The 144,179-nt window shown below is 38.4% G+C and overlaps 1 protein-coding gene across 2 annotated transcripts; it reads left to right on the top strand.

The window, feature by feature from the left end:
• The first annotated feature begins 49,122 nt into the window (after positions 1-49,122).
• RYK (receptor like tyrosine kinase) lies at positions 49,123-137,169 on the top strand. 2 transcript variants are annotated; one of them, XM_081300781.1, is made up of 15 exons: positions 49,123-49,539; positions 78,791-78,912; positions 90,445-90,544; positions 92,444-92,578; positions 94,854-94,907; positions 97,800-97,944; positions 102,553-102,653; positions 105,870-105,995; positions 108,676-108,762; positions 114,289-114,358; positions 119,515-119,647; positions 120,939-121,048; positions 121,211-121,370; positions 135,355-135,491; positions 136,012-137,169. In XM_081300781.1, the coding sequence occupies exons 1-15, from the start codon at positions 49,314-49,316 to the stop codon at positions 136,121-136,123; spliced, it is 1,818 nt and encodes a 605-aa protein (XP_081156907.1). In that variant the 5' UTR covers positions 49,123-49,313; the 3' UTR covers positions 136,124-137,169. The 2 variants fall into 2 exon arrangements, with proteins under 2 accessions (XP_081156907.1, XP_081156906.1); XM_081300780.1 differs by having other exon boundaries at positions 102,553-102,654; positions 105,862-105,995.
• Positions 137,170-144,179: the final 7,010 nt, after the last annotated feature.

The raw sequence follows: 144,179 nt of genomic DNA, 5'->3' as shown, positions 1-144,179 counted from the left end.
CTGGGGTGCTTCAAAGACTGTCCCTAGAATAAGAATGTTGATCCTTCTGTGTCTCAGGAACTGGCAGAGAGCCGAGACTGAGTAAATATTTGTTGGATGAATTCAATGTATATTCTCGGGTATTCAGCCACTCCCAGGCCGGTCAGAGAGCATCTAAACGCAAACAGGATGGGCCCTTCTTCTCCTAGGCTTTGCCATAAACAATATGCCCCAAGATAGGCAAGTCTGGGGATCCGAACCCTGTGCCTTTGAGGTTCCCCAAGAAGGGCAAATCCTATTGCCATGTCCAGCTCCTGACCGGCTTTCTCAGCGTCTACTTTGAATGTCCCCCCTTTTCTAAACTACAACCGATCTCAAAGTACCCCAATCCTGGTGTTGAGCCCCTGCAGGACCAACACCCTTGAGCACCTAATAAGTGCTGCCAGGTCCCTGGGGGTGGCGGACTAGGGTCCCCTCTGAGCCGCTCTCTGGCATTCTGAGACAGGAGAGGCGCTATTACGTTCCGGGCGCACAGCGAACACCCTGTTCACATTCCTGCGATGGCCGGAATGCAGGCCGGGGACAAGCCAAAGGCCGCATTCCTCCGGCAGCCGCCAGCGCTCAGCCGGCTCCCGCCCCGCCCGCCCGGTGTCCAGGACGCGGGGCCGCAGCCCGCGCGGGCGCCCCCTGGCGGCGCCTCTGGCCCTCGGCTTCGGGGTCACTTCCTCGCGCTTCGCACCCCTCCCCTCCTCGCGTTTGGATCCAAGAATCTTCTCTCTCCTTCTGCCCGGGAAAGCGTCCAGCTCCCGGCCACCGTGGCTTCCATCTCTACTCCATTCCCCGTCGATTTTAGTTTCGGGGTTTCGCTCCCCAGTTGAATCGGGTAACTTTCAGTGGCTCCCCAGAGCCCTGATGACAAAATCCTGGCTCCAGGGTGGCTTTCCCGGGCGTCCCATCCTGCATTCAGAGAGCTCTCTAACGCTGGGACACCCCCAACCGTCCAGGCCTGCTCTCATGGGGCAGTCGCCCACCCTTGCTGTCACCCCCTTCCCGCAGGTGCAATCAGGACCAGAGGGGGGCGGCAGGTCTCACTCTGGCCAAGTCATCCAGTGTGCACAGAGTGATTTTCCCCTAGGCTCCATGGAGGGCTAGGGGAAGGAAACCTAGCCGGTCCTTCCCTTCTGCGGCCCTGGCTTGAAAACTGAGAAAATGGGCCCAGGTAGATCCCACGAGTGTATATTGGCCTGCACACAAGGCCACACTGGAATAGAGTCCAGTGGTGAAGACCTCTGGAGAGAGTTGAGGCCCCTAAGAAGCCCAAAGCCACTGAGCTAAGGGTTCCAGGATGCTGTAGAAACCACTGGATCACCCCAACACCAACGAGTGAGCAAATGATTATTTTTACCTAAAACCAGGACTAGGGTAGTGCCATCTTCCAGGAACTTGAGGGAAGGGAGTTTGTATTGCTCTGGGCTTGGGAGGACTTGCCCACAGTCTTGGTCAGCATGAGCACTGGACAGTGCCGGGCAAAGCTGGGCCTCCTCCACCCATCCTCCCAGCTTGTTGGTTGGGCATCTGTCTTTGTGAGAAAGGAGCTACCGTCCATTACCATTGGCATAGGGAAATTTGCATGGTTATCAGCCCACAGACCTGTTGAGGACTCACCCTGTGGACAAAGTGACACCTGGGAACCCAGTAATGAAGAAAGACTTGCCTAGAACTGGCATTGCTCACTCACTAGGGGTGGGGGAGGGGGATTGTTGCAGGGAAAGAAGGGAAAGCAGAGGACAGATTCTCGGGAGCCAACACTGGCTTACCTCACTAGGTTGGTTTCTCAGCCTCTAAAAGAAGGGGGCAGGGGGAAGTGCCCCTTCCCAGCTGGCATGAATGTTGCCCTTAAGGCCTACGGGTAGACCCAGGGTGACAAGGTGGCAAGTGGTCATGTAGCCCTGGCTTTAGGTCCGCCTCTTACCTGTGACACAGGGAACATTCTGGAGGTTTCATACCACCTTGGCATTGGAGATGAAGTCTAGAGAGAGACCTCTCCACTATGCAGAATGGGAAAATACACCGTGATCTACGGATGGGCCCCGAAAAGTCCTACGGGGTGGGGGTTCTCCAGTGAGCAGGGCAGAGCAGCATACCAGGGAAGGCTGAGGCCCACCTTGACCCACTTCTCATTTTCCTCCTGTTCTCCATTATAGCAACCACACACCCATGGGCAGATCCAAACCAAACAAAACCCACCTGATTTTAAGGCCCTCTGTGAGAATCAGAACCAAAGTCCCTCAGGGTCACAGTTCTAGCATCTGGCACCTGAGCAGTGTCAGCAACAATCTCCTCAAGACCCAATGGTTCAGGTCCCTGGCCCCAAACAAACTCTTAAGAGTTGTTAAGACAGGAATACTGAGCTACTGGCCAGGCACACACAGCGACCTCTGTGCCTTTTGTTTGTGTGTGTGTGTGTGTGGTACTGGGAATTGAACCCAGGGATGCTCTACCATTGAACTATATATACCCCCACCCCTTTTTATTTTTATTTTCAGAAGAGTCTCACTAAGTTGCTGAGGCTGGCCTCGAACACGCAATCCTCCTGCCTCAGCCTCCCAAATCATTGGGGTTACAGATGCGTGCCACTGCATCCGGCTTCCGAACTTTTTTGATCTGTTCCTTGGCCTCCAGATATGTGTTTACTTGAGTCTCTGATATGCCATGGACATATACTTCTGTCACTAACTACTACTAATACGCAGTGATTTTTGACATTATGGTGAGCCTTGTCATCAATGATAGTAGATATAATTTCAAGCCATTTGACAGGTTTGGCTTCGGGAGATGTGCCTTGTCAGCTCTGTTGAGACTGTCATTGGTTCATGTTGTAAGGCAGTGAGAGTTGAGACAAGCACAGAAGTGACAGCTCTGACATCTTCCCTGCTCTGTGTGTGCAGGTAATGAGAATACGGCCTTCAGATCCTGGCTTGGAAGGGTAGGAGTGTTTCGAGCTTCTCATCCATTCTGCAAGGATTATTTTAGTTAAATGGTGTAACGCACACCATAAATCCAGACCACCAGGAGCACCTGAGCTGTGCACTGACCCCTGAGGCTTCTTGCAACTCTCCATGTTGCCTTTGCCGACCCAGGACCGTTTGTCAAGGGAGTCAGCGCCAACCCGGATGTCAAAGATTAGTGAAGCCATATCCTTACTTTATATTAAAATCATAAATATATAAATAATCATTCTAGAAAGTTCTTCCTGCTCCCCGAAGGGATCACTTTACATACCCTAACTTAGAGACCACTGACCTAACTGGGATTCTCTTGAGGTAGGATAGAAGAAATAAAAGAAGAATAAGGAAATAAGATTTTATTGACTTTTTTAGTTGTAGATGGACACAATACCTACCTATTGAATAGATACTCGGTGCTTTATTTTCAAAGATGTCCCTCTTTTGAGAGCACTCTCATTCTCCCTTGAATGTGTCACCTACTTCATTAAATAAGCCTCTGTCCAGGTCTGACTGGTGTGTGCCAATAACCCTGACCTTTCTGAGACCCCTCTTCTCGCGGGACACTCCTACCCTAGGAACTCACGGCTCTGAAAACCACACTTCCCCTCTCAGGAAGGAAGATCAGCAGTTAGCAGTGTCCTGGAAACCAGGTAAACAGGCACCTGTCACTCAGAGAAATTCTGTCCTGAAACCAGGTGCCGGTAGCTTGGCTATAATGCCAACTACTCTGGAGGCAGAGGTGGGAGGTTCCTAAGTTGAAGACCAGCCTGGGCAACTCAGGGAGACCCTGTCTCAAAATAAAATTAAGAAGGGCTGAGGTTGTAGCTTAGTGGTGGAGTGCCCCTGGGCTCTGTTCCCAACCCCTATCCCACCCACCCCCCCAAAAAAATCAACATTCTTCAAGGTCTGTGTTAGAAAAGGGAGGAAGGGAGGGAAGGAGAAAGAAGGAAGGAAAGAAAGAAAGAAGGGAGAGAGAGAAGGAAGGAAGGAGGAAGGGAGAGAGAGAAAGGGAGGTCAGAGGAGGAGGGAGGGAGCCACTCTGTGCTGGAATCTCAAGTCCCAATTCACTCTTCCACTTGGGCATCTTCGTCTGCCAAGGGCCTCCCCACACTCCTGTGTGGGGTTGCGGGAGACACGGGGGGGAAGGCAGCGCTGAGGAAAGTGGAGTGGGGTACCCCTGAGTCTGAATCTGCGGGACTCCCGGGGTTCACAGGGCCAAGGGAGGATTGCGTTCCTGAGGTCAGCGGGGAGCGCCGCGGGACCACGCCCCAGCACGGAGAACTGGCGCCCCCTGGTGGCCCTGACTCGCCATGCTGGGAACCCCAGCTCCTTCCAATTTACTGAATGTTTCAAGAAACCCTGGTTTTGATTCTGAGTATATTGGTGTGGTGGTTTGCATACATGTGTGTAAGAACGACCTGGGCTCCTGTTTGAGCTCATGTGTGTGACCCCAGGCCAATTGACTTCTCTGAGTCTCATTTCTCAGCATTACAATGAGATAACTAGTCCTACTTTTTAGGGTTGGTGCTAGGGGTAAGGGAGACCAAATAAACAGCAGGAAGGCCTTTCATTAGGATGGCTGTTAGGATTGATGTCCATGCCTCTAGACATCTGAAGCACCTGGAAAACGTCACCATGCCTAGGCCTGGAGGGAGGGTGGAGGAGATGGGCAGGTACTTTTGTGTCCCTTGCCAACACATGAATGAGCAGTGGCTGTGTTCTGTCTGGTGTGAGCTTGTGTGTGTGTGCGTGTGCAGCATGTTTGTGTGTCCACAAGCACACACACAGTAGAAACCACAAGATCTCCAGAAAGTGCTTAGTACACATCCAAGAGGGGAAAAACCAGCTAGACATGGCAACCCACACTCATAATCCCAGCAACTCAGGAGGCTGAGGCAGGAGGATCACAAATTCAAGGACTTAGAGAGACCCTTAGCAACTTAGGGAGACTATGTCTCAAAATAGATAGATAGAAAGGATTAGGGGTGTAGCTCAGTGGTAAAATGCACCTGGATTCAACCCTCAAGAGAAAAAAAGACTGGGATGTGGGGAGAGGACGGGAAGCTATGGCAACAGGGAGTCCATTATTGTGCCTTGTTGCTTATCCTGTGTGAGTCCCTGGATGCAATCTCCAGTACCACAGGAAGGAAGCATGAAGGGAGGGAAGAAGGAGAAAAAGATAGGACCCTACAGAGTTAGACCCTGAGAAAGCATAGGAGCTTATTAACTCTCATTATAATTACTGATTGATGACCTACTATGTGCTATATGGCATTAACAAAACAGAACAAGCACCTGCAACTTTTCTAGAAAGGTCCAATATAGCTGTCCATCCTGGGAGGGGTCTGGGGTAGGAACCAGTCACCATAAAAACATCATTTGTATGGAGACATTCTGAAATAGAACAACTGATTGATTCCAGAGGCTCTAGTTACCCGATGGCATCAGATCTCTCTTTTGACTCTTTCCTGGCACTATGAGAAGAAGAGAAACAAAGGAAGAGCAAATCCTGGACAAGGGCTCTTCCAAATTCCAAAGATTTTTTCAATTCCTTTTGGACAGTTTAGATTTTAGTAAAGGTTGATACAAAACAAGACAGACAAACAAACAAACAAAAAAGTTAAACAATTACTAACTCCAGGAAAAATAAAAGGCAACTAAATATAATGAACTCTGTTTCATCCATGAACTACACCCACATGTTTTCCTGAAAAAGTGAATAATAGTTTAGCAAAATGCTGGGACATAACTATCACAACAGAACGGAGAAAATAGCAGTGGGGACATGGAAGTAGTATTAATATTGAATCTTCATCTTATAGGACAGGAGGTCAAAGGTTAACACCTAAGTTTGAGAAATATGGAAATAATACAGAAGTAGTTAGTTTAAAAAATTTAAGGAAGGAGGGCTGGGGATGTGGCTCAAGCGGTAGCATGCTCGCCTGGCATGCGTGCGGCCCGGGTTCGATCCTCAGCACCACATACCAACAAAGATGTTGTGTCCGCCGAGAACTAAAAATAAATATTAAAAATTCTCTCTCTCTCTCTCTCTCTCTCTCTGTCTCTCTCTCTCTCTCTCCTCTCTCACTCTCTTAAAAAAAATTTTAAGGAAGGAAATTGGGAGTAAGAAATTGGGGGTCATTGCAGTTTTTACCATCAACCATGTGATCTGCATTTTACTTATAAAATCAACCCTTATGCACTACTTTGATTTTTTTTGGAATAATGATTTAGAATTTTAAAAAAGCAAACTAAATGGGAGGAAATATAGAAAAGCATCTCCTTTAAAGCAGAGTGAAAAGATCAACAAATGGGAAATAGAGGATAAAAATAAAATGACACAAGGACAAATTCAGATGTCTGAATCAAGGAAAGAGGCCAAGAAGATAGAAGGGAGGAGACATGAGAAAGTAGCCAAAGGCCTTTTCCAGAGGCAAAGACAGATTATCAGAGAAAAGATCCAAGAGGGCAAGAATATGAGCGGGGAAGTCAGGACAAGGAAACGCTGTGAGTAGCTTAATGCCTCGCTGAGGCTGAAGCTGGCTTTAAACTTGTGATCCTCCTACCTCAGCCTCCTGTGCTGCTAGGATTACCACCGCACCCAGCTCCATACTAGGATCCTATTTCTTGCATAAATTCTTTTTTTAAAAATATTTACTTTTTAGGTGTAGATGGACACAACACAATGCCTTTATGTGATGCCTAGAGGATTGAACCCTGGTCCCGCCCGTGCAAGGCGAGCGCTCTACTGCTGAGCCACAATCTCAGCTCTTGCATAAATTCTTTAATGTTGAGAATAGAAAAAATGATGGGGTTGGGGGCACGGTGGCATGTGCCTGTGATTCCAGGGACTCAGGAGGCTGAGACAGGAGGATTGCAAGTTTGAGGTCAGCCTAAACAACTTAGCGAGATCTTGTCTCAAAGTAAAAAATAAAAAAGGATGGGGATGTGGCTTAGTGCTTAAGAATCCCTGGGTTCAATCCCCAGCACCAAAAAAAAAAAAAAAAAAAAAAAAAAAAAAGCAATGTTTTTCACCTTTTGGAGGAAAGTTAAGTTGAATCTGGAGTTGTATAGCCAGCCAAATTACCACCCAAAGTGAACACCAAATAAAGTCATGTTCTGAAATTCCATGAGTCAGAAAATTTGCTACTTATGCCCTGCATATGAAGAAATTACTCAAGATGTCTTGCTGCCCAGCACCATGGCACATGCCTGTGATCCCGACGACTCAGGAGGCTGAGGCAAGAGAATCACAAGTTCAGGGTCAGTCTCTGTAACTTAGCAAGATCCTGTCTCACAACAAAATAAAATAAAAAAGAATGGGGATGTAACTCAGCGATAGTGCCCCTGGGTTCAATCCTCAGCACCATACACACACACACACACACACACATACACACACGCAGTCTTGCTAATACAAATTAGTTCTAAAAAGAACAAGTGAGATTAAAATTTAAAAAGAAGGAAGAAGAAGAAGAAGGAAGTTGAGCCCGAGAAGAAATAGAAACATGGGGGAAGAGGGCTGAAGGAGAAGGAGTCTATAGAGGAGGGGCCAAGAGTTCCCCAGAGAGAAGGGGGAGCTTGGGCTGGGATTGTGGCTCAGCAGTGGAGTGCTTGCCTAGCATGGTCGGGACCCTGGTTCGATCCTCAGCACCACATAAAAATAAAGGCATTGTGTTGTGTCCATCTACACCTAAAAAATAAATATTAAAAAAAAATCCCTTTAAAAAAAAGGGTGAGCTTGATGAGGGAGCAGCAGAGTTCTTGGTATATGTGGTGGAAAAGAAGTTTTGCATGTGCCAGTCAGAGACATTGACAGAGGTTCAAGGAGAATGCAGACCATTTCAAGACTGAGAGATGCATTTAGGGTGTTTTAAAGGAAACGCCGCTGTGAGGGGTGGGTATGGGGAGGTAGGCAGGCATGATATCAGGTCTGCTGATCTCAGGACAATTTCTGGCAATCTCCAGATGTTCTCAGGCTGACTCATCTTCTAATCAATGGATAGTGCTGGAAAGTTCCTTAAGTCATAGGTTTCTGAAAATATTATCTCTCTCTTTACTTAATCCATTAATTGGAGGGGAGTTAACTAATAGTGCACAGGTGGATTTACAGATTTCCTAGGAATTTGGGAGTAACAGGCTTGGAAGAGAGATTAGTTTAGGGAATAGCAAACCTGGAAAGGCATGTGGAACTTCTATGGATTCAAACTATTTTCTTGTCCTTCCTTTATATCTCCTTTCTTATGTCTCTATTTCTTATTTCTTCTATCCTACCTCAATACTAGTTTGGATGGTGAACTTGGGACATTCCTCCTTAACCCACAGATGCTTAATAATCTAAAATCAATTTTTTCTTAAAAGCTCCAGTCCCACTGCTTGATTTTACTGCAAATAATATTTATATAATATCATATAAATATTGTAGATTATAATAAAATCATATATATTCTTAATATCTTAGAATCAATCTGTATACAAAACAGGTAATAAGACCAATAGAATGGAACGTCAATATTATAAATCTTAACAGAGTAGAGAGGAAATTACTGCTGATATTTCTCTAAATTCTTTTAGCTGCAATTAGTACAGTTTATCAAAAACCAGGCTTGGTTGATTAGACTTTAGGGGTCTATGAAATGCAAACTGGGGAAGTGCCCCAGCCAGGTTAAGTGGCCCAGAGCAACAGAGAAGCTGTCTCCAGCTGCTCCTTAGAGCTGATTGACTTTATCTCTTGAAATTAACCACAGTGGGAATATCTATACCTCAGATACTAGCAAATGCTATACATCAGGTTTCTTTTCCTCCCAGAGAGCCGGTTGTTAAATATTTACCAGCATACCCTTGGGAAAGTCCAACTCTTCTGGTCAGAAGAATCATAAAAGGATGAAGGAGATAAAAGCAGGTAAAAACCCTTAGGGCTAGATAAGTTCTAGGGAAGACAGTGACATCTCTGGAAGCTGAAATCCTCTTACCTGCAAGACAGGTACCAGCCCTTGGGCTGTAGTTTGCTGACCTCTGACCTAAGACAAATTCCATAGGAGTGCTTTTCAGACACAGCAGAAAATCATTCAGTGACCACAGCCAGGGGCCGCTGGACAGCTAGATATTTGAGACAGAGATCCCTTTACTGATTCCCTTTGGCCTTTAAGTGACTTGCAGGGGATCCAGAAGTTTCCATGTTCCAATTGAGGGGACACAGAGGTGCTGTATCAGATAGAATTAGGTTTGGCTTTAGAGTAGCCTAAAAACACACAATTATAAGGGGCTCAGAACACACAGATTTATTCCCTCATGTGAAAGCCTGAAGAGTGGCCTTCCAGGGCTGGTCAGCAAGCAGACCCGTGTCTCTGGCCACCTCTCTTGCATATGCATAGTGTTTGCAATACTCCAGAAGCACAGCATTCCTGTGAGCCCATGTGCAGGATTTCAGCAAGACCTTGTAGTTGCTTGTAATTTTCCAAAAGAGTCTATGAAAAGCAGCCACAGGAGGGAGTTCAACTCCAAACAGACTGAGTTCTCAACAGGAAGAACCAAAGGCAAGCCAAGCTTCCCCACTGCATAATAGGGTGGGGCTGCTCAGGAGGATCCTAATCTTCCCAGATCTGAGTGGGGGCTGCACACTTGCAAGCCTGGTAGCCTTACGTGGCAAGCATTATCTGTCTGAAATACACTTCTCTCTGTTTCTTCTCCCTCCATCCATCCCCCAGTCTTATAACCTTTGGTTTCCTGGCTGACTTCTCAACTGTCCACACTCAGTTCAGTCTCCACCTTCCCCAGAAAGACTTCCTGACACCCCTACCCCCACTGTCCTTCCTGAGGGTGCTCAGTGCCACCTGCACATAACCAGCTTCACAGGAACACTTTGAATGACAGCAGGCATTACACTGGCTATAAGATCCACAGGACTGGATTTGAGGCCACCATGCTGCTTACCCTTGAGCCTGTCATTACATATAATACCACACCCACCTACTTTATAGGATAATTTTAAATTTAGTTTGGTTTGGTTTTTGGTACCAGGGATTGAATCCAGGGGCACTTAACCACTGAGTCACAACCCCAGGCTTTTAATTTTTTTATTTTGAGACAGGATCTTGCCAAGTTGCACAGGGTGGCTTTACAGTCATTCTTTTAATTATTTTTTTTTTGGGGGGTGGTGGGAGGTGCTAGGATTGAACCCAGCCAGGACCTTTTACCACTGAGCTATATTCCAGCACTTCACTAAATTGCTGAGGCTAGCTTTGAACTTGTGATCCTAATGCCTCAGCCTCCTGAGTTGCTGGGATTATGGGAGTGCTCCATCATGCCCAGCTATATATTCATTCTTTTGAACAGCTGCCTGGTGTCCCCCATATGGGTGTATCCTAATTGATCTAGCCAATCTGTTAGATGCACCCACAGTAGACGCATTTGGGTATTTTATTTTATTTTTTATTGGATACAAGTAAGCTTATTTTATTCCATTTTTATTTAGTTATAATTTTTAATTCATAAAGCAATCCACCATTATAATAATCTTAAATAATCAATCAAATCATCCTGGGCACTATTACTATTGGAATATTTTAAAAGTAAATTAATTAACTAATTTATTTATTTATTTTGGTACAGGGGATTGAATCCAGGGGTACTTAATCACTGAGCCACATCCTTAGCCCTTTTTATTTTTTATTTTGAGACAGAGTCTTGCTAAGTTGCTTAGGGCCTTGCCAAGTTGTTGAGGCTGGCTTTGAACTCACAATCCTTCTGCCTCAGCCTCCTGAGCTACTGGGATTATAGGTGTTCACAGTCATACCTGAATTATCCTTATTTATTTATTTATTTATTTATTTATTTATTTATTTATTTATTTATTTTGCTGTGCTAGGGATTGAACCCAGGGCCTTGTGAATGCCAGGCAAGTGCTCTATTTTTTTTAAGTTGACAAGAAATTATATGTATCTATCATGTATAATTTTTTTTATTTTTTTTGTTTTTTTTAAAGAGAGAGTGAGAGAGGAGAGAGAGAGAGAGAATTTTTTTTTTAATATTTATTTCTTAGTTCTCGGCGGACACAACATCTTTGTTGGTATGTGGTGCTGAGGATCGAACCCAGGCCGCAAGCATGCCAGGCGAGCACGCTACCGCTTGAGCCACATCCCCAGCCCTATCATGTATAATTTAAAAAATATATATACAAGGTGGACTGGCTAAATCAAGCAGATTAACATATACATTACCTCACATATTCATTATTTTCTGTGGTGTGAATACCTAAAATCTACTCTCATAGCAATTTTCAAGAAAACACTACATTGTTATTACTAATGGTTACCATGTTATAAAAAGATCTCTTGAACTTGTTCCTTCTATTTTTTATTTTAATTAAATTTTTTTTTTTTTTTTTTAGTACTGAGGATTGAACCCGGGGACACTCAACCACTTAGTCAAGTCCCCAGCCCTTTTTATTTTTTATTCCAAGACAGGGTCTTACTAAGTTGCTCAGCTGGCCTCAAATGTGATTCTCCTGCCTCAGGCTCCCAAATTGATAGGATTACAGGCCTGTGCCACAGTGTCCAGCTTATCCTTCCTATTTGACTGAAAATTTGTATCCTTTGGTTAACACATCCCAAACCCTGCTTCCCAAGCTGCTGGTAACCACCATTCTAATTCTATGAATGCAATATTTTTAGATTCTACATATAAGGGAAATTGTGCAGTGTCCATCTTTTTCACTTAATGTCTTCCAGCTTCATTCGTGTTATTGCAAATAATAGGATTTCCTTCTTTCTAAAGGATGAATAATATTCCATTGTGTATATATACCACATTTTTTGATCCATTCACCCATTGATAGACACAGGCTGATTCCTTATCTTGGCTCTTTGACAAGGCTACAATGAACATGGCAATGCAGCTGTCGCTTCAAGACCTTGATTGCATTTCCCTTGGATAGATCTGCAATAGTGGGATTGCTGGATCATAGCACAGTGTGCCGGGGCTCCTTTTTCTCCACATCCTCTTCAGAATTTGCCATCTTTTGTCGTTTGGGTTTGAGCCCTTCTAACATGTGTGAGATGATATCTCATTGTGATTTTAACTTGCATTTCTCTGATGATTAGTGATATGGAGCCATTTTTCATACCCTTATTGGTGATGTGGCTCAGTGATTAAGTTACCCCTGGGTTCATCCCCAGTAGTAAATAAATAAATAATTTTTAAAAAGTGTCTATCCAGATCCTTTGTCTGTTCATTTTCTTATTATTAAGTTGCTTGAGTTCCTTACGTATCTCGGATATGAATCTTTCTCTGATGTGTGGTTTACAAATATTTCCTCCTATTCCATAGATTATCTCTTTATTCTGTTGATTATTTCACTGACTGTTTGATGTGATCCCATTTGCTTTCAGTGCATATAAAAAAATATTGCCCAAACCCATGTTATAAAGCTTTTTCCCTGTTTTCTTTTAGTAATTTTATAGTTTGGGGTCTTACTTTTACACCTTAATCCATTTTGAGTTGATTTTTTTTTCACATGTTGTGAAATAAGGGTCTAATTTGCTTCTCTTTGTGGATATCCAGTTATCCCAGTACATTTTACTGAAGAGACTCCTTTTTTTCTTGAATGTTTCCCAAAGCTATCAGCCTTTGTCAAAAATTAATTGACCATAAATGTATGGATTTGTTTCTGGCTTCTCAATTCTGTTCCACTGGTCTGTATGTCTGTTTGTTTGTTTGTTTTTACTGGGGATTGAACCCAGAGGCACTTTACCATGAGCCACATCCCAAGCCCTTTTTTATTTTTATTAATTTAAATTTTTTTTTTAAAGAGAGAGAGAGAGAGAGAGAGAAATTTTTTTTAATATTTATTTTTCAGTTTTCAGTGGACACAACATCTTTTGTTTGTATGTGGTGCTGAGGATCGAACCCAGGCCGCACGCATGCCGGGCGAGCACGCTGCCGGGCGAGCACGCTACCGCTTGAGCCACATCCCCATCCACTATTAATTTAAATTTTGAAACAGGAGCTCACTAAGTTGCTGAGGCTGGACTTGAACTTGTGATCCTCCTGCCTCAGCCTCCTATATTGCTTGGATTACTGGTGTGCACCACCATGCCTAGTACTTGTGTGTCTATTTTAATGCCAATACCATGATGTTTTGATTACTTGATCTTTGTAGTATATTTTGAAGTCAGGTAATGTGATGCCTTCAGCTTTTTTTTTTTTTTTAATTCATATTGCTTTGGCTTTGGGGGTCTATTGTGGTTCTTGTGAATTTTAGTATTGTTTTTTCTATTCCTGTGAAATTTTTCATTGGCATTTTTGTAGGGATTGCACTGAATGAATCTCTAGATCACCTTGGACATCTTAACAATGTTAATTCTTCCAACCCATGAATGCAGGCTATCTTTCCATGAATCCGTGTCCTCGATTTCTTTCATAAATGTTTTATAGTTTTCTGTGCACAGGTCTTTAGTTATTTTTTTTCCTTAAGTATTTTATCCTATTGTTTTTTTTTTTTTTTTGTAGCTACTGTAAATATGACATTTTCTAGATTCTTTTTGGGAAGTTCATTGTTAATGTATAGAAACAATTGATTTTATATCCTGCAATTTTAAAGAATTTATTTGAGAGTATTTTTGTTAGGATTTTTCTTTCTTTTTTTTTTTTAAATGTTTTACAGTTATAGATGAACAGCATGCCTTTTTTTTGTTTGTTTGTTTATTTTTTTATGCAGTGCTGAGGTTCGAACCCAGTGCTTCACACATGCTAGGCAAGTGCTCTGCCACTGAGCTACAGCCTCAGCTCTAGGATTTTCTATGTATAAGATATTTGGGTTTTACATTTTCAAAATGCAAATCAGGTCATGTTCCAGATCTGCTTAAAGTGTTCATGATATCTTCTGCATCTTAGGATAAAAGCCAAAGTCCTTGACATGACCTGACCTATAGGCCTGCAGCTTCCTAGTATTTGCTTGCCTCCCCTCTGGCCGTCCATCACCCCCTGCTGTTATCTCCACTCCCTCCTGTGACTAGTCATTAACACAAGCCTTCCTCCTAGAATGTCTTCTCCATCCCTCACTCTTACCCTTGACTTCAACTTGGCAGTTCAGGATTTACTCACCAATGTATCCTTGGACCTCACAGAGATGGCTGTTATCTGTCTGTGCCTTCTTCACCCTTGGAAAGGGGATGATTCTGTCAGGATTTCACTTGGAACACACCCGCTGGCACTGAGTGCACTGTTAGAGGTGTTACCTATCTCCCTCAGCTCCAACAGACTGCAAGATGGCAAACCCGTCCTCTAAAACTCCTTGCCAAACTGGCTCAGAGCACATGATCTGGACACTAAGATGCAATTACAAGTCATCATTCCCCTGTGGGTTCTCTCCTCTTCTTCCAGAAGATCTCTACTGGCACCCACTAGAGGGGAAGATGCCAACAAGGAAGTGTCACAGCCAGAGTTTATCCTGTCACTCCCCAGAGGCCCATCGCCAAGTCCCTGAGCAGTTAGGAGTGCTCCTTTAGACTGTCACCTGACCTCCATGCTACCTTTGGGTGATTAGTCCTACGCTCATGGTTTCTCTAAAATGATATGAAACTTTCGGTGAAAGCCACATCCTTCCCCGGATGCCAGAAAACCTCTACCCACATCCTCTTACTTGAACACCATCTCCTTTCCTCTATTTTTGGTGGCAAAATGAATCAAAGTAGCTCACATAAAAAGCAAGAGAGACACAGAGACAGAGATAGAAAAGAGACAGGGACACCAGGCACGTTAAACATATCCAGGATTCAACTGTATCTTTTCACCTATGTCCACCTCCCTGGTCTGAGTCATCTTCTTTTAACCCGTTCTTTTGCAATACAACCTGGCTAATTTTCCTGCTTTCAAGGTTTTGTTTGTTTGCTTGCTTGTTTGTGGTACCAGGGATTGAAACCAGGAGCATTTAACCACTGAGCCACATCCCGGCCTTTTTTATATTTTATTTAGATCCAGGGTCTCACTAAGTTGCTGAGGCTGGTTTTGAACTCATGATCCTCCTGCCGCAATCTCTGGTACCGCTGGGACTACAGGCCACTGTGTCTGGCCTGCTTTCAGTTTTATGCCCTGAAACTTCCTCCATGTCCAGTTTTCCAGATAAACTACAGGACCTGCAGGCACATTTGCATTCTAGACAAAACAAAGAATTATAATTTGAGTTTAAATATGTCACATCTATTGGATGAGATATACTAAGATATGATTTACGATTCATATGTAACTGGACACGATAAAGTCTGACTTACTAATTTCAATAATTCTTTCTGTTAGATGCCAGAATCATCCTTTTACAATGTAAGTCAGTTCAAGTCACCCCTCTGTTCAAAATCCACCAATAGCTTCCCATCCTGAGTGCAGTCCTCACAAAGCTAGATCTGCCTTTCTTGGGACTTCTGCATCTCACCTCCTACCCCTATCTCCCTCATCCACTCTGTCCTACCCTGCTGGCTTCCTCCTGGTTCCTGGCACTTCTCCCAGATATTTGATGACTACCTTCTTCGGCTTTGGGGTTTTGCTCCGATGATATCACTTTCTCAGGAAGGCCATTTCTAGTAAGTACCCTTTTAAAGACTGCAGCCACCCTGCTCTCTACCCGCTCTCTGCGTTTTCTCTGTCATTCAGCATGTCACTTCTGACATGCTACATCATGTGTGTTTATGGGTTTGCCCTGTCTCCCCACTTGTGTATATAGTCCACAAGGATGGGTCCTGTGTTTTGTTCAGGCTGAATTTCCAGTGCCAGACCCTGCCTGGCCCATAGCACTCATTCAGTAAATATTTGTTGAACCAATGATGAAACCCAAGGGCAGGAAATGCAGCCAGGAACGTCCAGAACAAGAGAGTTTTGTTTGGTTTGTCCTCTGCAGGCTTGCTCTAATCTTTTCCCACTTACTCATCTTGCTCAAGGCCCAGTTTGGACACTGTCCCAGGTCTTAGGAGGACTTTTCATGGTGCTATCAAGACAGGGATAATCTCATTGGCTCAACTCCTCCTTTCTCCTCTCCCCTCCCTTCCCTCCCTCTGTCCTTATCTCTCTTTCCACTAGCATTTAAAATTTTTTAAATAAATGCATAATATTTCTAGAAATATGCTTTAGTTTCTTTTGCCAAGATTGGGGAGTAGTGATTTGGGGGTTCTGACAGTCGACAACAAATGCCACTAAACTGCTGTCTTGTGTCCCTTCCTAAGTTTGGGTCCCCTGCAGAGAATCACCAATTCTTCCATTTGTATTAACTAGAAGAGAATTGGCTTTGCTTTGGGAATAAAGAGTCCTCAAATTTCAGTCTCTTATAACAGCATTTTTACTTGCTGCTCATGCTACATTTCCAGAATGAACTGGGGCTTGACAGTTCAGTATCTCAGGGACCCAGACTGGAGGAGTCTGTGCCTAGTCTAGTCACCCCTCTTAGGAGCGGGAAGGAGAGACATGGAGGGACACCCGCTGGTTCTCAGGAGTATCAGCCCAGAAGCAAAGGCTTATCCAGAATCAGTTAAGCTGTTCCACGTAACTCCACAGAAGTCAATGTCTCCTCCCAGGCACCACCTTGAGAAGGGCCGGAAGGCACAGGTAGGCAGGGATCTGTTCATACAAGAGCTTCATCCACCTGTCATCCCACCTCCCAGATGGCAGTAGGGAATCAGGAGGATTTCCTGGCTGGCCTCCTCCTCATTCCCTGATCTCACACCTGCTCTGGAAAATCTTACTCCCTTTCATTTATCCAGCACCGACACTTTTCAAAGAACTGTTCTTCCCATTTGGACTACGCAAGAAGTAGAGATCATTCCCTTTTGGAAGGAGAAGTCAGAGACTTGAAAAGGTTACGAGAATTACCTAAGGTAATTCTGTAAGAGGCATCTCTGGGACTTCAGAATCTCAGCCCGTCTCTCCTGGTCCAGAGCTCACTCACACAGCCTGCTGCCTCTGAAGAACTGAGCAGCAGGGAGGGAAGAACACAGGGCACCCCACAGGTCTCCCCAGTGGCACCACAATGTAGAAAACTATGGTTTGTCCCCCCCACCCCATTCTCACATACAGATTGAGCTACAGATTTTAGAAAAAGTTAACTCCATTCAAGAAACAGAAATCATGTTATCCTGGAGATCTCCCTGATTGTGAGAGCCAAAGGGTAGGATGTTCAAAGCAGAAAGTTTAGGATAACTTGCCATTCAACCAAGTACCAGTGTCATTCCCAACAAATGCCAATTCCCTCACCTGTAAATGGTCATGATAGCCCCTACTTCATAGAATTTTTTGGGGGGATACCACGGATTGAATTCAGGGGCACTCAACCACTGAGCCATATCCCCAGCCCTATTTTATATTTTAGAGACAGGGTCTCACTGAGTTGCTTAGTGCCTCGATGTTGCTGAGGCTGGCTTTGAACTCAAAATCTTCCTGTCTCAACCTCCCAGGCCACTGTGATTATAGGCATGTGCCACCACGCCAGGCTTACTTCATGGAAATTTTTTTGTAGACATAGTGGACAGCAAGCTTATACAAGGCCCAGCACACAATAGCCTAAGATGGCCGTTAAGAGCTGTTGGGTGGGCTGGGAAGAAGCCAATAGAAGGTTCAGGAGGATGTGCCAAAGAAGTTGGAGGGCATTTGGGGATGGTGGCATATGCCTGTCATTCCATTGACTCAGCAGGCTAAAGCAGGAGGATCACAAGTTCAAGGCCAGCCTCAGGAACTTAGTGAGACTCTATCTCAAAATTAAAAATGCAAAAGTCTGGAGATGTGGCTCAATGGTGGAGCATCCCTGGGTTCAATTTCCAGTACTGGACAAGGGGTATGGGGAGAGAGGCCCATTTCTTATTTACCCAGTGTCCCCTGCGAATCTAAATGATTCATCCAGCTGCCCTTCATGTGGTGATTTAAGGATGGAGGCTACTTAAATCTTATGTCACCTCCATTTGAACATGGTCTTCCTTTGTGTTGGAGAATCACTCATGGGCTCATAAATGCTTGAGTCCAGAATAAAAATTTATCATCTCCTAGTACTTGACAGAACTGGCCATGAAACCGTGTCTTAAAGCAAGGCAGGGTGGGGAGGGCTGGGAACTAGTCACCCAAGTGTTCAGAAAGAAGAGAACTGTGAGTTCCAGTGATAAATATTTCCAACTCTAGATTTACATAACTTTTTATTAATTATGCATTCCATAATTTATGGTCAGACATTTAGGTTGTTTTTAATATTTCAGAATTATAAATATAATTTAAGCTTCCCAGATTCACAGTGATTGCATTTGGGATCACAATTGATTTTTTTGTTTGTTTTTGTTTTTACAGTACTGGGGATTGAACTCAAGGATGCTTTACCACTGAGCTGCATCCCCAGCTCTTTTGTATTTTGAAACAGGGTCTTGCTAAATCAGAGAGGCTAACCTCAAACTTGTCAAGGCTAGCCTCAAACTTGTCAAGGCTAGCCTCAAACTTGCAATCCTCCTGCCTCAACCTCCCAGGTAGTTGGGATTACAGGCATGCACCACCATGCCCATCTCACACTGGCTTTGATAGTACTCGATATTATCATATTTGTGCTACCATCTACTTGTGTGATATGTCAGCTATCATCCCCAATCCCCCACCCCATCAGTCCCAACTATTTCCTCAGACTGATGATGACCATCCAGCTTCTGCTCATTCAGAATTTTGCACGGAGTTCTTGCTTGTGTAAGGCACTGTGCCTGACATCCTTCTGGAAACAGGGCAGGACATGGGACAGACAAGGTCCCTTCCCTTACATACTCCATTCATGCTGTTATCCTCTGCTGGTTCCACCTCTCATGGAATGTGGCTGAGAACTCTGTGCCTTGATGGTCCTCTGGTCTGTGGCAGAGGGGGGAAATAGGACAATGCTCCCCTGCTTGCTCTGCATGGCACGAGGCCACCTAGGGATTCTGCTCCTTCAGCTTCTCATAAAGGCTTAAAACCAGTGGAGGCAGCCAGTCCTGGGGCAGTGGAGACTCACTCTCTCATTCCCCAGGGTCCTGAAGGTGGAGGGAGAGATCCTCTCTGCCCCTTACTTCTTATGTGGGCTCTCTGGCTGGATTGCGGAACTCAATTAATATAAGAGCTGATGAGCAACAGAAAAGCATCTTCATTATATCAACATACATGTACCTGGAGATCTTCATAAGAGAGCCAAGTCCAAAGAAATGACCAAAGCATGATGCTTTTACATGTTTTTGACAAAACAATAAATTCATGAAGAAATGATAGGACAAATGGATGTCTGGACTGGGATGGCAAATTTCTAGGAATTTTTCTGAATTCTTAGTAACACTGAGGCATGGGGTGGGGCAGAAGCCAGGGGGAGATCGGGGTTACTTCTAAGATTTTTCACTCCGGTTTATCACAGGTCAGGTTATCAGTCCCTAAAATCAAGGCCCTTTTTCAGCCTTGGTATGTGAAGGACATCCATTCGAGAAGAATCTTTATGGCTGCTGTATGTAGGAAGAGAAGCCAACTGTTCCCTTCTGAAGTTATAGTTCTTTAATGATTCTGGCTTGAAATAACCAATATGCCAATTTGGCGCATTTGAGATGGCATATCCTGCAAACCTTCATCTTCATCCTCCCTGGGTACCTCTTACTCAGTTTGGGTTTTCAACCCAAACTCCTAAGCTGTCATGCACATCAACGCCTCCTTGTGGAGTCAGGATCCTAATGCCACTCTCTAGGAGCACTGTAGGCCCAGGGCCAGGCCATCTAGAACTCTCTGAGATATCACTAATGCTCAGTGTCACTAAGAAGAGTACCTTCCTTCATTACATAAATATGTAAAAGAAAAAAATCAATAAATAATCGTGATGGGCAATAATCGCATTTTCCCTTGCTTTAATTTGTACTTCTGTGATGACCACAGGCTTTCATCTTTTGCAACACTTGTTTATAACAATGTTTCCACTTGAGTGATTTGTGAGCAGATGTTAATTTATGTATTCAAACTTTAATTTCTTAAACCAATTTTTGTAGGTTCGTTCTATGACAAAGATGTTGGTCTTCTTCTATCTGTGGTATTTGCCTCTTTGAGCTTCTACCCCACTGCTCCCTTTCTGGTCTGTTTGTCTTTTTATTTTGGCTGTTTTGTTTCAATTGCTTTTGTTGTAGTGCAGTTTAAAATTTTTATTTACTCAAATTCATCTGTCTTCCTTGCTTTCACATCAAAGCTTACAAATGTATTTCCTGTTCAGGAATTTGACCAATATTGGATTCTCTTTTCTTCCAGTTTATCTTCTAGGATTTTATTTTAGTTTATATTTACATCTTTCATCCAATGAATTATGCCATTTCTTTTTCCACACAAACAAAAAAAAGTAGAGAACTTTCTACAATCCCTTAAGCCAAATAAATAGGAGAAAGTGAAGATCAACCAAAAGCATCTATCCCAGGGTATGTGACAGCTGGGGATAGACCTGGAAATAGGAGATTTTTTGAGTTCCCTTCACCCCCAGTGTTTCTGATGAGTAAACGGCCCATCTGGTTGACCCCTTTTCCACCAGATCCCTTTCAGGGGACACAGAATGAACCCTGATTGTTAAAAGGCTTTCTACTTATTTATTCATTATTTCATTCATTCATTTATGTATTAGTGTAATAGGGTTGGTGTTTGGTAGAGAAGATGGAGAGGGATTGCATTTTCAAAATTGAGACTCAAATTCTTAAGGTAGGAGCCCCAGCACATAGATAAGTGAGGGGTGGGAGAGTCGGAGTCCCTCCCTGCACAGAGTGTCTAACAGCCGAGTCCTCCACCATCCATGAAGTGACCACCCTAATTAAGTGGACAGGACTTGGAGCAGGCTGCCCTGAGATGGAGCAGCCTCAGGAATACTTTCCACCTTGGAACTTGGTGAACAGTGCCCTGTTGTCCCTTCATCTTCCCACAAGAGGAGAGCCAGAATTGTCCCCCCTTGCTACAATCTCCCCACCCCCTCACACACTCCGGGACAACTCTCCTCATCCACAGTAAGGAAACACAAACAGTCGACATCTGTCCTCTCCTCTCTCCTCTCTTCTCCTCCCCCACCCCAAGTTGTCCCATAATGACAGGTGGACAGAAGAGGGAATAATAAATACCAACCTAGAAAGCCATCAGTTTCATGTTTCTCCTTCATTTACTTTTAATTAGCCATAGCAGAGGAAGCTGTCTGCTCTGAGAGGTAAAGAAACTTACTTTGGGTTTTGAATTCCAAACCCAATCTCCCAAGCATTGGATTCTTGATAATCCTTGGTTTGAAGGATTGGGGCTCATTGTGGCCTTTGTTTTAAGCAAACTGAAGTACACTATGTGGCCATCTCCCTGGCTCCTCTTTGTCTACCTGCTTGCTCTATTCCTCTGGCTTTTAAAATTTCCTTCTTAGAATCTGGTCAAGGACAGTTCAAACACATCTTAGTTTCTGTTTTTAGAAAAAGAATAAGATATTTGTTTCATCAGCAACTTTGGCTGTTCTGAGGCCACAGTTGACTCAGAGATGCATCCAAAACAAACACGAATCCATCTGCCAAAGCTTGTAGAGTTAAGACTGCTTTTACTGAATGTTTTTCCAAAAGGTGCAATAGAGGAAAAGTTATGTTACCCAACTAACCATTTCTCCTAGTCACTCCTCCTGTGAGGGAGAGAAGTCTTCTTCTTTTTTTTTTTTTTAATATTTATTTTTTAGTTCTTGGCAGACACAACATCTTTGTTGGTATGTGGTGCTGAGGATCAAACCCGGGCCGCATGCATGCCAGGAGAGCGCGCTACCGCTTGAGCCACATCCCCAGCCCCAAGAAGTCTTCTTCTGTTCCCTCTTTTGATTGCTGTTTCCTCCTCTCCCTCCCCCCACCCATGTGTTCTCAGGAGAGCAGCCTGCTCTTGGTTTCTGCCACTCTCCTATCCTTTTTACATACCCACAGACCTGGCTGGTCCTGACAAGATGGCCCCTGTTTTATTGACTTTTTTTTTTTTTTTTTTTTGGTAATCGTGGTATTGAACCCAGTGCTTTATGCATGTTAGGCAAGTCCTCCTCTATCACTGAGCCACATCCTTAGCCCTTGTCTCCTGCTCTTGCCCCTGTTTTATTGACTTTTTTTTTTTTTTTTTTTTTGGTAATTTTAGGTATTGAACCCAGTGCTTTATGCATGTTAGGCAAGTCCTCCTCTATCACTGAGCCACATCCTCAGCCCTTGTCTCCTGCTCTTGAAAATTAGAAATCAAAAGGCATGTGTGTAGCCCCTGGGAGTTCTTTCATTTTAATCACTGAGGTCCTTTGGGTTTGCATTAGTTTCTTGTTGCTGCTGTAACAAATGACCATAAATTGAGCATCTTAAAACAATATAAACATGGTATCTCACTACAGTGCAGATGTCCCAAGTGGGTCTCGTTGGGTTGAAATCAAAGTGTTGGTAAGTCTTCCTTTCTGAGAACTCTCAAGGGAATCTGTTTTCTTGCCTTTTCCAGCCTTTTCTGCTCTCCTTGCCTCATGGCCTCCTGCCATTTTTGAAGACTATAATTGCATCACTTCAGCCTCTGCTTTCATACTGTCCTGTCTTCTTATCTGAATGGCTCTTCTGCTTCCTTCTTCCACATTTGAGGAAACTTTTTTATTTTATTAGGCCTGCTCAGTAATCCAGAGCAATCTCCCTGTCTTAAAGTCTATTGATTAGCAACCTTAACGCCGTCAGCACACTGAATTCCCCTCTGCCATGAAACATAACAGACTCACCATTTGGGGGGATTAGGACACAGACGCCTTGGGGGAGCTATTATTTAGTCTACCAGAGGGTTCAAAGGCCAGTGTGATTAGTAGAAGTTTGGAGGGAATGTTCTGCTCTTCTTGCAGCCAAAGGTGATACAGGAGAAGGGTCATGCTGGGCCCTAAGCCCAACTCCAGCAGGTAGCTAAGGGGCTAAGGAAAGCCTTTCTCCAAATTTAGCTCTAGGCAATCCTTTTCCAATTTTAGCTCTGCTCCAACCTTGACTTAACCTCCACATGAGGTGGGTGAAGATGGGTGGTGAGTGGCTTTCAGAAGAAACAGAGATGAGCAGTTACTTTTATCTCCAATTCAAAGCTATTGGATGTTCACAGACTCTTTAATCCTGTCTGGAAAGCTCTTGGCTCAAAGCATTGAGGCATTCAGATTTTGGTGGACTTCTCAGCATTTGAATATCTCTCCCACCACTAGGTTAATGCCAAAATGACACTGAGTCCTCCATTTGCTCTCTGGAGCTCTGATTTATGGATGAAGAAATGCAGATGGACACCTATTTTGACTTGGGACCAATTATAACTACAAATCCCCACAGTTATATGGTGTGGTAAGCTAGTCATCAGAGAGGACTGTCATCAACTCCTTATCTCCCTGCTTCTCACATTGAGATATGGTATCTAATTCCCCTCTCCAGGATGGCCTTAGTGACTTGCTTGACCAACGGTATGTGGTAGAATTGAAGTTCTAGGTTGTATGTGTAGAGAATGAACCCAGAGGCAGTCTACCACTGAGCTACATTCTGGGACTTTTTAAATTTGGTATAGGATGTTGCTAAATTGCCTAAACTGGCCTTGAACTTGTGATCCTCATGTCTTAGCCTCCCAAGTAGCTAGAATTACAGGTGTATGCCATTGCACTCTTGTCCTAGGCCTTTTGCCTGTCATAAACTTTTCAATGGTCCTCTTGAGTGCTTCTTCTGGAATCCATCCATAATTCTGTGAGAACACCAATTATACATGGAGAGACCAATTATAAGCACGCTGGTTGATAACCAGCCAATAGCAGCGCAAACTGTGAGCCATCTGAATGAACCATCTCGAACGTCTAGCCCAGTCAAGCCTTTAGCTGACTGCAGTCCTGATAGTTAGATAACTGCCACATCATGCAAGGACCTAAGTGGGAATGATCCAGTTGTGCCCAGCCAGCTCCCACAACTGTAAGCAATAAAAATAAATTTTTGTTTAAAGCCCCTGGGGGTGGGGTTGGGGTTGTGGCTCAGTGATAGAGCACTCACCCTGAAGGTGCAAGGCTCTGGGTTTGATCCTCAGCACCACACATGAACATAAATAAATAAAATAAAGATGTTGCGTTCAACTACCACTGGAAAAAAAAAGCCCCTTGGGGAACACACACACACACACAAAACAAAATCTAGGATGTTCACTCAATGCTAAGGAGGCTAACAACAAGTACCAAATATTGATAATCATTGGTTATCATCAGTTTGAAGGATTAGAGGTAACTGGGAAATGTGGTTTAACTAGGCAGCCAGAGAGAATTGGGTTCTGGTTACTAGGGAAGAAGGGGATTTGAGAAGGGGCGTAGCAATCTGTTCACAAGTTCTTATTTTTTTTCTCAATCTGGGAGCTATTTCAGGAAGCCCCTTGAGGGCAGAAACCACGGTTTCTTCATCTCTGCTCCCCAGTACTGAGCCTGCTTCCCAACCCAGGGTAGGGGTTCAGCCCTCCCCTGCTGAGCAGATGAGGCTCTTGCAGTGCTTGGATGGATGTGGTAAAGATGTCAGCCAATGTGGGGATCCAAGATGGGACAGAGAAGAAGACAGATGTGGAAGAATTTAACAGGGCAGGCACAGGGCTTGATGCATCTTGCCAGAACAGAGAGCTGTTAATGTTATGATTTCTTGTGATCTAAGATGACAGCTCTTTGGCCCATGTTTAAAGGAAGTTGAGCTGAATACCTCACTTCACAGAAATTTATTGAACACATTCCAAAGTGAAGAAATTTCTCAACTGTTTCAAAATCATGGTTTGGAAAAAGCATGCCTCCAGGTTGAAGGCTTCTTGGGTTCTGGTTCAATACGTGCCGCTGCTACTGTCGACAGGTTGGAGTGCCAGGGCTTTTGCCTGGCTCACGTCACCGGCCAGGCCTGCCTGGCTCCAACAACACCTTTCTGGAGTGCTAACAGACCCCAGAAAGGGCATGTGTGCTTTCTGTCACCGACACTAGCTGTTTTCCAGAAAACCGAGCTTTGTGGCTGAGCAGTTTGGACGCATCATTCCTCAGTCAGCAGAAGATTGGGAATCAGCACAGACTGAGCCTGAACTTTGGCTCAGCTGCTTACTACCCACTTTGGTCAAGTTATTTCACCTGTTTAAACCCCATGTCCTTGGCCTGTAAAGCAAGGACTTTGTAGGGGCTTTGTCACTAGGTGTATAAGGATTAAATGAGGTTCTGGATTTAAAGTACATGGCCCTGGTCAATAATAATAAACAACGAACTGTCGCTCCAAGTATTGTGACAACAAGGTTTTCAGGCCTCTGTGGCCTCTGAAGTCAAAGGATATTAATAAGTATATTCAGGAATAATAGATAGTTGCAGCTACTTACAAAACTCAAGTGGGCAAAAGTGGAATGCTGGTAGTTTGGGATGACTATTGAATTAGAGTTCAGAACCCCATGTCCTGGGGACTCCTCCTGGTCAGGTATGATCTCAGAATTTACCCATAAGCGTAGTCACCTTGAGGAGGGAAAAGTGGGTCCTTTTAGGTCTTCCATGTCTCGGGGACCCATGCTGGTTTTTGTCAGCTACTGACTCCTGTAGTCATGTCTCCAGACATGACCATCATGATCTGTGGTCAGCAGCACATTCTGTTTCATCCCATGGAACCCAGTCTTGTCCTTGCCTCACTTCCAGGGGACAGGCCTGTCCCTTTCTTCCTTACTTTTGGGGACAGACCAAGTTCATTCCTCCAGTGGGTGGTTGGCACTCTCCTACCCAGGCCATCTTGGCTCTAACTTGTGGCTCACTAGGAGTTCAGAGAAGCCCTCCTGGCCACATATGGAAAAAAACAGGCGCGTTCATGTCTATAGGCACCATGTTCCATTCCTCTTATCAGAGGTGCAAGACCTATCTGAGCAACTGCAGCTGGGAAACTGAACCTTTAAGTATTCCTTTCTCTTAAATACCCCGTCCCTCTCCTGTGGAAAATTTCTTTGTCCCTTGTCTTTTCTTCTTGCGCCAGAGCTCATGTTGGGAAGGAGGGACCTTCCAGCACTTCTCACTCTGTTCTTCCTCTGTACCTCTGTCTCTCTGTTCCCCAGCACAAAGCTCTTTTATGTAGGCAAAAGGATGAGTATACACATGTACGCGCGCACGCGCGCACACACACTCACACACACACACACACACACACACACACACACTCACAGGGTAGAAACCAGTTCTCCAAGTTTGTGCACACTCCCCAGACAGTTCTGTCTCCTATCCACCAAAGAACAGAACTTCTTTGAAATGATAGGCTGAGGAATCTGCCATTCTTGTTATTAGCAGGCCATTTGTGGGGGTTGAAATGTGAACATGCTCTTTAATGGCTCAGTTACTAGCGGCCATAAATGAATTCTTCATGTTCTATCCTGTCTTAGAAGTCACATGGTTCTTACTAAGCTAAGGTTGGGAAGAGGTCTACCAGGCTGCTCAGTCTATGGAGTGGGGGAATCACCTTTATCTTGCTCAACTTCACCCCTCTATATCCCATTCCATTTTTTTTTTCATTTAATTTTCATCTTCGTTAAAGTAAAACACAAACATTGTTCAAAAAAAAAATCAAACAATTATCTAAAATTCTAGAAAAACAGAAGTCCTCCAACCCTCTCTTTCTGTGTATGTCACTCTTTTTTTTTAGTACTGAGGATTGAACCAGGGCGTAGTGGCGCACACCTGTAATCCCGGTGGCTCGGAAGAGGCAGGAGAATCACGAGTTCAAAGCCAGCCTCAGCAATTTAGCAAGGAACTAAGCAACTCAGTGAGACCCTGTCTCTAATAAAAATACAAAATAGGGCTAGGGATGTGACTCAGTGGTTAAGTGCCTCTGAGTTCAATCCCTGGTACCTCTCCCCACCAAAAAATTTGAACTGGGGGGTGCTTAACCATTGAGCCACATTCCCAGTCCCTTTTTATATTTTATTTAGAGATGGGTCTTGCTGAGTTGCTTATGGCCTTGCTACATTGCTGAGGCAGGCTTTGAATTTGCAATCCTTCTGCCTCAGCCTCCTGAGGCGCTAGGTTTACAGGCATGCACCACCGCTCCCGACTCAGTATACTGTTGTAGCTGTTCTGATAGCTTCCTTTCTATTGCCAAGGAGAGGTATTATATTATTATTTCTTTCCAGTTTTGACATTATCTATCCATTTTTCAGTACGGGAAGACTTTTATACTAACTTCCCCTCCCTCCACTAATATTTAAGGTCTATATGATTTTAATTTTTTTTTCACATATTTATTACTGAACCAACTGAACCTGTTACTGAAGATCACAGAAATAGAAGAGTCAGATTTCTAATGAAACATGCCCAGCTTTCCAGACTATGGTGACATTTTCAGCTTGATGTGGTAGGATGATTGTGACCTTGATACAGCAAATGTGTACACTGTTTCATGTGATGAAAATTTCTTGGAGACCCCACTCCATTCTCCACAAATGTCTCCTCTTGTGGAGTTGTACTTGATTTTTATTGCCAGTTTTTATCCAAATCTACTGGGGACGATTTTAGTTTTGTTTCTTGACCAGGAACCACTTGATCCTGAAAGTCTTGTGAGAAGACATGGAGAAAGGCAGAGAAAAAGGGAAGGTGGGATTTACAGTGTGATGAGGACGAAGGTACTAATCACAAGGAAGACATGTCGCATATTTTAATTGCTTTTCCAATTTTAAACAACTTCTTGTTTTCCCTGGGGTTGATGGTTGCCTTTTCTTTCCTTTTAGTTTTCTATACACTTGTCTCTAAATCAGTGTTCTCTTCTTGGAGGCTTTGTTTCCAGATCCCTCATTCTTCTCTTTTTCCTCCCTCCCTCCCTCCCTTCTTTCCTTCCTTTCTTCTTCTTTCCTTTCTTTCTAGTACTAGGAATTGAACCCAGTGGTGCTCTACCACTGAGCTACATCCCCAGCCCTTTTCATTTTTATTTATTTATTTTTTTGAGACAAGGTCTTACTAAGTTGCTCAGAACCTCACTAAGTTGCTGAGGCTGGTTTTGAACTTGTGATCCTTCTGCCTCAGCCTCCTGAGCTGTTGGGATTACAGCGCCATCACACCGGGCTTTAATTTTTAACTTTTGAGACAGGGTGTTCCTAAGTTGCCTAGGCTGGCCTCAAACTTATGGTCCTCCTGCTTCAGCCCCCAGATCTCTCTTTCTACCCTCTGAACTGTTAGCTCTCTTGGCCTGCAGCATAGCTGTCATTCTGGAATGTCCCTTTATCATCTTCTAAGGGTTCTCTTTGCCTCTGTTCTGTGTCAAATTCCCTATTATCTGGAATGTGTGTGTGACCTGAATCAATTTAACCATTCCAAATCTCTTAGATTCTTTTGGGACTGAGTTGCTGAGGGCCTTGCTAAGTTGCCGAGGCTGGCTTTGAACTTGTGATCCTCCTGTCAGCTTCCTGAGTTGCTGGGATTACAGGCATGCACCACCACGCCCCACTCTGATATATCACTTTTTAAATCCTCTGCAATCTTGTTCCTTTTCCTTTCCCTGCTCTGCATCTGCATGCAGATATGATTGAGCCCACAGGTTATCTTCTGTCCTCTTGTCAACAGACCACTCAACACATAGATTGGTGCTAATTCACTAATCAGCTTCCACTTTACTCTCAACCATGCTGGGAACCTACAGATTTCTGGTTAATGCCACCTTTCAATCCATTTCCCCAGAAATCGTACACATTCAATGTTGCTATCAAGTCCCCAGCTCTACCCCATTCCTCTGCACTTTAACTCAGAAATGACCTTTCTTCATATGCAGGGAAAATGGAAGCAACGAGATGTGGATTTCCTTCCCTTCCTTCTTCTTTTTCTCTACCCCATGAGGGTGCCTATGTCTGAGCCCATCCTGACCTCCCTCTTCAGCAAACTCTGGGCTCAGCTCTGGAACAGACTCTGCTTCCCTCAGAGGTGTCCCTCCTGTCACACAGACCACACTGTAGCTTTCTGTTCCAGCCTTTCCTGACTCTTTGGGACATTGCCCCTTTAGTTATTTCCTCTTGTTCTTTGTATCTTTGACCTCCATGCTTTGGCCCATTCCTTTCATCTTAGAAACTGCTTAGAATTTTCTCCATCTTAAAAGAATCCCTGTAAATCCCTGCCCCTATCAGGATATTCCTCTCTTATTCTCCCCTCCCTCCCCCCTCTTTACTCTCACACCAGGCTTTTTATTTTTTCTTTTCTCTTTTTGGTAGTACTGGAGATTGAACCCAAGGTGGGCTCTACTATTGAGCTCCATCCCCAGGTCTTTGATTTTTAATTTGAGACAGAGACTTGCTAAATTGCTTAGGGTCTCACCAAGTTTTCCAGGCTAGCCTTAAATTTGTGATCCTTCTCCTTCAGCCTCCTAAGTTGCTGGTACAATAGGCCACTTTTGCTGCTGCTACTGCTATTGCTCCTCTTCCTCCTCCTCCTTCTTTTTCTTCTTCCTCTTGCTACTCCTCCTCCTCCTCCTTCTTTTTTACCACCAAGCTACATTCCCAGCCATTTTTACTTTTTGTTTTGAGACAGGGTCTCACTGAGTTGCTTAGTGCCTCACTAGATTGCTGAGAGTGGTTTTGAACTTGTGATCCTCCTGCCTCCACCTCCTGAGATGCTGGGATTACAGGTGTGTGCCACAGCACTCAGCTCTAAATTGTTCTGTGTGTGTGTGTGTGTGTGTGTGTGTGTGTGTGTGTGCATGAACTTTTTTTTTTCTAATTTGTTTTAATTAGATATACATGACAGTCCAAGGATCTTGACATATCATACATTTGAATCAGATGGGGTATAATTTCTTATTTTTATGAGTGTACAGGTTGCAGAATCACATTGGTCATGCAGTCACGTATATACATATAGCAATAATAATGTCTATTTTATTCTGTTGTCCTTCCTTTCCCCCTCTAAATTGTTCTTGTTGGGAACTTTGGTCACAGTGATGAGGAGCTAGCTAACTTACATCCTGATTCTCCTGGCCTTCCCTGCAACCCCTGTCGAGATGACAGTTTCTCTAGACCAGTTTTCTCTGCTAAGCTCAGATCTACATTTCCATCCACCATGAGGCATTTCTATCAGGATGTTCCATAGGAGCCTCAAATTCATCATGTCCCAAACAGGAATCCATATTTTAATACCTAAACTTGTACAATATACTTTTGTTGTCTGTGAAACCTTGGGAAAGTTACTGCATTTTCATCTGAAAAATTGGGTGATAATACAATTCTTGATAGGATTAAATGGTCTCATTTTATCTCATGATACGCGTTGCTGTGGTTTTTATGTGTAGGATACTTGATCCCCAATGTGGTGGTGTTGGCAGATGGGTATAACGGGAGGTTTGGGTTGTGGGGGTTTCATCCTTATGAGTGAATTATTGCCACTGTTGCTGAAGTGGTTTCTTTATAAAGGATAGGTTCAGTCTCCTTTCATCTCTCTTGCCATCTCTTTGTCCCTTCACCATGGGATGACAGAGCAAGAAGGCTGTCACCAGATGCCAGCCCCTCAATCTTGGATTTCCCTCCAGAACTGTGATTCAATAATCTTTATTATAAATTACCCAGTTTCTGGTATTCTATTATAGCAGCACAAAATAGACTAAGACACATGTCAAACACTTATCAGAGTGCCTGACATATTACCATGTTCAACAAATGATTTGATGCAGTGTATATGGCCAGTGAGCATTCATATGGTTATTATTGGAGCTGGAGCTCAGTGTGTGCTTACCATGTTCTGGGTTCAATCCCCAACCACCCCCAAAATATTGCCATTGTTCTATATCTATCAGAACAACACCATCCTTATCACTTTTTCCCAGACCAAACATTCAGATTGATCCTTGGTCCCCTCTGCCTCTCACTACATGAACTCCTGCCCCAGATATTATTCAATCTATTGTTAAGTCCACTGATCCTATTTCATAAAGATCTCTCATGTCAAGTCCCTGTTTCCATCCTCACTGCCCTGTCCTGTTCAGTCCCAATCTTGCTTGCCTTGTTTGTTGAGAAAGCCATTCTGACTGGTTTCCTAGCCAATGGTCTGACCCTTTCTTCTCCATTGCATCCTCTAAATATTCACAAAAATGATCCCTCCAACATGCTTGTCCGATTGTGCCACATTTCTCCCGAGCATGTTTCAGTAGTAATTATAATTATAACTGGGGGAGGGGCTAATATTTAAAATCATAACAGGCTGCAGCTGCATCTTCCCCTGAGGCAGACATTCCTCTTGAGCACAAGGTTCTTTGTCTGGAAAAACACCTGGGTGGACACAGAGGTGAACAGTTGGGAATAGAAAACAAAGAGCTAGTTAATCTTTTCTGTAGAGGAAATAAGCAGGGATGGGGTGGGGTTGGAAGACATTCAGAAATAGAATAAAACTGAGGAAAAGCCCTAGAGGGTAACTCCAGCACAGCATCTCAGTGGGAGGCCAGAGGAAATGAGGCAGTGATGGGAGTAGGGCTCTCCTGTTAAAAAAAAAAAAAAAAAAAAAAAAAAAACAAAAAAAAAAAAACAGAGATGTGCTTTATGTCCCTCAAGATTTAGGCAGTTCTGAATTGCTCTGCCTTTAACCCCGCATCTTTTATGTTTGTTACACAAACATTGCCCCTGCGTGATTCTGTGATGGAGGAAAGGGTCTGTGTTCTGTCCAGATTTGCTAGGAGCACAGAACTGAGAGCAGATAGGAGAGTGCCCCTGTGACTCTGGGAATTCTAGGGACTGCAGACCCTGGGAACATAAGGGTATGGAAGGGATGAGCCTGGTGTAAGCAAAGTGAAGTTTCAAATAGATTCCACTTTAGTTTCAGAGTGTTCCTAGCTCCCTTCTGCAGGACAATATATCACAGCTCTATTCCCTAAGGGTCAGGTAAAGGGTGGATGGGGTGCATGCACAATCTCATGTCACCCTCTCCTAAAGCCTGCTGCAGAATTGTCATCATGAACTCCATTTGTAACTTAGGACCTATGATGTGCCTGGGGAGGGTCAGAGTGTTGGAGTCTGAACCCAGGTCTGTCTGTTGGTAAAGGACCTCATGGCTATTCAGTGTTGCCTCCTTGAATAAATTCTCAGTTCCTCTCAGTAGGCCCTGTTGTTTGTTTTTTTTTTTAAATTTTAGTCAACTAAGAAGTCAGATCCTTGGGCTGAGGATGTGGCTCAAGTGGTAGCGCGCTCGCCTGGCATGCGTGCGGCCCGGGTTCAATCCTCAGCACCACATACAAAGATGTTGTGTCCGCCGAAAACTGAAAAATAAATACTAAAAAAAAACTCTCTCTCTCTCTCTCTCTCTCTCTCTCTCTCTTTAAAAAAAAGAAGTCAGATCCATTCACAGTTCTGAATAAAAAATTCAGGTCTATCCATTCTTTTTATACTGGAAGAGGTGGTTCCAAAGGAGCATATGGACTTGGATGAAGTTCATCCCAAACCTAGTGCTCTTTCCACGGATCAGCTTCACAGATGGGCTCTGCAGAACTGGGGTGCCATTAGGTGTGCCATGAGAAAAGCGTCCTGCGGCAAAATAAGCAGGGAAATTATTGAGTGAAACAGGTTAAGAGAACCTGGCACAGTCTTCTTTATATTAACGTACATTTGATTCTCCCAAAGCAGGCATTATATGCTGTTTCCCAACCTCAATGGACAAAGAGTTTGGTGGAACAATGATTAACTTCTATATAAAGGTAGTAGATCATGGAACACAGCTTGAGAACTCTGGAAAACACACACACACACACACACACACACACACACACACACACACAAAGAAAGAAAGAAAAGAAAAAAGAAAAAAACCCCACAAGCTTTGAGGAAATGCAGGCATAATATTAAGCAGGGGTTCTAGGTAATACAAACGCACCTTTCATAAAGAGGATATTTTCTGCAGAAAGTATGGAGAATCCCCAGAGTCCTCACATATTTTCTAAAAGAATTGCATGTAGACGGATGCTGAAGAGAAGGAATATTCTGAGAAATGGAAGTAACTGCACAGGAAAGGCTTGTGGAGAAAGAACAGAATCTAATGGAGGGAATCTAAGAATGAGGCCAAATTTAAGAGAACACAGGCTCCTAGCAGGTAGGGACCTGCTAGGATACTCCAAGTGCAAGGATGATATATACCTTCACTTTTTTCTCCATCAAATAAAATCTAGATTTGAGGGTCACTCACTGTGGTCAGTAAGAGGTCTTATAACAGCTCTTTTCTGTGACTCTCTCCCCTTCTCTCAAGTTATACTGGAATCCCAGGCTTGTTTAGTCCAGAACAGTTGAAGGAGATGAATCTCTTGTCTTGGTAGGTCACCAAGAGAGTCACCAGTGTAATTGACACTGTGCAGATTTGGGTTCCAACCTGGATCAGCAATAGGAAGGACCCTGAAATGATTCTCTGAGGGCTTCATCACAGACAGGGCTCAGCTATAGGGGTCCCTGTGACAACAAGGAGCCCTGCTCAGTGTCCACAGACTTCCGGATTCCTCACTGTATCTGAGATATTCTTCTGTGTGTGGCAGGGGGCATGGGGTGGCAGGTGTTACTGGGGATTTAACCCAGGGTCACTACTGTTAGGAAACAGACAAATGAGGATGGTGGGGACATAAGGTTAAGAGAATAATTCTGTAAAATGGGGCCACAGTATTAACCCCCTCATGCTTTCTTTTGCAAGAAACAATTTACCTGCAGCCCTTCTTGGCTTCTGTGGATAGGATGTGTCACATTCCTCAGCAAACTACTTGTTAACTGCAGGAGAAATGCAGGCCCAAAATAATGTTGATAAGAGGGACCCAAGTTACTCTGAAGGAGGAGGTTTTGTGATCAGATCCTGAAACTCTAGGAGATAAGGATAGTTCCTCTTAATCATAAAATCTATAAGAATGTATGGTTAAGAATCCAATTAGGTACCTCAGTGACAAACACAATTAGGTACATCAGTGACAAATCCTCTGAAAGAGAAACTATGAAAACTACCCCATTTACAGTAGCCTCAAAATTAAAAAAAAAGAATAAAAAACAAAAAAACTTGGGAACCAACTTAACGAAAGAAGTGAAAGACCCTACAATGAAAATTACAGAATGCTAAAGAAAGAAATTAAAGAAGACCTTAGAAGATGGAAAGATCTCCATTGTTCTTGGATAGGCAGAATTAATATTGTCAAAATGACCAAAGGTACTAATCAGGTTTAATACAATTCCAATCAAACTCCCAATGGCATTCCTCATAGAAATAGAAAAAGCAGTCATGGAAATTCATCTGGAAAAATAAGAAACCCAGAGTAGCTTCCTTAGCAAGAAGAGTGAAGCAGGTGGCATCACTATACCAGAACTTAAACTATACTACAGAGCAATAGATAACAAAAATAGCATGGTTTTTGTTACTATTAGACCAAAATAGACCTGTAGATCAATGGTACAGAATAGAGGACACAGAGACAAACCTAACATAAATACAGTTACCTTATATTAGACAAAGGTGATAAAAACATATATTGGAGAAAGGATAGCTTCTTCAACAAATGGTGCTGGGAAAACTGGAAATCCATATGCAACAAAATAAGATTAAGTCCCTATCTTTCACCATGCATGAAATTCAACTCAAAGTGGATCAAGGACATAGGAATTAAACCAAAGACTCTGCATCTAATAGAAGAAAAAGTAGGCCCAAATCTTCCTCATGTCAGATTAGGCCCTGAATTCCTTAATAAAACTCCTATAGTGCAAGAAATAAAATCAAGAATCAATAAATGGGATGGATTCAAACTAAAACAAACAAACAAACAACCAACAAACAACCAAATAAACAAAAAACTTGGGAACCAACTTGGCCTCTGTGGATATGATGTTTCTCAGCAAAAGAAATAATCAGTGAGGTGAATAGAGAGCCTACAGAATGGGAGCAAATTTTTACTACAAGCACATCAGATAGAGCACTATTCCGGGACATAGAAAGAACTCAAAAATTTTAACATCAAAAAAACAAAATAACCCAATCAATAAATGGGCCAAGGGCTGGAGATGTGGCTCAAGTGGTAGCGTGCTTGCCTGGCAGCGTGTGGCCTGGGTGTGATCCTCAGCACCACATACAAACAAAGATGTTGTGTGCGCCGAAAACTAAAAAATAAATAAATATTTAAAAAAAATAAAATAAATGGGCCAAGGAACTGAACAGATACTTCTCAGAAAATGCTATGCAATCAATCAACAAATATAAGAAAAAATGTTCAACATCTCTAGCAATTAGAGAAATGCAAATCAAAACTACTCTAAGATTTCAGCTCAGTTAGAATGGTAGCTATTAATAATACATACAATAGGGTTGGGGATGTGGCTCAGTGGTAGAATGCTTGCCTCATATATGCGAGGCATTGGGTTTGATTCTTGGCATTGCATTTAAATAAGTGAATAAAACAAAGGTCCATCAACAACTAAAAAAAATTTTTTTAAAAAGAATACAAACAACAATAAGTGTTGGTGAGAATGTGGGTGGGGAAAGGCACATTCATACATTGGCTGGTGGGACTGCAAATTGGTGCAAACAATATGGAAAGCAGTATGGAGATTCCTTGGAAAACTAGGAATGGAACCACCATTTGACCCAGCTATCCCTCTCCTCGGACTATACCCAAAGGACTTAAAAACAACATACTACAGGGACACAGCCATATTGATGTTTATAGCAGCACAATTCACAATAGCTAAATTGTGGAACCAACCTAGATGCCCTTCAGTAGATGAATGGATAACAAAACTGTGGTATATATACACAATGGATTATTACTCAGCATTAAAAGAGAATAAAATCATGGCATTTGCAGGAAAATGGATGGAGTTGGAGAATATTATGCTAAGTGAGTTCAGCCAATCCCAAAAAACCAAATGCCGAATGTTTTCTCTGCTATAAGGAGGCTGATTCAAATGTGGATGGGTGGGGCGCATAGGAGAAATGGAAGAACTTTAGATAGGGTCAAGGGGAGGGAGAAGAAGGGAGAGATAGTGGTGTAGGAAAGACAGTGTAATGAGATGGACATCTGTCGGGGTTTTTAGCCCCCACCCAGTTCCCTCCTGACCTGCGGGAGAGATTGGGAAAGCACACCCTGACCAGGACGAGGACAATCAGATGCGTCAGAGAGACCAGTCAAAGCAGGAGCTCGTTTATTGAGAAAACACACACAGCTAATATAATGTATAGGAGCCAATCAGGATAAAGGTCAGCAAGGTGGGGAGAGTTCACATGTACACCCATATTGGGAGACAGGAGCCCTCCGTGAGGGCAGAAGGGTTCTGAGCCTATCCTAGAGGTGGTCCGATTTCTCGTCACAACCCCTGGCAATGCCTTCTGGCTAATCGCCAGGCACTATCTTAGCCACATGTGGCCCCAGGACTGGGAAGCAGGTAGCAGCCAGCAAGTTAGGTTTCCTCTTTTTTGATGCAACATGCCCCACGTGTTACATCATGCCATACAGACATCATTATCCCAGGTGCATGTATGAAGACATGAATGGTGTGACTCTAATTTGTGTAACAACCAGAGACATGAAAAATTGTGCTCTATAATGTACTATGAATTGAAATGCATTCTGCTGTCATATAACAAATTAAAATAAATAAATTAATTTTTTTAAAAAAGAAATTTAGCAACAAAGAAAAAAAAAAAGAGTCCACCAATTAGAAATGATCAGACTGGGCCAAGGTGACCTAGAGTTGCCATAGCAGTGGGGACTTGAAAGTCTGATGTCACTCTGCTGTCAGTCAAAAGTCAAGAGGTGGATCTGGGTGGGACTCTCTAGAAACTTCTCTAGGATCCCCGATAATAGTGGAGTGCAGGGGAGGCACATTGTCCCTCTCCTCTCTGAGAGGACCTACTCTCTCCCATGATAAGTGTCCCCTTTCCCTTTTCCTATCCCTTCAACAAACTCATTCCTGTTACTCTGAGCGTCATGTCTGAAATCTTTCTGACTCGGTTACAGGAATTAAGATTCTAAGAGGAGGGCTTCACGCTGCTCAGTTTCTTGGAAGGCCCCAGCTCTGAAACACTAACAATGAGCTACATTCCTAACTCATTAAAAAAATATTTTTCTTAATTGTAGATGGGCCCAATGCCTTTATTTTGTTTATTTATTTTTATGTGGTGCTGAGGATTGAACCCAGCACCTCACACATGGTAGACAAGTGCTCTACCACTGAGCCATGACTCCAGCCCCTCCCCAGCCCATTTTTAAATATTATTTTGATACAGATTTTGCTAAGTTTTCTGAGGCTGGCCTCAAATTTGCAATCTTCCTGCCTCAGTCTCACAAATTGCTAGGATTACAGACGTGCCTCAACGTGCCTGGTTAGACATTCCTCTTCCTAAAGTCGGTAGATTTTCTTGGTGGCTGGTTCAACCCCCTCCTTCTGTGGAAGGCTTACCCGTTCTCACTCCCTCTCTCAATTAATCCAAATGCTTCTTTAACTGAGTTCCTGACAGGGAAGGCCTACAAATGCTCTCCTGGGGTCCAGAGGAGCCAATTTGACCTCAAGTGTTTAAGGATAGAAATAGCCCAAGATCCTCTTGAATAGGAAGGAAAAAAAATGCCTCTTTTTTTTTTTTTTTGGTGGTGTAGGGGGGGGGTGGGCTGGTGACTGCATAATAGGCACCCCAAACAACACCTTTCAAAAGAAGATATTTTGCAAAAATGGCAACTCTAGGTCACCTTGGCCCAGTCTGATCATTTTTAATTGGACTCTTCTTTTTTCCTTTGTTGCTGAATTTCTTTTTTTAAATTTATTTATTTTAATTTGTTATATGACAGCAGAATGCATTTGGTGGTGTGTTGGGGGGTGGGCTGGTGACTGCATAATAGGCACCCCAAACAACACCTTTAAAAAGAAGATATTTTGCAAAAATTTGTGATATTTTTGCAAAATATCACAAATATACAAGGGGGCTGCTATGTTTGCTATGATTATATTGGCAGTAAAAGAGAGGACAAGGTTAGACACAACTTTAGTAAAATCATTGTTCTGAAACAACTCAGCTCCAAAGTGTGAGAACCAGCCCCAAGGTGCCACGACACAAGAAAAAGAGGCAGACAGATGCAGGATTGTACAGAGTAGAATTTATTAGGGAATTCATGACAGAAACTTGGTCCTGGGCAGCCGTAAGACCAAGTATACCCTCCCCTTTTGGGTCAGAAGGAGAGGCATATGAATTGGTTAGGACAAAATGTCTTCACAGAAGCCGGAATGTACCTGGTTTATCTTAAGCTAACATCAAAAAGTCAGGCACATTCCTAGAGCCAGGGCCTGGCTGTAAAGCTCCACATACCACTCTAATGGTTTTGTCTATTTATAGTTTACTGGGAAACTGTGCAGGAAAAACTGAACAGGGTAACTCTGGGGGCAATCATAGATGGGACTACTTAAAATGGCTGCAGTCACATGGAGCTGAATTCATATAATGAGGAAGCCAGAAAAAGGAAATTTGCTTTTTTGGGGTCCTAATTCCCAAGAAGCATCCTTCCACTTAGACCTGGGGAAACCATGGAGTGATTCTGACAAGCATGAGAAGGATACTCTTATCTCCACTGTAGCTCAGCTGCCTGGGATGTGTCACGTAGCTGAGTACAAGAGTCAAGATGTTACTAATGTGCTTCACATCAACAATGAATCCTACAAGTAACCATGGGCAGTTACACGGTGCATGCTCTAATCATTTCCTCCTCATTAGCAGAAAGAGATTAATATAATATCACCGGGATAAATTTGATTTTTTTAACTCTTTTTTTTTCAATTATTCACTTAGAAAAGAGTGATTTGGACCATAAAATTCTGGAAAGGGTGGCGGGGGTCGGGGGGACTTGTCTATTAAGGAATACTTGTTTAATGAGTCCACAAAAACTAAATGAAGGCAATTCAAACATTCTGAAAAGTTACAAAACTTAGCCCTCACTATGTCTGAATTTAAATCACACCACTAGGAGGATGTTATTATTGCAATCTTGTATTTTAAAAGAACCTTGTTATAACCATATCAGGTACATCGACAACAGAATTTTTACTATTTAATAATACTAATAATTTTACTAATTTTACTAATAATAAACAGCATTTTTCCACCTATCATCTACCTGCCATATTCTTAGTCCTACACTACATTTTATTTCTAAGTATAATATTGATAAGAAAATTTGTATTAAGGGCTTTACATACTTGGTCACTGTTTTCCCATCTGCTTTACTGGGAGGATATTTGATCCTGAAGTTAGTAATCAAAATTAGTCAAACTTTTTTAGGAAAACATTATTTGTTGTCTCTAAAGATTTCAAAGAGATGCACTAAGATCACAGTAATCTCTATGTTCTAGTGGGAACAATGCTAATCACCGGGATAAATTTGAACATAGTTCTTAGCAACAGATCTAGTAAGAACACATCTAGATAAAGAACATTTGGTCAGCACAATAGAAAGATTGATGGGTTGATGTGATAATGTACGTGGCACAGAACATTGCTCTCAACTTTTGTAGAACACATTCTTTTCACATGAAATCTGCATGAGCATTGGATCACATGCTAGATAATTAATTTAGCTTCAACAGATTTCTAAAGGTTGATATCTGCTTCAGAGGAAGTATTTACAGAGCTTTCAGAATTTGACCTAGAGACAGAACTGCCATGTCTCAGAGGTGTTAATGGTTCAGTCATTTCAGCTGAAGAATTTCTAGAAAAGTATGCTTACCTTTTCTTAAATTGACAGTGAAAATAATTGTACAATTATATGAATATACTAAAGCCCTTTGAATTGTCCACTTTAATTAGATAAAGTGTATGGTGTACAAGTTTTATCTCAATAAAAATATTTCTATCTATCTATCTTTCTTTCTGTGTCTCATCTCAAGAAGCCAGAAATCTATGTGAGAATGTTTTTAAACTTTCAGAGAGGTAAGACAGATAATAATCTATGGGAAGAAAAAAACAACCATGATACCATTAAAAAGTACATTTCAGAGAATAAAACAGTTCTTTGCAATTATGAGAAGAAAAAAACCCAACTAAAGTATTATAAAATAAAGAAATTACCTAGAAAGATTAGCAGATAGATAAAGAGATGATCCTATAGCTGGAATATAGGAATTTTAGGAAGATAGAAAACAGAGTGAGGAAACTGTCCAGGATATAACTCAAGAAAATTTCCCAGTACTGAATAGTTGAATAGCAGAACATTTCCATCAATCTATATTCCCACCAGCAAAGCATGATAGTGACTGTTTCCTAACATGATTTTCCAGATCAAAAGGATTATGGAGTGCTCTGTGCAATGGATGAAAATAGACACAAAAATGCACATTAAACAACTTAGCAAGACCCTGTTTCAAAAAATAAAAAATAAAAATGGCTGGGATATAGCTCAGTGGTAAAGTGCCCTTGGGTTCAATCTCTAGTACCCAAACAAACAAAACTAAAACAAGACAAAACAAAACAAAACCCAAACTTTCAGAATATTAGGAATAAAGAAAAGATCTGAAAAGTTTCCAGGAAAGTGAGAAGGAAGAGAGAAAAAGAAGGATTTACACAAAAGGCTCAAGAATCATAATATGTGACTTCTCAAAAGTTACATGAAAATTTAGAAGACCATGGAGCAATACCTTTGAGATCAAGGGAATATAATTTCTGAACAAAATAAAAGTGTTATTGATATATGTGTCCCCATCCATTTTCATTTTTTATTTTGAGACAGGGTCTTGCTGTTGCCAAACTCAAAACCTTCCTGCCTCAGCCTCCTGAGTCACAGGGATTCCAGGCAGATGTCACCATGCCCAGTTTTTTTGTTTGTTTGTTTGTTTTGTTTTTAATAAGGTTTGTAGAACTATTTGATTCTCTCAATTATATTGTGTATGTTTTTGGTGAAAATAAAAACTAACTTTTAAAATAAAACACATATGAAATTGCCGCAGTCTTGGCTGGGCACAGAATCACGAGCCACTCAAGCAGGAACAAAACTTTATTTTGAAAAAGCCGCCAACACTCTCAGCGCCAGCAAGCCAAAACCAGTCCTCCCACGCGGCGTCTGACCGGAACCGCGCGTCCCTGAACCGGGGGTCCCCCTGACCTCCCCCGGAATTCCCTCCTACTATCCTTCCCCAACCAATGGGAACTCTCCATGAGTCCCGTAACATGAATCCCGTAGCAGGCCAAGGTGAACAGCGGGAGTCCAATTTCCATATGAATGTAAATCTTAACATAATCATCTCAGTGGCTAGCTGGCGTCACTTTACAACCAAAGGTGCCATACATCGTATATTTGCTTGTGGCTCCTAGCATGAAATAGAAATATTTAATGGTTTCCATAAGCGGGAAGACATGATTTTGCAAATGCAGGCTATTTGAGGACAACATGAAAGTGAAATGAAGAAAACTTATCAGTTGTGAAGGATCTGAAGCTTATAAACAGAGATTGCAAAAGAGAAAATGAATCAAGAAACAGAGAAATTAGCTGTCATAATAAGAAATTGGTAAAATTTGGCTAACTGCTAGTGCCGCAGAATAACCTCTTGTTTGTTACCACTAGGACTACAGTAATTTGTTACAGCAGCAATAGAAAACTAATAAAAGCGTCTCATCCCCTGATCAGTTTTCCCACTTCCTCAATTGTGGAAATTTCCCCATAATATAAATGAATATCCCCTTAGATTTTCCCTGGGACTCAGAGCCTGCCTTTGACAGATGAGACTACATACATTGAATTAGTTAAGACAAAGCCATTTTAACAAAGAGACTTCGTTCTTATGTAGGTCTGGCTGGTGTAGGCTGACAAGATGGTTGAGCTTATGTGGCCACGCAGGCTACAGCTATGATCTAGCTTCACTTCCCTTGAGGTCTTACACTCATCTTCACAGTCAAGATGCATGTTGCCATGTCTGCAGGAAGAGAGGAAGCAGAAAATGCAGACATCACTGTTGATCACACGGCAAGGTTGATAAGTTAGCAAACTGCAAGGGAGGTTGGGAAATTTGCATAAACTTTTAAGTGCAAAGAGGAAAATGGATTTGGAATACAACTTGGGTCCACCACATGCATGAACATCCACTCTTAAGATTCTTAGGTCCCCTTAGTCCAAGAAAATCTCTTCCTTTTGGTCCCAGATTACTACTCACATCTGTATCCCTATCACAGAGTCCAGAGAGCACTTACTTCCATCTTTGGGGACATACTCACAAGGTATGAATATCAAAATGGTCTCCTATTGATAGACCTCTAATTTTTCCAGGATTCTGGTAAACTGAACAATGTTGCAATAAATTTTCTGTTATATAAATCATTAGGCAAATGAATATATCCAAGGTTAATTTCAGACTTTAAATTGCTGTATCAAAGGATATATACCATACCATTGCCAAATTTCCCAGCAGAACATTTCCATCAATCTATATTCATTCCCACCAGCAAGGCATGACAGTGACTGTTTCCTAAAGTGATTTTCAAAAGGATGTGTTAGCAAACTTTGGCTTTTGCCAAACTGGTGAGAAACGGTTTCTTAGGGTAATTTGATATACTTTACAATTTAGCAATGATCCTCAGCTCCCAAATAGGATGACCAACAGACTTCTTCAGACTTTCAGCCCCAGACCCCAAATGGAAATATTTTTCATATTTCAAATTCCAATACATTTACTTTGATTATAAATGTATCATTTTTGTAGAATTTCTTCATAACATGGTGCTGACTGAAATTTGGGTTTTTGAGCTAATAACTCAACTTTGATCTTTGTGGTTTAAAAAAAAATTGCGTGCAAGAGACGAAGATCACCTATGATGCTGTGGTTTCTCAGAGGATCACATGACTATTTTAGTTTCAATTACTGTAGCTTGTAATTGGTTAATCATTTAAAGTGCAATGCAATTGCTTAATTGTTTAAAGTGCTATGAAAAAAGTCATCCTTAAAAATGAACTACTGAACAATCTGGAACTAATATGTAGAACAACGCTGCCCGACGGAACTCTAATGAAGCCATATACGGAATTTTCTAGTAACTAAGTCAAAAAAGGGTAAAGAGAAAAAACTGAAATACATTTTAATAATATATTTTAACACGGGCTATCAAAAATATTTTCACTTTGACATGCAATCAATATAAAAATATTAATGAGATATTTTACATTCTTCAAGATCCAGTATGTAGTTTTATAGTGATAGCACATGTCAGTTACTGCTAGCCATATTTCGAGTACTTGGTAGCTGCATGTGTCTAGCATCTGCTGTGCTAGCCAATTGAAATCTAGATGATATCCACATGGGAGGTGTGCATGAGAGGGTGGAAATAAAAGCAGGCAGAGGGTTGTGTTTTGCTTAAAGTTCAATACAGCTACTAAGAGTGGAATATTTAATAAATACCATAAACAGTGTTTTGCACAAATGGCTCCCCATATGGAAAAAATAAAATGGTGTCATATACTATACATAAACAAAAATTCCAGATGAATTAAATAACTTTTTTTTTTTTTTAGAAAAAGGGAAAAGGATAAATGTGTTAGAAAAAATGCATTACAATGAATGCATTAGAAAAAAACGCAAAACTATTAATTGGGAGATCTTTCCTCAGCGAGACACAAAAGACAGAACCCATGAAGGAATGGATGGTGAGAGTTATCAAAAATAGAAATTCAGCTGGGGATATGGCTCAGTTGGTAGAGTGCTTGCCTTGCATGCACAAGGCCCTGGGTTCAATCCCCAGGGCCATACACACACACACACACACACACACACACACACAAAATAAATAAATAAAAATCCAAAATTTAAATATTTAAGTTAAGCAAAACAATAAGCAAAGTTAAATAAGAAGGGACACAGTAAAAGAAAATGTCTACAAATCAATGAGAATACAATCAATCCAATCAAAAAACAGACAAAAGACAGATACTTCAAAATGTAAACTGAATGACAATAAATATACAAGATGCTTATGCTCATCAGTAATGAGGGCAATAGAAAATAAACAATAGTAAAGTCTTTGGGGGGGCAATTTAGCAGACTCTATCAAAATTAGAACAATTAACTCCCTTTGACTCATTTCATAGAATTTGCTCTCCTAAAACAAATATCTAACTATGTCATAAAGATATTTGTGCAAGGATTACCAGAACTAGTAAAATCTGTGTGTGCGTGTGGGGAGGGGGTACAGGGGATTGAACTAGGGCGCTATACCACTGAACTACATCCCCATACCTTTTTACTTTTTATTTTGAGACAGGGTCTCAAAATGAAAGTTGCCCAGGCTGGCCTTGAACTTGTAATCCTTCTGCTTCAGCTTCCAGAGTATCTGGGACTACAGGTGTGCACCACCATGCTTCACTAAAGCTAGTAAAATCTTTTTTTTTTTAAGTGTCCATTCCAACCAAAAAAGTGCCATAGAGGTGACTCTGGATGCTCTGTTATATGAAAATTCTCAAGAGCTCAACTCATTTCCAACAGTCAAAAAAGTAAATTGTGTTGACCATGATTTTTTGTAAGATTGCATTTCTTAAAACTGAATAAACCACACACACACACACACACAATTGTGTGTCTAAATGCATATATGTAAGTAAATGCTTAGAGAAAGGGCTATAAGAATATACACCAAACTGGGGTTGGAAGGAGGGTATGTGTGCAGAGGGTAATGTTCTATTTTACTCCTTGTACTTCCTTGCTGCTTGATTCTTTTACAATGCAAATTGGTTAATATATTACTTGTGGAAAGAGAAGGTTTACAGAGATAGCAGCATTCCCAGTGTTTTTCGCAAGAGGAAGGGACTGTTTTCAGAACCTAGAGCCACCCCTTCCCGACTTCCCCCTCTCTGAGTGGGTGCAGTGTATTCTGAACTGGGGATTTGTCTCCAGCTCTGTGATCTCTGAGCAGGCTGGGTATCTATTCTTGTGCATGCACAGAACACCTGTCATTCCATTGTTGGGATGGCCTTGCCCCGGTGCTGCCCCTGACCAGGCTGCACAGTGCTCCCTCCTGCTCTGTGACATCTCAAGCCCAAGGCTGGTCTTTTTTTAGAAAAAAGGAAGTAAAATGTTCTTATGATGGCATCTTCTGGAGAAGAATAAGGTCAACCGCTATGACAAGCAAAGCCAAGAGCGGAGGCAGCATGTGGAGTATGGTCATGACTGTGGCTTTCATTTCCCCCAGGCAAAGAAACCTCAGGAGGCTCAGGTTGGTTCTTGACAGTATTTTCACATAAGGCTTATGGGAAAATGTCAAAAGTTGCCACCCACACCTTGATAGCAGGGAGAGGAGACTTCCTTTCCTTTCCTGGGATGGATTGTTGGTGGTGTGAAGACCACTGTGCGAGACTGGGTACCCTGCAGAAACAGGAGAGAGACACTGGGCATGGGTTCCATCTGTCTTGGGAAGTTTGCAATTTTCTTTTCTTCTCTCTTTCTCTTTCTCTCTCTCTTTGTGCTGGGGATTGAGTCCAGGGACAATACCACTGAGCTACATCCCCAGCCCTTTTTATTTTTTATTTTGAGGCAAGGTCTCTCTAAACTGCTAAGGATGGAGGCTGGCCTGGAACTTGTGATCCTCCTGCCTCAGCCTCAAGAGGAACTAGGATTACAGGCATGCACCATTGTGCCCAGCAACAATCTTAATCTTATTCAGAAGTTAACATTTGATTGTAGACGTGAAGAAGGTGAGAGATGAATCCATGTGGACATTAGAGGGAAGAACATTCGAGGCACAAGGAACAGTAGTGCACAAGCCTTGAGTAAGGACCATGTGTGGCATGTTGAAAGACCAGCAAGGAAGCCACTGTGGCTGGAGCTAAGTGAGAAAAAGAGATAAGTTGGAAGGGAGGAAAGAGGAGGGTGACAACTGCCTTAACACTGCAAGAATTTTGCCTTCTGTTCTAGATAAATAGAGGAGCCACTGGCCGTCTGAAAGCTGGCAAGTGACAAGATTGTGCTGATGTTTAACAAGATGCTGTGCTGGAGAAAGACTGAAGGATTAAGAAAGAATGCAGGCAGGACAAGGACCAGGCACCTGCAAATGACCAAAGGAGAAATCAGAGCTGAGTTTTTCCCAACTGAGTGGCTTGCATCAGAATCCTGGTGGGCTTGTTAAAGCAGATTATTGCCCACAGTTGCTACCACTGTTAGTCTGGGTTGGGGGTCCACAAATTTGCATTCTAAAGTTCCTGGGTGATGATGATACTGCTGGACTGGGAACCACAATTTAAGAACCAGGCAGGGAGCAAGGTGTGGTGGTGCATGCCTGTAATCTCATAACCTTGGCAGGCTGAGGCAGGAGGATTGGGAGTTCAAAGCCAGCCTCAGTGAAAGTGAGGTGCTAGGCAACTGAGTGAGACCCTGTCTCCAAACAAAATACAAAATAGGGCTGGGGATGTAGCTGAATGAGTGCCCCAGAGTTCAATCCCAGTAACCACACCACCACCACCCCCAAAAAACCAGGCAAGGTAGTACATACCTGTAATTCCAGCTAGTAGAATTACAGGTATGTACTACCTTCAGGAGGATAGAAGCTCAGTGCCAGCTTGGGCAATTAGGCAAAACCCTGTCTCAAAATCAAAAGGATTGGAGATGTCAATCTGAAGTACCCAAAAATACAAAACAAAAAAACAAAGACCCACTAACTTTTCCTTTATAAAACCGATGCAGCATGTTATCATATGTCCTCAAGGAAGGACTTTGCTTACTCCTATGTCCCTGGGCATTGAATGTGTTTTGAGCTCAGACTCACAGGCCAGGCTTGGTGTTAGTGAATGAAGTTCTTGAGGATCCCTGGTTAGAACTCTTTGGAGGTAATTGGTGATGAAACTTTTACAGGAAGTGGTCATTAGATGGAAGGGATTCATTATAATAATAACAAGTGTGCGAGCCACCCAGTGTCTACCCAGGTGTTTTTTTAATAGCTTCTTCAAATAAATCCTGTAAAAGCCCTTCAAGTCAGGCATTAGCACCCATGTTTTATGAATGAGAAAAACAAAGCCTGGAGACAATCTTCCCAAGAACACATGATTAATAAGTACCAGAATCTAGCCAGGCTTGACAGCTCTGTACTGTTAATATCACAGACTGCCTCAAGAAGTCACTGGGCAGAGGAAATCTAGAAGCATTAAAGAGCTTCTAGAAGAAAGAAGCTTCCTTACTTGGGAGCTATTGGCCTTTCTCAAGAATGCAGGAAACATGCTATCCTTTTGAAAAATGCCTCCTGACTGAATGCAAAGCCCTATTCACACAGCAAATGCCCACTCCCAAGTCCCTCCTGGCAGAGTCCCTAATAGACAACAGTGTCCAGCTGTCTTTTGTGTTTTTTTTTTTTTATCATTCTCAAAGCACTTTTTCCTTTGTTTCTCTTTCTTTCTTTTTCTTTCCTTCCCATTCCCTCCTTCCTCCCCCCTTCCTTTTTCTCTCTTTCCATGAAGAACTGAACCCAGAGGTGCTTTACCACTGACAGCTACACCCATAGCACTTTTTGTTTGGTTTGAGACAGGTTTCCACTAAGTAGCTGGAGCTATCCTTGAACTTGAGATTCTCCTGCCTCAGCCTCTAGAGTGGCTAAGATTACAGGTTTTTGCCACCACACTTGGTGGCACACTTTTTCTTTGGTCCTTACCTCTTCTTAGCCTTCTTCTGTAGGAAAATGGGCATTGTACTCTGTTCTGGGGAATTGAAGTTCCACAAATCAAGGCAAGTTTATCTCCAAATGGAAGCCATCCCTCTCACTAAAGAAGGGAAAGTCAATTGTCAGGACTTCCCTCTTCATCATCCTCCCTTTCCCCACCCTTCCCTAAGATTAAAAATAGCTATCTTACAAGGCCTCACTGTGGATGGAGCAACTGCTCACTGAAACTGAGCCCTGAGGGAGAGCAGCTGCTCTCAGGAGGAAAGGCCTGGGGTCAGTGCGGGCTGACTTGCCAACAGGGACCTCAGGGAGGAGGTGATCTCGTGCAGGGAAGAGCAGGGACACTTGGGAGACTATCTGAGTGACGGCTCCTGAAGCAAGTTTAACTGTCCTAGTGGGCCACTCACAAAAATATGTCACGGGGGAGGGGGGGCACTCAGAGGTGTATCAGTGTGTCCCCATCCCCACCCCAGGTACTGGGGACTGAATCCAGGGCCTCTCAGCACTGAGCCACACCCCCAGACTTTTATTTTCTTTTGAAAAGACAGGGTCTCGGGCTGGGGATGTGGCTCAGGCGGTAGCGCGCTCGCCTGGGTTTGATCCTCAGCACCACATACCAACAAAGATGTTGTGTCCGCCGAGAACTAAAAAATAAATATTGAAAATTCTCTCTCTCTCTCCCCTCTCTCACAGAAAAAAAAAAAAAAAAAAAGACAGGGTCTCAATAAATTGCCCAGACAGGCTTGGAACTTGAAATCCTCCCGCCTATTTGAATAGCTGGAATTATAAGAGAGCACATCTGTGATTCTTAACCTTTTTTTTAGGTGTGTGTGTGTGTGTGTGTGTGTAAACTCCCTAGAACAAATAATGAAATACACATACCACTTCTCTGTTGCTTAACCTAGACACACACACACACACGCACACAATGTGCACAGACACAAGCACACACACACTTTTGTACACTATATAATTGGGGGGATTGTCGAGACCTGTCACGCACCACAGTACTAATTCCAGATGTAGGTTGATTACAGTAACATAGAACAAGGATAAGAAATAAAAATTTGTAACCCGTAAAAATAAGTTGCTAAAGTTTGCTAAGATCTTTCTGGAAAGTACAAAGATGTATATAGTATAAATCCATGAGGATAGACACGGAACTGTTGAAGTTGACCTCCGACGGTGGGATAACTAACGGGTTCTTTCTATTTATCTGCATTTTCTCACTAAACAGAAACGCATGTTTCTCTTTCGCAACCAGAGCAGAGCAGCGCACGCAGGCATTTCCGTGGTCCTGGGGCGCCCACTCGACTGCAGCCGTGGTCTGTCTCCTGCACTCTTGACAACGAAGGAGGCTTACAGACAGTGGACTAGCAAACTCCAGAAGCGGTGACAACATAGGGCGGGAACCGGCTCTTCAAATTAGGGCGTCCCAAGAGCCCTTCGCTCAGCCAGGGCACTTTAAACCCCTACGCCCACTGCCCGGCCGCTTCCCGCACCGAGCGGGCCGCGCGTGCGTACGCGCTCCCGGGGCGGCGGCGGCGCGCACGGATGCGCCTCGGCGAGCAGCCCCCAGCAGTGGACGATGCCGCGCGGCGGCGCGCTCCGGCAGTCTGAAGCGGTGGCTGGCTGCCACGGGCCGGCGGCGCGATGAGCTGGGCGGCCGCCCCCGGCTCGGGGCTGTGAGGGGCTCGGAGCCGGGGGTGGGCGGCGGCGCGGCGGGCGGCCGAGGCTCTTTCTCGGCTGCGGCGGCGGCGGCCATGCGCGGGGCGGCGCGGCTGGGGCTGCTGGGCCGGGGCCGCCTCCCGGGGGCCCGCGGCCTGAGGGCCCCGCCGCCGCCGCTGCTCCTGTTAGCGCTGCTGCCGCTGCTGCCCGCGCCCGGTGCCGCCGCCGCCCCGGCCCCGCGATCCCCCGCGCTGCCGTCCGTGGCCGCGGGGCCCAGCGTGAGCCTTTACCTGAGCGAGGATGAGGTGCGCCGGCTGATCGGTGAGTGGGGCCGCCCGGGCCGGGGTGGGCACGTCGCGCGGCTTCCGGTCCCCTCCCCGCCCCAGCGCTCGCTAGCCCCTGGCGGGGCCGGGGTCGCCCCGGGGTCCCGGGACCCCGGCCTCCGCCTACCGTGCTGGCCTGGAGGTGTGGTCCCTGCCTGGCCCCCCGCCCCGGGCAACCTCCCGGCCTCCCCCTTCGCCCTTGCTGCTCGACCGCCCTGGGGACCCCCGGCTGCCGCCAGAGACCCGGATCCAGCCCGTTCCATCCTCCTGCAGCCCTTCGTTGCCCCTTGGCTCTCTGGAGTCCGGCGTCGGAACATCTTTTATTCCCGGCCGAGCGAAGTTGCCTTAAAGTGTGTGTCACTCGAGGGCCCTGGAGTTTGGGATACTTGGAAGTTCGCTTTTCAGACTAAACTGGCAAACCATTGGCTCAGGTTTTGGTATCCCAGTAGGCCACGCTGTTTGCTCATACTTTCTGCTAACATACTTTTACAAAATAAATAAATACATGGATAAATAAAAGGGAGGGGAAGGTGGCACGAAATATGTCAGCCTCCAAATCTTGAAACCGAAAAGAATATTTTTAAAGAGTAGGTGAATCGCCAGGTAGCAGATCTTTTCGCTTTTGCAGTATCCTTTTGGTGTTGGGTTCATTGGAGTTTGGACTGACCTGCATTTCCAGGCCACTCTCCTGCTTTGAATACTTTGAAGGGAAAGGAGAACTTGGCTTTGTGTCGATTGGTGATTTTATTTACCTACTTAGCTTTGTTGTTTGGGGAATTACTTTGGAAAAAAACTAATGCTGTTCTCCAGTTGGGACTTCAAGAAATACCCCTTGGAGGAAGATCTGGCCCCCAATGGAGTATGATAGTTGCAGATACCTAGACTTCGCTTTCTTTTGTGTGTTGTGGCAATCCCTTCATTTTGTCTCTGGGTGGGGTGCTTCTGAGTGTTTAAGGGGAAAGTTTTAAGTATCCATTATCCGTCAGTTTTATTTTAGTGTTCTTTTTTTTTTTTTTTTTTTTTTTTTTTTTTTTTTTTTTTTAAGGTTAGAGTACTTTCTTGAGGTCTGCTGAGATAAACTCAGAATTGAAATGAGGTTGCTTTTAGCAGATGGTTTAGACATTGTTACACCTACGGGTTTGTAGCCTTTAATCAAATAATAATTTTGTTCGGTACTTAATCCTCATTTTAGTCCACCTGAACTAGCTAAATTTAGTCTAACTGAACTAAAACTGCAAATTGGGTTAGTCCTGGAACATGAGAGTAAGGCTGAGGAAAAATAATGAATGCTTGTAAGTCAACTCATATTAATTAAAAATATTAATGTTATGCATGCTTTTGTAAAGCTTTTTTTTAAATAAAATATATAATTTGTGACTTACTTTACATGTGTTTCTTCTCCCCTCCCAACTAAGGATAGAGGTAGGGGACAGAAAACTAGAGGCTGACATTGATTGAGTGTTTGTATGTATCTGCCTCTAGACACTTTATTTTAGGAATTTAAATAATTTGCTCAAGGTAACACTGTTTGTTTTTTGTATGTGTGTGTAAAAAACTTAGGTGCAGATGAAGTTTTATTGAATGAAATGAAGATATACTTATGGTGGAATGGTGGAAAATAAATAATTGCTAATTAGTATTTGAAATAATATAAATTTGTAAACCCGATTTTTTTTGTATTTGTAGCAGAGGAAGCTCCTGATTGATGAGTATCCAGTAGCCGTATGTTCTCTAGTGCAAATTGAACTGATCTGTTACAGTGTTTCTAGACTCTTCATCTTGCCAGATTCAGGTCTCTACTTTCTGTCCCCATCTCCTTCATACAGTCTACCTTAAAATTAATTTCTTGGCTCCTCTTTGACAGAGAAGAGCAAGTGAGATGTATATCTGATCTCCTGAGTTCTCAGAATACATTTTTCCAGGGAAGCGGTTATAATATTTTTGTGCCATATTTTTGAATTGTTATGGGTTAAATGTCTTCTAAATACTGGTATGCAAACTACCCATGATTTTACAGTATTTCTAAGGAAATGAGTTTAGGATTCCAAATAAGAAATTTACAAATTAGGTTGATAGTGACAGTTACCAATTTGTAATTGAACTAATTGTGCTTGGTATGAGAATAAGTTGTTTTAATCCAATTATTATGTGTACATAGGTTTCTAAAAAATCGAATTGAGGCTTAAAACAAAAACAATAGTAATCTCTTGCCTTTGGCTTTTTTATCCTCCAGGCCCTACTTTCCAGTGGTTGCTGCCATCTTAGCTAGTTTTTGTTTATTTTTCCCTTGTTTTTTACTTTCATATTTCTAAATCAGTGTAGAGTAAGCATTTGACTTCCTAATATCATAACTGATTTCTTATACTCTTTTTCCCCTAAACTCTCCAGTGTAATTTTTTTGTAAAACCAGCAGTTAGTATATATGATTATGTAGTATATATGATATGTTGCTTACTTCTGAGTTAAATAGGGACTTATGATTCAGTTTTTCTGCATGTTGTTTTTACCCAGAGCAAGTTGTGTTTTAAACTTTCTGATTAGTGTTGTATATCTATGCATGTATTCCCTCAAGTACTCCAAGAAACATGCTAAATGCCTTTTGATCTCCCCTGCCCTCCTCCTAGGTAGGCACATCTAGTCATCTGTTAGTTCCACTGGATTTTATCTTATAGACTTCTTGGTCTGGAGCCTTCCATCCTCTTGCCTCAGTCTGGACAGAGGACTTCCTGTCCCTTCTCTCCTGTCTTGAACCTCCTGTCTTCCTTTTTCTTGGTTTGCTTTTTTTTTTTTTTTTTTTTTTTGCTAATATGTATTCTCAGTAGCATCCTCAGAAGGAGTACATGGGAGATAAATTATTTGAGGCCTTGAATGTCTGAAGGCGTTCATCTTATCCTCAGTTTTTAAATGATTTGGCCGAATTTAAAGTATTAGGTTGAAAATAAATTTTCTTTACAGTTTTATTCATATTTTCACTCTGTTTGCTGTCTTAAGTGTTTCACATAAAAAGTCTAAAGCCAGCCTTTTTTTTCCCTCCCTGTGATTTTTCGAAGTTCATGGTCTTCTGGCTGGCATTCTAAAGTTTTGAAGCTTTCGTGTGGTTTGTGTGTTTCTTTTGTCTTTGTGGGTCTTTTAATCTGGACTCATATTCTTCAGTTTTTAGAAATACCTGTTCCTTGTTTTATAATCTACCTTTATCTGTTTTTCTTTTAGAGATATCTCTTAGTTTGGTTATTGAATCCCCTAAAATCAAGCTTCCTTTCTGCCTATAATTTATTTCTTTATAATGAAAGGAGTGTACAGGGGAGGATTTCTCAATTTTATAAGTTTTCATTTTTAAAATGTTAATGATTGTATTTTCAAATTTAAGGCTTTTTGTTCTTTATTGCCATTTTGTTGCATCTTATTTTATGGGTGTATCACTTTTCTTTATATCTGAGGTGTGTATGTATTGTTTTCCTTTTTTATCTTTATGCTTAATATACTTTTAGCATTTCTTTGCTTTCTCCACTGTGCCTGATCATTTTAGGGTATTTTTCTTTATTTGTGTAGATCACAAATACCTGGTGATTCTTGACTGTATGTAATGAAGAATAAGATGTTGAGAAGTTGATTGGGGAAGAGAGCACATCTGTGCTGGTGATATGACGACTTCCTTTGGCGTGTGAATAGACTTTTCATTGGGAATCTGCCTCAGTATCAGTACCTTTATCTTCTTTGGCATTAGTCAATTTCTCCAGAGAACAAACTGCCAGACTCCTGTATCTGATGTGCTTAGTGATACACTGGCTACCAGGGTTTCAGTTGGGTGTCACCCTTCAGACTGTAAACTTTTACTTTTGGTTATAGTTTTCCTGCCTCTCTGATTCAGCTTTCTCAGAAAACACTTCAGGTGTCCTGCTGAACCTGTGCATCCAACTTTTTTGAGTCCTTGCTGTGGCTTCTATCTTGTCAGGCCTGAGCTTCAGGTCATTCTCTGGTACTTACTCCCTTGGTGTCTCCATGGCTGAGTCCCTTCTCAGGGGACCAGGGGCAGTGACCACTCCTCTGTCTAACTACTTTCCATCTTGCAAAGTTTGTTGAAATGTGTGCTCAGTTGTCTCTCCTGTTTGTCCTTGTGGTTTGATGTCATTGTGATTCCTTTACCATCATTTCAGAAGAGTTTTGGAAGGAAACAGGGTTAAAAGCTGTGGTCATTCTGCAGTGTGTAAAATGGCAGTTAAGCTTGGACTTTATTGATGAGAATGTGCAGCATTGTATTAAAAGTAGCAATGGTGTTTGCAGTAGTAGTTGACAGTGCTATTATTGATGTGTGGTAGTGTTTTGCCTATGTCAGACATAAAACTAATCCTTGTGTTAGGTATACACTATTATTCCTATTTTCTAGATGAATGTCTGAGTTTGTTTGTGCTATTGTAACAGAATATCATAGAGTAAGAGGCTTTTAAACAATAGAATGTTGTGTTGTGTCCCCCACCCCCCCCACCTGTTTTGGAGGCTGCAGAGTCCAAGATCTAAGCCCTGGTAGATAAGGTGACTGCTGAGGGCCTACCTTCTTATTCATAGACAGCCCTTCTTGCTGTGTTCCTGACATAGTGAAAGGGTCAAATGAGCCCCGTGGGGCCTTTTTATAAGGGTACTCATCCTATTCATGAGGATTCTGCCCTTAGGACCTAATCGTTTGCTCATACTATCACTTGGGGGATTTTAGCATATGAATTTGAAGATCATACAAAGATTCAGATCATAGCAATGAGGAAACAGACTTCTCCCACTACCCAGAAGGAGGAGATATCGGAAAAAGATGAAGAAAGACCAGATTGAACCAGCCGAAAAGCTGATTTCATGGAAAGATGTGAAGAAGCTAACAACCCAGGCTTCCCGAATACTTCGACGCCTAGGAAAGAGCAGGACCCCAGTGATGATGGTAGCAACAGTAATTGCCCTACTGGGCTGTCAGGTAAAGGGGAATCAAGTAGACACTTATTGGACATATTTCCCAGATCCACCCCTGGTACACCCAGCTGTGTGGACTGGAGAATCTATTCCAGTATTTACTAATGACTCATTCATGATGGGAGGATTTACAGATACTCATATTACTCCCAATCATGTGACTAGATTTAATTATTCTGGCTACAGTGCCCAATTACCTTTGTGTTGGTCACATGATAAACATGCTGGCTGTCTGAAAGTATCATTCAAAGAAAAGACAGCGGATGGTAGACCTAGACTGACAAATAATTCTATTTATGGGGACTTAAAACCTAATACTAGATCAGTAATTAAGATGGGACTTTCCCATAACAAGCCAGTCATTTCTGTAAAACCTCCACCGATACCCCACTGTCCAAATAGTTCTACAATTGAGATCGGCACCTTTCCTAAATGGATGGATTGTATAAATGCCTTTCCTGTACAACATAAGGTGTCTAAAGCTAGTGGGTATATTTTAGACTGGTCTCCAAAAATTGATAAGAGACAATTACGAAGAAATTCTGCTATGACACCTGCAGGATTTGTTAGTAATATTTTGACTTATAAGTGGGTCTGTAACTAGCCTGATTCTTTGGTAGTAGGCCATGCAATACTGATGGAAGTTCACCTATTTTGAAGACTTCTAGAACTTCAGGAACTTTTTTTTTAAAAATCTCTTAGTGACTTTCCTGTGTCCCTAGGCCCTGCTTCATTGCTGTTATTTACTGTTCTTAACGGGTTGCAAAGTAGGTTTCCACTTAGCCATTTAATGATTCAGGGTCTTTTGGACAGTGGGTAGAGATCCAGACTTTGATTCAGTCTTGCCTGAGACTGAAATCCATACTGTCTCCTCGTCAGATCTGTAGGAACTATAGTTAACCAAAGACTCAAGGAGTTGGATCTGAAAGCTGCCACATGTGCTTGTTTGTGGTCTTGATAATTATCTCTGTCTTTCCCATGTTCTCTATCTAATTGATAATTTTGATACCGAGTTTCACCCTAGCTGGGGCAATGCCAGAGATTTGGGAATAAAATGCTGGTGGGTGGGAGGTGTGACCTAAATTGGTCGTTGCAACTCGGGTGGTGGTAATAGGGGATTTGTGGTTGATTGGGGTCAGGAAGACTTCTGAGAATAGATTCCTCACCAGTTAGAAATTCACTTTGAGTGACTTGCATCTTCTTTTAAAAATAAGTATACCTTCTAAAAAAGTGAAGTTTGTTCACATCTATTTAAAATCAGCTCATATATCATTGCTCCCCATAACAGTACAGAAAAAATATTTGAAGTCAGATCATGTATCATTTGTGGTAGAAAATTGTGATAAAATTATTAGTTTTCTTTTTGAGAATTTTGTAGGGGGTACCAATTGTTATATCTACATCTTTACATGGTGTTAAGAATTATATTGCTGATAGATAGAAATTTTAAGTATTTTTGCAGGAATGATAACTTTTGAGAGAGGCAATGGAGGGAAGGTGTCGCAGAAAAGGAAACATTGATCCTCATCTTGAAGGAGATGGAGAGGCAGAAGAGAGGAGCACTTCATGCCAGGTAGAGAAAATGGCATGAACAAGGGCATAGAAATAGGAAGCAGATTTGTGAAGTCCAAGGAGTGAGATAAGAAAAATTTGCAAAGCCTGGGAGTGGCAGAATATAAAGCCACAAGTAAAACGTAAAGATAGGTTGAGATTGAATTAGGAATTTGAATTTTATCTAATAGGGAATGAGAAGCTGTTGAAGAATTTAGAAAAGGAGAGTGCATTGGCAGTATTGAGTTATAGAATTGATAACTTTGGTCCAAGTGGCATGGTGCCTTGGAGACTGAAAAGCTGGATGGGGAAATAGGATAGTCAGACTTGAGATGGTAAATGGGATTAATTGGGGCAACCAGAGCTAAAGACAAGGGAAGGGTCACAGAAGAATCCAGATTTCAGATTTGAGCACCTGAACTAAAGGACCCTTTCCTCTTGGGAGAAATGGTCGAGAGAAAGAAAAATGAGATGAGCCATGTGTTCCTGTCCTCCCAGCACTTCTGTTTCTTCAGATATCGGGCCAAGTATTTGGTGAAGGAGGGTGTTCTCTCTGCTGGTGTACTGGCATAATCTGACATAGAACACAGATCCTAGGATGGGATGGGGGCATGTTGGTGGAAGTAGATTAGCACCCAGTAGCAAACCCTTAACTCTGGGCATTTTGGGTAGGACTGTTGGTATTGATGCAGTATTAATTTGAGTCCATATGTTCTTCATTGGGAGAGTAGGGATGAGACATTGTGCAATTGTGGGTTTGAGGTTTTTTGATTTTTTTTTCTTTTTACACATGTGGGGGAGAATTCTATCCAATTGTGAATTATGGCTAAACCTGTCCCTTGTGAGTCACATCCTGAGTTGACAAATGAGTCAGTTTTGAAGGTCCTGCCTAAAATGCTGTCTGGGTTTAAAGGATCACTATAGGAACAAATGAAATGTGTGTATTTATTCCAGCACTCCAAATTGAGAAGTTTCATGGCATTACTTTTAGGGATTTGATGCAGTTACGCCAGTGTTATGAAAAATCTTTTCGAAGATATTTCCTAAAACAAAATAAAAACTTGTACATTAAACAGAACTGGTAGTTACTCTGAAATTATATTAAAAGGATACTTTTTTTGGTGTTATTCATGTTTTTTTTTATAATTTCTTTTTTTTAAAATATTTTATTTTTTTTAGTTATCAGCGGACACAACATCTTTGTTTGTATGTGGTGCTGAGGATCGAACCCTGAGCCACATCTCCAGCCCTGTTATTCATGTTAATGTAAATCAAGTGTAATATTTTCAAATCAAAATGTTACTAACCAGCTTTCATTTGTGTAGGATTGCTTAAAATGTTATGTACCCAAACAAATGTATATTGCTGAATTACATAATAAACGCTTATTGAATTGTTAATTTGGTGTTCCCTCCAAGGATACTGCTGAGTGAATTTCATAGGTGCTAGTCTCATTCTTTTTTTTTTAATTTTTAAAATTTTTATTCTGATTCGTTATATATGACAGGAATGCATTACAATTCATATTACACATATAGAGCACAATTTTTCATATCTCTGGTTGTACACAAAGTATATTTCACACCATTCGTGTCTTCATACATGTACTTTGGATAATGATGTCCATCTCATTCCACTATTATTTCTACTCCCATGCCCCCTCCCTTACTCTTCCATCCCTTTACCCTATCTAGAGTTCATCTATTCCTCCCATGGTCTCCCTCCCTACCCCACTATGAAATAGCCTGATGCTGATTGTTTTAATGAATCATAGTAATAGCCATTATTTATCATGTGGTTAGTATGTGCCCAACACTTTAAAAACACTTCATGAAATAGATTTCTTTTTATGGTCATGTTTGTTGAGATATACTTTATATATGGTAAAATTTGTCCTATTTAGTTTTATGGTTATATGAATCTTGACAACACAAATATAAAAAATGACTCTCTCTCTATAAAGATATAGATATATAGTACTACAGTCAAGATACAGAACATGTTACCTTGGTCTCCTTCTTTTTTTTTAAACAAATAAGAGAAATTAATTGTAATATAGTTTCATTTAACCCAATGCATTTCCAACATAATTTGCAAAGAAAATAATTGTTAGTAAGATATTTCATGTTCATTTTGTTTGTCCTATTAATTCTTTGGAATCTAATGACTGTTTAACACACAGCACACCTCTGTTTAGATTAGACACATTTCAAATACTCATTAGCCTCATGTAACCAATGGCTGCCATATTGACTCCTTTCTCCATCTTTTACCTTTTGGTGAGACATATGCTGTAGGTTGCATGATAAGTCCCCTTGTTATGTGGTTTCTTGTTGAGTTCTGTCGAAAGGGACACCAAAGAGATGAACTTAGAATATACAAGAGTAGAGTGAGGTGCTTTATTCCTCCCTATAAGATTCTGTTAGACTGTGAGTTGGTTTCATCATGCTTTTGGTGGGAATAACTTCAGTTAGGTCACCTTCTCCTACAAGGTTTTCATAATGGCTTTCTCTTTTTTCGCCTCCTACCTGTCCCAAGTCTACAGAAGGAAAGGTGCTTCACAAAATTTGTTGGTTTCCCTCAACCTTGCCCTTACCTTTATAAATGCCTTATTAAACAATTTTTCCTGATTGATCTTTTTCATCCTTGAATAATATACATCATCTCATATCAAGGCAATATATATACACATACCAGGTTAATTATATATTAAAATATAACATAAAATGCTAAAACTTGTGTAACTTTTTGAAGAGAAATGGAAAACAAAAAAATACAAAATAAACCAAGACCTGAAAAATTAGATGACTTAGTAGTTAAATTTTTATGTGTAAAAATTTATCAAAAAGGGGTGAAAGAGACATGAATTGTACTGCTGGTCATTTTTGTTTACTTTCGGTATTTAGCTTGACTTGGTTTCTACTTCGATTGGCTTTTTCTTTATTGTAGTTCTTCTCTTTGCATATTTTCATTGTTGTTTTTCATTTTCTCCTTGTGAAATATTTTGCCAAGAATGTTCTGTAGTGTAGGTTTTCTTACTGTAAATTCTTTTAGTTTTTGTTTATCATGGAAGGTTTTTATTTCATCATCAAATTTTTTTTATTGTTGGTCGTTCAAAACATTACATAGTTCTTAATATATCATATTTCACAGTTTGATTCAAGTGGGTTATGAACTCCCATTTTTACCCCGTATACAGATTGCTGTATCACATCAGTTACACTTCCATTGATTTACATATTGCCATTCTAGTGTCTGATGTATTCTGCTGTCTATCCTATTCTCTACTATCCCCCCTCCCCTCCCCTCCCCTCCCCTCCCCTTTTCTCTCTCTACCCCCTCTACTGTAAATAATTTCTTCCACTTGTATTATTCTTCTCTTACCCCTCCTTTCCTCTTATATGTAATTTTGTATAACCCTGAGGATGACCTTCCATTTCCATGCGATGTCCCTTCTCACTCCCTTTCCCTCCCACCTCTCGTCCCTGTTTAATGTTAATCTTCTTCTCAAGCTCTTCACCCCTACCCTGTCCTTGGTTACTCCCCTTATATCAAAGAAGTCATTTGGCATTTGTTTTTTTAAGGATTGGCTAGCTTCACTTAGCATAATCTGCTCTAATGCCATCCATTTCCCTCCAAATTCTATGATTTTGTCATTTTTTAATGCAGAGTAATACTCCATTGTGTATAAATGCCACATTTTTTTATCCATTCATCCATTGAAGGGCATCTAGGTTGGTTCCACAATCTTGCTATCGTGAATTGTGCTGCTATGAACATCGATCATCATCAAATTTGAAGCTTAATTTTTGCTGGATATAAATTCTTGGTTGGCATCCATTATCTTTTAGAGCTTGGTATATGTTGTTCCAGGATCTCCTGGCTTTGAGAGTCTGGGTTGAAAAATCTGCTGAGATCCGTATTGGTCTTCCTTTATAGGTAATCTGATTTTTCTCTCTTGCAGCCTTTAAAATTCTATCCTTATTTTGTATTCTAGGCATTTTCATTAGAATGTGTCTTGGTGTAGATCTTTTGTAATTTTTATATTTGGTGACATATAGGCCTCTTGTATTTGATTTTCCCGTTCATTCCTCATGCTTGGGAAATTTTCTGATATTATTTCATTGAAGAGATTGTGCATTTCTTTGGTTTGAATGTCTGAATCTTCCTCTATCTCAATAAATCTTAAATTTGGTCTTTTGGTGGTATCCCATAATGCTTGGATATTCTGTTCATGGTTTCTTACCATCTTCACTGTGAGGTCAACTTTATTTTCAAGATTGTATATTTTGTCTTCATTGTCTGAGGTCCTGACTTCCAAGTGATCTAGTCTGTTGGTGATGCTATCTATGGATTCTATTGTTGTAGTATCTTGTTTTGTTTGGTGCATTTTCCTCCCTTGTTTTTTCATGATGTCTATGTGTCTTCCTCTCTTGCAGTGTAGATCTGACACTATTGTCTTATAGTGTCCCTATAAGTTACTCACTTTTAAGGGAGAAATCAATATTACAGCACTCAATGTACCCAACATGCAGCCCTAAATTAGTTAGCTTCTATTTTTACATTTACAGTTTTGTCACTATAATCAGAAATGATGAGTTCGGTTATCTTCATAAAGTCAATAGGTTTGTGTAATTGTTTACATTTTCTAATGGTAGAAGCGGGACTGGGAGGTTGGCTGAGATGTTTTTGTGGTAGGATGTGAGAATATAGAGGTATTAGATTATATGACAAGTGAGAGGGTAATCAATAAGAAGTTGACTATTAGTAGGAGAAACAAGAGACTCCCTATTCTCATTCTTATATAAATCTTTAAAAATTTTTTTTAGTTGTAGATGGACACAATATCTTTATTTTTATTTATTCATTTATTTAATGTGGTGCTGAGGATTGAACCCAGGGCCTAATGCATGTGAGGCAAGCTATCTACCACTGTGCTACAACCCCAGCCCCTTATATAAATCTTATGTAGTAATGGAAAGCACACAGGTCTCACCTGGTGTGGTAGCACAAGCCTATATACCAGTAACTCAGGAGGCTGAGGTAGGAGGATCACAAGTTCAATTTAGGGCAATTTAGGGAGACTCTTGTTTTGAAATATAAAATAAAAAGGACTGGGATGTAGCTCAGTTGTAAAGCACCCCAGGTTCAATACCCAGTACAAAATAAAAACAAAAATAACCAAAGAACAACAAGCTCCTTCCCCACCATAGCTCTCTATTTAGGACTAAACACATTTTGCTATATACCAGTATTTCATATGTATTCTTTTTTTTTTTTTTTTTAAATCAGCTGTAGGAAGTAGGTTTTATTTGTTTTACAGATAAAACTGAAGCACTGGCTGGGCGCTGTGGCGCATGCCTGTGATCCCAGTGGCTTGGGAGGCTGAGACAGGAGAATCACGAGTTCAAAGCCAGCTGTAGCAATGGCAAACGCCAAGCAACTCAGTGAGACCCTGTCTCTAAATAAAATACAGAATAGGGCTGGGGATGTGGCTTAGTGGTCGAGTGCCCCTGAGGTCAATCCCTGGTACCAAAAAACAAACAACCAAAACCAAAACCAAACAAAAAAATGGAAGCACTGAGAAATTATAGCAAATGCTGGCGGTCTCAGATGCATGGGGCTATGTGACTTCAAAGTGCATGCTTTCTTACTGTGTTGTCTTTGAAGATTAATATTAGTCTTTTTTTTTTTTTTTTTTTTTTTTTTTTTTGTGGTGCTGAGGATTGAAACCCAGGGCCTTATGCATGCGAGGCAACACTTTACCAACTGAGCTATATTCCCAGCCCCTTAATATTAGTCTTTACCAAACCAAAATCATGAGGAATTTAAGCAAAATACGAATTCTGGGGTATACCTTGAACAATTTGTGTAGTTGATTGGAGGTGGAACTTAATTAAATCAACCTTTTGAATGCCAGGCTTAATTTATTATAAGATAGTTTTTACACATTTTACACAATTCTGAAATTGAACTTGTCTTATAATCAGTGATGAATCATCAGTTAATTGACATCTTTTTTTTTCTTTAGTGCCATAGAAATGATATACTTTAATTAAATGAAGGTAATATTGTAGCAGGACCTTTACACAATTTACCACCTTTTTATGTGTGTTTATGTATGCCTGTCAGAACTTTCTTTCAGTTGTAAAATTGACTAGAGGTATTTAATATTTGTTAATAATGATAATTGGCCGTGTAGTAACGTTCTTGCAGGGATGTCATTTGCTGTATGAGATAGTGTAATTAGGTTAACAGCTTTTTTTGTGTGAAAGTCTTGGGCCCTTTCCATAGACATTGGCATGGATAGCCACATGTGTTAAGTTATGCACACTGTGCCAGTGCTTCTTAGACTTTCGGGACCCTGCAGGAGAGACTCACAAAAGCTGGATCTGTCACGTTTTGTATTCTGACCTCCTACATGAATTTTTAGAAACTTGAGTCCATTGAGATTCACTCTGTTGTAATACTGTTTGGGTTTTGACAAATGCATAAGGTACTGTATCCACCATGTTATCATCAGAGTAGCTTTACCTCCCTAAAAAAGCCTGTATTTATAAATACCCACTTTATATTTTAAATAAGTTTGTTTTCAAAATGTATTTATCGTGGAAAATTTCGAAGATTTCAGAAGTAGAATAGTATAATGAATCTGTAGGATCCATCATCAGCTTCAACAATGGTCAACTCAAAGTCAGTTTTATTTCATTCATCTGTACTGCTCCCCTCACTTTGCCTTCACTCTCCTCATCCCTTGCTTAGATTATTTCAAATAAATCGAGACATATAATTTCATTAAAATTTTTTTCAGTATGTATGTCTTAATGATAGGGACTTATAAATAATTTATAGTAACCATTATTATACCTAAGGAATGGAATAATAATTTATAAATACAAAATATTTAAATGGTTCACATTTTCCTGATTTATAAATCAATGTCTGTTTAGAGACTTTTACCTGTCACGTGGATCCTCTCTTATCCCTTTCCCCCCAGTACACTGCCTACCTGCTTAGTTCCCTTGGAACCAAACTTCCTTATCATGTGGTCTGCATTAGATGCTTACTCTGCCTCACATGCTTTTCCCAAATCTTAAAAGGGCTGGAGTCTTCTAGATCTCAACTTTAAATGTCACTACCTCTGAGAGCTTCATTTTCCCAGGGTTGACCTCAGTGCCACTGTGTTCTGTAATACCTGATACTTCCTTCTTGTTGTTTGTGTCTCCCCAGTAGGAAAGTAAGTTCTGTTTGAGACCTTTTATGTTATTCCACTCTATATCTCTAGCACCTAAAACAGGACCTGGCCGTGTGGTAGGTGTTCTGTAAAAGTTGAATGAATTAATAAATGAATAAATGATACTTTTGATTTTTTTAAATTTCCTACCCTGTGCTGGGCTCATCATTCTCTTGATCATTTCATTGCTTTCTAAGTTATCCCAAATGGAAATTAGGCTGAAGTTATACATGTTAATAGAAGTTTAAATAGTTAGTTTATGATAGCTTATTTTCTTTGAAGTTGCCTAATTTTCCTGTCTCTGTTCCATTGTACCCACCTTTCTGGGTGGGTAAGGTGCATCCCATGTTAGCTTCCATAGCTACATATCCCGTGTAGGTGGACTTGTATTAGTGCATCCATCACATTCTCTCTCCCCAACTGTACTGAGGTCATCTCAAGACTTCACACATAATAATCTCAGTAGACTGTTGGTCCACACTGTGACTGAAGAATGTGAAATACTGAAAAGTGATTCTGGCAAAAACATTTTCTAGGGCTAGGGATATAGCTTAGTAGAGTGCTTGCCTCATATGCACAAGGCCCTGGGTTCAGTCCCCTGCAACACACACACACACACACACACACACACCAAAAAAAAAAAAAAGCAAGAAAAAAGAAAAAGCATTTTTTTTCTTGAGAAATAGAATTTTCCATCTTTTTTTTCATAAATGCCTAGCCTGCTGTAAATCCTATCCCATGTATTTTTTTTTGTCTCATACATTTTCATCTTTAGAAATTTGATATATTCTGACCTCCAATGTGAATTTTTAGAAACTTGAGTCCATTAAGATTCACTTTGTTGTAATGTTATGTGGGTTTTGATAAATGCATAGTGTCCTGTGTCCACCACATTTTCATGTGGTAATGTATAGAGCTACATGCCCAGCCCTTTTTATTTTGAAGCAGGGTCTCACTAAGTTGCCCAGGCTGGCTTTGAACTTGCTACCTTTCTGCCTGTCTCCCAAGTAGCTGGGATTGTAGGCATGTGCCACTGTGCCTGACTTTGTTTCTTTTACTTACTATTCTTGGATAAGGTTGGGAAGCATCTTTAACATCTCTGCAGTTGTGGTACAAATGTTGTCTTTAGTAATAACATTTATCCATTTATTATACAGTTATTTATTGTTTCTACTTAACTTTTTGACCATGTAGAGTACTTGTATTTGTTGTTTCAGAGTTTCCTTATTTATTCATTCTAACATATTTCTCTCCATATATATGTGTTTTCTTATTTCTTTGCATACCTGGTAATTTTAGACTGGGTGGCAAGCCTTGTGAATTTTACCTTGCTGAGTGCTGGATATTTTTGTATTCCAATAAATATTCTTGGGTTTTGTTCTGGGATGCAGTTAAGTCATTTGGAAACAGTTAAGTCACTTGGAAACATTGTAGGGCTAATTATTTCTTGTTGCTGATTTAGGACCTTTCTGTGTACTTGCCTTAATGAACTCTGAAACGTGAAGTCTTCTATTCTGGCTAATAGGAATAGTTCAGAATTCTATGTGACTGCTAGGCACAGTTACCTTTTTCATGTGTGTCACACACACACACACACACACACACATGAATTTTTTTAGTTGTAGATGGACACAATACTTTTATTTATTTAATTTTATGTGGTGCTGTGGATTGAACCCAGGGCCTTATACATGCCAGATGAGTGCTCTACCACTGGACTGCAACCCCTGCCCCTGCCTTTTTCTTTATTGAGTAGTTTCTTATATGCCTACTGTGATTAGTACTTAGCTGAATACTGGAGGGCAGCTCTCTGCAGATTGTGAATTTCTCTTCAGATCTTTTTTCTAGTTATTTGTGCTGATAATCTAGCTTTTCTTTCTTGACTTTCACCTTTGTCTTCTTAACTCTTATGTGTACCTCAGTTGTAGAACTCATCTATTTGTGATCCTCTCTTTTGGCATCAATCACTGTTTTCCGTTGTTCTATGTTTTAAACAAGTATTTTATATGTTTTGTCTGTTTTTTAGTTATTTCACATGATAGGATAAATCTGGTCTTTGTTATTTTATCTTATGAAGAAGTAGAAATGACCAGGAATTGTATTTTTATTGTTTACATCTTCCCTAAAATTGGTTAACTCCTTAAATTATTTATTGAAGGAGAGAACCCAGTCCAATCTAAAAAAAAGTGTTTAGGTTTGTATATGTGCTTGCATGTACATATAACATTCTTTGGGATATAATAGATCACATGATGTGGGAAAGTATTGGATTTAGAAATCTGTATGTTTGAGTTTTCATTCCATCTCCTTCAGTTGTCTGTGGGTAGACACATCACAAATATTTCTAAGTTTTATTTTCTTCATGTATAAGATGGGTTGCTTTTTAGTGTACAATAGGGTTGCTGTTAGCACAGATAGTAAGTATCTATGAAAGTGCTACATAATCCTCAAAACTATTTTAATCATTGGTGGAAATTTGCGTATTTTTGGATTAAAAAATGAAATTATAGGCTGTTATGTAATTTAGGTATAATTATTTGATTGATTGCCTTTAATAACAACATTTATTCGCTTTTACAATTATTTATTGAATGTATGAGAGCTTATTTTAGGGACTTGAGGTCAAGATGTCATCTTTGTGGAACTAACTTCTGGCAGAGAGCTGGGTGATTAGCCTTAGAAAATAATTCAGGTAGCTTTTGAACTGGATTCCCAAGATAGCACTTTACAGTACATCTTCTTGCTGTCAGAGAGAAGTGAAGTTTGTGGGTTCTTCCTTATGCTTTGAGTTCTTGGACATAACAGCCAACTCTAACTAATGGCTGCTGAGACTGACTGGAGGAGAGAATGTACTCCCCTTAGGACTTGGTTATGAAAGAAGTTGAATGGTGACGATGTCAAACTGAGTAAATTATTCCATCTTTGTTACAGTGCTGTGGCACACATATAAACATATCAAATAATTTTCTTCTTTTAGGTCAGGGACCAATGGCAAGTTGGAGAATTCTGGCACTTTGGCAGGGGATGCCTCATATTTTATATTGTAATGTTAGAGATTATGGGTTTTGTTTGTTTCCTTCCTTCCTTCCTTCCTTCCTTCCTTCCTTCCTTCCTTCCTTCACTGGGGATTGAACATGGGGTCATTCTACCACTGAACTACAAGCCCAGCCCTTTGTATTTTGAAGCAGGTTCTCACTAAGTTGCTCAGGCTGAACTTGAACTTGCCTTTGTCTCCCCAGTAGCTGGGATTGTAGGCATGTGCCACTGTGCCTGACTTTATGTTTCTTTTACTTACTATTCTTGGATAAGGTTTGGGAAGCATCTTGTTAAAAGATGCATCCCCCTGCAGTTGTGGTACAAATCACTTTGGGGGAAACTTTTAGGAAATTTTTTTAGATGACATATATGTTCTTTGGATGTGAAATTTTGTTCCCTGACCGTATGTTATTGTCCAGCTCTTTATAAATTCTTAGCTGTCTGCTGTAGTATTTTTAGATTGGGGAAGACATCTGTATCTATTTGAGTTATCCATGTAAAAATCTAATGACTATATTCTTGCCTCGATTCAATATATCTTATTCCAAAGGTACTAGTGGAGGAAAACCTGAGCACAGCTTTTGTAATGGGTTGCTTTGCATTTTCATTTTCAGGGATCACAGAATTACAGTGAAAGTTAAGTTCTGAGGTGGAATCTCAGGAGGATGGAGGAGAGGAGACCTTTAGTAAGTGGATTTTTCTACCTTGTAGTTCAGAGCATTGCCAACTAAAATTCACGCCAGTGATTTATTTTTAAGTGGATATTGATTTTGTCCACACATATCTTTTTTTTTTTTTAACCACATATTTTCTTCCTGAAGTGTCACTGAAGTTAGGAAAGATGCTCAGAGACTGAAGATGGGCCAGTTTTTCTTCAGAATGTCAGGAGTTTGCTTTTATGTCTCCTTGCAACTGATTCCTGAGCCCCTTCTCAGTATCAGAAGGGTGAGCTTGACTTCTTTTCTTGGTGGAGGCCAATCTTAATTGGAAAGGCGGCCAATTGAAAGAAAGGGGGTAAAGAGTGGGGGCATGTTGATATTGTTGATCATGCATATCTTTTTTTTCTCAAAGGCTGTCTTTAATCTTTATATTCTCTGTGTACAAATGTACACTATCAACTCAGTTCTATCAAGACACTTAATGTTGCAGGAGAAATATAAGGAAAATGCTGAACGTGGCAGAGAGAAGTTAGTGAACAGATTATTTAATATTCAGGATTATTGCTTGAACAACCATGAGGGTTGAAGACTTATTTAGTTTTTTAATTGAGGAGAAAAAAATACCCTTATCCTGTAATTTTGTAATTTTGTAATTCCCTGTTTTAAGACTTAAATATTAAGTCTCAGCTGATTTTTTAGGTAATTTGATTTTAGCTTGATTAATTAGATTTTGATGAACAATCTATTATTTATTTATTTCAGCTTATTAGTTTCTATAAGTTAGAAACATTTGAAATAAAAGCCCCCTATTTGTTTTCTTTTAGCATCCATTAAAGTATATTCTATGGTTTAATATGTATTATATGATTTCTTCCCTCTGATTAATGCCTCCTATACCAATATCCTTAGAACCTAGAAGATTGTCTTGCCTAAATGAATTTTTAAAGTTTTGACTGGCATGTGGAAACTGGATGATATCATAGAATATTTTGTGTTTTGGCTGGCATTTAGAAACCATGGATGATATCATAGAATAATAGAATTTTGTGGTGGAGGGGAGGACATTAACATCATCTCAGAATTCTTTTTTTTTTTTTTTTTAGAGAGAGTGAGAGAGAGAGAATTTTAATATTTATTTTTTAGTTTTTCGGCGGACACAACATCTTTGTCTGCATGTGGTGCTGAGAATCGAACCCGGGCCTCACGCATGCCAGGCGAGCGCGCCACCGCCCGAGCCACATCCCCAGCCCCTTTTTTTTTTTTTTTTTTTATCATCTCAGAATTCTAACTCCTTTGTTTTATAGTTGAGAAAATTGATGCTTAGAGAAGGTGGTTAAGTAATTGATTACCAAAGGTAACTCAGCTACTTAGAAAACTAGGAAGAGAAGTCAGAACCTTGAACTTCAGTTCTGTCTCAACACTATCACTCTTGTTTTTCTTGCCTTAACTGATTTCTGACATTGCCTTTAAAATCCATTTTTTTAATATAGACAGTTTTTATCAACAGCCAACCATTCATGCATCATACATTCAGGTATCATTTGAGTAAGTACAAGTGCAATAAGACCCTAGCCCAGTGAGTGAGGTGTGCAAGGCAGTGGGAAGATAGACATGCTAAATACTATAAACATGACCCTTTACAAAGGTGGGGGGCAGTTTGCTGATTTGGCACTATTTAACTATAATTGCAGCCTTGGGGAAACCATAGCTGATTTTTAAAATCATCTGTAAAAAATGTTTGAATCATTGAATTACTAGCACGTGGGTTAGATAGGTCAGGTCATAAATACAGGATTTGAATTGAAGTTTGGACTTTGGACTGTATAGGGAAAATGGATTTTTCTTGATAGGTCTTGAGAGTTTTGCAGGAATACTAATGTTTCAGTGTGGAATTTGGGTTGTTTAAAAATAAAATTATGAACAAATGTTATACATTCTAATGAGAGCAACATTCTTACGTTCCTGGAATTGGCAGTGAGAACTTTATGTCTGGTTAATGTAATTAAGCAGCTGAAGTGTTTTTCATTCTAAGAATAAAAATATCCTGTGCATTCTAATGTCAGCCTTTTACTTCTTCAGTGCATGGCTGTTTTCACCCTTGCACATCTTCCAGCAGAACCCTTTCTACAATTTACCCGCTCTGTTTTGCTTTGTCTTTCTCTTCTGGTCCTTTCAGTTTTGTCTTCTGGAGCTCCTGTTCTTCTTTAAGGTCTCCTCTGACTCTTTGCATTGTATTTCTTTATTTCTTCAACTTAACAAAAACTTAGTTTTCTGGTGTGATGGTTTCCTCATAACCCTTTTCAGTACCCAGAAAACATTTTTTATTATGGTATCTTCCCCTTTGTGATGCAGGGACCAACTCACATTTTTTGTTTTTAAATGGCATCTCACTGTATTCCCCAGGCTGGCCTTGAACTCTTGGACTCAAGTGCTCCTTTTAGCCTCTCAAGTGCTGGGACTATAGCCATGCACTATAATGCTCAGCTTTAATAGTAATATTTGTTGAGGTAAAATTCACATAACACAAATTAACCATTTAAAAATGATGAGTTTAGTGACATTGCACACCACCTCTATCTAGTTTCAAGACATTTCTGTCACTCCAAAATAAAACCCATTATCTATGAAGCAATTTCTTCTCATTTTTCTCTGCCCCAATCCCTGGTGACAAGCAATCTCTATGGATATATCTATTCTGGATATTTCATATAAATAGATTCATATAACATGTGTCTGGCTGTTTTTACTTAGCGTAATGTGTTGGAAGTTCTTCCATATTATAGCATGTATCAGTACATCATTACTTTTTATGGCTGAATAATATTTCACTTAATGTATTTATATCACAGTTTATCCATTCATCATTTGGCCTGTGAACACATTTTGACTATTACAAATAATGTTGCTGTGAATACACATACACATATACTTGGTTTGAGTATCGATTTTTTAATTTGAGTATATACCTAGAATGGAATTTTGGATCATATGGTCATAACTAGTTTAACTTTTGAGGAACCACCAAAATGCTTTTCCACAGTGTCAGAAACATTTTTGCATTCTTTCCAGCAGTGTGCAAGGATTCTAAATTTTACTACATCCACACCAACATATGCTATTTTTGCTTATGGCTATCCTAGTGGGCATGAAGTGGTACCTCATTTTGATTTTGATTTTGATTTTCTTAGTGACAAATTAGATTGACCATCTTTTCATGTGTTTTTTGGTCATTTGTATGTCTTCTTTTGAGAAATATTCATGCAAGTCCTTTGCCCACTTTTTAATTGAATTAATTGTCTTTTTGTTGTTGAATGTTGTTATAGTTTGGATGTGAGGTATCCCCCAAAAGCTCATGTGTGAGACACTGTAAGAAGGTTCAGAGGAGAGATGATCGGGTTGTAACAGTCTTAACCCAATCAGTGATTTAATCCCCTGATAGGGATTAACTGAGTGGTAACTGAAATAGTAGGGTGTGGCTATGGAATATATATTCTGTGTCCAGAGTGGAGAATCTCTGCTTTCTGATCACCATGATGTGAGCTGTTTCCCTCCATCACCCTCTCCTACCATGATGTTCAGCTTCCCCTTGAGCCCCAAAGAATGGAGCTGTAGACTTCTATAGACTAAGACTTCCGAAATTGTGAGCCTGCAAATAAACATTTCCTCCTCTAAAATTGTTCTGGTCAGATCTTTTAGTCACAGCAGTGAAAAAGCTGACTAAAACAAATGTTAAAGGTTCTTTGTATATTCTGGCTACTTGGTGCTTATCAGATATATGATTTATAATATTTTCTTTCATTCTGTAAGTTGTCTTTACCTTCTTGATAATGGTTTTTGTTGTACAGAATTTTAAAATTTGTATGAAGTTCAATTATTACTGTTTTTAAGTTGCCGCTTATGCTTTTGGTGTCATTGTAAGACTCCATTGTCAAAACTAAGGTCATGAAAATTTACTCTTTTTCATCTAAGAATATTTTGGTTTTAGGTGTTAATATTTTGAGGTTGTTGATTCATTTTGAATTATTTTTTTGCATATGGATATCCAGTTGTTCCAGCACTGTTAGACTAATCTTTTTGCATTAAATTACCTTGGCACCCTTGTCAAAATTTTACTAGCCAGAAATATATAACTTTATTTTTTGGAATCTAAATTGTATTCCATTGGTCCACAGGACTATCATTATGCCAATGCCACACTGTTTTGATTGAAATAGCTTTGTAATGAATTTTGAAACTAGCAAGTATGAGTCTTCCAACTATGTTGTTTTTAAAGATTGTTTTGGCTATTTGGTGCTGCTTTGCAATTCCATATTTTAGGATCTTCTTTTCCACTTTTGCAAAAAAGGCAGTTGGAATTTTGATAGAGATTGCACTGAGTCTGTAAATTATCTGGAGTAATATTTAAATCCTAACAATATTAAGCCTTCCCAGCCATGAGTATGGATGTCTTTTTGTTTACTTAGACCTTCTTTAGTTTTTTCAATAATGTTTGTAGTTTTCAGTGTGTAAGTATTTCATTTCTTTGGTTACATTTATTCCTATGTATTTTATTCTTTTGGATCCTATTGTAAATGGAATCCTTCCTTCCTTCCTTCCTCCCTCCCTCCCAGGTCCTTGTGCATGCAAGGCAAGCACTCTTCCAACTGAGCTATAGCACTAGCCCCTTGGTTTCCTTTTTGATTGTTCACCATAGAACTGGCTTTTACCATATTATATCTTCCCTTCTTTGGTTGTTTTGCTCCAGGATAGTGACTCAGTATCCTTTTCTCCTGATTTTTGTGATTCTTAGTTATATAACCTTGGACCTATTGGAATTGTAGGAGTCATCAAGTCTCTACAGATACTCAGTTTCTTTACCTTCAGATTGACTTTCATTGTTTCCCTCCCTTTATTCCAAAGGGATATCAGAACCTACCCTGATTTTCTCTCAGCTGTTACTCCTGGGGCCGGGCTGGTCTCAGTTCCCAGAAATCTTTCTCATGGAAGGCACTCATTGGAATGACCACTTTAGACTTGATTCCCTTCTAAGCCCTTGGAACTTCTTGTTTTAATTTTGGCACCCCCTCCCTTCCTTCACATTCACTGTCTGGAACTAGGCTCCATTTCCTGGTTTCATAGGTATGATACTCCTGACTTGCTGAGTAACTGACTCAGTAAAGCCTTACTGAATAAATTATTTAACTCACTTCCTTTCTACAACCATTCTTCACTATTTTACTTCTATGATGCCTACTATACCACTTCCTGCTGCTGTCCACTACCCGTGCATTCACTTTGCATTTAATTACTTTAATCTTATTTGGTGGACTAATAATTCATAACAATTAGAAAGGAATAGATTATGTAGATCTTATCTTACTGTCTTAAATTTTTTTTCAGTGTATATTAAAGGAAAGAGAAAGGAAATTCAACTCAAATTAAGTATGATATTCTCTATTTTATATAACGCACAAAACAAATTTGATTAAAATTATTTTTATTAGTTTTATTTCCTGGTTATAATATGAAACATACTCCTTATGATAACTTGGAACATGTATAAGACCATAAAGAAAAAGAAAAGTATCATATATTATTCAACCATGCATTGCCAATTTTTGGGAAATAATCTTTCCAATCATTTTTTCAAGGTTATTTTTTCTCTTGTTTAAATCTTTTGTAAGGATTAAGAATATAGGTGACTCTTTGAGGTAGATTGCACGTCAGATTGTACTTCAGAATCTAAATGGTATGTTTCCCCTTTGACCGCTTCCCATTGTGCTGTGGTCAGATCGGGGCCTACATATTTTCTGACTTAAGAAACTGGTTGTTGTGGAAGCTAGAGAGGAAAAAGGAAAAGAAAAGGGAAAGGATGGAGATTTCATGAAAATCAAGGGAGATCGTTAGAGGAAAAGGACCAGCAGGTAGAAAGGGTGAAGTGCTGGGGAGTGATATTGGCTGAATCATATTGTTATATTGTGTGCTGTGTACAAATCTGTAACAACAAATCCCACCATTATGTATAACTAGTAATGCACCAATAAAAAAATGGGGAAAACAAAAGGAATTGATTGTGCTTTACTCTTATTTCAAAGAAGATGAATTTTCTACAGAATACCATCTTGGTGTGTGTATTAATTATGGCCATATTAATTATGGATATATATATATTCATATATCCTGTACAAACTAGTTTTGTACTATTACCATAATTGTACTTAGCATTAGGTTCTCTTTATAGTTCTGCTTTTTTCCCCTATGCTTTTCCTTTTGATTTAGAGCAATAAAAATTTATGATTATTATACTTTCATCATGAAATATACTTCTTAGTAGAAAAATCTCTATTCCCTGTTAAAAACAAAAGTTTAATTAGTCTCAGTATGTTTTACAGTAACTCTTTTGGGAAAGAATATGTGATTGGTATGTTTTTTGAGACCTTCTGAGACTTTTTTTTTTTAACACCTTATAAGAATTCGTTGGTAATGGAACTCCTCAATTGCTCCCTGTTTCCCTGAAAATGATAGCTTTGTTCTTTCCTTGTCATCTTTGGGGTTTTCCATGTTATTCTCATTTGGATAGTGAGAATGGGTAATCCAAGAATTTTCTCCTCATGTCAGCCCCTTTGCCAATGATGAATATGCAGATTCTTTTCAAATTTTGGTGTTCTCTTTTGGTCTTTCTTTTTATTTCATAGTATTTTCTCAGATTTTGCTTTTTTACATATCTGGATATTTTAAGAGCAAGTTGGAGGAAAGGGATTTTAGTCATTAATCTTTTTTTTTTTTTAAATTATTGTTAGTGTTAACCTTGATATACCAAACATAATGCCTTTATAGACGTGATTTTTTAAAAATTGAATTTGGTTGTTGGAGGAGGGACTTTTTCTCTCTTACAGCCTTAATATGTTTTTTTAGACAGTAATTGGATTTTGTTTTAGTGAATTGCTGTGACCTGTATGCATAATCCTTTAAACATTTTCTTGTAAACTTTTTTCTAGTTATATTTCATAGAAAACTTAAGAAAAAGAATAAAAGCATGTGATAAAAAAATCACTCATAATCTACAATTTATAATTAACTACTATAACAGTTTTTGGTATTTCTTTTTTAAAAAATGGAGCACATGCAATGTGCATATTCATATATATTTAACTTTAATTCACTGGGGAGTTATTGAAAACTTGAAATAAACATTAATCATTTAGGTGCTACATATTTTTAAAATTTGGTGCATATAGTTTGTATCTTGTGTTTTTTCATTTTACTGTTACATTCTAGGCAAAATCCAAATCATCAAAATTTACTTGTAGCATCCTTATTCATGGCTTCATAGTCTTTTTTCAGTGTTTTTTGTCAGTTTTTGATCATTAAAACCTGTCTTCAAAAGAGGTACCATCATTTGATTGGAAGGCTATGTAATTTCTTAGAGTATCATCTATTACCTTTTCCAAAGAAAGAAAAAATGTTGAAGAGCATTATTTTCTATAATGGATGTGTTGTAGTCTATTAGTCATTGCCCCATTGCTGGTAATTTATAATTTTATCATTCAAATGATAATTTTAACATTAGTGTCTGTACATAAAAAATTTGTGTCTATCTTTCATTTCCTTAGGATGGAATTTTTAGTATTGGAGTTACTGGGTCAAAGAGTATAAATATTTATAAAACTTTATATGTAGTCATAAATTGCTTGCAATATCATGCTCGTATGCATAAACATTTCAATTGTAATATCAAATGCACTTTTTAAAAATCTTCAAGATTGCTTATTCACTAAAAATAACAGGATTTATGGGAAAAATAAGGTTAAGGGCAGACTGCTCAAGACCTCTGCAATTTTGAAACCAGAGTACTAACAGAAACATAATTGGTACCTTATGAGATAACTTGGGTAGTCCAGTCAAACCACTTAGTGTGGCCAAGGCTGCCTCAGAGGAAAGTTAAATCTATTAAAATTTAAGGGGCTGGAAATCACAGACCTAAATGGTCTAAGACAGTGTAGATAAAAGTAACTTTGTAAGCCTGTGGGTCTGCCATATAGGTGGGCTGTGAGAGGCTGACTGTGCACCTGAGGAGGGAACTGTGGGTGCAGATGATCACTTTTAATATTCTTGAAATACAGCTAAAGGGTTCTTGCTTGGCAGTATCTGAACTGAATGAGGGTTCTTTCCCACTGGAAGTTGTAGTTTTCTACCTGTTCTTCCAGTTCCTCTTGCCTGGGGAAATTCATATGTGAAATGGCACATCTGCCATGTTATACTGGCACTATTATTTACTATGTGAATCAGTATTGTAGGAACACGTCTTAATGATAGGACTGTCTATTTTCAAATTTGATAGATGAAAATTTGAGTATAATTTGGATTCTTCCTTCCTTCTCTTCTCTCAGGGGAGCTCTACCACTGAGCTACATCCCTTTTCCTTTTTAGTTTTGATTTTGAGACAGGATCTTGCTAAGTTGCCAAGGCTGGCCTTGAACTTGAGATCCTCCTGAGTTTCTGGGATTACAGTCATGGGCCTTCAGCTTGGACGGTTTCTTTAAGAAATTCAAACCCTTTCCAAGGACAAATAACTACTTTAGCTAATAAAGAATATCCATTTCAAAGCAAATGTTTTCAGAACTTTTCAGAAAACAGCAGCTGTTTAATAATTGTATTCCAATTTAATATCTCCATCTATAGTAGTCAATTTCAAATTTTAAATTTATTTTGGTGATCAGTAGGTGTTCATTGAGATTTGGATCACAGGCTTCAAACTTATCAGCCACTTATAAATGTTATTTCTTGATAACAGAAGCATCATTTTGTTGTAAGTCATTTGTAGCAGTGGCTTCATTCAGGCTTATACAGCATTTAGTTACAGCACCTAAAATGACAGGAGGTAGGGGAGTTGGTTCATGATTGGAGTGTTTTCTGAGTGAGGTATGTATGTTGACAAGCTGGGGGAAAAAGACAACCATGCTGGTGGAAAAGTAACTGAAGTAGTTGGAAAGTAATTGAATAATTGAAATAGTTGTAAGGAGGTGAGGAAATGATTGGTATAATTGAATGGGAGAAATAAGAGGATTTTAGATACCTTAGGTGGTCTGAACTCAGAAAAGCTGTGAAAACAAAGAAATCAAAGAGCTACTAGATACTGAGATGATATAGTTCAAGAGTTTGGAGGTAGAGTAATTTGCATATTGCTGCAACCCAATAGAATGGTTTGTAATTTGCATATTGCTACATTCCATAAAAAATGGGTCATTTTGGTGTGAATGAAGGTTGTTGGAGTTAAGGAATCAAAGGAGCATTGAAGGGCAGGTTGGGAATGAGTTGGTTTCAAGGAATTTGGGAGTTTGCCATGATGAGTCATAGGATAGGGATTTATAGAAGTTTATAGATGGGTGTGGTGCCTCATGCCTGTAATCCCAGCAATTTGGAAGGCTAAGGCCAGAGGATCGAAATTGCCAGGTCAGACCACACAATTCAGTGAGACCCTATCTCAAAAAATGCAAAAAGGGTTAGGGATGTTTTGGATCCTTCCTTCTGTTGAACCCAGGGGAGCTCTACCAGTGCTAGAACAACCCTGGGTTCAATTCCTAGTACTGCCCACCTCCCTTCCCCGATTTACAAATTAGTTCTAGAATCCTCATTGAAGGGGGGTAGCTGAGATATTGGGAGGGAAGGATAGAAGGTGTCACAATTGGATAGCATGATCCCACAGGAAACAAAACTTTTGACAAGAAGGCTCAGTAGTCATCCAAAGTGGTCATGGGGATCCAGAGCAATGCCCATGGAAGGTGGGAGAATGGGCTCTTTGGGTTCCACAAGGCCTAGAAAAAGTTACACTTCAGTAATGTGAGGAGATTGGTAAACAGAGTACTTTCAGGGGATGACAGAACACAGAAAGGTTCTGTGATTCATTGAAGGGGAATCATGGATGGATGGACAGGGTGTTAAGTGTGCCAGCACAAGTTAAGGTCCATGTAGACTTTAGAAGTCTGAAAAAGTTAGTTGACTATATTATTTACTATCTTTATTCAGTCTTCATTTGTAATTTTGTAGAGAAGTCACTCTGGTATCTTCCAGGAGAATGTTCTCTGCTTAGGAACCCGGGTTTTGTTGAAATATTTGATTTAATAAAACTGGAGAAACCAGGGGCAATGTAAGGAGGACTAATGGGAAGGGATTGACTGTGTTCCTTAGTTTCATTTTATGAGATAAGAATTTAGAAAATTCCTAGTAGGACTAAACCACAAATTATTAAGTGACAGCATGTATGGCTTGAATTCATGCTTGTATTTTGTTCTTTATTTCTTGTCTAATTGTTAACAGCTATTTTTCATCTAGCTTTATATGGAGTTGAATTTGCAGAATCCCTAGATATTCTTGATACTTTGAACTGTGTTCTAGAAAACCTAAATACTCATACATTGTTTTTGCTATTATTACTAGTAATGACATTAGAAGTATTATTTATTAGGAACAGAGTTTCTTCCTTCTCTGTGAAAAATATTTGAAGTATAAATTTGGAAGTTGTTGATCATTTAAGGTTAATCTTTTCCCTAAAGCTTTTTATGTTAGTGCTACTGCTGTTCTAGGACTTTAAAGGTTTTTTCCCCTTTGTCTTGTTTTTGTGATTCTGGGGATTGAACCCAGGGCCCCTCTACTGCTGAGCTACATTTCTGGCCCTTTTTAATTTTTATTTTGAGACATGTCCTCTGCTAAGTTTCCCAGACTGTCCTAGAACTTGGAATCCTCCTGCTTCAGCCTCTTGATTCACTAGGATGACAGGTATATGCCATTGACCAGCTGTCTTAAAAAGTTTTTTGACATTTTAGTAGAGAGGTAAAACTTAAAAAATGTTTTTTTCTTTTTTCTTTTTTTTTTAACTTCTCTTAAAAATATTAGGTAAACTTTACATTTAGATTTTAAATGTCCTGTTCTTTGAGTTTTGAAAAAATGTATACACCTATGTAACCAGGACTCTAATCAGATTTCAAACATTGTTATCACTCCAAGAAATTCCTTGATGCCTTTTTGTAATTCACCAGTCTCCCTTTCACCCCTTTCTCTTTTCATGCTACCTTAGATCTGAGTTTTATCACTATAAATCAGTTTCATCTGTATCAGAACCTTATCTAAATAGAATTGTATAGTTTGTATCCTCATGTGTCTAGTTTCTTTCACTCTAAGAAATTCCTCCTTGTTGCAGAGTCTTAGCAGTTGGTTTATTTTCACTGCTGAGTAGTATTCTGTTGTATGAACAATTGATTGTCTATTGGTGTATGCTGATGGACATTTGTGTTGTTTCCAGTTTTCACTATTATTAATAAAATATTTGTTAATATTTGTGCATAAGTCTTTCTGTGGACATAATGTTTTTAGTTCTTTTGTATAATTATCTGAGTGGAATTGCTAGTTCACAGAGTAGGTACATGTTTGGCTTTATAAGAAACTACTAGCTTTTAAAAGCAGTTGAACATTTTTACACTCCCAGCAATTGTGAGGGTTGGAATTGTTTTATACCCTTGCCAACATTTAATTTTAGTTATACTCTTAGGTGCTTAATGGGTCTCACGTTTTAACCTGTTATAGTCCATCCTCCTATATATATAGGACACCTATAAAAACCTAAACAGAACAGTCTTTATGAGTGTCCTATAAAACTTCATAGGTTTTTATATAGGATGATGGGACATAATGGAGTAATTTGTTTTTCTTTAATGACTAACTAATGAGGTTTATCACCCTTTTATAATATGCTTATTTGGCCAATTATATATTGTATTGTAAAATGTCTGCTTATATCTTTTGTCCATTTATTTAATTGTTATCTTTTAATTTTTTTCTAGGTCTTGATGCAGAACTCTATTATGTGAGAAACGACCTTATTAGTCACTATGCCCTCTCATTCAACCTATTAGTACCCAGTGAGACAAATTTCCTGCACTTCACTTGGCATGCAAAGTCCAAGGTAAGAGAGTGGTCAGCAGATGTTATGACAGGGTCACCCAGGACCCAGAGGCAAGGACTGTATTTGAGTAGTAGGCTTTCATTTCTACAGAAGGGTTAGTGGGTGGTACTGGATCTTTTTAGGTTTATATTTTAAATCTAGAGCCTATTCCTTTAAAATCTCTTAAATCCTTTACAGTGAAGGAGGCCATCATTTAGGTGATTATCACATAACAGACATTTGCATCCTTTCAGACTTTTCAAATGGGGTCTGCATCTAGCTTGAAAAGAGGACAGTTGGACCTGAAAATGACCTTGCTGTTATGGTGAAATCATATGTGTTGGGGCTAGGGTAGGTTGGGAATTAGGTCTTCTTGATGTGTTTGATAAAATGGGTGTCATTTTTTTATTCATGGTGAAAATAGGGGATGGCAAGCACATGCCTGTGATCCCAGTGGCCCAGGAGGCTGAGGCAGAAGGATTGCTAGTTCAAAGCTAGTCTCAGCAAGTTAGGGAGACCCTTTCTCTAAGTAAAATACTTTTAACAAAGGACTGAGGATGTGGCTCAGTGGTTAAGTACCCATGGGTTCAATCTCTAATACCACCAAAAAAAAAAAAAAAAAAGTGTGGCAGACAACCCACCCATGTGTCTATGGTGAGGCTGCTTAACATCAGGGGCTAAAACCCAAATACTTAAGAATCTCTTGACTGGCTCACTTATTGCTGAATTCTTCACATTTCCTCTGACTACCTGGGTTCCTCAAATGTATGTTTTCCTTTAAGTCAAAGAGTGGGAGACCAAGTGTGGTTTCCCACCCTTCCACCCACCCACCAACCAACCAACCAACTTGTGTTTCTCTGATCAGCTTTCTGTATAGGCTTTTGAGTGGGATATTAGTTGAGGAAAAAAAATTTTTACTATTAAAAATAAGTAAGAGGGGCTGGGGTTGTGGCTCAGCGGTAGAGTGCTTGCCTCGCACGTGAGAGGCCCTGGGTTCGATCCTCAGCACCACATAAACATAAATAAATAAAATAAAGATATTGTGTTCAACTACAGCTAAAAAATAAATATTAAAAAAATAAGTAAGAATACCTATTATAGCAGTTTTTAAGAATTATAAGGTGATTATGTGTTCTGATATTTGCTGCTGGTTGTTTAAATTTGCCTCACTTTAATATAGACTTTTAAAATTTTTTTCTACGTAACAGTGCAATAATGCTTATTGGGGAAGTTCAAATATTACAGAAAATTGTTAAAAAGTAACAACTTTGTAGTTTTATACCTATAAGCAGTCATAGTTTATAGTTTGGTATAACTTCTTCAGGGTCCTCTTGTTCTTTTCTTTTAAGTAAAAAAAAAAGATTTTATGATATGTCTGTTCAGCAGTGTTTTCTCCCACCTAGTAACAATATATCATGACATCTTTCCATTTCTCTGTTTTACTCATTTTCTTTAATGATTTTATGATATTGAATGAATGGGTGATGTGTCATTATTAAGTGCCCCATTGATGGAACACAGATTTTTATTGGTATTTTACTATTTAAAATAATGCTTCCCTTTACTGTTACACAGTTTATTTCACTTCATTTGCTGGGCAAAAGCTAATGTAAAGGAATGGTGAAAACAATTGGTTATTCATCTTTTGTTGATATTTTACTTTACTATTTTAAATTAAAAATTTTTCTGTCTTTTCTATTGATAAATATAGAAACAAAAAATGTGCATATGTCTATAAATACAATAAGAACATCTTTGTCAGAAAGCACTGTATGGCATTGTGTCTGAATAGTAAATTATCACTGAGAAGTGAAGTGGCTGGGTCCAGAAGTGTATGTTTATAATTTTGATACATATTGCAAAAATGTTTCTTGCTTTCCTCTTCCAAGATTGTACCAGTGAATAAACATTCCTTACAAAGTGAATAAGGGTACTTATTTTTTCTTTTCATTGCCAAACACTAGGCATTTTAAATATATTTGTTAGTGAGGTTAGTAAGAATGATTGTATAAATATACATCTATTCATGTTATTATTATATAAACTCATATTCATATTATTGTTAAATATACAAACACATACATTAAAATGTAGCTTGAGGAGTGATATGATTATAGTTAAGTTATCTTGGATCTTGGGTGCAGCTTGTATGTATTGCTGTTGGGAACATCCCAGCTGTCCCACTATTGCCTCAGGGTATTCAGATATGGGGGGTGCTTTGCAGCAGTATAGAGATTACTTTAGGGTGAAAGCTGCAAAAATAGAAAATTCATGTGAACTAATTAAGAACATTTAGTACATGGTGAGCTGGGTATGTGAAGTACCAAAATAAATGGTATAGATAATTTGGAAAAGGTCAAGTGTCCAAAGATATTGAAACCAGATATGTCAGTTGCAGTTTTTGAGCACCTGAACTCTTAAAGGAAACTGAACTCAACACATTTTTTTTTTTTTTTTTTAGTATTGTTACATAATATTGTGTGAACTTATTTTTTGGATAACTTGTCATTTTCATGTAACACACACACACACAATACACACACATACTTTCTCCCCTTAAACTCTTTGAAGGTGAGTCTCAAACATGTCCCTTTACTCCTAAATATATCAGTATTTTCTAAGAACATACATAACCAAAGTATAGTTATCAAAATCAGAAAATGTAAGTTATAATACTGTTACCTTATTAATGGTAATGACATTTCATAGGTAACCCCAATAATGTTGTTTATTATTATTTTTTCACTAGTTGGTGTCTGTTTAGTTTCTTATTAATCTGAAACAGTTCTATAGCCTTTCTTTGTGTTTTTTGACCTTACGGTTTCAAAACACACAAGCCAGTTATTTTGTAGAATGCTGCTCAATTTGGATTGTCCAAGGTTTTCTCTTGATAAGATTGGAGAATGTTTCTATGGCAGTAATACCCACAGAAGGGCTGTTCTTCAAGGCATGAGAGGTGTACACCTGATACCACTGTGCAGTGCTAGTTTTTGTTAACTCTGAATACTTGGATGACTAGATTTCTCCACAGTAAGGTGTATTCCTTTATAATTAATAAGTAATTTGTTGGGAGATTTGAAAGTATTGAAAGTATGAATTTGAAAGTATGTAAAAAATCTCCCATTCCTCATTACTTTTTTCCACTAGGTTTTACCTTTGTTTAGAACTACATTGCCCTTTTCACCAGTACTGAGGGTGGTGCATCCTCTCTTACCTGGGAGGTCAGATCTACACTGGATAGCCAAATGGTGGGGGATTATAAAAGGAATTTAAGCATTTGCAGAGTGAATGGTCTTGAACTTTAAGTTCCCTTGCATCTCTGAGACCCAGTGTATCTATGACATGTCTTTCAGGTAGAGAGGCTTCTTACTTTCTCCAAAACTTGATAGTAATTTTTTGTTATTGTTCCTATTTTTGATGTTGACAGTTATAAAAACAAAAAGTGCATTTTGAAATAATGAAAAATGTAGTTATTCCTTTCAAAAGCTATGTCTGCTGACCTTGAGCAGAATGAAAATATTTCTGGGTACACTCAGGAAAAAAGGATGCTGATATGTCATAAGGGTGTTTGCTGGGCAGTATATGGGTTGTAATTTATGAATAAAAAAGGCAATGTAGGAAGTTAGATTTGAACAGAATGAAGCCTTTTGTTACTCATTCCTCTTTCAAAATGTACATACACTGATGTTTTTATTTGAAATGAGTTTCAGTGCTTTGATGTTGGTGGTGGTGGTTGCTTGGGTCTTGGGGGCCTGTCACAGGAAGAAGTTAGAGTAGAAGATAGAAGGGTCTCTGATGAATCTCAATGGCTGGGTACATTGTGAATCAGGAGGAGCCATGGTATAGCTTTTTCCATATTGTTTATTTTATTTTGTGGAGCACAAATTTTAAAGTCCATGCTTAGCAGACATCAAATGATATCATTAGTGCATATTTGGACTGCTGCTGCTGATGGGAAGTGCCTGGTAAGGTGGGAGTTCCCTGACTTGTTGTGGAGCCATCAGCATCTATTTACACATGCAGGCTAAAAGCCTTGTCTTCTTTTTCTGTACCTTCTAAATCTAGGAGGTTCTCTTTCATAATTATATCATTTTTTGTGGTGCTGGGGATCGAACCTGGGGCATTGTGGATGCTAGGCAAGTGCTCTGTCACTGAGCTACATCTCCAGCTCTTATAATTACATCTTAAATTTCTACCTCTCTGGAAACCTACTGCCTTATCCTTAATTTTGGTCTTCATTATTTCTTCCAGGATATGGACAGTATTCTTAACTGAACTCCTTGCCTCAAATTGGCTTCTTCTTATACCATCCCCATAGCCACAGTAGGGACTCTCTGTTGCCACCAGAATGAAGTTTGATTTCTTGAGAGACCTTCATTATTTTGTCCCTGTCTTTCTTTTCTGCCTCCTCTTCAGCCAATCATTAGTGCCATTGTTGTCTGTCTTGCAATTTCTTTTTCCTTTTTCTTTCTAATATGTGAGATTGAACCCAGGGGTGCATTACCACTGAGCTTACCCACCCTTTTTATTTTTTATTTTGGTACAGGGTGTCCCTAAGTTGCTTAGGGCCTCTCTGCTTGCCTCAAACTTGTGATCCTCCTGCCTCAGCCTCCTGAGTTGCTGGGATTACAGTCATGCACCACCTTGCCTGACCTGTCTTGCAATTTCTTGATCTATCACTTTGATGCTGACTGCTCTGCTAGAAATATCTTTTATCCAGTCAATTCTTTTTTTACCTGATTAAGCTGGTGTCCCCTCTCCTCCAGCTGTAGCAGGTGCCTTTTCCTTATCCTTAGTGCCCTTCTCCTCTCTCATAACCCTAGTCATACTCCCAAGAATATTGTAAGAGTTGATTTTCTTTTCTGTCTCCCTCCTAGCTGCTGAACACCTCAAGATTATCCCCTGTGCCTGGTGTAAGCACCTCATACTGACTGCAGAAGAAACAGACAGGTAGCAGCCACAGGGCACAGCTCCACAAGGAGAACCTCTGAGGTGTTAGAGCTTTTCAGAGTTGCAATGTGCTGCTTTAGGAGAGGTGACTTTCCTGGTTCTGAAGTGTAAGGCAGGGTACATGAGACAGTAGGTAGACACATAGGATTTTTCAGGTATTTTACTCTGAAATTGAGTGAGATCAGTTTGGAAAAATGAATGGAATTTATAGATTGAATATGTAGCTGAACTTATTTGAAGAGTTCATCCGTAACAGGTATAAACATTTGTGATAAAAAACTGGAATTTGTGTGTGTGAATCTAGTTTCAGGCTTCAGCCACCATCTCAGCTCCTAATTCTACTTCTGGGTCATGATGTGTGGTGATTTGAGCAGTTGATTAATTGCAGTTTGCTCATTTTAAAAATTAATTTTACAAGTAGGCAATGTATGGACATGGTACATATTCAAAAGTTATAAAAGGTATACACAGTGAAAAATAAATTCCTTCCACTTTCCAAGTACCATCTCAAGCAATCCAGCCACCCCATCCCCTTTCTCTGGGTCACCCATTATTGCCTGATTCTTGTCTCCTAAAGATAGACATTTATTTGTGTGTGAATATGCAAGTGTATATGTCTATATATTTTAAACAACATACTCTATATTTTTCTGCAGTTTGCAGAGCGCTGAACAATGTGTCCTGGTAAAAGTGCTCTGCACCTTCACGTAGAGTTCCACTTTCTTTCACCTTCAGATGTACATATCACTTTTTTTTTTATGATTGTACATTTTGATTGTACATTTTGGTTCATTGATCATTTCCTAGGAGAGGAGATAAAGACCCATATTTAGGAGTGGCCTTGCTTAAAGTAGTAGCAGGGGCAGAAAGAGGCAGAGATGACTTGAAATGGGAAAGTCATCCAACATGATTCAGTGATAGGTTCTTCACCTGATATTTGGCTCTGAGATGCAGTCCTGAACTTTTAGAAGGAAGTCTGTAGCTCCTGAGCTCTAACACTATCACAAATTCAGTTCTTACTTTTTAAGTCTTGCTAGAAGATGAAATATTTGCTTCCAAAGATCTCCAGACTTGCTGGTATGGCAGAGATATTTTAACATTAGTTTTCACACATCAAAGCTTTCGCTAATAGTGTTATTCTCCAGTGTTTACATACTGTTTTGTCTTGCCAGATAGATTGTGGTTTCCTCAGAGGCTGGAGCTGTGTGTATCTTATTCTTAACATGTATGTCACATGCTTTAGTGAGTGAGTGGAAAAGACCATTGTGTAAATTGCATTTAGAGATGGGAGTAGAATCTGGTATCGATTCTCTTTTACAAGGCCATGCATTTTAATTTTTTTTAAAAGCAGACTGCTGTGTGTTTTAAACAGATATTTAGTTTCTTCTATATTCTAGAACATTCCCTAATGCATCTGCTAAGTGTCAGTAGATATTTTAGATAGCTAAAAAGCAAAATATAGTAAGATGTCGTGGAATACTTCCACCACCCCAAAGCTGTTCTTTGGTTTCAGGAATCCTTCCTCATTGTTGGGAGAGTCTGTGTGAACTTGTCTGAGTTCCAGCAGCAGCCCCTGGGGGCGAGCAAGCTGTGTCCCCTGCAGAGTGAGGTTTCTATGACAAAGGCAGCTCTGGTAATTTCAGAGAAATTAAGAGGGCTATTTGCTGTCTGGCAAGTGTATTCACTTTAAATGTGTACTCTGTGTGTTCCAGAAGGAAATGGCTTTACTCATCAGCTGCCTATTTGCAATTGCCATTTGTTTCCAAGTAAGGGAAGATTACCAAAAATGTTTATTTTTTAGCTTATTCAAATATTTATATTTTCTCTAGCTTCTTTTCTGAAGTATTTTGGTTCATTTTTTCCCCCTGATAAACAACTGCTGTTCAAATTTTTTCATTCCAGTATATTATAAATTTAGTCTTTGAAAAGGTATTTCTTCAAAAGGTGTTTGGTAAGTGAGATTTCTTGTAGATCAATACATGCCAAAGTACAGAAAATTGGACTTCAGTAATTGGCAATTCTTCTCTGATCGTAGAAACTGCAGTTTAAAAATTGATATCCTAAGGACTCATAGTCTTTCAAAAAGGAAGCCTTGGGCAGAAGGCAGGCTCCATGCTATTTTATACTCCTCCAGACTGTGGCGTGGCCAAAGAGGTCACTTTCTCAAACCTCCTGGCTAGCTCTTTGTCACCTCTTTCCATGCCCTAGTCTGCCTTACTCCATCAATTTCATCTCCTTCCCTCTCCCTTTCTCTCACCCTTACCACACTGAGGTGCTTTGGTGTTAGTCTTGTCCCTTACTCTCAGCACTGCAGTTAGGGCTTTTGATTCCTTTCCTTTTTAAGGGCTCAGGTTCCTGGTTAGCTGCTCTTCTGTTTGCAGGAAAAGAGCTAGAATAAAGCAGACTGAGTTTGGCTTTGAATCTCTTAAAATTGAGGGCCATAGGCCCACTAGGTAGATGTGTTTAGTAGGTAACTGTACATGTGGAAAGACTGAAGATAGAGACTAGTTGATAATGAGATCACATTGTGGTAAAATTGGCTAGGACCTAGTATACTATGAGAGAAGGAATTTATTATTTAAAGAGGACAATGGACCTTTCCTTGGAACCGGGGTACAGAGGATGGTTGGGCCCTCCAGCAGATCTGCTTGGTGCTGAAAAGAAAGCAAGATGGTTCCTCTGTTGGCTTAAGAGACAAGAGCATTATCTGAAAGTAAGAAAGAAGGAAGGGCAGTAGTGAATCCATAGGGGTCTGTGAGGTTTGGAGTGAAAAAGAGTAGGGAGGAGAGGGACCACGGAAGAAGGGATTGCTGAGCAGGATAAAGGCAAACCCTGAGACTGGAGGTCATCCTGGTATAAGAGCACCTTCTCTCCAGAATGTGATTGCTTGCAACAGGCTGGGCAGCAGTAATAGAGTAAGAAACAGTCAGGATGCTGGCGTTGCCTTCTAAGAGTATAGAAGAGGAAGTAAACCAGTTCAGGTTGTCAACATCACTGTGTCAGTAATGCCCTTTGGGAGGCACAGACTGTGGGAATGTGAAATCAAGTGGTCTTTTCTGGGCTGGAGGAGAAGGAAGTAGTTTAGTTGGTGACTATATCCCAGTTGTAAGCATAGCCCCTTGCTCATGTATGTGCCTCATAAATATTGACTGATTTCCAGTAGCAGAGATGAAGAGTTTTGTAGGAATCGGAGGTGGGTAGTCAGAGATAATAAGGGATATTTGATACAATGGTGTTTTTGTATTTTCTTTGGTTTTGAAGATGGCAGGAGACAAATGAGTTAAGGGCCAAGGCCTCTGTAGAGTTCTATGTGTCATTGGTGTAGCTGACGTGAGACCTAGCCATTAGGAGAAGTTGTGAACTTCAGAGCAGAGGGGACTGTGCATATGAAAGAGATGTCTGGAAAGGACATATGGATCCTGAAAGACGCTCATCCCACTGTGAAACCCCACCCATTAGGTGTTGTAGAAACTGAATGCTGGGTAAGAGAAGAGGTCATTTCAGATTGGGGAAGAAGGTTAAGAGGCTGAGAGTGTGGGAGGCTGTTCAGAATAGTGAGGTTACCCAAATGGGGGGTCAAACAGGAAGACTGTGACATTGCTATCAGTAGCACAAGAGGGTTTGTGTCTGAATCCCTGAGGTTGGCAGTAGGTTGATGGGAAGTATAGCATGACCGTAGGAGAGCTACTCTGGAGTGACTGGGGTCTGCGTTTATCAGAGGGAATCTGCCAGTTTAACAGGTACATAACATAACAGGTGTGGTCTGTTAGTTATCCTGTTTGATTCTCATGTTGTATTCACATTCTACAAAGCTTGAAAAGGGTGCTAATTTATGTAAGGGTCACCTGGTACCATAGTTCCAAATCTATTTTTTCTATGTTAATTTTTGTACCTTCCTTTGATAAGTGGTCCTCTTCAGAGATATCATGGTATAGTGATACAGTCAATGATAAATAGTATAGAACAGTAAATGCATTCTCTTCATGTTTTAGGGCTCATTCCTGGCCCTTGACTATAGCTCTGTATCACCCCCTGGTGGCAGCAATATTTTTGTGACTATTAATACTTCTAGCCAAGGTATCACTGATTCACTGATATGATGCAGGGGGAACATTTGTTTTGGGCTTTTTGTTTGTTTGTTTTGTTTTTTTCTCAAAGGTATAGTCAGGTTTATTTAGGAATGTAGATAAATACTCTAGGGAGAATGAAATCAAGAGGGAGAGGTCTTTGGGGTGTAGCAAGGAATATACACTCATTGTGGGCTATCTCCAGAGGGAAAGATAGCCAGAATATTTCTTTTGTGTTCAATGTGCTACCAAATAAAGGTTTTAACAGTTGTTTGTGTACCTACCTAAATAACAAAGGAGAATTTGATATTCACATCTCTATAGTGTTTAGCTCAGGGACCCCCAGATAGAACGTGGTAGGAGAAATTCAAAGGGGGAACCAAATATACTGGGTTGATTGAGTCCCCCTTCTTATCCATGGGTGACAGCACCCACTGCCTTAGCTGATACCCAGGGACCATTCATTCCCTATAGTCTGGGATGATACTTTTCCTCTTTCATCTTTATTAGATACACCATTTCATTGACATTTTAAAATATAATATAAACATTTACCTCCTTAAAAAGAAGATAGAAAAACTCTGAGACCCTCCTTTCCCACCTGTCTTCCATTCTTTCTAGTTAAGTTTTGTTTTTTAAAAAATTAAATTAAATTTATTTTAATTGATATATTTTTATATCAATATAAAAGTTGTACATATTTATAGAGTACCATGTGATGTTTCAATATGTGTATACATTGTATAATGTTTAAATCAGGGTAAACAATATCTGTCTCCTCAAACATTTATCATTTGTTCATGGTGAAAACATTCAAATTTTTTCCTTCTAGGTTTTTGATGTATGTAGCACATTATTGTTATCTGTATCACTCCACCATGCAATAGCACTCCTGAAGTTCTTTCTTCTGTCGCCCAACCTCCATTAATGACCTTTCTGCTCTGAACTTCTATGAGATTTACTTTTTTAAATTCCGTATATGAATGAGATCATGAAGTACTTGTCCTGTGCCTGGCTTATTTCATGTAACATGATTTCCAGTTCGTGTTGTTGCAAATCACAGGAGTTTATCCTTAAAAAACTTTTTTTAATGGCCGGATAGTATTGCATTGAATATATATAGTACATTTTCTTTATACATTTATCAGTTAATAGACACTGAGGTGGTTCCCAGTGAATATGAGAGTACAGATATCTTTTTGTAAGCTTAACAATGAGTTCTTGCATTTCTTTCTTCCCACTCTTTTTCCATCCCACTTCTTTATAGCTCTGCCAGTCATAGCTCTCTACCAAAACCACCCTATGACTGCTGAATGGGAGAAGGGCACTGTAGTTACAAAGATTCAAAGGCAGGACAAAGAATATATGAAATGTAAGACCTCATTGAAGATCTTGAAGGTTGGAGCAGTTCAGAATTTCAGCTATTACTTTGCAATTTGAGCTGCTTTTCCCGTGAATTCTGTATAGCAATAGGGCTATATTTATTGTTGTTAGTTGGTTCTATTAAGCCAGGTTGGTATGCCAGGTTTGATAGTTACTGGTGTTCCAGGGATGTCTTATTGGTCCCTTCTGGATTCTGAGTCACTTGAGAAATAGATCCAGAGATTAGATAGGGATTCCAAATATGAACTTTCTTTGCCATTGTTAGCTTTCCATTACTGTAACAAAATATCTGAGACAATAAATTTATAAAGAAAATAGGTTTGTTTTAGCTCATGTTTTTAAAGGTTTTAGTCCTTGATTGAGGGCAATGCTGCTTTAGTTCTCTGATAGCATATCATGGAGGGACCCTGTGGTAGAACAATTGCTTACCTCATGGCCAGTAAGCAAAGAGGAAGAGGAAAGAGCCAGGATCCCACAATCCCTTTTCTGGGAATGTCCCCAGTGACCTATAGACCTCTCACTAGGCTCTACCTCCTTAAGGTTTTATCACCTTCCAATGGTGCTACCCTGGGAACCAGACCTTTAAAACATGGGCCTTTGGTGGACATGCAACATCTAAACTACAGCAGAGGGGAAAGCTGTACTAGAGAATATGGCTTAGATATTCCATGAGAATGCCATGCCTTGGAATCTGTTAGGTGAGTGTGTGTGCAGAACAGACCTCCATCCACAAGGCACATAGAGGCCCTCACAGCTTGACTTGTATCAACTAGACCAGGTGTTGGAAAATAGTTATGATCTGTAAATCATATGTCTCCACTCCTTGGTTCTTCATATCTTGCTCTCCAGGAGTTCTCTGTTGATGACTACATAGTCTTCAGAAGGATTTCTGAATCCTAGATTGTAGGGTTTAGGGGAAAGGATTTTGGGGATACTATTCTGGACATCAGATAGAGGTGACTGATTGGGTTGAATATTTATCTAATTGAAAATTCCTAGGACTACTTCTGACTATTTAGATTTTTTTGATAGCTGGATTCTTTGTACATATGAAAAGCTCATGCATTGATTAATAAGCTAATTAATGAAATCAAGCTATTGAGGTCCTTTCTGTTATCATAGGTCTATTGTGTTTGTTTCTTTCCATTTACAGGTTGAGTATAAGCTGGGATTCCAAGTAGACAATTTCGTGGCTATGGACATGCCCCAGGTCAACATTTCTGCTCAAGGGGAAGTTCCACGCACTTTATCAGGTCAGTAAGTCTCAAAGGCTGCTTAGTATTCTGCCATGTCTCACATCCCCCAAAGTCATTTTACTGTTGTATATAGTGTGTCTTAGTTTGATAAATGTAGCACATATAAGTACTTTGAAAGCACATTTTGTCAGTACTTTTTTTCCACTGTGTTCTTAAGTTGTTCCCTCTTTTCCATCCTTCTAGAGCTGTCTGTACTCAGATCTTCCCTCTTTTTCTGAATTGCTGGCACTGGCCCCCACATGTCTGGTCTTGCTTCTTTGTTTAATGCTCACATCTCACACTGTGGCCTGGATGGTCATTGCACGCTCACATCTGATCACATATTGTCAAGCCTCAATGCTACCTGCTCCCATCAAACAAATACATTCCAGACTCCCCAGCTTGTGTCCTGGATTGTTTATCCTCTGCCCCTGCCTGCTGCACTTGCCCAGGCATTCCAGCATTTACATACAGTTTTCCATCCTTGTTGCCAAGCCTTAAACCATCATTCCCCCCCCCCCCCCCAGCTTCTACTTCTACAAGACTCAAAATCTGCACTGTTCTTTTTCTGCCTCCTTCTCTCCAACTGTTGAGTTTTTCTTCTGTTCTCCCTTACCATAGAACCTTACATTCAATTGGTCTTGAACTGCTTATAGTATCTGACAGTTCCTAGGTGCCTAGCATAACAGCTGGTGCAGGATAGATGCTAAATACGCTCAGCTGAATGAATCAAAAATGTGTCTTACTCATACCAATTTAACTGCTTTTGAGGCAACTTGAAGGCTCTTGAAGATGTGAGGTTTTAAGAAAATGGAAATATTAAAAAATTGAAAGTATTGGCTACAGCAGTGTTATGAAACTTTTTCTGGCCGTCTTACTGTGATTAATGACATGCATTAATCTAAGCAGAGGAAGGCTGGTTAACTTTTATAGGTCTGTAAAGAAATTTCAAAATGCTTGAATTTATGGTATATTCTTTTAGATGGAAGAAGGATATATTCTAAATTTATAGGAAAAAAAATCTTAAGCTGAAAGATTAAAAAAAAAAGATGTACTAAAGTCTGTTATCCCATCGTTACAATTATTGGTTAAAGCCAGTTTCTAGAGCTCAGGATGTATCTCAGTGGCAGAGCACTTGCCTGTCATGCCTGAGGCCCCAAGTTCAATCCCTAGCACAGGGGTTGGGGAGCAATTGCTATTTAGAAAAGTGATCTTTTTAATTCACAGTTGAGAACTTATCAGATTTCTGTATAGGTTTATATTTGATGTTTTCATTAGGAGGAGAAAATAATTACATCTTGGTACTGAGTTGTCTTTACTTTTTATCATGTAATTTTTGTTGTTTCTGGTGTTGATGTGAATGATAAAGTCAGCAGGGTTTGCCTTAAGATTCTGTAGTTTTTGTGTATTCAAATAGCAGAATTTATAAGTCATGAGCTGGGGCAGTGGTGCACATCTGTAATCCCAGTGAGAGGCTGAGGCAGGAGGATCACAAGTTCCAGGCCAACCTCAGCAAATTAACAAGGCCCTAAGCAACTTAGTGAGACCCTGTCTCAAAATATAAAATAAAAAGGGAGAGGGACATGGCTCAGTGGTTAAGCGCCCCTGGGTTTAGTCCCTAGTACCAAAAAACAAAACAAAACAAAAAAAACTCCTCCATGAACAAAAGTTAAAAATAATTATCTCTTCATTTGTGTCTTGATTTGATCTTCAGCATTAACTTTTTTTTTTTTTTTAAGAATGAATGAAATAATGTCTTGGAACTGTGGTGATCTGAAAGTTTCTATTTAATTTATTTAAAAATGTGTTATTTTTGTTTTATTGCAGCAAAAATACAATTCTAGAATGTTGGGTTTTTTTTTTCTTTCTTATTTTTCTTAAGACAGTTAAAATAGTTTATTTTATTTCTTTAAACAGTGTTTCGGGTCGAGCTTTCCTGCACTGGCAAAGTAGATTCTGAAGTTATGATACTAATGCAGCTCAACTTGACAGTAAATTCTTCAAAAAATTTTACAGTCTTAAATTTTAAACGAAGGAAAATGTGCTACAAAAGTAAGGAATTTATTTAACAAAATGTATTTTATGTATATGTGAAAAGGTCAATGAGAAACTTTGTTGTCTTTGTACACATTTAATTATGACCAAGTCTTAATTTTAGTTGCAAATGAGAAAAGAAAGTATACTAATAGATATGAAATTCTGAGATAATCCCCAGATAATTTGTAGCTAGGATCTCATTTAGGCCCTACCTTGCTTTCTCAGAATCTTTTGTCAGAATTGCTAGGGTATTTTCCATTAGGAATGTGAAATAGTATTCAAGTGTCTGAAGAGGTCAAGAAATAAGATCAGTCTGACAGGAGCCTCCTAGTAGCTGAGTGTTACTTCTTTCCTTTACAATGTACTTTTATGTATAAACAATGCTCTGAGCTTAAATAGACCTGGATTATAATGACAGCTCTGCTTCTTTTAGGAATTTGGGATAAATTACTTAACCTTTCTAAGGTTCAGTTTTTTCATCTGCAAAATGGAAATAATACCTATTTCAGAGGAGTTTTTTAAAATAAAAAGGTTATTTAAAGGTAGCCTAATACATATAATATTGAATGTGGGTACTTAATAAATGTTAGTAGTTTTGATTTTGAATTATATTAGCTGTTATTCAGGAAATTACAGTAGGGTGGTACAAGTCTGTAATCCAGCTACCTGGGAAGCTGAGGCAGGACGTCGAAAATTTAAAACCATACCATCCTGGGCCAACTTCATGAGATACTGTATCAAAATAAAAAACAATAACAAAATAAAGGGCTGAGTCTGTAGCTCAGTGATAGAGTGCCACTTGGTTCAATACCTAATATCACCCCCACACACACCCACACACAAAAAATTATAGTAAATATGAAAGAGTTCCAGCATGCTAGGTCATAGATCAAAGAGTTGTCCTTAAATTTTATCTAGTCTAACCCACTCACTATAAGCTACAAAAAGGTAAAGTGACCTGAATTTTCAGGGTCACAGTTGGTTAGTGTCTAAGATAATATCTAAACTACTGAACGCTTACTGTGTCTCACTTGCTTTATATTATATCCAACCCATTTAATCCTTAAAACAGCCCTAGGCAATTTGTTCTCCCATTACTTCCATTTTTAGAAGAGGAAGCTGGGAGTCAGAGAATTTGACTAATTTGTCAACATCAGACAGCTAAGTGGTACAGCTTGGAGGCACACCTGTGATTTTAATCTCTGTTACATTGCCTATTATCAAATTTCCTATGAAATTAGTACTAAAGTGTTTTAAAACATCTGAAACCAGCAAGTGGGTTATAATGGCTGATTTTAAGATGCATTCCAATAAAAAAGTTGTACTGCATTAAAATAGACATTTTTGAAATAAAAAGCATCTTTAGTTTTAATGTTAATATATTCAGTTGTAATGTACCTACATTCATGCAATTTTACAGTCAAAGGGGACTATAGACTTTCCAGTCTAAACTGGTCATTATATAATTGATATGAGGAAGCTGGGCCTTAGAGAGGCCACCTAGGTTTACATAGCTAGTTAGTAGGATGTTGAACATCCAGTTCCTGATCCCCAGGTAGGTATGCAGTGACTCTATCATAGCGATTCATCTGTTCCTTTTAAAGACAGAATGATGGCTGAAAGTGGTATGGTCTGTGGATCCCACCACTGCCAGTATCAGCTAAGGTTAATGATCAACTAATATTCAGAATGATCCTGTACCTTCTCCATTTTATTTAATGTATACATGAAAATCAACATTAAAATTCCATATGGGCATAATTTTCTACTCTATTTTAAATTTAATATAATACCACTGTGTTATTTGGTGTTCATTCTTTTGGCCACTCCAACTATCCGATTCATGTTCATGAGTGTTACTTATTATGTGATCTTGATGTGATATAGGTGTTACTCCCTAGAAAAGTTCCTTTATCATATGGGGGTGGTAGTAATGTATTTCTCAAATTTTGTTACTCCAAGAGTCCTTAGAGCCTCTATATTCTGCTGATGTGCTCTATGAACCCCCATAGAGACAATATAGGATGTGGCCAAGCTTCTTGACCATAGAAACACTTTTCATTGAGAGTGTATATGTAACACTGATATAGACTTTTTGATTGATGACTGTAATGATGATTATCAAATACTAAAGTATTCATTATTTTGCAATAAATACCCTTTTTTACTTAGTACAGGCAGTGTTTTGATAGAGCACAAAACTGTTGAGGAAATTCAGAAAATATTAAAGTATTTAAGGATTACATGGAAAATAAGGAATCTCTAAACTATGTTTTATCTCCACCTTCAGAACTTGAAGAAGTAAAAACTTCAGCATTGGACAAAAACACTAGCAGAACTATTTGTAAGTGTTACTGTGTTATTTTTTCTCATTATTGGGGTGAAAAATTGTTGATTGCATATGAATATGATTGTACGAAGCCTTATGAGTTCCCAAAAGTTTGTCAAATTAATATTGCTATTTATTTTGCTGATGTTTATAAAGGTTAAATGAAACTGCTAGAATATTGAATATTTTGAGAAGCAAATTCATACATATTTTATACAAGTTAGCCAAAAAGCGTTTAGAAGGAAGAATTTATATTGTGCCTTTTCAAGTAGTTATAATTAAAGAATGTATGTGAAAATATATCTAAGTTCTTTTATCTATTAGGACATGATTGGAAGATATGATATGCGGTCTAGACCTGAACTATAGCTAATTCCATCCAAGTAAAAGTGCAGGCTTAAGGATAGTGCATTATTTAAACCCACAGCAGAGACTTAATGTAGAGTTTTATTGTCGGTATTGGTTTTGTTTAGATGCTATAAGTTTGTTTATTTTTTTCCCTTTTTTCTGATATAGACACCTCATCAAGTCTTATTTTTCCTGAGGTAGTGTTAATGGAAATATCTTTAAAGGGTACTAGATTTTTTTTCCATGAAAGTAGTCTTTAAAAAATTTTAAGTGGAAAATTTCAAATATACAAAAGTTCAGGGTATGCTCTGATGAACCTGTGTGCCCACCACCCAGTTTTAATAGTGGTCAACATTTTGTTAGTGTCCTGCCTTTGATCACCTATTCCTAGGGATGGGTTAGAGTTTTGTGTTTTTTTTTTTTAAATTTATGGGTTAGAGTTTTTTAAAAGCACATCATAGGTATCATATCATTTTACTAATAAATATTTTAGTGTAGCTCTCTTAAAAAGGTCTTTAAAAAATAAACCCCCAAACCCAAATGACTTACTCATTTTACTTTATCACATGAAAAAGTTAATTCCTTGATGTCTTCTAATAGTCCATGTTCCAATTAAGAAGTGTGTCTGTCTGTGTCTCTGTCTCTGTCTCTCTCTCTCTCTCTCTCTCTCTCTCGCTCGGTAGGGGGATTGAACGCAGTGCTTCACATATGCTAGACCAAAAATTATCTCTTTGTAATTTTTTCCTGAGTTAGGATCCAGATGAAGACTATACATACTGTGTTTGGTTGATATGTATTTTATATTTGTCAGAAAACACCTCCTGTCTATTCATAGAGTGTATATTCATAGGTGTATATTTTTTCTCTTTTTTACAACTGGTAGTTAGGTTTTATGTGTGACTAGGTTCAGGATGAACTCTTCTGGCAAGAATAGTTCATGGATGGTTGTATGTTACTTGCTGTTTCATCTTTTCATCATCTCAGGATGCATGGGGTATCTGAATGTTCTAAAGTAGATCTTTTTCTAAGGTAAAATATGAGATTGTCTACCCGTTAGAATGTTTCAAGAATATTTCATTTGAATTCATCTCTGAGAAGAGAGAAAACATTTTTTTTTAAATGTTACTGCTTCCAAAGTTTACTTTTAAGATTCGAGTTATTTTACCCATTTCTTTTATGCAGGTAGGATGTTACTTCTTATGATAAGCAGTATTGCATCTTATTGACCTGTTTCTGAATGTCTGTGTCTTCCTTGCTCATTCTCATCTTCCTTTGCATCTTACATAATTCATCCATTAAACGTTTACTGAGAAGCTAAGATGTACTTGGTTGTGTGACTGAGGTAGAGGATTATACTGTGAGCAAAACAGACCCTGCCCTTAAATGCTTACTGTATTGCAGTAGGCAGCGGTAATATCCCCATCCTATGGTGGGCTCTGTGGTAAGGTGAGCACTGAGGCCTTTGGGAACTCCAAGGAGGGGCACATAACTTCCTCTGAGGGACATCTTAGGGGGGAAAGTGACAGGAGACCTGAAGGGTAACAGGGTGGTTAAAGGTGAAGTGTCAAAGTGTGGGGATGAGAACAGTGCCTATGGGAGCCTGGAAAATTGGAGGTAGAGGAAGAAGTGTGTGGATGAATCTGCCCAGTAGAGCCATGTCCTCTGCTTTGCCCCAGGCAGAGTTTGGATAGCACTGCCAGCACATGCTGCAGGTCTCAAAACTGAACAGCCCTTCTGTGGCATACAGAAGTTCTTGAGGGGAGTTATACTTTCACTCAGACTACAGCCATGACCAGTTGTCCTAGAAGCCATTTGGTACTATTGCATTAATCTGTTTGGAGTTTTTATTTGTTGATTTAAAGTTAAGCTAGGCTGCAGTGGTGCATGACTAATCCTTGCAGCTCAGGAGGCTGAGGCAGGAGGATTGCAAGTTCAAAGCCAGTCCCAGCAACTTATGGAGGTGCTAAGCAACTTAGTGAGACCCTGTCTCAAAATTTTTAAAAAAAAAGGGCTGGGGATGTGGCTCAGCTATTAAGTACCATTGGGTTTAGTCCCTGGAAACACCCCCACCCCCAACAAAGTTAAAAATTTTGAAAGCACTTTTGTTTCCCTTATTTCTGTTTTTAAAAGCTATAAATTTTATCTTTGTCCTGACCTATCCCAGAACTCTATACTTGTATGTGTCTCAATTTGACGTTGCCACACAGATGTATTAGGTAACCTAACTAGGACAGTACAAATCTCTTGATTCTCACTTCTCCCAACCTGCTTCTTTTTATGTTTTTAAAGTCACCATTATCCAAGTAATGCCATTAGCCAAAATTGTGACTCTTCTTTGTTTCTTTAGAATAATCTCTTAGCAAGATTTTTTGACTCTTGGTACACTTTAGATAGATGTAAACTTATACTAACCCACTACTGGTTACTGATCTTATCAAAGAACAAACACATGAAATGGAAATATACAAATAATAGATTACTCATTGTACATATTAGATCTCAGAGCAATCAGTTACATTGATTTTAAAAAGCTTAATGTGTTTTTCATTTTTATTTCAGATGATCCTGTACATGCAGCTCCAACCACTTCTACGCGTGTGTTTTATATCAGTGTAGGGGTTTGTTGTGCAGTAATATTTCTTGTAGCAATAATACTAGCTGTTTTGCACCTTCATAGTATGAAAAGGATTGAACTGGATGACAGGTATTGTATATAGTTTGGGAAAGGAGAAAAATAAAAGCAGTTATTTGCATTTGTGTAAGAGCCCCACACACTTAAGCACACTGGTAAAGGGGAGGGAGGGAAGATGATCAAGCCCTAGCCAAAGAAAAAACAAGATGTTCTAATCACTGTCTTTGTGATGTTTTCTGATTTTATTTTTTATCTTTTTATTTTTCTGAAGTCAGAAATCACAGTTTATTTCTTGCTGGGGAAGAGTAGAGATCAATATGCTTTCCCCCATCCCCAGTAGCATGATTCCACTCCAGATTCCTTTTGCCTTAAATAAAATGCCCTGTTTCTTTCTTGTAGTTCCTCTCTCCATCATTCTCTATCCATCTGTCTATCGAAGACACACTTACTGAATGTCTGCTGTGATTTTAACCAGAGTCATGGGGAATCTTTTGAATTAAACCAGTATTTAAGTCCTCCTTCCAGAGATTCTGATGCACTTGGTCTGGGGTAGTATCTGGGCATCAGTATTTTTCCTAAAGCTTCCTGGATTCTGTTGTTAAAGCCAGTTTGTGGTGCACTTAGTTATATGTTATGCTAAGTGTTGGGAATATAAAAATTAATGATGGTGTCAAGGATTTGAGCTTTGACATTAACCCATTATTATAAAAGAATAAATTTGATGATTGTGATGTGAATAATATAGTGTGAGAATACAAAAATACTTGCTCCAGCCTGAGTGAGTCAGAGATGACAAGGAGGAGGACTTAATAGTCAGGACAGAGTGAGAGATAAAGATGGAATGGTAAACAGGCTTATTTCACAATCCACAGTTCTCTTTTTCTTCCTCATTGATTTCCAGGTTCTGACTTAGGATATGCCTGGCTTCATGACTGGGCTTTAGACCTTTAAACTTTTCCTCTTCTTCCTACTGTGTCCTTTCTTGCACTGTTCCTCAGTTTGCCCTGCACCTTGCCCTTCAGGACTTTTGAAGGGCTCCTTGTATTTGTGCAGCCCAGTCCAGACCCTCCATTCTTTAATTCCAGCTCCATTGCCATCTTTTTCATGAAATCTTTTATAAGCCTTTCTACCATCCATTCCCCTCTCTCACCTATGGCAGTTGCTGTATCTTTTCCTCATGTAAGTTTTATGTACTTTTCTTATTCTTTGTACTAGAATATAAGCCCTCTACAAATAAGAGGGAAGACTGCTTTTCTGATTGCTGAATCCCCTGTCTTACAATGTCTTACATATAGTGGGATAAGTTTTACATTTAGTAAGCACATTCCTGGCATAAATAAGAACCTAAGGGACCAGGGAGCTGACTGGAGTCTGTACTCTCTGTCTCCATTGTGTTACTTTTCTTTCTTTCTTTCTTTTTTAAAATATTTATTTTTTAGTTATAGGTAGACACAATATAGTTATTTTATTTTTATGTGGTACTTAGGATCAAACCCAGGGCCTCACACCTGCTAGGCGAGTGCTCTCTCTCTGAGCCACAACCCCAGCCCTTACTTTGCTTTCTTGAGTGGAGAAAGAAAAGAAAATAAGAGGGAAGTACACAAGTGATGTGTTTCAGAATGTTTTGTGTACATGTGGTTTTGAAGCTTAGATTTAGATTTTACAGAGGGGAAAACATGCATTAGGAATCAATTGAAGTAACTAACATTTTATATAGGACTTTGAGAGACGATGTAAGTGGATTTACTAGTCACTAAATAGCCATTTTGTTATACTAATAATTCTTTGCATTTTTCAGTGCACATCACCTGCTCATGTCGGAAGCTCATGTCCGGCTTATGTTTTTCTGTTTCATGAAAGTATACTTTTCTTTGTCATTGGTTGGTTGACTTAGTGTTTTCTGAACTCTCATTGGGGCTTAATTGGGCCTACTTGGGGCTCATTGCACCAGGCACTGGCTGATGAGTAAACAGGTACTTTCCTATTCCTGTAGATTTTATATTGTCTCCTTCTTGGAGAGACAGACATTGAACATTCCCTACTGGAATGTAGGGTAGGAAGCTTTGTTGTGTTCACTGCTGTATTGCCAACTCCCAGCACAGTAGCCTGGCATATAGTAGACACTTATTAAATAATTATTGAATAAATAAAAATAAGCAAATTACACAGAAAAATAACAGAAAAGTACAAATTGTAATAAGTGTTTTGAAAGAAAATCTTGATATTTGCCTAAAGTCTTAGCTTTGTTCTAGAACAGAGTTAATATCTCCACAATATTTACAGATTAATTTGCTGGTGAAAATTAAATTTATCTAGACTGGTCTTAAACTATTAAATGTAAGCAAATATACATTTTCATCTCATTTTCTACCTGCTTTGATGCAGTTGTAAAGGTCTGAACTTTAACAGATGTCAGGGGTAGGTCTCTAAACTGCTCCTTGCTTCTCTTGTAACAGTAAGTCTTGGGTCCCAAAGAAAGTTTTTCATCCACTTAGGAAAGTGCTTTACTTATTGATTGTTTGGTCCTCCTTTTCCATTTAACATCTGTCAAGCATACAAAAAATTGACTGATAAACCCATAACTCTCTGACTGTGCCCACAAGCCTCTCAGAGATTCTAAAGTGGCACAGGAGTGCCACCTACTGGTCAGTTTATGGGGAAAAAGGGGTTGTTCATTTATTCAGCCATCATTATTGGTTGCAGGTAATATACTGTGCTTTAACATACATAAATTTTAGCTTCACAAAAGTCCAATGAGATAGGTTTTCTTAATTCCATTTTATGGGTAAGTCATTTATTTGAGGATGGCAGTGCTTTTCTTCTCTCCCTGTTACTGAATACTGGATTTCTAACAACTTTGATTTCTGGTTTTATCCTTTAGTAGTACTTAGAACTGGAAAACACATGCCTTTATCATTCTAAGGAATGAGGATGCATAATATCCATAATAATAAAAACAGTAATAATATGAAATGTATGTCTGAAGGCCTCATGTAATCCTTTTATCAATCTTGTAGTATTATGCTCCTTTTATCCATGAGGATTTGAGGCTCCAGGAGGATCTAATAGTTTGCCTAAGTCATGCAGTTAGTATTGGTTGTACTGGCAGTTGTGATTTCAAGGTATATGCCCCATTTGTTTACTGCACTGCACCAAACCCACTGCATGTATAAACTCATGTAGACCAATTCTTGAATAAGCTCCAGCCTTAAAAACTCTTACAGAACTCTGACTGGATGATGGCCTTGTGAATCCTTGTTGTATTCTCAGAGTTGCTAAGTATTTTCAGCAAAGGTGCTGGGAAAACAGGGCTAACTGTAGCCCCAAGGAAGAAGCAGATAATCTGAAATGACGGGCATCTCAAGGGCAGGCATACTAAGGGGCATTTCATTATGCAGACAGGCATTTTCAATACACGGTATGCTGAGCAAAATGGCTTGTAGATGTGCTCTAAATGTTTATTGGGAGACATTCCTATCTTCATTTTTACTCTGTGACTTTTCAGGAGTATTTTAGTTATAATAGCAGATAATAGTAGATTGTATTATTGGTGATTAAAAAAACTACTTAGGTGCTTACAGTGCTCATTGTGTGGGTGTTATATATTTACATTTTTCAGACGTACATAAAAGCTCTCAGAATTGATAAGATACAAATTTGTGTATAAAAGTTGCAGATTATGTGGCAGCCCTTTGTCGTCATGTATTTTTTAAATTACCAGATTTTGAAAATACAGAGCTTTTGTGTAGAGAGTTAGCTTAGGAAGGTTGGAGCTTTTGTTGGGGCTCTACTGATTCTGTAGCTCAGATTTGTAAGGCCTATCCTGCCATCTGGTTTCACTCTTCATTCTTAATTTCTGTGCTTCACTTTTGCACTGCTGCAGAATTACAAGGATATTGAGACTAGAGTATGCCCAGGGGTGACCTGGGACAAGTTGCTTTACGCTGAAAAGACAAAAGGACATGCTCGGAAACTGTTAATTTGTAGTCTCAAACACGATTAGCAATTATTTGAGCCTGCTTCTTCTAGATCTTCTGTCTTATTTAGAGAATATGGATTAATATAATATTTCAGGTTCTAGAAATTTCTGGGAACTTCCATAACATCTAAAAGAGTGGGATTGGGGAATAGCAGAAACAAATAAACATTCATGTGTTTGTTCACATTCATGTAAATATGAGCCAGATTTGATCTTCCATCCCAAGCTTTGATGATGTTGGCATATTTTATTTGGTTTGATATTCCCTTATCTCTAGGCTGTTTGATTTGGGACCATCACTAAAAGAAACCTGTCTTTCTACTCCTCTCCTAAGAAGCAATTTACTTGAATGGCATGGGCTCTTTTCTTGCAAGATGAGCCATAGTTCTCTAATGTATCCTTGTGTGAGGTTCAGGACTACTGCTTGAGAACTAGTACCCACATTTCTGAATAATTTTAGTAAGAGTAACCTGCTCAATGAGTTTGGAGGTAGAAATGAAAGAAAAAAAATAGAGCTTTACATTGTGAGGCAGATTAAAATTTCAATATGGAATATGTTATAGAGATTTATGTGTATTATAATTGTCATCAGGATTTTAGGCTGGTTATAATGCTACATGCATATTGTATGTATGTATGAAAAATAAATTTTTCATTGAAGCTGACTTGTCAAATATTTCTCTTTTTAAAATGATTTCTAGCATCAGTGCCAGCAGTAGTTCCCAAGGGCTGTCTCAGCCATCCACGCAGACGACTCAGTATCTGAGAGCTGACACACCCAACAATGCAACACCTATCACCAGTAAGAGTTAATATAATTCTAAAGCTGTTTCCAAAGTTTTCTGTAGTCTGTCTGTGTCAGTAGTTCTTCATGATTAATATACTTGAGGGACATGTGTACCATGCTATGCACATAGTGTCTACCTTGTATAAAATTAGATATGATTTTCAACCTTTGCTTTCTAGAGCATTGAATAAAACATTCTAAAATTGGAGTATTAAAAAATAAAGTTAAATTAATTGCTAGAATTAGTTTTGCTTTGGGGAGCTTTCCATAGTTAAATCAACTCTATAGAAATTAAGAAGGAAGTTGTTTAAATATTTATATGGAATAAGTTATTCAGCTGTATACAGAGAAAACCTTTGGATTTTAATGAATTGTTCGATATTCTTATGGGCCATGTAAAGACTTTACGTTGTTTTTGTTGTTGGGCCAGTACCTGGCACATTCATGCACTCCACCATTGAGCTATGCATTATTTTCTAATTTTAATAGGCAGGTAGGTACCATTGGGAGTTGAGAGCATGGGATCTAATTTCCTTTTATGAACAGTATTTTGATGAAAGTTTCACACACTTTAACATGTAGGTGTTTTGGAGAAAGTAATTTAAAAAAATTGTTGAAAAATTCTTGTAAATATTAAATACAGTGTAATGTTATGATATATGTATATAATATGGAATAAAATAGTCATTCTTAGAGTATAAGACAAAATGAGGAATGGTTAACATGGAAATAAATAACAACATAATCATCAAGATAAAGAGTGGGCCAGAGAGCCACCTGTACAGTTATGACTCAGAAGTGCCATTGATAAAGTAGGATCTTGTAGGCAATTAACTGTCTTCTTTAGTGGCTGGTATTTATACTTTAATAAGATTATCTGCCCTCCACCGTACCCTGTTGTGGTCTTGCAATACTGTTTCCAATTGAAAAATAACCAGAATTTTTTGGAGAAGCGGCTGACTCCAGGTCTAGGTCAGGAAACAAGTAAGATGAACCTGGGACATGTTGCTGAGCCAGATATCAAGAAAGCTGCTAAAGACTCAAAGAGCTCTCATTGGCCAAAGATGGAACCATTTGAACATCAAAGAGACAACAGGATTGAAAAATAAATTGTGTAAAAATCTATAAATTTATAATGCTTTTTAAAAAATGGTTCATAATGAGAGGTAATTGAAGCTCCAGTAATATCTTACTCTGACAGTTGGCTGCATGAACTGTACTTCAGGGTCTCCAGGTGGTGCTGGTTGATGAGGGAAAAAGGCTTCTTTACAGGAGATTTCCCACTGATAAATGCAGAAGGAATGGTAGGATTAGAAAATCACATTTGCAACCCCTAACAATATATTTGATTCAGGAAAGCTCATCAGTGATTAAAACTCTAAAACAAAGGGATAAATTTTTAAAATTGAGGGATCAGGTCACCACCTCAATCCACTGGTAAAACAATATTACTAAGAATGAGACAATCAGATAATTTTGTATAGCAGGAGATGGTGTGCCACCCATGGAATGTCTTCCCTAAATCCTAAAGGTTAACCTGGACTTAATTAAGGCTATAGAATTGACTTGTAGTTTATAGGAAATTTAGGGTTAAGGAACAAATTATTTGATACTTGAAGAAGTAGATTCCAGATGTTCTCCAGGATAATTGGCCCACCTTTTTCAGTAGACAGTGCCCTCCCCCCAATTTTTTTAAGAATATATTTGTCTAGATTAAAATAAATTTAACAGAAACCATAACAGAAACCCTACTGTCAACAAAAGAAATATAAGCTTCTTAGGAAATACAGTGCTAGATGTGAAAGTAGTTCCAGCTATTCAGAAGAGGCATCCCTTAATGGTTAGATGGCAAGCTTTGCTTAGAGTTGATTCTTAATTGTGGATATGACCTTAAGAATAGGGGCTGGGGATGTGGCTCAAGTGGTAAGCGCGCTCGCCTAGCGTGCGTGCGTGCGGCCTGGGTTCGATCCTCAGCACCACATACAAACGAAGATGTTGTGTCCGCTGAGAACTAAGAAAAAATAAATAAATATTAAAATTCTCTCTCTCTCTCTGTCCCCCTCTCACTCTCTCTTTAAAAAAAAAAAAAGAATAGATAATTCACTGATGATAAGTGCTAAATGAGCCTTTTAAGTAAGAATAATGGAAATTCAATTATATATTTTAGAAAATTAAATTGTTGTTAATAGGATACTTGTGTTTAATAGTGCACATTACCTTAAGGAGCTAGGTAATTTATTATGTATACTAAAACAAAATACTTTATAAAAGGTCAATAGAAATATATTTGTTTTATGAATAAAAAAGGAGGCATTTAAAGACAGAATGACTGAGAAATTTCTCCAGAAAACAATATAACAGACCACATATTCAAGAAACTAAGAATTTGAGGCAGGATTAAACATACACCGACACAATTATGCTCACACATCTGGACATACTGCCCTCAAACTGGTGATCAGTGGTCTCAGGTGTTGTCAGTCTATATCCATTATAAAGTTCCCCAGAGCCTTTCATGCAGTTCTTCTGGTGGCAATTGATGATCATTGGTTCATTCGTTTTTTTTTAAGAGGGTTTTAGAGGAGTTTTGCCAAAGTTGATAAATCATTAGAGATGCTATTGCAGTTTCTACTGGCTAACACAGGATCTGCTTTTTTTTCTAACTTTTTTTTTTTTTTTTTGAGAGAAAACTTCAATTTGTAGCTATAAAATTTGTTTTTACTCATTGTATTCAGAATAAATGAGAACAGGTTTGAACTTCACCCTGGTATCATCATGCTGTGGGAATACCAGAGTCATTAAATTGATAATGCATCTTGTTAGAAAAGATGTTTCTCTTTATTTGAAATGTTCCTTTGCTATATGAGTATATTAAAAAAATCCTTTGGGAGAAGAACTGTCCATAAAAGGGATTAAATAAAATTCTGTAAGTCATAGCTTGTTTCATTTGACTGACAGACATTTGAAGTAATTGTAATATTATTTCTGGTGTTTCTTATTTTAATTATATATTTTAACATTTGGGGGTAGAATTGTGGTAGGTGGGAAAGCATTTCTTTACAAGTTGGTGTGCCTTTCATAAGTAACTCACATATGTGCCTGTTTTCTTTTATGAATCTCGTATTCATTCATTCCTGTGACTTGAGTCCTAAGGTTTTAACTAAACTATTTGACCCCAATACCTTAATAAGGGTATTTATATTGCTTGGTTTGGCTTTGTTGGCTCCTCAGGTTATCCTACCTTGAGGATAGAGAAGAACGACCTGAGAAGTGTCACTCTTTTAGAGGCCAAAGCCAAGGTGAAGGATATAGCAATATCCAGGGAGAGGATAACCCTAAAAGATGTACTCCAAGAAGGTATTTATTATCTTAAAATCTGTTTTTTTTTTTGAAAAATGGTTTTTATTTTCCTGTTTCTTAGGTTTTTTATTATGTCTTATATAGCTTTATTGTAACTCTAGATTTTCAGGTATAATAAAGCATACATAAGTGTTCATTACCTTTAAGGTGTATTTTCTGTTTTGTTCTTATTTAAAATGATCATTACCTAGCAGGTCTCTTTGAAAATATTTTAAGACATTTCTCTCTGACAAGTAGTATGGAGGTTCTAGCAAATGGAATTGGGCTTTGAAATTAGACTTCATGTTCCAGTTCCAGGATATATTATACGTGTGACCAATTAATTACTTAATGTCTTAGATCTCCAGTTTCCTCTTCTGTAAATTTAGATTACACAGTTGTATAAATAGTAGTCTTCATAACTCTTAGACTGGTTATGAAGATTAGATGAAATGATATACATTACATGAATTAGCACATAATAGTATTTGATAGGTAGTAATATTGTTTCCTTCCCCTCTTGCTATCCTTGCTTTCTTTTTTGAGTTTTCAGGGAACTGGTTATAAAGATGCTGAAAGATGAAAGCAGAAATTAATAATAAAATATTGCATTGAGCTTTTCATGTTGCTGAAGAGAATTACTTTCTTTTCACTCCCACTGTAATTCAGTTCAGAAAGTTTTGCGAGCATGTAAGACCTTCTGTATTCATCTTTTGGCTGAATACTTGTAGGCTAGTCACAGCAAAGTGAAGGGTTAAGCTGCCCCCAATGGCAAATGGTAATTAATAGGAGCAGATTTTGGGGTACCTGCTTTTCAGTGTCTAAATGCCACTTCATATGGTTGTGTTTCTAAGCATAACTAGTTTTTAGATTTACCTGTTCCCTAAAGGCAGTTAATAGACCAGATAGCGTTTCTTAAAGAATCACAGGAATTAGACCAGTGACTAAATGATATGTTTGCAGTTTCTTTGGGTCTCTAAACAGGATTGAATAAGTCATCTATTGTGGTGGTATAAATTTGAGAAAAAGAGGAAATTTGGAATTATGTAATGTTTTCCTTGATGTTTTCAGGGCTGTAATAATTTGTCTTAAAACTGTTTATTTCAGAAAAGAAAACAAGGCCAATTTTTAAAATTAACATTTTAAAGAGTGATCAGGTTCACTGGAAATCTGATAACTACAAATCAAACAACAGTTACATGCCATTTTTCATCTGTCACACTGAGAAAAATTAAAAAGATTACACCCAGACTGACAGGGCTATGAGGGGACAAGCTGATGGCAATATGAATCCCTGTGGCCTTGTGGTAGAGTGATGTTCAGATATACTTTAGTGCATGTTCCTACATCCATAATGGTTTTGTTTCTAAGCCTATAAACCCATGTTTGGGAATATTTAAAATGGAACTAGGTATGAGGAAGAGAAGACGGAGTATGAATTTCTGCAGTGTTCCCTTGAGAGAGCAAAGCTCAATCAAGCAAGGTCAGCTTGAGTGGGGATAGAAGGGCAGACCTTTGTGAGGAAGATTCTGGCAGGTCAAGGTGTTACCTCTGAGGGTGTATTGACGGAAATGTTTGAAAGTATTTACTCACCTCTAAGCAAATTGCTTTGAATAAAGATTATCCAAAGATTTTTATTTATTTTTTTTTTTTACCTTGAGCATCCAAGTTACTCTGTGTCTCTGGGCTACAGTAAGACTTGATCTAGGTGGGCACCAACAGCTTCAGCACTTAACGGTGAAAGGCTTTAAAGCCCACAAGTATGTGTAGTATCTGCAGTAAGTTGAAGCTATTTACAGGCATTTCTTTCTTTCTTTTTTTTTTCAATTTTATTTTAGTTTTAGATGGATACAATATCTTTATTTTATTTATTTTTTTATGTGATGCTGAGGATCAAACCCAGTGCTTCATGTGTGTGAGGCAAGTGCTCTATCACTGAGCCACAACCCCAGCCCCACAGGCATTTCTTTTTATTTGTGAAAGTAAGAAAGAGGAACATTTTCTTATGGAAAAGAGTGACACGAGACTAATTTTCAATGATCATTTCCTCATTAGGAAACTTTTTTGATTAGCAGGTAGGAAATTACTAATAAAAAAATCTATGGATTTTCATAGTTTATTTTTAACCATTGAGTAAAATGATTAACCAAAGGTCATAACTTCTTCTCTTTTTACCATAAAGTTTTTAGGAACACTTTTATACTAATGATCTGAGAGGGCAAGTGACTTGTCTGAGACTGAAGTAGAGAGTGGTAGAAAGATTAGAACCCAGGATTGTCTAAATCTAGGACTTTGTACCCCTGGCCTTCCTACATTTTTTAGCATTGTAGCAGCAGAGAAGAGAGTCCATTTTTCTCCTTTTGTCACTGCTCTGAGGTGACCTAGAAACTCAAGTGTCTGAATTGATGCCCCATTACTAAACTCCAGTGCTCCTGGCTATGGTATTAGTTTATTTAGGATAATTCAGAAAAAAAAATTTTTCTCATATATTTAGTGTAGATGTAGTGTTTCCCAAAAGTCAGTTAAGGTTATAAAGAACTTTAATAGCCATTAGATACCAACAATTTGGGCCTTTTTACTCTGGGCTGAAATAATGTTAATCATACATACCCTTGTCATGTTTGCGTTGCCAGAAAGTTTTTCTACTGTAAGGTTATGAGGTTTTTGTATAATCGCATTAATTATTATTTTTCCTTAGGTACTTTTGGGCGTATTTTCCATGGGATTTTAGTAGATGAAAAAGATCCAAATAAAGAAAAACCAACGTTTGTAAAAACAGTTAAAGGTAGGGTTTTTTTCTTGTACTATTTCCATACTATTTCTGGTATGGCTCATGCCAGCAAAATTCTGTTTCTCAGTGTGTGCTGGACCTTTTAAATTAGGCCATGTTAATTTAGCTCATATGAGGCTAACTTTTGAGGAGATTTGGGTTGTTAGGTATAGAAAATAGAAGACTTACAAATTAAGATATTAAACATTTATTAGATATTATTCTGATTTCTAGTTATATTGTATCCACTTGAATTCATTGTTGTTATATCTAATTTTGGTTTTTCCTTAGGTTAAAACTGTTTGCTTTCATTTCCTTAGAAAACATTGTCATTAGTTTTTCCTCTTCCAATACTGAAGTCTATAAAGAAAAAAATTACTATTACCTTCAGACCCATAGCACCCTACATGGTAGACACTGTTTATCTTTTACCCCTTATCTGTCACTTTTCTCTTGGATGCTGTATAATGTGCCAGAAAATGTCTGTTCCTATATGTATATGTATTTCGTGGTATACTTTTGTAGGTATAACCACAGTTGGGATTGATGGACCAAAGAGTATATACATTTAAAATTTTGAGAGATATTGTCAGATTGTGCTCTAAGATGTAGCACTAATTTATATTTTCACGAACAGAATACCTATTTTCACATATTCTTATTTAGGGTTATTTTTTGAAATGTGATGCCTAATTTTTTGTTTGTTTATATAAATTATTCAACTAGAGATTTCCTATCAGAACACTATAATATTATTTGCGTATGTCTTATTCCCTAATTCTGGTAAATTAACAACACTTTTTAAGTGTTAGAATTTTAACTATTTAAATCTGATATTTGTAAAAGCTTAAATAATACTTACTTAATTTTTTAATTTTTAATTTTCTGTGGTGCTGGGGATTCAACACAGGGCCTCATGCATGCTAGGCAAGTGCTCTCTACCACTGAACTACATCCTCAGATAACTCTTACTTGCTCATTTTGAGAGTAAGAAAAATTTGGTAACATATGAGGTGCTCAGTGTCTCTCAGTATCTGATACAGGTTGAAATGACAGGATACTAGTTTCTAAAAAACAGATTTATCACTTTGTGGAGGTTGAGGGGAAAATTAAATTATTCAGTTTTATGAGTAGGAGGTGACAAAATTTTATGAGGTTTACAAAGTTAATTTATAGTAACTTTCTAAATTAAAGGAATACTTGGAAAGTATGAAGGGTTTATGTTGATTGTCTCTAAAAAATATTTTTTGTTTGAAGAAAAATCTTTGGAATTTAATTGCCTATAATCTAGCAAATTGCTTGTTTAAAGCTATGATTAATAAGTACACTCATACACATACACACCTTTTATCTTTTTTAAACAAATGATTTAACTTACTATAACGTTTAGTATTTGTTTTTATTAACCCACTCATTCCCAGTCCCCCCCAAAATTAAAGGTTTATATTTAAGTTAAATCCTGGTAGGCTTTCTAACTAGATTTGAAGGATAGTTCTTACCTTTTTGTAAGGGTAAAATTTGAGCCATAAGTATAATAAAACAATTGTTTTTGGTTTTCCTGTTTTTTTTTTTTAAGGGAACATTTCTTTTTAATTCTAACATTTCTTCTAGGGTTATTAAATATTCTGTGGACCATTCAGAACTGAGCTATTATTTATTTGTTCTGAATGAATCCTGAATTAACAAAAGGGGTTTCTTTCTTTTTTCTTTTTTTAATTTGTTTTAATTAGTTACACATGACAGTACAATTATCTTGACAAAAAGGGGTTTCTATACAGAATTGGGTTGATTTAAGGTTGGAAGCGGGAGAAAAGGAAATGAAAACAATAAAGAAGCACAATGTGGATACTAGGACTCTTTTACAAGATGAGATTTCTCTTTTCCCTGTGTGTGTGTGTGTGTGTGTGTGTGTGTGTGTGTGAGAGAGAGAGAGAGAGAGAGAGAGAGAGAGAGAAAGTGTGCGTTGTAGTCACTTTGTTGTTTTTCTGCCTCACCACACTGTGTTCTCTCAGCTGGACAGAAATAAGAGCAAACACCTTTAGTCAGCATATAGTCATAGTTTGCACAGGGGATGGAGAGGAAGTGTACTTGTCTCAAAATTGTTAAAGAGATAACTTCATTTGATTATCTCTGAGATTTATTCTTTTGGATGTTATTTTTATTTTTTAACTTAAGCTACGTGGAGCTAACGAAGTTCTTCACAAATCTGTATGCTTTGTTACATGCTGTACAATTAGACATTCTGTGTGAAATGGAAAAATGAAGTTTTTAAAGAGAATACCAATCTTTCCTTTAGGCATAAGCAGGAAATTAGCTTTTTAAAAAATTCATAATTTTGTGCAGAGACCCACTGGACAGTCAAATGCAAATTTTCAGAGATTGAAATTGGAAGCTTCAATTGTGAAATTGAATTCCATGAAATAAATGAATAAGTTGGGGTCATTGGAATTAAGACAGTATTTTTTTAATAGTTGCTAAATTTTTATAATTTTTGAAATGTCATGTTTAATATCATTTATGCTTCCTTGTAATTTTTAAACTGTAGATTTAATAGTACCCTTTTTATATGTATACATCTTGAAGATAGACCATTTATTATTTAAAACAAAAAGACTGGAGAAGGAATTCATAAAAAATGACTTCTATTTTTTTCAATTTAAAGTTTTAATTTTAATGCAGAAAAATAATTCCATCTGTGTGACAAAGTGAATAATAGAAAAATAATAAAAAATAATAAAAACTGTAATGACATTAAGACAAAGCATAGAATTTTTTGATAATTGCTTATTCAGTATATTTGGGGGGGTTGGGGATGTGGCTCAAGCGGTAGCACGCTTGCCTGGCATACGTGCGGCCTGGGTTCGATCCTCAGCACCACATACAAACAAAGATGTTGTGTCCGCTGAAAACTTAAAAATAAAATATTAAAAAATTCTCTCTTTCTCCTTCTCTCTCTCACACACTCTTTTAAAAAATATATTTTGCAAAATTTCCTTTTTTTTTATCATGTCTCTGTTTGTAAATAAGGTGTGTTGACACCAAATTCACATTTTCATACATGTATTTTGTATAATGATGACCATCTCCTTCCACTATCCTTGCTATTCCCCTTTTCCCTCCCTCCCCTAAAAAGTGACTTCTTAATAAATGGATAAAATTATTTTTTTCCACTTTAAAACTTTCTTAATTATTCAATGCATGTATTCCTGGCTTAAATTGAACATGCTTATCAAAGTTAAGGACTTAAAAAAATAGTATATAAAATGACATCCTGACATTGACCTTTTGTGTACTTGAATCTTGCCAGTTGAAGGTAAATAAATGCTTACCAAGTAGGCTTTTTTCCAATTATTACTTATTTTCAGTCGTCAAAAGATCCAACCAGGCCCCAATAGTTCTGGCCATAATTTCATTAGAAATTGTTTAGGTTATAGAAAGAGCATCATGGGCATTCCACCATTTTCAAAAGATCTTTTTAAGCAGTGTTTAGACAACTAGAGTTTATTCCAGCAGACACTAGTGGGAAGCTCCTTTTCCTAAAGAGTGGTTCAAGTTCTTGGCTTTTTGTGTCCCCATTCTACAATTCCTACTTAGGTCTTAACTCAGAGAAGTTATTTAGAAAGAGAATGTTAATAACAAATAATGGGAGGGAATGAGGAAAGAAGTGAGATTCTGGTAGGTTTGGAAACAAATGAAATTTGAGTTATCTGTTTTGACAGTTCTACTGTCAAAGTAGGATAATCTAGTGCCTGAGCTCAATGGACTGGGTTTTATGATAGGTTCAACATTTTACTGGGTGGGGCTAGAATGTATGGATCTTGACTTGTATTGATCAGAAACTTTAAATATTTTTATTGTTCACATAAAACTTAGTTATTGGTTTCTTTGGAAGCGTTTTATTTATTTATTTAAGTTGTTAATGGACATTTATTTTATTCATTTATTTGTATGCGGTGCTGATAATTGAACCCAGTGCCTCACACATGTGAGCAAGTGCTCTATCACTGAGCCATAACCCCAGCCCTCTTTAGAAGTGTATTTAAGGATATATTGTATTCATTTGGTTTTGATATTTTAAAACTTTTTTAAAAAGTTCAAATTCATTTTCAGTTTTATAGTGGAAATACACTATAAATTTAAAGAAAATATTTTTTTCAAGTGGTGGCAAAAGTCCTCTATACTATTAAGATAGTGGTACCATAAGACAAAGAATCCTCATGGATTTGTGCAAATATTTATTTGATGGCTTCAAAATTCTTCTGAAGGAAAGCTTTACTTTAACCAGTACTGAATATGATTGGTGAATTGCATTGTCATGTCTTTTGTTTCAAAGACATGGATTTTAAAGTCAGTTTTAGTTCTCTCTTGCTACTTTGGATCAAAAACCATGAGTTTAGAAGCTAAAAATAAAATGAAATAATCTTATCTTAATTTGATCATTATATTACTCTTTCACTAATTTAATATTAGCTTTGTTTTTAACCAGAAAGAGGTAAGAAGAAAATAACAAAATATACTATAGTCTCTAATCAGAACTCTTGTGGTTATTTTACTGTAGTTGTAGGTTTGTAAGTTTATACAGAGTGCAAACAGAACAGAAATATATAAAATGTAAGATCTCCCATCTTTAAAAGTTACCACCATAAATAGTTCTCTCTTCCAGTAGGATAGAAATGCTCCCCAATATATGTAACTTTTCAAGTAATTCTGTTTTTAAAATGTAACTGATCACACAAATAGATTTATCCCTTGCTTTTAAAATTTAATCTATATCTTAAAGATATCCCTGTGTTACTACATATAAATACCTTATTTTTACAAAGGAGGCACAGAGTATTCTGGTGTACCCATGTAGCTAGTTTTCTGTTGATGGATACTTCAGTTTTTTGTTACGAGTTTTCCAGTGGGATTGATGATATAATGTGTGTGTTCATTTTGAAATTGTGTTACATGTTGCTTCTCCCACCTACCCAAGGTGCTATTGTTGAACCTGTTTTCACACAGTCTTGCCCAAACTGGCAGACTGAATTTTTGGTCTCTTTAGGGAAAATCACATCTTCTAGTTTAATTTGCATTTCTTTACTTTGGAGTAAGCCTGAGAGTCATTTTGTAATTTTGTTGGTCATTTGTTTGTTTGTTTTTTTCTTTTCTCAGTAAACTATATATTTAATCCACAGCCTTATTTCAAAATTTTTTATACTGTATGAGCTATTTAAAGAAGGAGAAAAAAAAGAAATTAGCCCTTTATATGCTGTATGTGTTGTAGTACTTTTCCAGTTAGTTAAATAGCTTTTTTTTTTTTTTTACTTTATTTATAACTTTCCTGAATCTCTCATTTTTTTGGTAAAAATTTCTCTGAAAGTTGACCTACTTAGTGAGACTGTACTGCAGTAGAACTTTAGATCTATTTAGTTATACCCGTAACTTAAAATGAAAATTCACCTTGCAGTCCAAGGTAGTTATTTACTAATAGCAAAAATGTATTAGTATAATATATATAGTATTAATTATAATTCAAGACAATTTTTTTTCTTTATATAGATCAGGCTTCTGAAATTCAGGTGACAATGATGCTCACTGAAAGTTGCAAGCTTCGAGGTCTTCATCACAGGTGAGAGCAGAAGCCAACAACATTTCAGTGTTCAGTGTGTAGCCCCAGAGCTATGTTTTTATTTGAAGAACAGTTTATTGAATTCTGAATTGAAAACTTTGGGAATAGTTTTTTTTTAAAATATATATAAAAGTAAAATACATGCATCAAAGACATTTTACAAACAAAAAGTATGAAGAAGAAAATAGTATGTAAGCCCCTATGAGTAATAATAGTTGAACTTTTCAGAAATTGTGTGAGTGTGTGTGCTTATTTCACTTAAAAAATAGGACAATGGTATAATAGTTTAGAAAGTGTTTTGTTAGGAAATGTTTTAATATACAGAACACCAGCAATAAGAATAATAAATACTAATAAACCTACTTTCTAGGTCCAGTGAAATAATAGTTAATATTTCACCATATTTACTTTTTGTGATTGTACATGTGTGCTGTATTTCTATCTAATCTCTAGATATTTCTGTCAATCTATCTATATGTTTCTCTGTGAAAATATTTTATAGTAAGTTAGCCATAAACACTTTTAGTATGTTTCCAGCATACTTTTCAGAAAAAGGATGTTTTCCTGTATAATCACAACATCATTTTTTTCTTTAATGAAGTTAACATGCTTCTTAATTTGATAAAGCAGTGTTTCCAGCTTTTTATGTCAGTAAGTATAGATCCTTGACCTCATTTAAAAAGGCAAAAAAGCTGGGTACGATGGCATATGCCTGTAATCCCAGTGGCTCAGGAGGCGGAGGCTGGAGGATAGAAAGTTCAAAGCCATCCTCAGCAACTTAGCAAGTCCCTAAACAACTTAGTGAGGGCCTGCCTGAAAATAAAAAAGGGCTGGGGATGTGGCTGTGTGGTTGAGTGCTTCTGGGTTCATTCTCCAGTACTAAATAAATAAATAGGCTATATAGTGGTTCCTTGAATGATAATACCATTTTTTATTTAACTAATCCCTTATGTATGATCATTAGGTATAATATGATTTTTTAAAAGCACTTATGGTTTTATGTGAAGAGCTCTTTTAAAAGCTTCACATTGGTCCTGTTCACAGAGCTATAATGAAAACTTCTACATTCTGAGGAGGACCTTAAATATAGTATCTTAGTGTGTGGCAGTATCAGTATCAAGGGAAGGTTTTTTTCTTCTGAAGCATTGTCAGTTTAATTTATCTGCTGTCTGAAAATTTGTCTGCATGTTTAAAAAATAAAACTGAGACCATCCCTATTGGAAGATGTTTATGGACTTCTCAAAAAAGACATACAAAGTGATGTGTGCAAGGCATCATGCATTTTAATTTTTGCGAACCTTGGGCAGTTACTTGAATTCTGTTAAAAAGTAAGATAAATGGTAATGAAAGTGAGTCCAGATTTTTGGCATTGTGGTGGAAAACAAAACAAGCCACCACTAAGTTGACAACTATTTTTCTGTGATTGAATATAAAATAACTATTAGTTTCTGGTCAACCAGAGGTAAATCTCAGTAGCAGAAGAGAAAGAAACAAAGTTGTTTAGGGAGGAAAAAAGCATTTTCCTAGTTTTGAAATTCCAAGATAGAAGTCTCATTAGGTTTATCATATACCATAGACATTGCCTTTTTAGTTTCATTAAAACTTTTAAAAAATAATTTTTTTAGGGAAAAAAATTAAACTCACAATATTGAGGGACAGTGAAGCTGTTCCTTTGAAGGGCTAAAGTCACATAGCTCAAGAATGTTGCCGTCCATTGGCCTGTTTCAGTCCAAGTATAGAACTCATCGTTTGTAGGAATGAATGGATAGATCATCCCTTAGGCACATTTTTCTAAAAAACACATTTTGTTTCCTTTAGGCTTTTGACAAGAACTGGGAAATGATCGGTTGGAAAGTTCCTTTTTGGCAATGTTGGATGTGCGTGATGTTCTGTTATGCTGACTTTAGGGGAAACGCCAAAAGTATTTCAATGTGTCATACTAACTTAATACTTCTCTGCCTAGCCAGTATTCTTAAACTGATGAAAGCAAGATCTGTATGACAGTGTGTGGCATGGATAAATGTAAACAAAGTTGGTATTTTCCCAAGAAGCAGTATTATATCCACTGTAGCCCTAAACATGCCTTGGCTGGAAATGTTCAGAGCAGGCATTTGCAGCCTTTCTCTCTCGAATCTTAATTCTGTGAGACTTTACAGCATCCTACCAGGATGGATTAGCAGTCCCAGGATGCCCTTAGGTCATGGCATGGATTGATATTCTGAATTGGGGTTGGTACTGGACAATTCAATGAGTGAGGAAAGGCTTGGTCAGGTTAATTGTTCATCTTGGCTGTAAAGTGATAGCAGAACTCCTCGATAAAATGAACAAAGCACATTGTTAATATGTAGGAAACATTATTCTTTACATTCACTGTAGCAATTAATCTCTCCTTTTTTTTTTTTGTACTGGATTGAACTCAGAAGTGTTTAACCACTGAGCCACATCCCCAGCCTTTTTATTTATTTTTTATTTTGAGATAGGATCTCACTAAGTTGTTTAGGGCCTTGCTAATTGCTCAAGCAGGCTTTAAACTGGCAATCCTCCTGTCTCAGCCTCCCAAACTGCTGGGATTTCAGGCATGCACCACCGTAACTGGCAGTTAATCTCATTTTTAAGGGAAGCCTACTACACTTTTCTTTTTGACCCCTGATGTTTATAGACTATTCGTATTATAGGTTTTACCAACAAACTCAGTACATTCAGCAAGGAAGGTCACCTGGTTTCAGATTTTACTTTTTTAACTGGTAATTCTGAATGTTTGGACAGTCTGTGATTAGAATTGTACAAATACTAAAATATTTCTCACTTCTTTTTCTACTGGAATTTGTGAGAATAATTTTTATCATAAGTTAAAATACCTGAATGGATAAAAGATAACAAGCTTTTAACAACTTCAGAGAGTGCCTTGTTTAAATGTACTCTTGAGCTCTTTCCCCTTGTGACTTGATTCCCCTGTGTTGGCCTGAGTACCTGATGGTAAGCACTTGTGAGGCATGAGTACCTCACAGCTCTCACTTTGCAGGTGCATTCAGCAAGCCTGAGAGCTGAAGGCAGTTCTTGTGTAAGCCCAATGGACTCTATATACCATTCCTCCACCTTCCCTGTATACCTCCTCTGCTCTTATCCACTCTTAGAGATTTTGGGCTTTCCCATTTATCCTCTTTTTCTTTGTAAAATGGGCAGAATAAAGAGCAGCCATTTATACTTTGAAAGCTATTATCTTTCCCATGGTGATAGAATAAGATTTGACTTCTTCCAGCATAGATACAATGCTATTGATTTCTGCTAAATATATCTCAGTTACAAAGAAAGGAACAAAGAGGTACTCTTGGTGTTAAAGAGATGGGGCAACTCATCATATTCATCCTAAATTATGTTGTACTCAGATTAATCCTGAATGTAAACCTGTAGTCATTTCAGAGTTCATGGGAGCTAGTAGAAAGGAGGCTCTGTAGTCTTTCCTGTAGTCTTTTTTCCCTGGGAGGAAATGTTCAAGGGAAAGCATAAGTTTTAGAATCAGCTGAAGACCTGAATTTCTTTTCTTCATTTATGCGATCTTTCTTGTCCTACAGGTTACCTAACTCTTCTTCCCTGAAGTGGGTTTCTTTGCCAATGAAGTGGGCTAATGATTGCTGCCACTCTTCTGCTCTAATGCAAACAGAAGACTTTTTAGAGGTCACCTCTTACAGGTCCACCCATCTCTGAGCCCTCATTTTCCCAGTTCCTCAGCATCAGTGCTTTCCCTCTTAGTAACTCCTAAAAATCCAAGTGGAACCCACAGCTTTGCCACTTGGTCACTAGTGGTCATAACAGAATTTTATGACTGGTTTTAGAAGTGATGCATTCTAAATTGAGACAATTTTTAGGAAATAAAAGCAAGGTAGAAATTGTCTATAGTTCCATAAGTGAAAGACAGCACCTTTTAACTTTTGGTGTATTCCTGCCCAGTTATTTTTTTTTTCTATAGCTGTAATTATTCTTTAAACATGTGAATTTTGTTATCTTGTTTTCCTATAAGATTTTACTCATATTCTCATTATATCTCTTTGTGATCATTTTATTGTTACATGTCATCCAATTGTTTTTTCATTACTTTTGGGCATTCAAGTTGTTTTCAACTTTTTACTCCTACTATTTGTTCATGTAATTTTTTTATTCATGTATTTTTTTTTATGTTTGTTCTTATTATCAAACATTCGTAGAAACAGAATTTACTAAGTTAAAGAGTAGAAATGATTTTAAGGCTATTGTGTGTGTTTTTGTTTCAAATACTTACTAAACATCTGTTTTATATGGCACAGAATATAAAGCATTGAATATAAAAATTAAGATTCCACAATAGTTAATGCCTTTTAGGAATTTTCAGCTAATTATGTAAAAAAGTTTCATAGCCTTGGAAAAAATTAGCAATTATTTCCAGATACCAGAGAAAGAAGTACCATTATGCAGTAGGATAAAATGTGTGTGTGTGTGTGTGTGTGTGTGTGTATAACATAGAAATTAAAATAAGAACAAGATTGTCTGCTCCATGCTTGGCTTTATTTTGCACATCAAAGCAACTATTTATGGTTGTTGAGGTCCCTGTGTTTTAAGAGTGAAAACTAAGGCAAAGAGAGAAGGAGAGAGTCCCTCCAGATACTAAATGAGAAACCTGGTTTTCAGAAATCTAAGTCCCATGTGATGCAGTATGTTCTTGCATTTGTAGCAATTTCAGACTCTTAAATATCTTTCAGTTATTATATTCTTTTCCACAGTATGAATTGGGCCTTGTTTTTTTGTTTTTTCTTTTTTTAAGTGTGATGATGGAATAAGTGTAATATGATCAAAATATACTCATGAACAAATCATTTTTTAGGTGTCTTTGAGTACCCTTAGGGTAATGATTTAATGTGGCTAGTTATGTCTTCAAAGAATCCAGTATATTGGAAACAACTAGAGTTTATTTCTCTAACAAAAAGTGCATATATGGGGAATGTTTTAAGTCTGGTTGAAAAACATAGGGCTTTTGAAATTTTATATTTTTAATGATAATCATGTTTCTAAATATATTTGGGATTTTGCTTTATTTTAGATGACCTTTATTACTTTTTATTTAAAATAAGCCCCTAAGGTTTAGATTTCATGTGTTTTTCTCCCAATTTCTTATTATTTTATAGAAATCTTCTTCCTATTACTCATGTGTGTATAGAAGAAGGAGAAAAACCCATGGTGATACTACCTTACATGAATTGGGGGAATCTTAAATTGTTTTTACGGCAGTGCAAATTAGTAGAGGCCAATAACCCACAGGTGAGAAATTTGCTCAAATACTTTGAAGGTAGATGTTAATATTCTTACACATAAGTTGTTTAAAGGTCTGCAAAGGGAAATTCAAAACGATATTTAAAATGTGTTGATTTAGAGGATAACTCCTATCCTGAAGTGTATACTTGGCCGATGCTTATGTTTTTCTTTGTATTTTTGTTGTGTGTTTATTCATAATTACCTTGAACTCTCTGCAGCACCATCTCAGTCATTTTCCCATTAACTCTTTGAAGATCCTGTCCTGAATCTCCCTTCTAGGAAAGGAAACAGAATTAACAGAGCCATTTTGGTCCATATTGTACCAAAAGTTGGTGATGACTAGAGGTCTTAATTATGGGAGAAAATTAGGTATATTCTTAATACGATTGGCTGTAAGACATCAGTCATCTAAGAATTTCTTGTTATTGCTTATGTACTTAGCTGTGAAGCATTTGGTCAGATTCTAAACATATTATAGTAGAAGTAGCAATAAAGCCTTTTAGTTTTGCTGTGTTTTGTAGACTTATTAAGTTTGGTTTTAAGATACATAATAATTTAGTTAATTGCAATTGCTATGAGAAAATGGATTTTAAAACAGCATTTGAGTATTTGGCTTAGTTTGTAAATTGATGGGATTAAAGCAGTGATTCCCAACTAAGTGGTTAGAGACTGGTTCAGCAGCATCACCTAAGGAAGAACTTCATTCCTCAGCCCATAATTCTGGCATACTAGAGAAGCATATCAGAAGAGAGTTGTAGACTTGTATTAGTTTGAAAATGATCTCCAGGGGATAACATCCAAATTAAAACTGCTGTTTTAAAAGAAAGAACAAATTCTTAAATAAAAGCATTTGCAATATTATCTTGAGACTCAACATTCATTGAACAGATGTTTACTGAGCAGCTACTGTATGTACTGGATGTCAGGGAGATAAATCTAACAGATGAGAGGAGCCAGTTAAGTAAATGTTAAGTCATAAACAGAATAAGGACTGTGCTTGATATAAGCACATTATAGGGAGCTATATGAACATACTTTTGGTCAGGAATTTTTTTAAATTATTTTTTTATTTATATATGACAGCAGAATGCATTATAATTCTTATTACACATATAGAGCACAATTTTTCATATCTCTGTTGTATACAAAGTATATTCACACCAATTCAGTTTTTAAAACTCATTGTATAGGTGTAAAGAAATATTCATGGGTGGAATAGGATTGTGGAATAAACTGTGCACCTACCTTTTTAAGTTTTGTGCTATCTGCAAACCTTGTTATTTTTCTGTTCCTACAGGCAATTTCTCAACAAGACCTGGTACACATGGCTATTCAGATTGCCTGTGGGATGAGCTACCTGGCCAGAAGGGAAGTCATCCATAAAGATCTGGCTGCTAGAAACTGCGTGTAGGTGCCATGAACTCATCACTGTCACTTGATGAATAGTCCTCCCTGGATTTGGGATTCTCCTGGGAGTCACAGTGGGACTTACGTTTTATTTAAGGATAACAGCGTTCAATACTTTTTAATTCCCTGATTACATTTGATGTTTGTGTTTTCACTTTTCAGCATTGATGACACGCTCCAAGTTAAGATCACAGACAATGCCCTCTCCAGAGACTTGTTCCCAATGGACTATCATTGCTTGGGGGACAATGAAAACAGGCCTGTTCGATGGATGGCTCTTGAAAGTCTGGTTAACAATGAGTTCTCTAGTGCTAGTGATGTGGTAAGTGTTGGATACTACCAGTCACCAATAAAATGGAGAAGACCCATTCTGTTTTACAGTGTTTTAAAAAAAAAAAAAATTGGGCTTACTGTATCATTGTCTCTTGCATCCCAAGATTTTTATTTTATGATGTAGGATTAGCCTTTTACTTCAGAGTTTTATATGCTTTAAGGATTTGTCTTTTTTTTTTAATATTTCAATTTATTTATTCTAATTTGTTATACATGACAGCAGAATACATTTCAATTCATAGTACTCTTATAGAGCACAATTTTTCATGTTGTACACAGAGTCACACCATTCATACATGTACTTAAGATAATGATGTCCATCTCATTCCACCGTCTTTCATACTCCCATTCCCCATCCTTTTCCCTCCCTCCCTTTTTCCCTGTCTAAAGTTTCTCCATTCCTCCCATGCTCCCCGCTCCCATCCCCATTTATGGATCAGCATCCACATATCAGAGAAAACATTTGGCATTTGTTTTTTTGGGATTGGCTTATTTCACTTAGCATAATATTCTCCAACTCCATCCATTTACCTGCAAATGCCATAATTTTATTCTCTTTTAATGTTGAGTAATATTCCATTGGGTATATATTCCACAGTTTCTTTATCAGTTCATCTGCTGAAGGGCATCTAGGTTGGTTCCACAATTTAGCTATTGTGAATTGTGCTCCTGTAAACATGATGTGGCAGTGTCACTGTGGTATGCTGTTTTTAAGTCCTTTGGGTATAAACCGGGGAGTGGAATAGCTGGGCCAAATGGTGGTTCTGTTTCAAGTTTTCCAAGGAATCTCCATACTGCTTTTCATATTGGTTGCACCAATTTACTGTGCCTCCAGCAATATATGAGTGCGCCAACACTTATTGTTATTTGTATTCTTAATAGCTTCCATTCTGACTAGAGTGAGATGAAATCTTAGAGTAGTTTTGATTTGTGTTTCTCTAAATGCCATAGATGTTGAAAATTTTTTCATGTATTTGTTGATTGATTGTATATCATTTTCTAAGAAGTATCTGTTCAGTTTCTTGGCCCATTTATTGATTGGGTTATTTGGTTTTTTGGTGTTGTTTTTGAGTTCTTTGTGTATCCTAGATTAGTGCTCTATCTGATGTGTGTGTGGTAAAAATTTGCTCCTATTCTGTAGGCTTCTCTATTCACCTCACTGATTGTTTCTTTTGCTAAGAAGCTTTTCAGTTTGAATCCATTCCATTTATTGATTCTTGATTTTATTTCTTGCACTATAGGAGTCCTATTAAGGAAGTTGCAGACTAATCTGACATGATGAACATTAGGGCCTGCTTTTTCTTCTGTCAGGCACAGGGTCTGTGGTTTAATTCCTAGGTCCTTGATACACTTTGAGTTGAGTTTTATGCATGGTGAGAGATAGGGGTTTAATTTCATTTTGTTGCATATGGATTTCCAGTTTTCCCAGCACCATTTGTTGAAGAAGCTATCTTCTTCTATGTTTGTTTTTGGTGCCTTTGTCTACTATGAGATAACTGGGTTTGTCTCTGTGTCCTCTATTCTGTACCATTGGTCTACAAGTCTGTTTTGGTGCCAATACCATGCCGTTTTGGTTACTGTTGCTCTGTAGTATAGTTTAAGGTCTGGTATAGTGATGGCACTTGCTTCACTCTTCTTACTAAAGATTGCCAGATGAATTTTACGATTGCTTTTTCTATGAGGAATGTCATTGGGATTTTGATTGGAATTGCATTAAATCTGTATAGTACTTTTGGTAGTTTTCATTGTAGAGGTCTTTCACCTCTTTTGTTAATTCCCAAGTTTTTTTTTTCTTTTTAGGCTATTATAAATGGGGTAGTTTTCCTAGTTTCTCCTCGGAGGATTTTGACTGATGTACAGAAAGGTCTTTAATTTATGGGTGTTGATTTTTATATTCTGCTACTTTGCTGAATTCATTTATTAGTTGTATAGTTCTAGAAGTTTTCTTTCTTTTTTTTTAAGTTCTTTTAAAAAAATTTTTAATTTTTATTTTTTGGCAGTGCTGGGGATTGAACCCCAGGCCTTGTGCATGCAAGGCAAACACTCTACCAACTGAGCTAATATCCCCAGCCCCAGTTCTAGAAGTTTTCTGGTGGAATTTTTTTTTTTTTTTATTGGTTGTTCACAACATTACAAAGCTCTTGACATATCATATTTCATACATTAGATTGAAGTGGGTTATGAACCCCCAATTTTACCCCAAATGCAGATTGCAGAATCACGTCGGTTACACATCCACTATTTTACATAATGCCATATTAGTAATTGTTGTATTCTGCTACCTTTCCTATCCCCTACTATCCCCCCTCCCCTCCCCTCCCAACTTCTCTCTCTACCCCATCTACTGTAATTCATTTCTCTCCTTGTTTATTTTCCCATTCCCCTCACAACCTCTTATATGTAATTTTGTATAGCAATGAGGGTCTCCCTTCATTTCCATGCAATTTCCCTTTTCTCTCCCTTTCCCTCCCATCTCATGTCTCTGTTTAATGTTAATCTTCCTGCTCTTCCTCCCTGCTCTGTTCAGAGTTGCTCTCATTATATCAAAGAAGACATTTGGTATTTGTTTTTTAGGGATTGGCTAGCTTCACTAAGCATAATCTGCTCTAGTGCCATCCATTTCCCTGCAAATTCTATGATTTTGTCATTTTTTATTGCTGCATAGTACTCCATTGTGTATAGATGCCACATTTTTTTTATCCATTCATCTATTGAAGGGCATCTGGGTTGGTTCCACAGTCTAGCTATTGTGAATTGTGCTGCTATGAACATCGATGTGGCAGTATCCCTGCAGCATGCTCTTTTAAGGTCTTCAGGGAATAGTCCGAGAAGGGCAATAGCAGGGTCAAATGGTGGTTCCATTCCCAGCTTTCCCAGGAATCTCCAAACTGCTTTCCAAATTGGCCGCACCAATTTGCAGTCCCACCAGCAATGTACAAGTGTACCCTTTTCTCCACATTCTGGTGGAATTTTTTGCATCTTCTAGGTATAGAATTATGTCAACAAATAGTAATAGTATTAGTTCTTCTTTTCCTATCCATATTCCTTTAATTTCTTTTGTCTAATTGCTCTGGCCAGTGTTTCAAGAACCACGTTAAGTAGAAATGGTGAAAGAGGGCCCCCCCGTCTTGTTCCAGTGTTTAGAAGGAATACCTTCAATTTTTCTCCATTTACAATGATGTTGGCCTTGAGCTTAGCATGGATAGATTTTACAATGTTGAGATATGTTCCTGTTATCCCTAGTTTTTCTCGTGTTTTGAACATGAAGGGGTGCTGCATTTTGTTGAATAAGGATTTATCTTTTAATGTATATTACTGAACACTGATTAATTAGTTACATAAATCAGTTTACACTTTTTTCTTCAGTGTATTAATTTTCCTGGCCTCTGTGACAAATCATCACAACCTTCGTGGCTTAAACAACAGAGATTTATTCTCCCACTGTTCAGTTCTGGAGGCTGAACAGATGTAGACAGGGACTGCCCCCAGAGACTCTGTACTTGTGTTCATTTGCTGTGCATGAATTATTTACTTAGTTTTTTCTGAACATTATTTTCTGTTCATTAAGGTCTTTCATTGTTAATATCTTTAAAATACTTTGTTTTTACTTAATTTAAAACCAAGTATAGTCTAAAAAAACTTACCTGACACTTAAAGTGGGTAGAATAAATAAGAGTGATTAGGAGAAGGAATGTTACCTGCTTCGAGAAGCAGCTGCAGAGGTTAACATAAGATTGAAACCTGCTTCGTGTTGCCCACAGCCTCACCTAGCCAGCAGAGCACGAGGCATGTCAGGGAGTAGGAAGTAGTGTGGTGAGTAAATCTATCCCAGTTCTTAGATACTGAACCTTATTCAGCCTGTACAGTAGTGGGAAACTAATCCCCGTATGTTTTTCCAGAGCTTTGGTAATAAAATAAAATTCTTTCTTAACATCTAGAAGTTAAAATTCCAAGTAAATCAATATAGATGTCTAAAGAGAACCTGGGCTTTTTGGAGGCTGGGGGTGGGGCCAATATACAGCTGCTATATTTAATGACAGTAAGAACCAATTGTACTTTTTGATAAGGTACTTTTTTTTTTGAGTTGCCAAGTCTTTCTTTAGAAATTCTGGAGTCTAGCTGAAATTGTTCACTAGTTACTATATTAAGCAAAGCTGTTTTCAATGTGAAACATGGGCTTAAATTTGGTTTTAGAACCATTTTAAGACATCAGTTGAATTAGAGCTGTGTGGTTTTCAAATCTATTTTAGTAGAAAAGCCTGCAGCTAAACATTTTTTGAATGCAAAAAAAGTAAAAGAAACTTTTCTCAATGTTTACTTTAAAAATATCATTCCATACTTAATTTAAAATACAAATTTGCTCATCTCTTTAGAATGTTATTGTTTTTTCCAGTGGTTGATTTAAAAATGGTATGATTTTGTTACTCATTGAGTTATTATATAGTTGCCTTAGTTTAAATGAGATGGCAGTTGTAGTGAACCCAAAACTATTTGTTGGACAGGAAAAGAAGATATTTCTTAGATGACAAATTATAAGTGTTTCATATAATTTAAAATGTAACTTCAGGAGATTGGGATTTTTTTTTTTTTTAATTCTCTTAGAAAAAGGAATATTGGCAGCTAATATCTCAGAGGGGAATGGTAAGATGGCTAGGAGCACTGTTGGTTTTACAGTAGAGAATCCCAAAATATGTATTAATGTATTTGTTTTTTTCTGTGTATGTACTTCATTGTATAATTAAGCAGCAATAGGATTTTTATGTGGTGCTAAGGATTGAACCCAGTGCCTCACACGTGCTAGGTGAGCCCTCTACCACTGATTCACAACCACAACCCCAATAATAGGATTCTTAAATAACATATATGATCAAATATTTTCCAGGAACTTCCAAGTAAAAATTAAACTACATGATACCCTTTCAACAAATAAGACTAGAATTAATTATATCTGTCTAAGCAGAGGGGATAACATCTCTTAAGCTGGATATACTGTTCAGTTTTAGCTGGTATGTCCATATTGAGGATATGATTTAGTTAAGCTGAACCTTTCAAAATCATACTTAGAATTAGTTATTTTTATTGTAATATTTTAAAAATTTTATAAGCGTTCAAATGTTTTAATGTCAGAATCTGCCTTTGTAATAATGCAGTTATCTGAAAGGTTTTGTTGCTGCTTCTTTATTTGACAACTTTATTTTTAAAAACTTTATTTTTAAACATCACCATGAATTTATTGGTGAGCAACTTGACAGAATTCTTTAAACTCATAATTGCTTTCAGTATATCTTGGCTGAACTTACATGAAACTGTGTGACCTAAATTTTTCTGAGCTGTATTTAGTTAGCACCTTATGGTAAGAATAACCCTTGATTTACATTTAATGTTGTTAACTCCTAAGGTTTTCAAATTTTCCCTTTTCAGATTTTTACAGATTCATTTCATGTACACAACCAATATCTCCTATAAATATTTTTTGCCTTGAATAATAGGGATTGAAAGGACTAGTTGGATCTTTCTGTTTCTATAACTATGATGTGGTTGATTATTAGTATAAAAATTCCTCTCTTTCAGTTTTGGGGGATTATATATTTTTGAATTCTTAAAATAGGTATAAAGCACAAATATTGAGGATTGCATTTTAATATTTGGATTGAAAATGTTAACATTTCAATGAACATAATCATTATTATTCTCATTGACATTTCCTTTATGAGTTGAGTTGGGGATTTAAAAGCTGCATTTGGTATCCTTTTTTTGAGATGACCAACTTTTGCAGTCATATGCAAAATAAACTCCCACCAGAGTTTTTGCACATGTAAAATAGGAACTTTTAATGGTAAGTGTAGCATCCAACTAATGGTATTAGTGTCTTAGAGCATTTTCTAACTCCTTTAAAAGATCTGTAACATTTTAAAAATATTTTTTTAGTTGTCAATGGATCTTTTTATTTTATTTACTTATATGTGTTGCTGAGGATCCAACCCAGGGCTTCACACATGCCAGGCAAGTGCTCTACCACTGGGTCTCAACTCCAGCCCAAGATCTGTAACATTTTTGCATCTCTGTAGTTAAAAATTCTATGTGGTTTGTTCAGAAGTATGTTAATATTTTCTATCTTAAAAATAATACTTTGCAGCTGGGAGACTGAGGCAGGAGGATAGTGAGTACAAAGCCATCCTCAGCAAAGGCGAGGTGCTAAGCAACTCAGTAAAACCCTGTCTCTAAATAAAATACAAAAAAAAAAAAAAAAAATAGGGCTAGGGATGTGGCTCAATGGTGGAGTGCCCCTGAATTCAGTCTAGTACCATACACACTGCCCCTACCCCTCGACCCCCCAAAAACACCTTTGTGTCTCTGGGCTTTGTTTTCATATTTTTTACTGAAAGGATTAAACATTTCAATGTGTCAAGATTCTCGTGATGTTAACATCAGCTTTTAACTGTTGAGCTTAGGAAATATGCACTGCTAGATTTGACTAGTTGTGAATGTCTTTCTAATATTATGCCAAGATATGACGCCATCATAGGCATTCTTAAGAATGTCTGGATATTGTTCTTATTCTGTTTTCATCAGATGTAGGCACCACCATAGTTTTTTTAATGAGTTTCTTTTCCTTTATTAGAAAATAGATTTCTTGATTTATGTCTTCTTTGAATTATTCAGCTAATTATGGTAGTTAATATAATTCTGCCATTAACATACTACCTCCTATGAAGAGATTAAATGCAATCAGGAATGCACAGTTAAAAGTTCTTTCTTGTAGGTTTTCTTGTTTTTGTAGTATTGTGTTTTAAAAGCATTTTCATGGGAAAAACAAGTTAAGGAAATGGCTTTCATGCTAATCTTGACAGCATGCTTTATGGCAGTGAGGAGATCTTTTCTAATTAGGACATTTGAATAGTTTTTAGGGTTCAAAGCAAAATATGCTTCTCATGCCTTTATTTATTTTGTGGATGTTAATGATTACCTATAAGGGGGACATCTGTAAAGTTATGCAGAATCTGCATCATATTATATGCATGTTGCTTCATTCTTTGTTCCTGTTTGCCCAGTGCTGTGGAAAGTCATCATCTTGACCTGAGCAGACTTGATCGAGAGGCCTTCACATTTATAAAATACCCATGAAGGAGGTGATAACTACTGTGGTGTCAAAGAGAAAAAGTTATCAGAGGATGCTTATTATTTTTAAAAGTACAGAAACTTTTTATATTACTTCTTCTTTATTAATTGCACAGCAATGCTTAGATTCCTAATAATTACCTGTTTCCTTTATGGTTGCAGGTTTTATGTATCAACGATCTTAGACTGTAGTTTAAGTATGATGTTCACATTAAGAAAAATTAATATAATATTAAAATTAGAGGTAGAAAGATCATTTCAGACCTTAGTTTAGGGAATATTTAAGATTTAACATTATTGGCATTAAGAAGATATTGCTTTGTTTTTATTAACTAGTGTTATTTTCATCATCCTGATAATGAGGAATACATGAATTTTACTTCAGGAGTATTTAATATATTTTCAGAGGTGTACACTTGCTGTCTAGTGACCAAGTAGTTGCCCTGGGTATATTTTCAGTAATTGGTTCTGCTTCAGGATATTATAGGATCTTATAGACATCTCCTCCTCTCTCTCTTGTTCTTTTAGAACCTTCTCTTTATCATTCTGTTTGATGTTCCTGTCAGATGGCCCTCTGTTCTAATGGAACAGTGATTAAGCATTTGTATAGTAGAGAGAAGTGTCATAAATAACTCATGTGGGTGATGTCCTGGTAGGCAGCCAAATATTGGCTTCTCTGTCTTTTCTAATCACAGATCCTAGGACAGATCCGTAGCAGAAGTTATCTCTTTTTAGTCATGTATGATACCCTGTGCTTAAAGATTGAGGTACTGTCTTAGTGCATTCAGGCTGTCATAATAAGTTACCATAGACTGTGTGAGTTAAGCAACAAACATTTATTTCTCATAGTTTTAGAGTCTGGGAATTCCAAGATCTAGACATCAGCAGATTGAGTGTCTGATAAGGGTTCCTTTCCAGGTTCAGAACATTTATTTTTTTTCTCTGTGTCCTTACATGACACAAGGAACAAGGGTTTGGGGTTTCTCTTATGGGAGTACTAACCTCATTCATAAGATCTCTACCTTTGTGACCTGATCTCTTCCTTCTGATTCCAGCTCCTAAATTCTATCATATGGGGTTAGTATTTAAAAGTATGAATTTGGGGGAGACATAAATATTCAGTCCATTATGTTATATCACTGGTCCCCCAAAATTCATCTTTCTCACATGTAGAATGTACCTATCCCCACCCGCCAACAACCCTCAAAGTCTAAACTCATTCTAGCACCAGAACTGAAGTCTAAAATCCAAAGCCTCATTTAAGAATCATCTAAATTAGATATGAGTGAGCTTTAAGGTGCAAATTATTCTGAGGCAGTTTCTTCTCTGGATCTGAACCTTTGAAGTCAAACAAGTTCAGGCTTCTGAAATACAGAGGTAGCACAGGTTAGGATAGACATATCCATCCCAAAAGGGAGAGATGGGTAACAGGTCCTAATAATTCAAAAACCTAACAGGGCTAACAGCATAAACCTTATAATTTGAGAATATTTCTCTTGAGCTTAATACTTTGCTTTCCAGGTCCAGTGGGGTGGCAACATCACCCCCCCAGCTGAGCAGGTAGGCTCCAGTGGCTCTCTGCCAGAGCCCCACAGGCAGGACAGGGCAGGAGGACATAATTCATCTTACTAATTTTCCTTTTAATGTTTTCACACCACAGTTGACCTGAAACCAAAAGAAAGTGAATCTGTGGGTAAGGGTGCTGTACTAAAATCAGCCTTGCATTATAAGCTACTAAAGAAATAAAATGGAAATCTCTTAAATTCAGTAGCCCCAATTTTATTTAATACTACATTAAAAAGGAAAAAAGAATTCTTACTTTTAGACAAGCCACATATATTCTTAGTAGGAAAATATATTTTGTATCCTATATCTTAAGAAAGCTATAGAATAACTCAAATTGAGGGGAGAGGAATATGACAAATACAAAATTGCTATTCTGTAAGTGTTCTTTAAATGGACATAGCTGCAGACTCTCATAAAATTCTGGAAAAAGCAGCTTGACCTTATTTCTGCCATTACAGCTACGTCAAACAGAAGTAAATTATAGAATAAGTCTGTCTACATTTTAAATAATTTAGTTATCAAAAGATTTTAAAGAACAGGCTTTCCACAAATCATCCCTGTACCATTTGGTCTTGATTTTCCTTTTTTAAGTTTAGTTTGCCAGTATGTAATTAATCACTTTTATTGGTTTTTAAGAAAATGAAACTGCAGTGTACCCTTTGGCTTGATTTTTTTTTTTTAATGTTGTTTAAGTGTTGCAGTAAGTAATAGGAGAATCTTAGGTGACTGTTTAGTGATAATAATGTGGTTAAAACATGTGAAAGAAGTAATTTATTAAAGTCAGCTTATCCATATCACATTCCTGTCCAGACCTCAGACCCCACCAGCACGATTGTCAGAGTCCCTGTTTGTTAGTAGAGCATTTATTCCCTGTGTACAAAGGGGCAGTTCTACTTTTCACCATTTCCCATCATTTCTTTCTCCAAAATCTGGTTTGAATTGTTTTTTTCCTTCCCCACAGTTCTTCCATAATCAGTGAATGAGAACAAACCTACCTTATCTCAGGAAGAAAGAATGGGAACACCCTTCCAGGCAGCTTCACTTCCTTGGGCTCTGTTCCATGTGTGTAGTACATTGCCTTCTCTGTGGAAATTGGACACTATTTTAAAATTAAGCATTGTATTTACTAATCACCATCAGTATTAAGATTTCTTATAGAGATTTATTTATTTATTTTTGGTACCAGGGATTGAACCCAGAGGAACTTAACCACTGAGCCACATCATAGCCCTTTTTATTTTTTATTTTGAGACAGGGTTTCACTAAGTTGGTTAAGGCCTCACTTAGCTGCTGGAGCTGACTTTGAACTTGTGATCCTCTTGCCTCAGCCTCCCGAGTTGTTGGGATTATAGGCATGTACCACCACTCCTGTCTTGAGTAGGGTTCTTAAGATAGGTAAATACCTGGATGTGTGCAGGCTCTGCCATTTAGTTTTTTTATTGACTCAAAATCACTTTTACATTGTGTGTGTGTGTGTGTGTGTGTGTGTTTGTGTGTTTGTGTGGTGTTGGGGATTGAATCCAGGTCCTTGTGAATGAGAAGCAAGCACTCTACCAACTGGGCTATACCCTAGCCCTTTTTATATTTTTAAGCAGAATAGAATATCCCAATGAAGGAAATTCTAATAGGCTCCAGGTCTCTATTGGAATTTTAAAACTGTCCATCTGTTTATACCTGTTCCTTAGGTACAGACCTTTCCCCAAAGTATAGATCTGAAGGCTGCACCTTTATTCCACTTAAGGATTGCTATTAATGAAAAGGCTATCAGGTTCTAAAAGGCTGGATGGACCACTTTGGTTTTGGTACTTAGGGTACTATACTCTCAGAATGATTAGGAAGCATTTCTCCCTTCTCTGTTTTCTGAAAGTGGTTGTGTAGGATTGTGTAGTGAGTTAAATTCTGCCTTCACCTCCAAGACATCTTGAAGTCCTAATTCCCAGTACCTCAGAATATGACCTTATTGGAAGTAGGTTGCAGATGTAAGATGAGGTTATATTCAGTGTGGACTCTAGTCCAAAATGACTGTGTCCTTCTAGGAAGAACAGAGAGACAGACACACAGGAGGAGAGTGACATGTGAAGATAGGCAGAGACTGATGTGTTGCGCTGCAAAACAAGATTTTGGGATTGCTGGCGGCCACCAGAAGCTGGGGAGATCAGGCATAAGCCCCTACCCACAACCCTCCAACAGGATTTGGAGGGCAAGGCCCTGCTAATACCTTAATTTTGGACTTCTAGTCTCCAGAAGTGTGCAACAATTAATTTTGTTGTTTAGGACTCTATTTTTGTGCTACTCTGTTACTGCAATCCTAGGAAAGAAACTACTAATACAGATTGGTATTGTTGTTTCTTTCAAATTTGGTAGGGTTCACCAGTGAAATGGGTTGTGAAGTTTTCTTTGTGGAAAGGTTTTAAATTGTGAATTCTGTTTGCTCTTGTGTCTGTTTTGGTAATTTTATTTTAGGAAATTTGTTCATTTTGCCTAAATTATCGAATTTATTGGTATAAAATTGAGTTGTTTATGATATTTTTTGATGTCTTCAGAATCTGAAATGATACTTCTTTCATTCCTGGTATTGTTATTTTTATTTGTCTAGCTCAGTGGTTCTCACCGGAGGAAACTGCCCCCCACCCTAACTAGGGGACATTTAGCAATGTCTAGAGGCATTTTTGGTTGTCGTATTTGGATAATGTTCTACTGGCATCTAATCAGTAGAGCCAAGGGATGTTACTAAATATCCTGTAATGCACAGGACAGACCCCTGTAAAAAATTCATAATGACAATATTGTTGAAGTTAAGACCTTTTCTAGGTTCCCAATGTATACCCTATGTGTTTAAAAAATATCGTACTGCTTCGTATTTCATGAAAACACCATTCAGTATAATATTTCCACTCATCCCCTTTCATCCTTTACATTGTAGTAGACATGGATTTTACTTCTCTATAAATTATGAAGCCCACAATACAGTGTTTGCTGTTTTGTTTTAAACAGTTTGTTAAGGAAATTTTAAATTGAGAAAAAAAGTACTGTTATCATTGCTCATATGTTTTTCACCTTCCTCATTGTTTGAATAGATCTAAGTTTCCATCTGGCATATTTTTCTTCCACATGAAGAATATTTTCATGTGTTTTATAAAACAGATCTGCTAGTGACATTTTCTCAACTTTTATCTGTCTTAAAAATTTTGTAAAGACTAAAGAGCAGAGTGCTTGCCTCACGTGCACAAGGCCCTGAGTTCAGTCCCTAGCACCCTGAAAAAAATATGGCATATAACTCTGTAATTTTTCTTAATTCTTGAGGTATATTTTGGTTTCATATAGATTTTCCTACAGATGGTTTTAAATATATATATTTTTTCAAATGTAGTTCCTTTGTTTTCTTGTTTGCATAGATTGTAGTGTCATTAACTATTGCAGGTTGAGTATCCCTTAGCTGAAATGTTTGGGGCTGGAAGTGTTTTGGATTTGGGGGGAATTTTTTTGTCCATGCATAATGAGGTATATTAAGGATGAGAGCCAATTCTAAACATTGAGTTCATTTATATATCACACACACCTTTATATACAAACTCTGATGGCATTTTGTATTCTACACTATGCAAGATAGTTAGTGTTCTTTTACATTTGTTGCTGGGTATTTTAAGATCTTTTCAAATGAGAGGTGTCTTCTCTTACTAAAGTTTCTCAATGTGTGTCCTATTAGTTATCTATTATCAATTTTCAGTTAGTTACCTTCCACCTGTCCATGACAAGTATAGAAAGTAAGCATGAGCATTTAGAAACTTTTGTAGGAATTCACAGAGTAGCTTGACTTCTGATGGCAGTTTTATGCGATAACTTTACTATATATATTTTTTTTAATATTTTTTTTTATTGGTTGTTCACAACATTACAAAGTTCTTGACATATCATATTTCATACATTAACTTTACTATATTTTAACTATGATGCCATGTGAGGTCAGGGTGGAATTTTCCACTTATGGTATCATGTTTGTGTTCAAAAAATGTTGGATTTTGGATTTGGGGATTAAGAATGCTTAACCTGTGTAAGGCTTTTCAAAAAATCTGTATGTTTCACAGAGTATTTCTAGACTTTGTTCTTAAAAATAACTGGAAGTTTAATGCACTGTGCTTATATTTTGCCAGCAGACTTACATTTGTCTTTTCTTCATGATTTTTTTTTCTTTTTACTCATTTAAAAAAAAATGTATTCTTGGGCAAGGTACTAATGTGAGCCTCAGTTTACTCACATTGTAAAATTGAGCAGCCAATGAATGATTATCAGAGTTTGCTGTGAAAATTAAACGTGAAAGAGGTTGAAAAATACCTAGAATATGTAGAAACTAACTCATAAACATTATAGATGCAACCCAGGTGTCCTCATCCAGCTTCCTTCGTGACCTTGGAGTTCACACATATAACAAATCATTGAGGGTCCCCTGGTCTAAGCCCTTCCCAGCCACATGGCAGCAGCTCTGTGTGGACATGCTGTCTGTCCCCTATACACTCAGGAGCCACAGTGCATCTAGGGTTGGGCCAAAATGGAGAGGCCATCTTAGTCCACAGATAGGCACTGTTGCCACTGCTTATGATTGATTTCTGCTTCTACTGATAGTTCACCTACTGATTTCTAATAAATCTGATCTTTTATTCAACAAAGTTAAAAGATATTTTTTCTGGGTATTTTCATATGTTAATTAAAACTTTTACCTATGGGGCTAGAGATACAGCTTAGGGTAAAGTAGAGCAAGTGCTTTGCAGGTAAAGGCTTTGAGTTCAATTCTTAGCACCAAAATAATAATAATGATGATAATAATAATAATAATAATAAATCCATGATGTTTTATGTTTTTTGAAATTTGCAAATTTCTCTTATTCAGAATATTGGTTTTTTTCATTTAGGCTAAAATATTTTCATTTTCTATTTTTCAGTTTTTCAGATTAGCTATAATATTTAAAGTTACAAATTTTCATATTGGGATAATCTTAGATGTAATTAATGGTTTGGGATGTATAGCTTATAATCAATAGTAAAAACTATTTCCAGTAGATCTAATAGATAATGCTAATATTCACATTAAAAGATACATTAATTGAAATGCCCTCTTTTTAATCTCAGCAAGAGAAACAGACTTGGTCAGATAGGTTTCTCTTTATAAATAAAATCTTGCTTTCCTACAGAGTTAGTTGAACTGCTCTTTCTGGTGTGCAGCTGGCCATAGAAAGAAGCACCCAAGAATCTGTTTCAAGCCTCTTCTCATTGTGCTGCTGCTTCTTTCCTAGTGGGCCTTTGGAGTGACTCTGTGGGAGCTCATGACTCTGGGCCAGACGCCCTACGTGGACATCGACCCCTTTGAGATGGCCGCATACCTGAAAGATGGTTACAGAATAGCCCAGCCAATCAACTGTCCTGATGAACTGTGAGTTTTTTTGAACCGGGAGAAATATGTTTCATTCCTTTTACTATTTTGTTATAAAAGAAAAAGAGCAAGTTTCCACATTCATTCAGAGCATTTCCTTTTGAAAATAATGGCTATAATGAGTATGGTCTCCAAAATTCCCTGGAGTCCAGAGCAAGGTAATGCTGTTGCTCTAAATACAGGGTTCTTAGAGCTTAAGATGGAACCTCTGAATTCTTCCTCTCAGAATTTAAATACAGGATAACAAAGATTATTATTTTGACTTGAGTTTTATGTATTTACACAAATTCTGTGTTTGCTGTGATATTTTGATATACTCCTATGAAGAAAATGTACACATACAATCCACATAACTCATTTTAGCTGCTGCTTATTCTAGAGTTGCCAGTACATAGTAAAAATTGATAATTTTCAATATATTCTATTTTCGGTTTCCACAGAAAGCATATCTGGCATCAAATTGACCAAAAGGTAAAGGACACTGTATCATTTCTTGTCACATGTTCCATTGTCATTGCAGATTTGCTGTGATGGCCTGTTGCTGGGCCTTAGATCCAGAGGAGAGGCCCAAGTTCCAGCAACTAGTCCAGTGTCTCACAGAGTTTCATGCCGCCCTGGGTGCCTACGTCTGACTGCCTTCACAGTCCCTCAGCATCAGAAGAAGTGCCTGTTGTGGACACTTCATACACAGCACAATGCCAGCAGAAGCACAGTTGTCTTCCAGAATGCCGTGCCTTAAGAATGCTTTAGGACCTGAACTTTTAAGACAGACTTAATGTGGACTATTTTCTAGATATCATTTTTAATAGATTAAACTGAAAGGGGTTTTATAAATTTTTTGGCCCAAAATTTTTAAAACAGTGACTTTGGACTAGAGGGTACATTTTAAAAAATAAAACAGTTTTTAAATTGTTTAGACACAAATATTTGGAATAGCTATTTTAGTGCCAACTGTTTTTTTATTTTTTTACTTCATCAAGGTAATGTAGGTGACTCACCTTTAAAGTTATAATTTTATTTTTATCACTACTCTTGGGAATGGTTTGTTTTCAGATGCAGTTCTTTTAGGAAAGGAAAAATAGCATAAAAAGATTTCTGCTTTGCCTCGTACAAGAAAAGGCAGTGTTGGAAGAAGAAAACAAAAACTAGAGAGACAGGAATTTTTAAAAATACTTATTGGAAACAAGCTGCCCTCTCATGGGAAATTGTTTATTTTTTAATGTTTTAGTGAAAAGGAGTTCTGCTTTCTTATCTTGGGGGAAGCAGGAACATCACATCTTAAATTTGTCAGAAATTAACTTTTCCTGTGAGCCAGAAATGGGTTTAGGGCAGATTAGTAGGAAGCAATGGCAATTTTTATTTATTTTTACTCTCTGGGAAAGAAGATAATGCAGTTCCAGAAAGTGAATCATGTTTCGAAGGTTAAGATTTCCTTTTATTGCACCTAGAATAGTGCTATGCACAGAGCGGGTGCTCAAGTCGTTATTTTTTTTTTTTTTTTTTTTTAATTGTAAGCTGGTACATTTGTGCTTATCTTCAAGGCTGGCTTAAGTGTAATTTTTTTTTTAAAAAAAAACACTTGAAAAATTAAAGGATTTGTTTTATATTATGACAGTATGGAAAATATTGTTTATAATTTGTGATTGGTTATTGTGTCTCCTGAGTCTGAACATGTAGCAGCTAGATGGTCATGTTTTATTTCATTATTGTTTTTCTCAGGTTCCAAAACCCTAACACAATGACAGCTGACTCTACTCAGCCTCCAGGTCCTAATAAGAAGTGGGAATAATAATAATAATAATAATAATAATAATAAGTGGGAATAATAAGAAGTGTTACAAAGGAGTATTAGAACATTGAAATATTCTCCAGAGCCAGTAAATAAAAGGTATATACTTGGTTCTATTTAGCCTAAAGCAATTGAGTAGACTTACAATGTAGTGAGGCCTGCAGGTTCCTGCTGCTACTTCCATTCTCACAGGTATATATGGGAGAATATGTGGTAGTTGGAAGCTTTTTGCTGTTTTGAGATAAGCTTTCTGAATCAGCAGCATACCTGGAGAAATAGCTCACACAGTGCACAGTCAAGGGTATAAATTTTGGTGCACTACTTAATACTGATGTTTTGGTTTTCTGAAATATATTTAGCCTCCAAATGGCTTGTTTTTAAGAAGCTCCTCTGAATTATTGATAGATTTCAGATGTTTTTGTTTATAATCTGCATTCTTAGAAAGCATTCAGTCAACAAATACTTACTTAGTACTGACTACATATTAAGCACATGGATTGGTTCAACTCTCGTGTCCCTTCCAAATTATAGAGCATTCTTTTCTGTGTTCAAATGAGTACATTATTTAGAAATCACAGTTCTAGGTACAAGATCTGTTAAAAGAAAAAGTGCTGACATCTGACTTCCGTGCCTAGTTAAGAGGTATTCTCTGTTTGCTGGGATGGTATGATACCTTTAACCTTACATTTTTGTATTTGTAAGCTCTTTTTTGTGTTTTTTGTTTTAGTAGATTTTTCTTTCTGAGCTCCTTGGAAACATTGACATGGGAAAGAAAGAATAGTTATAAGATTACCTTGGCTGGTATGCTTCTTGTGGTTTTTGTTATAGATTTTGAATATTACTGGACAGATTTTGCAGAAAAAGTAATTTTTGTAGGAAAGACACAAACTGACAAGAGCACTGACATATTTTGAGCTGGCCCTAATGATCTAGAAGTCTATTATGTTCTGTCCTTTCTTGTAACATTTTCATTATAAGAAAATTTAGAACACAAAGAGGATTGATCTACTCATTCAGTATGTATTTATTAAGTGCCCTTAGTATGCCCTGCTTTCAGACTGTACAGAACAAGACAAGTAAATAGTGTTTTGGTAAGTGCTGTGATAAAAATAATGGAGTGGTATTGGAATAACTTTAGATGTCATGGTTAACCAGTCTTCTTTGAGCAGGTAGCAATTGAGATCTGAATGAAAAAAGAAGTCAGTCATAAGAAGATCCAGGCAGAAGGGACATGATTTCAGAAGTCTTAAAGCAGAAGCAGGCTGGCCATCAGTCTCAGCTCCTCCTATCCATCTTCCTGCTGCTGCCTTTGGATGGAGAAAGGAGGCTAGTGTGGCTAGAATGTAGTGTAGGGAAAAGAGTGGTACTGGGTGGGGTCTGGGAAAAGCAGGAAGCAGCCAATCAGTCCTTGTAAGCCTTGGGACACTTTTTTTTTTCCTTAAGGAATTTTTTTTTTTATTGGTTGTTCAAAACATTACAAAGCTCTTGACATATCATATTTCATACATTAGATTCAAGTAGATTATGAACTCCCATTTTTACCCTGTATATCGATTGCAGAATCACATCGGTTACACATCCACATTTTTACATACTGCCATATTAGTGACTGTTGTATTCTGCTACCTTTCCTATCCTGTACTATCACCCCTCCCCTCCCATCTTCTCTCTCTACCCCATCTACTGTAATTCATTTCTCTCCTTGTTTTTTTTTCCCATTCCCCTCACAATCTCTTATATGTAATTTTGTATAACAATGAGGGTCTCCTTCCATTTCCATGCAATTTCCCTTTTCTCTCCCTTTCCCTCCCACCTCATGTCTCTGTTTAATGTTAATCTTTTCCTCCTTCTCTTCCTCCCTGCTCTGTTCTTAGTTGCTCTCATTATATCAAAGAAGACATTTGGCATTTGTTTTTTAGGGATTGGCTAGCTTCACTTAGCATAATCTGCTCTAATGCCATCCATTTCCCTGCAAATTCCATGATTTTGTCATTTTTAGTGCTGTGTAATACTCCATTGTGTATAAATGCCACATTTTTTAAATCCATTCATCTATTGAAGGGCATCTGGGTTGGTTCCACAGTCTAGCTATTGTGAATTGTGCTGCTATGAACATCGATGTGGCAGTATCCCTGTAGTAAGCTCTTTTAAGGTCTTCAGGGAATAGTCTGAGAAGGGCAATAGCTAGGTCAAATGGTGGTTCCATTCCCAGCTTTCGCCTTGGGACACTTTTATATTTTATTCTAAATACAGTAGGAATACATTAAATGGTTTTTAAAATAAGTGACATGATCCAATTTGTTATTTCAGAAAGATTATCCCAACTCTTATGAAGTTTGGATTGTAGGGAGGCAGGTATGGACTCTTTAAGAAGCTGTTGCGTAGTCTGGGAAAGAAAATAGCAATTTGAACAAATTTGGGTAGTGCAACTCAGGGTGAGCGTAAAAATTGGCAGATTGGAGATAGATTTTAAAGGTAACAGCACCTGAATCCACTGGATATTGGCAGTGGAATAAAGAAGGGAGGGAGGGGGTCAAAGAAGACTAGTTGGTTTGGAGCCTAAACATGACCAAAGAATGCCCTGAGATCAGGAAAAAAAAAAAAAAACCAAAAAACTAGAATTTTGTTTTGGCAGGAGGAACCAGTAATTTGCCATAGGCTGTGTTCAGCGTACCACTTAATTATCTAAGTGGACATTTAGAATTGATAACTGAGAGGCTGCATCTCAGGGAACAGGCCTCATTGAACATACAGATGTTAGAGTATGACACATGGACTATCTTTAATTCTTGGTGCAGGATGAGTTTGTCTAGAGGGAGAAGAGACAGAGTATACTCCCTGGGACTGAGTCCTGAACCTTCCACCACTTAGGGGTCTAATGAAGGAAGAAGAGATAACAAAATAAAAACTGAGAAGAAACTATGGTATTTGATCAAAGCATCAGCAAAAAGGAATATGAAGTATTGTGGGAACCCAGGGAGGAAGATGTTCCAAGTGGAGAGAGAAGGTTCTGTGGGACTTGGCGTCTACTAACAAAAACAATAGGGATTGGAGCAAGTCGAAATGTGGGCACTAAGTGGGGAGAGGAGACCCCACTGTCATCAGCGATGTCAAAAAATCAGCAGTGAAGAGGGAAATGGAGCAATGAGTAGAGGAGATCTAAGGTTTGGGGTGGGCAGGCACTGGGAAGAAAGTGGGTTCATTTTCCAGATGAAGATCTGGTATCAGAGAATGTTCACAGACAATGGGTTGAGTTAGCAGAAGAGAAAAATCCCTTTGAGATAAGGAGTAACTCCTCTTGCCATTTGGTACACAGATCTGAAAGCATCTCCACTCTGGCCCCCAATTCCTTTGCATTTTAGTCAGCTTTGTGGCACTGTGACCAAAATGATTAACAATAACAACTTAGGGGAGAGCAACTTTGTTTTGGTTTACAGTTTCAGAGGTCTCCTTGCATAGCCGACAGACTCCATTGCTATGGGCCTTAAGTGAGGCAGACATTATTGAAGAAGGGCATGGGGGAGGAAAGCTGCTTTCAGCTCATGGCAGCCAGAAAGGAGACACAAGGGGGTCAGGGACAGATAATTTCCAAGGTCACCACCACAGTGACCTAATTCCTCCAGTACACCCCACGTTGCCAGTATTCCCATTTGAATTAATTTATCAAGTGGGTTAATCCCTCATGAGGTTACAGCCCTCATGATCCAATCACTGCCAAAAATCCCCACCTCTGAACCTTGTCGCACTGGGGACCATGCTTTCAATACATGAGATTTTAGGGGGACATTCCAGATCTAGATCATAACACTTTGGTTGAGGTGAAACTTGCATTTTTCCTGGGGGGAGAATGTGAGCAGATGAAGGGTGTAGTACACAAGTCTAACTTGTGTCAAAATTGACCTCTGTTGAATTGGTTTCCCCAGGACTTTAGGCCATCACTGTTGTCCTGTGTGCAGCCAGCATCTTCTCACTGGGGTTGCCTTCCTAGCTGCTTCACTGGCCTCTCCCTTAACCTATTCATCCAACCAGTCAGCTACTGCCAGGTAACACTTCTAGAACTGAGCTGCTGTCATAACTTAAACCTTTCACAGGTTCCTCAGGCCTTTGGGGACCTAAACTCTGGGTACAGTCTCCCTTGGTCCTTCTGTCACCTCCTGCTGCTTCCCTGCCTCTTCCCTGCTTGAGTGCATCACACTTCTTCACTCATCCTTTCTTTGATTGTGCTGTACCGCCTTTTGGAATGCTGAGCTCTTCTCTGGACACCGTGCCCAGAAGATTCTTCCCACACCTGGTTGCACTCCTCCAGGCTTGTGGTTGCTTCTCAGCCTTGTTCCTGGGGCTTACACTCTGACAAAGGTAAGATGGGAGTTTATTTTTACACTTCACTGTGGGTGTTCTTTGAGAATAGAAACTTGTGGATAGAAGCTCCCTGAAGGTACTGTTCTTTAAAACATTAAATTAACTAGTCCCAGAGAACTTAAAGGGAGATGTCTTCAAACCTCAGTGATCCTGTGTTTTTGTTATACAGTGAAAAGCCTATGTAAAAAAGAAAATGAAGAATCAATGACATTCAAAAGTATTCCTCTTTGAGTAAATATGCCATTTGTTCTTATCAGTTTATCAAAAATAAATTAGTTTTTTAGTGATTTATGTTTAAAGAGTTAAGGACTCCTCTAGAAATATATTGGAGAAACATGTATAAGTTGAAAGTAACTAACCTTAAAAAAAAGTAAATTAAGTCATGGCACCTGAAGGTTACATTGGGAATGAGATTTTTCTTCAATCTGAGTCTGTTCTTCTGCTTTTTGCCTCCTTGGCTCCAAGAGTAAGTATAGTAAGTATCATTTCTAGATTACTTAAAACACCTGGTATAAATTAGATGCTCTGTAAACAGTTGTACTGTATTTTTAGGGAACAATGACAGGAAGTCTATCCATGGTTAATAAAGACAGTTTTTTTCCCAATTTTTTTTTTTTTTTTTTTTTTTTTTACCTGAGGTTGATTCAGTCTACAGGTGCAGAAGCCCTGGATACTGAAGACTAGCTAACTGCACAGTTTTATTTTTCCCCCTTAACAGATCCAGAGAGAGAGGAGCTGGGGTGGGTTCAGTGATCACAGATCACATCCATTACCAGCTTCCTCCCTTTCTGCTGCTCTGCCATCTTTGGCATGCTGTTCTTCAAGACCCCCAAGGCCTTATTCTGGGTAGGAAGGTAGAAAAGGCATGAGTTAGCTGAGTCCTTCTTATGTAAAATCTACTAACTTGGCTCTGGTGTGTTTCTACCAACATCTTTCCAGAACTGAAAAACATGGGTACTGTCAGTTACGAGGCATCCCAGGAAATTAGATTTGGTTGGGTTTTTGCTTTTTGAGACATAATTCATGTATCACCCATTTAAAGTGTACAGTTATTTTTGGTATAGTCATTGAGTTGCATAATCATCAGCCACAATCTAATTTGATTTTATTACCCCTAAAAGAAACTCCATACCCATCTGTAATCACTCCTAATTCCTCTCCCTCAGTCCTAGGTGACCACTAATCTACTTAATGTCCAGATTTACCCATTTTGAACCTTTTGTGTAAATGGAATCATATAATATGTGGCTTTTCTTCTCTCACTTAACAAGGTTTTTGAGGTTCCGCCACGTTTTAGCATGATCATTAAGTTCTTCATTCTTTTATACTTCTGAAAAATATTTCATTGTGTGAATATTCAACTGTTCATGTATCAGTTGATCCACAATTGAGAAAATTGAGCTTTTATTTGATCACATTCTTATCTGAACAAAACGAGTCCATTGGGTGGGGTGGCTGTTGGTGGACAATCAACAATGGCTGGCCCTATACAGAAATGGACTGGTGCCTGAAAATTTATTTAGCATTTCAAAAGTTCTGACAGGTGTGTGAAGAAGTGCAGTGATTGTGAAGTCTTAGTGACCGTAAGGAGTGCCAGGTCAACTTGGTTTTACCTTGGTGAGTAATGTTGTTACTAAAGAAAAAAGCCTGGTAGGAATTACTATATAATTAGCATGTAGGTCTTTGACCAGAGAACCGTGCTTTTTCATTGTGACTGCTATTTCTTTGGCCTCTGACCCTACTGTTTTGCACCAATCCCTAATCCTGCCACCATTTCAGGGATATGGACTTGCAAAGTTATTTATGTTCTCCTCCATGCTTGACATGCAGTTATTTACCACAAGGCACCTTTGCTCTGGCTTCACATGGGTTGGACTATTACTTTCTTTTCAGGGATATTTATTACTTGTAATTAATTTACCCCTTACTTTGAATAAGTAAGATTACAAAGGATCTAAGTAAAAAAAAAAAAAAAACAAAAAAAAAAAACCTCTTTAAATCCTGATCCTGGATGAAATAAATCTTCAGTAGATTCCATGGCTTTCAATCATTCTTGAATAATAAAGAGTGTTTATTATTATTCACGCCTTCAGTTCCTTCTAGATTCGAGAATCTTGTAATGAAGATGACCAGCCCTGTGCAATTAGCAACACTCTAAACTCTGAAAGGCTGAAGCCTCACCACTCTGCCTCCCCAGCTCGAGGCAGCTGCAACCAGAAGAGTCTGCAGTGTGTTCAAGTCTTTCTACTTTTAGCATCTTCTGGATCGCCTGGCAAAGTGTATTCTGGAAGTGATTTTAGAATAAATTCTCTGAGCTTCAGTTTTCTGATCTGCAACATAGAAGATTACCATCTGTACCACTTATTTCACAGGTCTCGCTCCAGATAAGTTTTAGAATAAACTTGCCAAGTCCATATTAAAAGGCGTTGCTTATAACTACATTAACATATGTTGATTTGGGAAAAATTAACATTTATAATTTGGGACCAGAAACATGGTCAACCTCTCCATTTATTCAGGAATGCTTTCAATAACTCCAG

This window comes from Spermophilus citellus (genome assembly GCF_964194105.1).
Source record: "Spermophilus citellus genome assembly, chromosome: 7".
Classification (NCBI taxonomy): domain Eukaryota; kingdom Metazoa; phylum Chordata; class Mammalia; order Rodentia; family Sciuridae; genus Spermophilus; species Spermophilus citellus.
This window is presented reverse-complemented; position numbering and strand designations above follow the sequence as displayed.

Coding starts and splice junctions, on each gene's coding strand:
- RYK (XM_081300780.1), top strand. CDS start 49,314: ATGCGCGGGGCGGCGCGGCTGGGGCTGCTGGGCCGGGGCCGCCTCCCG. Junction 102,655..105,861: donor AATGCAACACCTATCACCAG/TAAGAGTTAATA, acceptor TGGCTTTGTTGG/CTCCTCAGGTTATCCTACCT. Junction 108,763..114,288: donor GTTTGTAAAAACAGTTAAAG/GTAGGGTTTTTT, acceptor TTCTTTATATAG/ATCAGGCTTCTGAAATTCAG.